Here is a 119,696-nt window from a genome sequence, read left to right on the forward strand (position 1 = left end):
ACAAGGGCTTCAGGCATTGAAGTCAGCAGGTACTGGCTATAAACAGCTGTGCTAGCGAAGTTTAAGAAACAAGTTTGGAGATATCTCCAGGAAAAGAGTTAGTTATCTGGGTCACAGGTTATTATAACTAAGCAATCCAGTGAAAAAGCAAAGAATGTCAGACTAGATTAGAGAGACAAAATGATGGAAAATACAGAAGATAAGGTAGATTTAGAAGAGACAGTAGGAGACCATCCAATGGAGTCCCCCAAGGAGAGTTGATAAGAGGGTGAGGGCAGTGCTTAAAGAATGATGGCTGAGAATGTCATACAGATGATTAAAAAACAGCATCTTAGCCAACTGTATAGGGTGGTTGCACTGGTTGTTGGCTTCATACGCACATTTTTATTTACTAAAATTTTTATTTTGAGGTAATTATAGATTTACATGCAGTTGTAAGAAATAATATAGAGGGATCCCTTGTAAGTTTGAACCCACTTTCCTCCAAGGAAATAACTTGCAAGCTATACATAGCACAATATTTTTTTAAAAAATTTTTTTATTGTTATGTTAACCACCATACATTACATCATTAGTTTTAGATGTAGTGTTCCATGATTCATTGTTTGTGCATAACACCCAGTGCTCCATGCAGAACGTGCCCTCCTCAATACCCATCACCAGGCTAACCCATCCTCCCACCCCCCTTACATAGCACAATATTACACCATCAGGATACTAACATGGATACAGTCAAGATACACAGCATTTCCATCACCACAGGGATCCCTGCTGTTGCTCTTTTATAACCACACCCACTTCCCTCCAGCTCCACCCACCCACCTCCTTAACCCCTGGCAACCACTGATCTGTTCTCCATTTCAATCATTTTATCATTTCTAGAACGTTCTATAAATGTTCTAGCATATGCAACCTTTTGGGATTGGCTTTTTCCACTCAGCTTTGATCTCTATTCATATGGGTTGTTGCATTGCCTTTTATCGGTGAATGCTGTTCCATGGTATGGATGGACCATAGTTGGGTTAACCATTCACCCATAAAAGAATATCAGGGTTGTTTCCAGTTTGGGGCTATTACGAAGAAATTGCTATAAATACTGTGTACAGGTTTTTATGAATGTAAGTTCTCAGTTCTCTACAAATGTCCAGGAGTGCAATTGCTGGGTCATAATTAGTTTTTGTTTTTTAAGAAAATAACAAGCTGCTTTCCAGAAGTAATATATGAGTGGTCTGATTTCTCTGCATCCTTACCAACATTTGGTGTTGTCTCTACTTTTTCGTCTTAGCCATTAAGTGTATAGAGACATCTCATTGTAGATTTAATGTGCATTTCCTTAATGACTAATGATGGTGAATATCTCCTATGTATTTCCCATCTGTACATCCTCTTTGGTGAAATGCCTGCTCATATCTTTGGTCATTTTCTAATTGGACTGTGCGGTTTTGGGGGTTTTTTGTTTTGTTTTACTGTTTTGAGTGTTCTTGATATATTTTAGAAAAAATATTTTGTCCGATATTGTGGTTTGCAAATAAATTCTCCCAGTCTGTACCTTCTCTCTTCATCCAGGATCTGTCACAGAGGAAGTTTCTAATTTTGATGAAGTCCTACTTATTGATTTTTTTTTCCTCTTACAGATTGTGTTTTTGGTGTAGAGTCCAAGAATTTTTTTCCTTCTCCTAGTTCCCAAGGAATTTCTCTTATGTTTTTTGCTATAAGTTTTATAGCTTTACATTTTACATTTAAGGACAAGATCCATTTTTAGTTAATTTTTTGTAAGGTGTGAAAATTAGATCAAAGTTCTTTTTTTTTGCCTATGGATGTCCTAATGCTCCAGCACCATTTGTTGAAAAGGCTATCTTGCCTCCATTGAATTATTTTTGCACTTAAAAAAAAATCAGTTGGACATGTTTGTGTGGGTCCATTTTCTGCATCTATATTCTGATTAATCTCTTTGTCTATCCCTTCACCACACAATCTTGATTACTGTGGCTATATGTAGTAGGCTGAATGGTGGCCCCCCAAAAGATATGATCACAACCTAATCCCCAGAACCCACGAATATCCCCTTAGATGGCAAAAAAGTAATAGTACCTTAAATGACAAAAGATGTGATTAAGTTAAGGATCTTGACGGGAGGTTTCCAGTGAAACCATGTGGGTCTGAAGATTTCTTTTGGGGGTGATTTTTAATTACATATGCATAGGGTTAACAGTCACAGAGCTATTCAAATGATCTATTTCATACTGGGTAAGTTGTGGTAGTTTGTGTTTTTCTTATTTATTTATTTATTTATTTATTTATTTATTTATTTGTAGTTTGTGTTTTTCAAGGAATTGGTCTATTTCATCTATGTTGTCGGATTTATGTATATAGAGTTATTCATAGTATTCCCTTATTACCCTTTTGATGCCCACAGGGTCTGTAAAGATATCCCATTTCATTCCTGATACTGATCATTTATGTCTTTTTTCCCCTTTGTCAGTCTTTTCAGAGGTTTGTCAACTTTATTGATCTTTTCAAAGAATCAGCTCTTTTTTTCATTGATTTTTCTCTATTATTTTTGTTTTCAATTTCATTGATTTCTGCTCTAATCTCTTTCCTTCCTCTTTCCTGCATGCTGTGGATTTATTTTGTTCTTCTTTTACTAGGTCTTGAGGTGAGAGGTTAGATGATTGATCTGAGAATTTTCCACTTTTCTAACCTATGCATAACTATAAATTTCCCCTCCACTCTGCCTTAGCTATGTCCTACAAATTGTAACATGCTATTAAAATTTGTATTTTAATTTTCATTCAGCTCATTTTTATTGTTACTAAAATAATGTATTTTTATTGTCCTTCAGTTCAATTTCTTAAATTTCCCTTGAGACTTCCTCTTTAATACATGGGTTATTTATAAATGTGTTGCCTAGTCTCCTTTTGCAGGAGACATACTTATTCTCTTTTTGTTATCAATTTCTAGCTTGAGTCCATTGTGATTGCAGAACACATTCTATGGTTTATATTCTTTTATATTTATTGAGATTTGTTTTAGGGCCTAGGATATGGTCTATGTAGGTATATCTTGTGGGCACTTGAAAAGAAAGTTTATTGTGCTTTGTTGGGTGAAATTCTATAAATGTCAATTAGATCCTGTGGGTTGATGGTGTTGTTGAGTCCTTCTACAGCCTTGCTGATTTCCTATCCAGTTGTTCTATCAATTTTGAGAGAGGTGTTGAAATTTCCAGCTGTAATCGGGGTGTTGTTTATTTCTCCTCTCAGTTTTAGCCACACATTCTGAAGCTCTGTTGTTTGGATCATACACATTTAGGATTCCTATGTCTTCTTGATGGATTGACCCTTTTATTATGATATCAAGTCACTGTCTGTCTCTGGAAATTTTCTTTGTTCTGAGTTGTCTCCCTGATCTGTAGCCACTGCAGCTTTCTTTTGATTGTTTGCACAAATAAATTTTTTTCTCTCCTTTTACTCTTGGGCTGCCTACATTGTATATCTAAAGGGAGATTTTGGGGCACCTGGGTGGCTCAGTCAGTTAAGCATCCACCTTCGGCTCAGGTCATGATCCCAGGGTCCTGGGATCGAGCCCCACATCGGGCTCTCTGCTCAGTGGGGAGTCGGCTTCTCCCTTTCTCCCACCCCTCCACTTGTGCTCTCTCTCAAAAATAAATAAATTCTTAAAAAAAATAAAGGGAGATTCTTATAAATACATATGGTGGGGCTGTGGTGGGGCTGTTTTTAACCCACTCTGCCAAATCTCTGTTTTTTTAATTGGTGTATTTAGACCATTTATATTTTACAATTATTCATGTGCTGGGGCCTAAGTCAGCCATTTCATTTTTTGTGCCCAGTTCTCTGTTTTCTTTCTTTTTCCTGCTATTCTGTGGGGTTTCTTCAGTATTCTTTAGAATTCTATTTTGATCTATCTGTAGTGTTTTAAGTGTGTCTGTTTGTATAGCTTTTTAGTGGCAGCCCTGTGTGTGTGTTTGCTGTCCTTCAAATTGTTCCCCCCCTATCGTTAAGGTGGTATTTCTCTCTCCCTGCTTTCAAGACTTTGTGGTTTTCAGAAGCTTGACTATCATGTAAATGGTGTGATTTCTTTAGGTTTACCCTGCTTGGAGTAGACTCGGCTTCCTGAATCTGTAGGTTTACGTAATTTTGCAATACTGGGGGAGTTTTCAGTCACTGTTTCCTTGAAGTACTTTTTCAGGCCCTGTCTTCTTTTTACCCTCCTTTTGGGTCTCCAATAACAGGAATGTTAGATCTTTGTGATAGAGACTGGATTCACCATCTAGACCTAATGGCCTCCCCACAACCATGCATCACGTGCTTCTCCCTTCTGTCCCCAGGGCTTCTCCAGTGCTGGAGCGTGGGGTGCTGTGAGAAACTGCTCCCTGTCCAACTGTGCAGAACCCAGAAGAGCTGGGGAGGTAAGGCTGCTGGGGTGAACTTTTGACTGAGGGACCTGGGAGCCAGGGATAAATGTCTCCTCCTTCTCCCCTTCAGGTTAATGGTTCTGTGGAACCAAAGACACATTCAGCCCCCGCGGTGGCGCTGTTGGGGACCACCTCCCTGTATCCTTCTCTGCCTGTACCCCTCTTCCTTGCTTTTCTCCAGGGGCTCACACTCCCCAGCAAAATACTTCTTTTTAGGTCTTTGTCTCGGGCTCTGCTTCCTGGGATATGTCTCAGCTTCAGCTGTGCCTCAGTGCTCTCCTTTCCCACACTAATCTTTCAAGCCCACGTTCTCAGTTTGAATCAGTCAAACTGCGGAGAGCCTGAGAAAGGAACACTGACCTTTAACTGCCTCTCAGAAAAAACACAGTGTTCCCATCATCACTGATAGAAAGAAGGTCCTGCCCCCACTTTTTATCATCATCTCGCCCCCCTTCATTTTTTTTCTCCTTTGATCCAACTTCAGATAGAAATAATAAGTAAAAGTTCAGTTTAATGAAACAAAAATGTCAAGGCCACCTATGTAAAAAAAAAAAAAAAAAGGCAAAACTACAGAATTTCAGTATTACAAAATATCCATACAGTTTCTGTAAGGTTGATTTAACAAGATCTGATCTATAGTTCTCAAATTACATTTTGGAACCAGAGAGATCTAGACTGTGCTCAGAAATCCATTCATCCAGTCATTGTATCTAGTTCGGAGTTCTATGAGAGGTCAGGAATGTATCAGAAGAAAGTTTTTTAAAATACAAAACTATTCAGATCCCATCTATTCCACCCTTGGAAAATGTACTAGGCATCTCTTTGAGGTTAGAACAAATTACCCAAGCAAACATATGTACTAGTTACTATTGCTATGTAACAGATGACCTCAACAGTTTGTGGTTTTAAAGTACCATTTTTCCTGCTCTCACTTTTATAGGTCAGGAATTGGGGAAGGGTTTGGCTGGACAGTTCTCATTTGAAGGTTGTCCTGCGGTTGCACTCAGAGGGTTGTGCTGCCGTCCTCCACGAGCTCCGCGGGGCTGTGGTTGTCTAAAATGAAGCATCCACCAGGCTCTGAGCAGTTGATACTGCCTATCACCTGTGAGCTCAGTCAAGACTGTCTACCAGGGCAGCTACATGTGGCCTAGCAGGGGACTTGAACTTCTTACCTGGTGGCACAGAAAGCATTCCAAGAAAACCAGGGAGGGGTGCCTGGGTGGCTCAGTTAGTTAAGCATTCAACTCTTGGTTTTGGCTCAGGTCATGATCTCAGGGTCGTGAGATCAAGCCCCACATCAGGCTCTGTGCTCAGCACAGAGTCTGCTGAGATCCTCTCTCCCTCTGTCCCTCCCGCTCGTGCTCTCTCTCTCAAATAAATAAATAAATCTAACAAACAAAACAAACAAAAAAACAGGCAGATGTTGTCTAGCTTCCAACATTACAGTGTCACTTTTGCTTCATTTTATTGATTACAAACATGTCATCAAGGCCAGCCCAGATTTATTTTATTTTTTAATTTTATTATGTTATGTTAATCACCATACATTACATCATTAGTTTTTGATGTAGTGTTCCGTGATTCATTGTTTGTGCATAACACCCAGTGCTCCATGCAGAACGTGCCCTCCTTAATACCCATCACCAGGCTAACCCATCCTCCCACCCCCCTCCCCTTTTGAACCCTCAGTTTGTTTCTCAGAGTCCATTGTCTATCATGGTTCGTCTCCCCCTCCGATTCCCCCCTTTCATTTTTCCCTTCCTACTATCTTTTTTTTTTAAACATATAGTGTATTATTTGTTTCAGAGGTACAGATCTGTGATTCAACAGTCTTACACAATTCACGGCACTCGCCATAGCACATACCCTCCCCAATGTCTATCACCCAGCCACCCCATCCCTCCCACCCCCCACCACTCCAGCAACCCTCAGTTTGTTTCCTGAGATTAAGAATTCCTCATATCAGTGAGGTCATATGATACTTGTCTTTCTCTGATTATTTCGCTCAGCATAACACCCTCCAGTTCCATCCATGTCATTGCAAATGGCAAGATTTCATTTTTTTTGATGGCTGCATAATATTCCATTGTGTATATATACCACACCTTCTTTATCCATTCATCTGTCGATGGACATCTTGGCTCTTTCCACAGTTTGGCTATTGTGGACATTGCTGCTATAAACCTTGGGGTGCATGTACCCCTTCAGATCACTACATTTGTATCTTTGGGGTAAATACCCAGTAGTGCAATTGCTGGGTCGTAGGGTAGCTCTATTTTCAACTTTTTGAGGAACCTCCATACTGTTTTCCAGAGTGGCTGCACCAGCTTGCATTCCCACTAACAGTGTAGGAGGGTTCCCCTTTCTCTGCATCCCCGCCAACATCCGTCGTTTCCTGACTTGTTAATTTTAGCCATTCTGACTGGTGTGAGGTGGTATCTCATTGAGGTTTTGATTTGGATTTCCCTGACGCTGAGTGATGTTGAGCCTTTTTCATTGTATCTGTTGGCCATTTGGATGTCTTCTTTGGAAAAATGTCTGTTCATGTCTTCGAGGCCAGCCCAGATTTAAAAGGAAGAGACAGAGACTCCATTTTTAGTGGGGAAAAATGTCAAAGCACTTGAGAGCAAGTTTTTTTAACTACGTTAGATGATGTTTCCTCATGGAACTCTAAGGAAAGAGATTTCATTTACGACCAATAATACAAGGTAAGTTTCAGAGGCCAAGGTAGGCTATAGATGAAAGGGCAAGTTCATCTCACTTTAAAAAATATATATTTTTTATTTTAGAGAGAGAGAGCGAGAGAGCATGGGGGTGGGTCAGAAGGAGAGGAAGAGAGAGATTCTCCAGCAGACTCCCTACTGAGCACAGAGCCTGACTCACGAGTCTGAGATCATGACCTGAGCCGAAATCAAGAGTCGGAGGCTTAACCAACTGAGCGACTCAGGCAACCTGTATTCATCTCCCTTCTTATAGACCTCAGAACCTCAACAAACCTGGTCTGGCTTGGGAGATAACTGGACTCCCAAAAGAATGTTCTGCTTTATTCTCTCTGATGCAGACATATTTGTCTACATTGGGGGTGGGGTAGGGAGGCAGGGAACCTGGGGATAGGCAGCCCTATACCACACCTTTCTAGCTGTCATGTTCAGGAGGTAAGAATATTTCTCACCTAGTGATAATCTGAAAAATCCAGGCAACATTTTGGTTGTTCTGGCTTTTGTCAAATACTAACCTAACCACTATGGTCAAGGGGTAAGGTACAGAATTTTTGCATCACTTAAGTATAACCATATAATTCTCAAATACAAAGTTAGAATATTTGGAGTGACAAAAACTAAGTCACAAACATTTGATTTCTGATTTAAATATAGCTAAATAAATAACTTTCATGCTTTCATGTTGATACTATCATCCTTGGCCACTTATACTACCTTTCTGGTTATCAAAAGGTGGAAAAACAAATTGAGAATAAGGAGTATATGGATGCATTTTTAAATTCAAAATACACTTACATTATTTCTTCTCTGCCAAATAATCTGAAAAAATTATCTACCATGAAGCACTTCCTACAAATAAGGAGCCCTTGTGATCTGGTCACCAAAGATGTGAAACTAACACAACTCAGTCCCTTTAGGGATGAGTAAAGTGTCAGATAAAAAAAAAAAAAATCCAGATTTGACATGATCTAAGAGGAATCTGGTCTACTCAGACAAGAGCAGGGAGGATATACATGATCTTTTCATCCGGAAGTCCTTCTTAAAATTCAAGCAGATGTAAATTTGAAAAAAGACAATCTTTTTGTATTGCAAACCTTTTGTATTGGAGAGAAATCAGAATTCTTAGGAAAAATCTTAGAACAAAGTGATAGTTGTACTAGAAACATTCTTCTCATTCTGTAGAACTTTAGCAAACATTATAAAAATCAAATACATTAAGAACATACATATTAACTCTCAGTATATAACCCAGCAGGCCTCAACATAAGTGTAGTTATGTGTAAGTTAATTTTAGTTTTCTCATTTCCAGTTAAAATCTTTTTTTTTTTTTTAAGATTTTATTTATTTATTTGACAGAGAGAGACACAGCAAGAGAGGGAACACAAGCAGGGGGAGTGGGAGAGGGAGAAGCAGACTTCCCGTGGAGCAGGGAGCCCGATGCAGGGCTCGATCCCAGGATCCTGGGATCATGACCTGAGCTGAAGGCAGACGCTTAATGACTGAGCCACCCAGGCACCCCAAAATCTTTTTTTTAAAAAAGATTTTATTTATTTGCCAGAGAGAGGGAGAACACAAGCAGGGGGAGCAGCAGGCAGAGGGAGAGGGAGAAGCAGGCTCCCCGCTGAGCAAGGAGACCCTTGTGGGACTCGATCCCAGGACCCTGGGATCATGACCTGAGCCGAAGGCAGACGTTTAACCAACTGAGCCACCCAGGCGTCCCCCAGGTAAAATCTTATATTGTGGATAAATCAAGATTTATCTCTTTTTACATTTAAAGACTTACTGTGCCTAAGAGCTGAATTTAGCGCTAGTCTGTGTCCTCCAAAAAGCACACACCAAGATGAGATTAAGCATGTAAGGATTTTATCAGAGGAAAAACTTATGTAAAAGGAAATAGAGAGCTAGAATGGCTGGGAGAGGCATGCGTCCAACTCCGAGTTAAGTTAAGAGGGAGAGAAGGTTGGATGGAAGCATTCTAGAATGTAGTGCACCCTAAGGAAGGTTTGACAAGGCTGCTGGAGTCCTTGAGCCCAAGGCAGCCTACGGGAGATGTTTCCCAGGAATATCTGCCTTAGTATCCTCTTGAATCCAGTCATTGGTGGGGAGCAGGCACAGTGATAAATTTCAGAGCGCAGCAGCTGGGGTCCTGGGTGAATTACATTCCTTGTAAAAAGAGGTCTGCAAGGGGGGTACCTGAGTGGCTCAGTCAGTTAAGCGTCTGACTTCGGCTCAGGTCATGATGTCAGGATCCTGGGATTGAGCCCCACATCAGCAGGGAGCCTGCTTGTTCCTCTGCCACTCCCCCCACTCGTGCTCTCTCAAATAAATAAAATTTTTAAAAAAATAGAGGTCTGTGAGGCGTGATTGCCACATTCGGCGTCACCTGAGTAATACACAGAGCTAGAGCTATTTGAACACCTAGCAAGCAGCAGAAAGGGGGCTGAGGGAAATGTACAAAACTGAGAAAGCATGTGTATGCTGACATTCCCCATGGATAATTCCAATATCCAATCTCCTCTTTCTCTTTATTGTTATAACTACTTCCTTTGGCCAGTCTTCAGGAATGCTTGCTTTTACTTCTGGGTGCATGGAATGTCCTGCATGAGGGCTTGGGAGATAGGCGGGAGACTCTCCTGGTAGCAGGCAGACTGAAAGAAGTCTCTGGGTTCTTCATTGCCCTGCAAACTAATATGAATGCTGATGCTAATGCTGCTATATTCTGCTAGCGCCTGGGGGTGTTCTTCACAGGGCTCTGAGCCATTCCATTTCAGAGTATCAGCAGTTTCTGGAGTCACCTTTTGTAACTGAGTTGGAGAATTTCAGGTACAACAAATCTTACGGTGATGACCAAAGAAATAAAACAGCAGAATCAAATCCAGGGGATATGAAAGAGAAGAAAGTCAGCAGGCCTTGGTGAGGGACTAAGTACAAAGGTAGGGGGCAAAAAGTGAAAATGACTCAAATTTTTATCTGAAGTATTAGAAAATGGCTCTGGACTAACTTGTTTTGCAGACACCTCATTTCAAATCTTCATTAACCACCCATGCATCTCAACCAAATAAAGCACTCTTTGACACCAGTCTCGAAAAAGGGTGAGAGAGGAGACTTGTCAGCTGTGGTAGAGAAAGAGGAAAAGCCATACTGGCATCAGTCACCTCTCCCCTCTCCCCAACCTGATTTTCCTCCCCTAGATCGAAAGCAGTCTCGGGAGCTGGGTCTTCTTTTTCAAGACAGATTTGCACGGTGAGTGACAGGACATTAATGGCTCTTTATAGACCATGATTTAGTTCATTCTAGACCTCTTTTTTCAAGTGCTTGGCTTGTTCTTACCTGGGAAGTTGGCTTGGCTATGAAAGAATCCACTCAAGGAGCACATTGTACATCAGAGCACCTGCCTCCTGAGTAGACACCAGTTTTATTTTAAGATTATTTATTTGAGAGAGAGAGAGCAGAGCAAGTGAGAGAGAACACGAGTGCTGGTGTGGAGAGGGAGAGGGAGAACCAAACTCCCCGCTGAGCAGGAGCCTCATCCCAGGGCCCTGAGATCATGACCTAAGCCCAAGGCAGATGCTTAACTGACTGAGCCACCCAGGCGCCCCTAGACACGTTTTATAGCGTTCCACTCCACAGGTCCCCTCCTACCAACACCTGCCATCATGGCAAGGGCTGATTTTCAGGAGAGGGGTTTTCTCTAAGCGGCTCAAGTTCTTTCTCTTATTTAGAGTGGGGAAAAATGCAAATAGAAATAAAAACATTTTGGTTGGCTAGATTGTACTTACTTAGACAACAGCACCACCAGCTATAATGTAGAGAGTTTTAGAAGGAAGGTAAGAGTGATGGCAGTGTATCCAGTTGATTTTTTCCACAAATTATTTTATGTTTGGTTTAGGGATCAAGTAATAATGTAAATAAATTTAATGATGTCTCACTGCATCAAAAGTGGACAAAATTGCCGTCATGCCCTGATGCTTGAAATTACGGAGTTTTACTTTTTAGAGACAACTGTTTTATTTTTATAATTTTCCCCTTTTGTTTGCAAAAGATGAAAGTCTCCAACTGTTCTTTGTAAGTACCTCTTTGTATTTGGCAGTGAGGAAGGAAGGCCCCAACTTCTGATTTTAAAACAGAAAATCCCACATCCTGGGAAACCCCTCAGTACTGGTCATGCTGTCAGGGCCTCTTCCTGATAGATGGGTATAACTCCAACTGCATTTGCAGGTTTCAGATGAGATTCCTGGTGATGTAAAGCACCTGAATTTGCCATAATGGTGGCCACTAAACACATGTGGCTCCTGAGCACTTGAAATGTGGCTAGTGTGAATAAGGAACTGAATATTAAACTTTAATTAAATTTTACATTTAAAAATTAATGCTTTTGGAAAAAAACTGAAAATAACTTGAATATGTGAATCTACTTTTTCAATTGTAAATTTAATAAACTAAATACAGATTAGGAATTTCCAATGAAAATTTAGCTTCCAAGTAGAAATTTACAGCAGAGGTAAAACACACATCGCATCTTGAACTTAGTACAAAAAAAGGAATGTAAAATATCGTTAACTTTATACTAATGATTAATATTTTGAAGATACTGCATTCAATAACATACCTCATTAAAATACGTTTCAGCAGTTTCTTTGTACTTTTTCAAAAAGTGGCTACTGTAAAATTTTAAATTACATGTGGCTCATTTTATTTCTAGTGGGCAGCAATGACCTCGACAGCCTGGCAAATATTAAAAGCCCCTAAAACGGCGGCTCTTACTTGCGTGAGAATGAGAATTTGGAATGAGATCGACTCCTTTGTGAAGATTAGCAGTGCTTAACATCTCACGTTGAGAATTACTCATCCCGATTATACAATAGCATATCCGTATCTGGTTTCGTGAGCCCTTCAAGTTCTTTTTTGCAACATGGAGGACTAGAAAAGAACAGTTCTGATAAAGAATAAAAGAATGGCGGCAGCAGCTGGACTGTAAGGTGAGGCTTCAGACTTGTCACTTCGGGCTCGGTGCCAGCCGTCCCGTTTCTAGACTCGCCACACCAGTGCGTGCCCCAAGGCGGCTCCCAAGACGTGCGGAGGCCCTCGCCACGCAAACCTGCGGCCTTTCCCGGAAGCTTTTCAATTTCTCCCCGAAGGAGAAACGCCTGAAGTCCGCGAGGCTCCGGCGCCTCCCCAACCGTGCGCTCCCGGCGCCCAGGAGAGGACACTCGTGGACAGGGAGGCGGAAGCGGAGGCGCCGCGGGAGAGCCCCAGGGCGACGCAGCCCGGCGCCTGTAGGGCAGACAGGGGCTGCGGCTGCCGGACAGCGAGGAACCGGGGAGGCCGCCGCCCTCGGAGCCGAGACGCCAGACGCGCGGCGAGTAGGCGCGCCGAGGCCGGAGGCGGGCTCCACGCCTCTTTCGAATCCCCGAGCGGGGCTGATGACGAACACAGGGCGCGACGGCGCACACGCCGCCCTGCGCTCGCACGACGGTGCGTGCAGGGAGCGCGAGGGAGCCCCGGGCCGTCACCGGCGCGACCAGCGTTCCGCCTCCTCCGCTCCCTGCGCTCCCGCCACCTCGGCTGCTCGGCGCCCGCCTCCCGCCTCCGTCCGAAGCCTCCGCCGCAGCGAGGCTCCCGGCCTCGCTCCTGTCTCTTTAAATGGTGGGGCCAACGGGCTGCCCCTGCAGCTGCTGCCTGGGTGGCCCCGCGCGCCGCTATTGAAGGGCGAACCAAGATGGCGGCGGTTTTGGCTGTGTGAGGAAGACGGAAGAGGCGGCGGCAGCGGCCAAGGGAAAGGGACTTCCAGGAGGCAGGAGCGCTCGTGCGTCTGGGGGCTCTCGCAGTCTCCTGCGCAGTGGTAGCAGTTGCAGCAGGAGCAGGCGCCCCTCGGCTTGAGACATTTGAAGCAGAGGAGCGGAGCGGAGCCACTGGCTGCGGTGGCAGGGCCAGGTATAAGGAAGGAAAACATGGCGGCGGCGGCCTGAGGAGGCGGCGGCGGCGCGGGAAGCGGCTTCGCGGAGATCATGGCGGAGGCGGGAGCAGGGCAGTGACCGGCGCTCCGAGTTCCTACCGCATCGGGCCGGGAGGCTGTGAAGCGCTGCGCGCCCCTCTCGGGGCGGCCGGGCTCGCCGGGCTTGGACAATAGCGCCGAGGAGTCGGAGGCGAGGAAAGACCGGGGCCCAGAGGTCGGGCCCGGGAGCGGGCCATGCGGGCGGTACCGCGATCCCGCGGCGGCCAGCGGCGGCAGTGAGGCCCGTGAGTCCTCCGCTTGCGGGTGTCCTCCCGCCTTGGCTCCCGCGTGTCCCGGCCCCCCTTCCTGGGCGACTCCAGCGGGGCCTCTGCCCCGGCCCCCGGGCGGCACGATGACCGACACCCGGCGGCGGGTGAAGGTTTACACGCTCAACGAGGACCGGCAGTGGGACGACCGGGGCACCGGGCATGTGTCGTCCGGCTACGTGGAGCGGCTGAAGGGCATGTCCCTGCTTGTCAGGGCCGAGAGCGATGGTAAGTGAAGCCCCTTGCGGCGGGACCCTTGCTTTCCCCCACGGCTCCGGGCCACATACCTGGTTGTTGGGGGGCCACTGGTCTTCTAAGGGAACGGAGGGGGCGCCTGGGGCTGGGGGAGGCTGCCGCCCTGGGGGAGGGCGGGCCACCAGCACCCCAGTCCTCTCGGAGTTAGCTGCATAGAGAGCGCTCGAAATGTCTTTTTCTTCCCAGCGCCTGGTTGCACTTGCGGGGACGAGGGGAGCCCAGCATGTTTGAGCTGTGCTGCCCGGGCGTGTGGAGAGGTCGGGGGCCTAGGATCGGGAGCCCGGACCGTGCTGTTCTTTTGCACTAGAGTGACCTTGAGAAAGGCACTGATTAATCCGATTTTGTGCCTTAGTTCACTCATCTGTAAAGCAGGCGTGAAACTTTCTCGGAGCGAAGAAAGTTCTTAGGTGTTTCACTCTTTGGAGAACGTTTTGCTGTGGCCTCCCCGCCCCCCTTTAAAAACTATTTTTCTGCTACATTTTTTTTGATCCTGTTGCAGGTTGGCAACACCGGTTCATGGATCTGGCAACTCTGCATTCGGCAGAGAAAATCCTTCTTTACCTTGAGAAGATAGATTTGTGTTTCCCAGTGTTGTCTTTTTCACTTATAATAATGCAGAATTTTGTGTACAGTTTGTGTACACGTCTTGCAAGTGTGGAACTATTTTATGCGAGCTTTTTTGATTACTTAAATGTATAATCGCAATTTGGTTCAGTTAACAGGTGAGGAGAAGTTGGCAGATAACTTTAAAACCTTTCGTATTTGGCGTAGTGCCTGTGCTTCACATATTTTGAAATAGCCCTTAGGTTCAAAGACCCAGTCGTTTGAAAATAAGTGTTTCACATTTTTCAAAACTTTCTTTAGGGTTTGCCACTTCCTCTGTGACATACCTTGAAATTCACTTAAAATGTTCACATCACGTGAAAGTATTTCCAAATTGTTTCTTCTGAATTGGAAAACCTGTCTTGTTACACTAGTCTATAATTTCACTCTAGCTGTTTCAGTTTGTTAGGATTGTAGTTCTGTATCTGAATTATTACAAACTCGTCTCAAGGAATTTTAATTGGATTTTCAACCCAGAACTCCCAATTTCATGAAAAACAAAACAAGACTCACCCTTCTGTAATTAAAGAGTCTAGGGACATTGATTTTCAATTTGAATTGAAAAATTGTAATTTAGAGTTATATTGCCCACAGGTTATCTTTATAAGACTACCCCGCATAGCTTAATTGGAGAGAAATTAACTTCCTTTCAGAGGCCTTTAAAGGATTTTGAATACATTGAGTATATTTTTCTGAGGCCTATTTATTTGCCTCTTAAAAATACAAGTTTGAGTGTGTTGGTGTGCTTTTGTATGTGTTTATCACATAGTCACCAACTACTCTCACATCTTTGCACGTTTGGAAAACTTTTTACATACTGAGTTGAAAAGTATGGGCTTTGTATGTTCAGTTAACTTCCAGATGAAAGTTTGTGTAGATTTGTGATCAGTTCTTTGAAATCTCATAACTTAACACAAATAACCACATCACATACTTAATTGGACACATTATACAGAGTCCTTTGTTTAAAGTGTTTTTAAGCATTAAGTTTTAATGTCATACTATCCTAGTGAGTCCCACTCTACTAACCTACTAATGTAGGGATCTGGTTTTTTTCCCATTTTAATTTTTACCACTTTGGAAATAGCCCCTAAACTCCCATCCTCCCTTGGGGAAGGTTTGGGACTTTGCAGTGAAACAGGTTGAATGGCAAAAACAAAAAGGCCTTAATTTTTTATCTATTAATTTTATTTATTTTTACTTATTGATAAAGAGAGCTGAAATAAATGTAACTGATGTGCCCTTGTTAATTTAATATGTAAGGAAAACTAAATCCAAAGAGTGGGCTTAGAGGATTGCAGCATACTTAGGAAATACTGTCATTAATAATCTCTAGTTTGATGATTGTTTGTTCCTAACAGGAAAACTCCAAATAAGAATGATAATCAAAATTTATTGAGTGCCTACTGTGTGCTAGAGACTCTTTACTTGTATCTGCTGATATAAGTACTATTATTAGTCATATTTTGCAGATGCGGAAACTGAGGCTCAGCCTATGGCTTGAGACTGTTATTAATAATCATTAACTGTTTATAGTGTGTTTTAAAATCCCTTGCTGCTGTCTACTTGCGTTTGCTGCTTTATACTTAAAGGCTTAAAGTTTATTTCAAAGAACATGAAAAGAATTTTTAGCCTAAAGATATTTAAAATTACAGTTTATGTCCAAGCCATGTGGGAGTTTTCGTGCAGACTGCTAGTTTGGGTCATCCATTATTGTATGCTTCTCCCATTCTCCATTATGGGATAATTGAGAATTTTCTTTTTATTGTGGTGAGCAAAGTGGAAAGTATTTCTGATTTTCCATAAAATGAATCCTTTATCTTGTTAGAGGTGCTTATACCCTAAACTGAAAATCAGGAAGGTAATTTCTGAATGGAAGTACTTGTGGCCTCCCTGTTAACAGGGCACATCTTTCTGAGTAAGTCTGCCTTTCCCCTCTGAACTGGATGGTTTGGCAGATCTGTAGTCCACCTTTCCTTGGAGGAGAGAGATGTCCTGCCAAGCTCCTGAGCCCATTCTCTAGGTTGCATCCTTATCCAGTAGTTTCCTACTGGCAAAGTGTATTGTAGGAACATAGCCCTTTCTTTAATGAAGATAGATTACCTCATTTCTCGGGTTTTTGTCATAGCTAGCTACCTGCAAAGTTCCATCTTCCAAAAAAAAATTACTTGGTATTGTATTTATTATGGTCTTTCAGTTTATGCTGTACCTGTTAGGTTGCATGAAGGGTAATGTTGTCCTTTACTTGCCTTGTCACTTTTATGTTCAAATCATTCTGCTATTGCATTATGGTTTTTACCATCTCCACCTTACAGTTTTAAAATTGATAAAGACTTTGGAATTTCTCCACACACTGAAGGATGTCTTTTTAACAAAAATCAAATCCATGCTCCTTATTCTGGATTACTTGCCAAGCATCAGGAATAGTGTTCTTATATTTGGTTTTTACCTTGAGATTTATAAAGTAATTTTTACATTTCAGAATAGTTCATCTGTTATCTGAGTTGCCTCTTTCAAAGCTTAAAATGTTAAATTTTCAGTGTTATTTGAGGCATGAAGAAAATGAGACATGGGGAAGTGTTTTGTTCAAGTTAGTACTGCTAGCTAATGGTACAAGCTGGAATCCTGTACCTCTGCCTCTTGGAGAACTTGGTTGTAGGTAGTGCCTCACCCCCGCTATAATTAGAAAAGGAGGTCAGAGCACTTGAGGTGGAAAGCCTGTTTCGTTTTGTTTTGTTTGGGCTGTTGTGGTGAAAGAAATGAACAGAGATAAGTATCAGCAATTTTTTTTGCTCTTATAAATTAGTAAGCAGTATAGAATCTCGCATACAGTAAGCATTCCAGATTTAGCTACTGAGAAGAGCTCAGTGTCAGTACTGGGAGAAATACTTCACTTTGAAAAGTTCATTTAAACTCTTTTTTTTCTTCTTATGTAGACCCACTTTGTAGAACATTACTAGGCCTAGGGTAAGCAAACCCTTATTTATCATCTTCTGTGTGTGGTAACTTCTGACAGTTTGATGTCCATCAGCCACGCTGGGTATAGGTGGTAGGGACCGAGTGTAGTGAAGGCCTGACACAGGCATGGGACCTTTTAATGTAAAATTACCCCCCCACCCCCAGCCTTCGTTTTAGTTTTTAAATGCCGTGTGTAATCATGAGCCACAAAATCAGGAGAGAGGGAACACAGACTCGGTTTAAAGCCTACACTAGTGTCCTGTCCAGATGATATTTTGGACTTCCATTCATTTTTGATGGTATTTTCTTCCCACTAATGAAGCACCGTACTTAAGCTCCTGCCCTTAGTTTTGAGCATTGATAAGGACAATATACCAGCAATGCCTAGATGCTGAACTGCTTACTGTGGAGTGACAGAGCTGGACCTTGTCATTCTGAAATCCTTAAGTATTTATCCAAATCTAAACTAAGACCAGGACCTATGTTTCTGTAACTACCTGAATCTGATTGGTTGGTAGGTTGATATTGAAAATAGAACCATAAAAGTTACAGAAACTATAATATCTCATTTCTCCAGTGAAAGGAAGTGCTATCTTCTAAGTAAGTGAAATTTCTAGCTAAAAAACACTGTATCTGAAAGATTAAAAATCTTAACAGTTTTCTTGGAATGTTTCCTAAATATCATATACTGAAATGTTTTTCTTAAGCAGTGTAAAAACCTGTTGGCTAACCTTTCGTTCTAATGTGTTTCTGGATCGTTGTTATCAAAAAATTACTAATTTTTCTACTGTTCAACAGCACAGTGATGCTCATGAAATGATATTTTGTTCATGCTCTAAGAAAAACAAGTATTGAGTGCTGGTTATGTAGTAGATGCTGGGGTAGGCACTTCAATATGAATTTTTAGTTAATGCAACAACCCTATGACGTATTATTTTTTCTAACCATAAGTCTTCGTGTATTGATTATTTGATTGGGTAGTTCAGTGGTCTTTTTTTCCTGCACTCAGCCAGAAATCTAGATTTTTTTTTAATGTACAATCTTTCCATTTTAAAATATTTGCATGAATTCAGTGTATGAGTATGTGTGTTAGAGTATGACTCAAATAAGCTGTCTGCTGGCTGGATCCAGGCTGCAGGCACTAGTTGTAATTCTCTGATTTAAACACTTTTGGAATGATATTTCACTCTGCACTACCAGCTACTTCTCACCCCACTCCCTGGAGTTGTTTGTTTTGATAAGGTGTATTGGGGATTGGCAGCAGAATACAAGAAAAGCTCTCACATTTCATTTTACAGGAAAAACAAAGATGTTGTGAAGCAGGGAGGGAACATTTTTAATGACCTAAAATCGTGTGTACTCGTAATTGTACTAAATGTTTTATTGTCCATCTTTGCTTATCTGTATTTGATGGCTTCTATTTGTAGTTGTCTTGGTGATGTTCTGAGTGGCATTTCCCCTCCTGTACCGTTGTTCCCCCATTTCCTGAGTATATAGACCTCCTTTTTGTCTATTTGGGGCATCTGTTTATGTCAGGATACATAGATCTGTCATCTAAGAGTAGCACAGTATTTCGTTGTATATATTTAATTCACAGAGTGCACTGTTGGTGGCATTAGAACAGCATTTCTGAAACCCTTTTCCTCAGGATACCTTTCTACTCTTAAAATTGGGGGTCCTCAAAAGCTTTTGTTTATGTGGGTTGTGGCTACTGATATTTGCCACATTAGAATTTAAAACTAATTCTTTAAAAAGCTTTTAAGTCAGAATTTAGTGAGAAGAACGTCACTGTTTTACAGTTTTACAAATCTCTTTAATGTCTGGTTTAATTTTTAAAAAAGGATTCTTAACCTGCTTCTGCATTCAGTCTTTTGCAATAACACAGTACAGACCCTGAGAAAAATAAGGGTGAAAAAGGTAAATAACATCTTAGTAGTAATACTATGAAAATACTGTTGATTTTCCAGACTCCCTGAGGTCCCACATGTTGAGAACAGCTGGCAGAGAGATTGTTTTTAGATTTTTACCATTACAGACACTGCTAGTGACTTATTTGTTCATACACTTGGCACTGTGTAAAGATGTAGTCTAATTTCCTAGAACTGTTGGAGCAAAGAGAACTATGTTTTAAAAGCTTGGTAGAGAAAGATAAAATGACCCTCTCAAAAAGTTGATTGTAGTTTTGGTAAACTACAGAATTAGGGACCCTCTTTATTTTTTAAAGAAGTATGTGTATAAATATGGACTTGTAGGCCTATCAGAGCTTCTATGGAACAGACTCACAAGCACTTGCCGTGCAGGAATACTCTTTAGTTCACCTGAAGATGGTTGATTTTGCTAGTGGTCTGAATGAATGGATTCTGCAGTGACAAAGTGAATTACATGTATTGATGCATTCCCCTTAGTTTGATCACTGTCTTGATGTTTCTTTGTGTCTCCATATTTCCTTTCCAAGTGTTTAGGTTGAAGGTGGGAAGGCCTTTCTCAAGTCTTAATATTGGGGTTTGCTGTGTAGGCTTGTCTTTCTCTGGTCTGTGTGATGGAGTGTCTTGTCAGATGGTGAGGAGGATGTGTCATGGAGAGGGTGAGAGTGAATTCTTCTTGGGGGATAAGGGCATCTATTTTATTGGAGAGGATAGGTATGTTTCTCAAATAAGTTTGGGTGGGGGCCGTTGTGCATATGTGCTTCAGTTGTTAAGATAAACTGAACCTACCCTGTATCAAAAGCATGTGTTCCCCTTAATGAGAATCATCTCTACCTCCTGTGATGTTGCTTAAGGTCTGCTACTAAGGACCATCTTCCTCATTTCTCCCCTGTTGTTTCTGTTACCATGATAAATGCGTCTCACCTACAGTTGAACTCTACATCCCCAACCTTACCCATATATTACTAGGATAGAATTGCTGTTCCCAGTACTCTAGCTATAGCAACTGATACAAGTAAACTTGTTGGGAGAAAGGATTGTGTTAATGCATATTAACACTCAACTGGGTCTTTTTCTGTTGATTGGAAAAGCGCTGATAACTTGATCCAGTAGAAACTGAGATGGGGGAAGGGAACCTAATAGATGGCCTAGAAATAAAACTAGAATAATGTATCTTTGTTATTATCCTAGCCCCCAAACTAAAAGGCAGTTTCCCATGATCCAACCTCTACAGCCTAACGATTTCCTAGGGAGCATGGTATTTGGGGACCAGAGCTGGACTTCCTAAGGTGGTGCCTTAAATCAAAGCCATGGGATATGTCTGTGATGTGTTTCAGGAGAGAGATTTTTCCTTAACATCTTGAATGACCCAGTAAAGAAAAACTTGCCAACACCAGAAGCTTCCAGTTATCTACTTACTCTTGTTTTAGCTAGGGCTTTGGGAGGGCACACTTCAGGCTTTCAGTTTGGGATTTTTCCTTTCTAATTTCCCTGACCCTGTAACTTTATGGAGAGTTTTGAAGCAAATGCAAAAGGGATTGGTACTTGAAAAATAATAGTTACACCCCTGCTGGTTTTTGTTTTGTTTTAGTAGCAGCCAAGTCAGGTGTGTGGTTTTCTTTCTTTCCTTTTTCCTTTTAAGTACGGGCCACACCCAGCATGGAGCCCAACGTGGGGCTTGAACTCATGACCCTGACACCAAGACCTGAGCTGAGATCAGGATGCTTAACAGACTGAGCCACCCAGGCACCCCGTCCTTTTTTCTTTTTTTAATTGAAGTATAGTTGACACCCAGTGTTTCAGGTGTGTTTCTTGAAAGAACAATTTGAAGTGATAACTTCACCCCTCTGTGCCATATGTTGTTTACCCCTACTCTTAAACTTAAAAAAAAGTTTGAAGTATAATAGATCAAAAAGTTACACAAATGGTAAGTATTCAGCTTGGTGAATTTTCACAAAATAACCAGCACTCAGGAAGCCTGCTTCATGTCCCCTTCACAGTCATTATCTCCCCCTGCCCACTAGCACTGTAGATTAATTTTTGCTACTCTTTGAACTTTATGTAAATAGAATTATAGGGTACATATTTTTCTCTGAGGTTTCTTTCATTCATGTTTATAAGAGTCATATATGTTGCATTCATGTATTTGGTTCATTAACATTACAGTGTGGTATTCCACTGTATGAATATTTACACCTTTTTTTTTAATTAACATTGTTCATATGCTATATAATTCACACATTCAAAGGGTATAATTCATTGTTTTTTTAGTATATTCACAGGGTCATGCAACTATCCCCACAGTCTTTAATTTTTTAAGAATCTCTACACCCGGGCGCCTGGGTGGCTCAGTTGGTTAAGCGACTGCCTTCAGCTCAGGTCATGATCCCAGGGTCCTGGGATCAAGTCCCGCATCGGGCTCCCTGCTCTGCGGGGAGCCTGCTTCTCCCTCTCCCACTCCCCCTGCTTGTGTTCCCTCTCTCGCTGTGTCTCTCTCTGTCAAATAAATAAATAAAATCTTAAAAAAAAAAAAAAATCTCTACACCCAACATGGGGCTCAAACTTACAACCCCGAGATCAAGAGTTGTATGTTCTACTGACTGGGCCAGCCAGGCGCCCCACCACAATCTAATTTTAGAATATTTTGTTCTCTCTGAAAGAAGTCATGTACCCATTAGCAGTCACTACCCATTCACTCCCCCTTTCCTCCCTAAACAGCCACTAATCTACACATCTTTCTCTAATTTGCACACTGTACATTTTATATAAAATATATAGTCTTTTGTGACTGGCTTCTTTCACTTGTAATGTTTTCAAGGTTCATCCGACACGTATTTTTTTGTGTGTAGCTGACTAGTATTTTATTCATTAGGTTTTGGACATTTGGATTATTGGCACTTTTTTGCTATTATGAGAAATGCTGCTAAGAACATGTACACATATTTGTGTGAGCATATGTTTTAATTTCTCTTGGGTATACACCTAGGAATGGAATTGTTGGTAACTAGCAGTTGAGTAACTGCCAAACTGTTTTCCAAAGTGGATGCCTTTTTACATACCTACAAGCAAAATGTATGAGGGTTCCAGTTTCTCCATGTGGTTGCCAACACTTGTTGGCAGCACTGTCTTTGATTATAGGCATCCTAGCAGGTGTTAAATGGTCTCTTATTTGTGGTTTTGATTTGTATTTCCTTAAGGACTAATGATGTTCATTGTCCATTTGTGTATCTTTTTTTTTCAAGAAATATCTATTCAGATCTATTGCCCATTTTTAAAATTTGGTTGTCAGAGGTCTGTATACAAATTCCTTATCAGATACATGATTTACAGATATTTTCTCCCATTTTCTGTGTTGTCTTTTCACATTCTTCATGGTATTATTTGTAGCACAGATTTTGATCATATCCAATTATCATTTATCAGTGATGTCGAGTATTTTCTTTTGGGTAGGTGTGGTTTTGTGTGGTTTAACCTTTTTTTTTTTTTTTTTTTTTTGACACAGCGAGAGAGAGAGCACAAGCAGGGGGGAGCGGCAGGCTGGCAGAGGGAAAGGGAGAAGCAGGCTCTCTCCTGAGCAAGGAGCCCCATGCGGGGCTCGATCCCAGGACCCTGGGGTCATGACCTGAGCCGAAGGCAGCTGCTTAATGGACTGAGCCACCCAGGCGCCCCTCTGCGGTTTAACTTTTAAAGAGGCTTACTTAGTTTGGTTCTAGGACACTAGACCTTTTGCATCTTCTGAACGTTATAAAGTAATCTAGTTGTTTCATTCTGTTATTTATGTAGTTTTCTAGAGATGGATTATTTTTCAGGACATGATATATTTCAAAGTGGTTTTTTTGGAATGTATTTTCTCCTAGAAACCACATTTTGAGTATAATTATTTGCCACAAAAAGTTAAGTTTGATCCATAATGTACCAGACCTACTCTGATTTCACTGGGAAATGATATAGATTGCAATTTTTGTTCTTGTATGTGCAAAAAACAAGGGAAGAATATTTAAAAGAAAGTTGGAGACTTAATACTTTTGAGGGATTCTAGACATTGAGTTCATTTGCTTGCTGCTTTTTGTTATGAATGCCTCACTAGACAACTCTTTATAATTACTAAAATAAAAAATCCAGTAATTGTGCATAAAGAAAATTGAAGCACTGGAAATTATTTTAATTAATATGGCAAAGGTTGGGAGAAGAGGAAAGATTAAAACAAATTTCCTCTAGAATCTGAGGATACTTGTCTGAACCTCAGTGAGCCAGAAATAGTAAAAAAAAAAAAAAAAAAAAAAAGCCTAAAGAAATGGGGCGTTGGGGGCAACAGGTGGGAAAAATATGGAGACTGTTTAGTTACCTTAAGTATAGAAAGAATGAGAGACACATTTGGAGTTAAGTTTACCTGTGCTAGACACAGTAGGAGTATTCGAGTGAAATGGGAGGCTGTTTGTGTGCACAGGGTGTTCGCAAATTAAGTCCTTACATCTTGGTAAATGCTGGTATTTTACTGTATTCGGTATCACTTAGCACTGTTCTGAGCACAGAGGAGTGAACGGTCAATAAATCACTAAATGGGACAGTATCATAAGATTAGTAAATGAACTTTAACATAAAAAGAAACTAAATTTGGGAATGTTAAGCACCCTTTTCTCAGCTGCCTAGCCACTATTTGGAATGGGAAAGTAATGGTGGCATGTAATAGAAGAAATGAAAGATTTGGATGAAGGATAGCTACAGAGAAAATTGCTGCTGCTTAAGCATTTTGGGGCAGTACTTGTCTTACAAATTCTTTTTTTTTTTTTTTTAATTTTATTTATTTATTTGAGAGAGAGAATGAGATAGAGAGAGCATGAGAGGGGGGAGGGTCAGAGGGAGAAGCAGACTCCCTGCCGAGCAGGGAGCCCGATGCGGGACTCGATCCCGGGACTCCAGGATCATGACCTGAGCCGAAGGCAGTCGCTTAACCGACTGAGCCACCCAGGCGCCCGGGGCAGTACTTGTCTTTAGATAGTACTTTGGGGATAAACCGGAACTAGAGTGAGGGGGGAGGCGTAAAGCTGGTCTTAAAATTTGCTCTTTGTTATAAAGCAGTAGTTATTTTCTGAATATCACAAGTCTTATGATATGGCCAGGGAAAAGACAAAAATGTGCAAATTAAAATTATAAACTAGAGGGAAAAAATGATCATTTGAAGATGAAGTGTGATAATTCTGGAACAGAAGTAAGAGACTTTCCGAAGGTGAAGTGTAATGTGGGGCTGTACTGGGGCAGTGGATCGTATCCAAGTCATAATGTATGTTGGAGATTTAAATTCAGGTCACCTGGCTTCATGCTGTGCCGTTTCACTGCCCTGTGCTGCCCATAAGTTGTTAGATTTCTGTTACCATCCAGTCCTTACTCTTCAGATAATTGTGTCCTCCTCCTCAAAAGTAAACATGCATAAAGCATGTTTACTTTTACAGGTTTTATTCTATTTAAACTTGTTTTTAAAATACTATTTCCTTAACTTGAAGTTACATGTGTATCAAGTGTTCAGGAAAGGAAGTGTGCGTGTATGTGATGCAATGTAATTATGCTGCTTTGCAATTACATAATGGAATGTTTTGTTTTTCTGTTTCCCAGGTTCTCTACTTTTAGAGTCCAAAATAAATCCTAACACTGCATATCAGAAACAACAGGTAAAATTTTGAAGATGTTGTGTTTTACCTTGTATATTATTCTCTCAGTTGGGTGATTAAATGAAAATTTACCATCGATTCATTACAGTGAAAAATTAAAAACAGTTTAAAACATACTTTCCCAGCCTAATTCTAAAATGTGATTTCAGCCAATCTCTATGGTGTATAAAGCAATCATTTTAAACTTGCTTGAGCCAGCAAAAAAATTGCTTCCAGTTAAGCTAAGTTTTTGCTCCATATATTCTTGCAACTAAGACTTAATTCTCAAAAGTTTAAAACAATACAGCTTTCTTGTTTCTACGTAAAGAAAAAAAAGTGACCACTGATGTAATAATCAGCTATTAACGAAAAGGTAGAAACTACTTCCTTTGCTATTGTAGATGCTAGTGCAGAAGGGACATTTCTGTCCCTATACAGCAACCCAGGGTAGGTAAAAATTTGATTCTTGCATAGCCTGAATAGGACCTTATAATAATATGAAAATAGAGTAATGATGTTAAGGCATCTTTCAGTTTTAGTACACTCTTTCTTGTACCCTTTGGATGAACAAGCAGTATCTGAAAGTAAATTTTTCTTTACTTGGTAGACCTTACTGGCACTATCATCAAAAGGTATTTATTCAGAATACACACACACACACACACACACACACATAGATACACTGAGTGCTGTACAAAGTAAGTGAAGGCAATATCAGTCCCCTCAGTGCTCTCAAGGTACAGAAATAAAATAAATTTAGAATAAAGAATATTATTAGCACATTCATATGTATATATTACTTTATGAATATATTACTCTATAAATAAATTATTAAGTGCTTTGCTTCATCATTGACCATTAAAATACTACTAGAAGGAAGTTAGTGTTGGCTTTATTTTGCGCATTAGATGATCCCTGAAGATTATGACTTGCTTGAGGTCACACAGATAGTATATGGGAAAGCTGATATTAACTCCTAAGTCTGCTTAATGGTGATTTATTTGTTCAAAAAACATTTGGTACAATATGAAATATTTTCTTGATAGTCTAATGGTCTACTAATACTTTGTTGCATTTAGTGTTCTTAAGAAAACTGGTTTCATTGGAGTGGCTGGAGACTAGAGTATTTTGCCTTTGATATTCTATACTTAAATACGTAAATTTGTATTTTGAGGTTTCAGTCAGTTGAAGAGTAAAAGCACATCTGAAGAAAAAGAACAAGTCTGTTTTGAGGATGAATGAAGAAATCCCTATGTCTTAAGCTGTAGGTTGTTGGATGATAAATAAGATGATTTCGTGAAAATTAGACACTTCAAGGAAAACAGAAGAGCAATTCCTAAAAATTTTCAAACTTCTAAATTTGCCAAATGGGCATTTAAGAGCATATGTCTAGTTGTGCCCTGTTTTAAGCCTACAGATGATTCTGAATTTACATTGTACCAGTGTAATTACTTATGGTCGTATTAAATCTACCTTATTACCAATGTGATACTGGTTTTAGGCTTGTTTCAGTGGGTCTTTATCACCAGTTTTCGTAACTGTATGTATTATACCCATTTTAAAGATGAAGAAACAGACTCAGGGAGGCTACACAGCTGACTAATTCCTGGTGTGTTGATTTTACGTTTTGTGTGTGTGTGTGTGTGTGTGTGTGTTTTAATTGGAGAGAGAGTGCACCTGAGCACAACCAGGGGGAGAGGCAGAGGGAAAAGCAGACTCCCTGCTGAGCAAGGAGCCTGATGTGGGACTCGATCCCAGGGTCCTGGGATCATGACCTGAGCTGAAGGCAGATGCTTAACTGAGCCACCAGGCGTCCCTTGATCTTACAATGTTAATATAAATTTTGAATTTGAACAACTACTTAGTCACTGTGGAACAGATGCCTGCATGGTAACTATGATCTCTAGAAGTTCATGAAGATAGGAAAAAGGTGTCTTTGACCTCTTTTATAAAATTTGGAATAAAAATTGTGGATTTTTCTATTAGTAATGTGGTACAGCCCAATTAAATTATCATTTATTTACTTGTGGCTGGTATCCCTTTAGTTCAGTGAGAGACTACTGGTCCTCACTGACAGTTACATAATTGACTGAAAAGAATTAATACGCGGTTTAGCAGACAAAATCGGGATCCATTTGTGTACTGTAGGAGGTATCTTTGATAGTGAAAAGTATTAGAAACTGCCTCCATGTAAACATTTTTTAAGGTACCTTAAAGATGGTCTGGTTCAGTTTCCTTCTTAATATGGGAACTTTTATCTTCCCTATAGATGCTCACCTAGCCTTTGCTTGGTTCCTTTTAGTTACTTATTAGATTGAATTATTTTTTCTTTATATTGTACTCCTATCCTTCTAACACTGATTTCTCCTAATTCTTCTCTTTGGACCAGCCTGACAAACTGCTACATGATCGCTGTTATGTTAGGCTCCTTTTAATTTTTTAAAGCATTTTTAAATATATGTGTGTGTGTGTGTGTGTGTGTGTGTGTGTGTGTATTTGAGAGAGAGAGGGAGAGCGTGCGCACACATGGGAGGGCTCTCTTTTGAAATGATTGATGGCTCTGAAACAGTGTATATGTTTATTTTACTGTAAGTTTGGAAAGATACCTTAGACCTGTAAATATTTTTATTATACTATGCATATTGTAGAATACAGACTGTACTACAGGGAATATAAAATGGTGTCAGTACTGTAAGTGTAGTGTCTTGCAGAGATTACATCGTAATAAAAACTGTTGAACTGTTAATTAAACTTACTATCATTAAAGTCTCTCTGAACCAGGAGTAAAGGGGCTGTGGGTGGCAGGAGCATCTTGCTTCTTGAACCATAGCACTTTGGTGAAAGTTAAAAAAACTGCTATCCAGATAAAATCTCAAATAGTACAGATACACCAATAATTTCATGGGCCTTGTGTGTCTCAGGTAAAGAATATCCAATGCTGATAATAGAGAGATGAGAGAAAGGGTTTTGGTTATTAATTCCATCCTGCTGACATGCGGTAGTTACTGAGTGCTCAGACTTCCTCTCTGGGCAGTTTGACTACAGCATAAAATGTAACCTAATATGCAAGCAAAGAATTGATATAATGTTTAGTTTGTATCTTTTAGTACATTTAGATTGGTCACTTTGTGGTACTTTTCATATTCTAGTTAACTTCTTAAGGAAAACATTGTTTTTATTTTATAGACTGAACAGAGCTAGGTGTGAAAAGGCATTGTCAGTCACAGTATCAATGTTGCTTAGTACTGTCCTCAATTCTTTGTTGCTTTGTTCATTTGCCTTGTACTTGGAAGTCGTTTGTGATGATTAATGGATGTTAATCAGACTCTTTTTTCTCTCAAGGACACTTTGATTGTGTGGTCTGAAGCAGAAAATTATGACTTGGCCCTTAGCTTTCAAGAAAAAGCTGGATGTGATGAAATTTGGGAGAAAATATGTCAGGTAATTTTAAAAACTAGAAAATCACCATGCTGAGTATTTTGTTTTTTTGCTGTGCTTTTAGCTAATGCCCAAGATTTTAAATAAAGCATTTCATATTGATCTCTTAAATTCATTGTTGTCTGTAAAAAGCTTGATTTATAGGAAAGTACAATTTATTGACCCTAAACTGTCCAGCTAAGACCTCTGCTGAACTCCACACTTCTATATCCAGCTGCCTTTGAGAGCTTCTCCCATCAGTGCTCCCTGGTATCTCAGCTTCGGTAGTCCAGAACCAAACATAATCTCCCCTAGATCTGTTCATTCTCCCATCTCCCTCATCTCAGCCACTGTCATCCAACTGTTGAAACCAGAAACTTGGGGGTTTTATTTATCCTTCCTTCATCACTTACATCCATTCAGTCCTTCAATTATAAATCTTAAATCCATTCACTTACCTTTGTTTTCACTGCTGTCACAGTTTACTAAGCCACCATCATTTCTTGCCTGGTTTATTGCTTTCATCTTGACTGGTCTTCCCAAATCCATATCACAGATGGAGTGACCTTTTTAAATATGCCAATCTGATCATATCACTTTATTCAGTAGCTTCTTGTGACTCTTGACTATCTCTTCAGCCTCATCTTACATGTTCTCAGTTGATTCTGGAATTGCCTAGTGACTCTAGTGCCCTGGCCTAGTGACATAATCTCCACAGTCTTGTTGGGTGTACATTTATTATGCACTCTTAGTTTGCATTTATTATATGTCAAAGCCACTGGCTCTTGTTATAGACTCATATAAACCACTGCATCCTAAGGACAGTTTCTCTATCTCCACATTTATTCTAATTAGAGAATAATCTTCGGCAGATTCTTTACTTTTTTTTTTAAAGATTTATTTATTTGAGAAAGCGAGTGTACACATGAGAGCAGACTCCTCACTGAGCATGGAGCCCGACATGGCGCCAATCCCACAACTCAAGCTGAAATCCAAGAGTCGGACCTCCAACCGACTGAGCCACCCAGGTGCCCCCTTCAACAGATTCTTTAATTCATTGGTTCTCAAAGTGTGGTCCTCAGACCAGCAGTATGACCTGGGAACTGACAGAAATGTAAATTCTGGAACCCCCATCCCGGATCTACCTGAATCAGAAATTCTGTGAGTAGGTCCCAGTAATGGTATTTGAATTATATTTTAACAAGCCCTCTAGGTCAGATTTTCTCTGTAAAGGGTGAGATAGTAAATATTTTAGGCCTTGTGGGCCATACAGTTTAACACCTGTTCAACTCTGCTATTGTAATACTGAAAGTAGCCATACATAACACATAAACAGCCCTGATTCTTTTCTAGTAAAATTTTATTTATGAAAATTGGTGGTGGGCCACGTTTGGCTCTAGTTTGTCAGTTCCTGCTTTAGCTGACTCTCATGCACCCTGAAGCTTGAGAGCCACTGCCTTAATAAAGCTACGTGTCCTTGAGGCACAGTGTTTCCTTACCTCGTAGAATTTATTTCTGCTAGTCTGCTCAGCTGTGTTTTTCATATAGTAACCTGCCTGTCGAACTTCCCTTTTCTTCTACTGTGAAGGACTTAGATTTATATCTGAACGCCTCTTCATACTTGTTCTTTGTTTTCTTTCCCATACGTTGTTTTCATAGCCTGCCTCTAGATTGTGTCCTGTGGAGTTCTCCCATAGAAAGAGATGAGATTAAAGAGCTTGGGTATGCTAAAAGCACGCATTGCTCAGACAGATCTCATTCTCCTTCACTTTTCTGAGTCAAACAGTCCCACCCTAGACAGTCTTCTGTTAAGCCAATATTTAACTCACACCTGGACTCAGTGCATTGCTGTCAGGCCTGGCTCTCCTTTAATAAATTGTCGAATCTTTACTTTTCCTTAGTCTGTACTTCTTCATTTACACTTGGGGCATGGGTAGTATACTTCTGTACTTTCTCTAGAGTAACTTTCCTAGGAATCACTGGCTATTTTATTATTTTCTAATCTTCCCCTTCAGCTTGTGCATACTTTATATTCAAGGTGTTGTTTTCTACCAGTATTTCATGATCCTGTCTGTACTTACCAATTTCTAGATCCTGGCTTGTTCTAGAGAATTCATTATATTTTGCTCTTTGAGATCTTACATGTCTTTCTGTTTCTTGAACCCTACTCATCATTTTTTGATCTAGAAACAGCAAAAAGTCTCCATTTTCTAGTATTTTCCTTGACAGTAGTTATTAGGTCTGGGTGTATCTCTTTTTTCTTATATTTCATGGCCTTCACATTCTCATTTTCTTAGTATCTGTCCAGACAGACGGCTAAGACTTACCCTTTCTCTTAAGGAAGACTCTCTCTTCTAGCTTATTCTACCTTTCTTTTGTTTTCATTCTTCCATTGCTCCATTTAGTAAGCCTGAAACATATTTGTCAAATCATTACAATTCCACCTTAATTCCCTGAGCAGATCAGATTCTAAAAAATCCTAACAGTCCTTTTTGATGACCTTCTTAGCCTTCACATTTGCTAATAAACTCAAAAAGATAGCATTTTCATTACAGTAAGGGCTCTTGTCCCTTTACATTGGGCTTTTTAATCAAATGCTAGCACATTTCTTTAGGTAAAGCCGTAGTTTGAGTTCCAGGAATCTAAAGCTATTTTGAGAATTTATGTCGTTAACAAATCCAGAGCCAACTTGAGACCATGCCGGGTACAATCTGGAATGTGCCTAGCTGCCTTTCAGTGGTTACTGCCCACTGGGTTAAGGTCAAGATGATATCAACTTGCAACATATTTCAAGACCTATTCCAGGCCTTCTTCCCTTCCAGTATCCATTAACAGTCTCTCTTAACCATGCTAAGCAATTTAAGTTTCTTGGCCATTTCATATAAGGTCTCATTTTTCCATTTCATTACCATTCAACTTGGCCTGCTTTAGTGATGGTGTCTCAAATTATAGGGCCAAGATAGCAAAACTCATTTCAAGTAAGTCCTTGACTTTGGGTGAAAATACTCTTTTATCGCAAAATGTATTTGTGAAAACTCCTAAGTTATGTCATGAAAGCTACAGGTTTGGGTGAATAGAAAGGAAAACTTCCATGGTTTGTTTGCTTTTAGTAGATATTCTTGGGGGATCTACCGCATTATGCTCTGCTACATGTATGTTGCAGTCACTTTTTATATGGTTTCATTTTTGTGTGAGTACACTTGTTTTCCACAGTTTTATTATTCATATTTTTGGGCCACCAACCAGCATTTACAGCACATCGGTAACCCACTTTGGTCCAGAACTAGTTTGTACATATTCTTTGGCCCTTGCTTTCTGGAATTGATGTTAAAATATTCCTTGTTGCTTAAAATTAACCTGTATTTTCTGTGATCACATTATGATGTTTGATATTTATTTGAATTTTACTTAAACTTTGAAGGGTTTGGTGGTGGCTGTCCTGGAATATGATGTTAGGATTCTTATAACATCTCTTGTATTCATCTAAGAATATCATTTAGATTTGCTTGATTATATTCTGTCAGCTATCATAAATCTTATTTAATAGGTTCAAGGAAAGGACCCTTCAGTGGACATCACTCAGGACCTTGTAGATGAATCTGAAGAGGAGCGTTTTGATGATATGTCATCACCAGGTTTAGAATTGCCATCTTGTGAATTAAGTCGCCTTGAGGAAATTGCAGAACTTGTGGCATCATCTTTACCTTCCCCCCTGCGTCGTGAAAAACTTGCACTAGCACTGGAAAATGAGGGTTATATTAAAAAGCTCTTAGAGCTTTTTCATGTGTGTGAGGATTTGGAAAATATTGAAGGACTGCACCACTTGTATGAAATTATCAAAGGCATCTTCCTCTTGAATCGAACTGCTCTTTTCGAAGTTATGTTCTCTGAGGAATGTATAATGGACGTCATTGGATGCTTAGAATATGATCCTGCTTTATCACAACCACGAAAACACAGAGAATTTCTAACAAAAACAGCCAAGTTTAAAGAAGTGATTCCCATATCAGATCCTGAGCTGAAACAAAAAATTCATCAGACATACAGAGTTCAGTATATCCAAGATATGGTTCTACCTACCCCTTCAGTCTTTGAAGAAAATATGTTATCAACACTTCACTCCTTTATCTTTTTCAATAAGGTAGAAATTGTTGGTATGTTACAGGTGAGTTAGATAATTTTTTTTCCTACTTACAAAGATACCTTCTTGATTGATACCATTTAAACTGTTAATTGATTTAGCAGAAGCAATTTCCTTTTCCTTTTAAACACCTAAATTGAGTTTTGATTTTTGTCTAAAGGTATGTATTTGGGTGATATTAGAAAAGTTTATAATACATAATACTGTGGGACCAGAAGGTTGTTATGTTTCCATTAGGGAACGTAAATGTGATGAAGTCTAGCTTGAAGAAATTACAGGGGAATGAATGGTCTTAACAAAATAATTGAATGTAGAATTTTAGGTATATTAATCTGTCAGTTATGCATAGAATAGATTCAAAGAGAAAATGAAGAAGCCAAGAAGTATGTCATTAAATATAGAATATAAATTCGGTAGAATTGGTAGCACTATCAGATCATTATGTATTAAAGGCCTAGTGTTAGGGTCAAGGGAATATAGCAGATATTGGGAAATTATAGTTGCAGGTTTCCTCACCAAAAGGCATGCTTTTGTACCAGATGAGAGTATGGGGAGGTTGGATCTGAATATGAGTTAGAGCTCCACCTGTCCCTTAATAGCCGTGGGCTACTTGGGCAACTTTCTTAACCTCTTAAAGCTTCAGTTCCCGCATTTGAAGGATGGTGATGTTATTATCAACCCTATAAAGTCATCTGAAGATTAAAGAAGAACATGAATGAACATGATGCAAGACTTGAGTATTTTTTTTTTTTTTAGAGCATGCAGGTGGTGTGAGTGGAGGTGGGGGGAGGGGCAGAGGGAGAGAATCTTAAAGCAGGCTCCACGTCCAGCACGGAGCCCGATGTGGAGCTCAATGCAGGCTCAGTCTCGCAACCCTGCGATTATGACCTAAGCCAAAATCAAGAGTCAGACCCTTAACCGACTGAGCCATCCAAGCACCCCGAGCATTATTTTAAAGTATCTATTAATAACTGCTCTATTAAACTCCAGATTTTCTTTCTACAGTATGCCCAGTCTCTCAGGTCTGGTGTTTTAGGGTGCTTGCATCAGAATTGCCTAGGGTGTAACGTTTCCTGGATTCTGCACAAAACACAGAAATCAAAATCTGTGAGAGCTGGCCAGTAATCTACATATGTAAAACCCCAAAGTCAGAGAACCTCTCAGTATATTATCCCATAGTGTAGGAATTAGTCTGTTCTAACTGAAACAGAACTTTAAAGTTTGTGTGGTATAAAGATTTGTGAGTTGCACACCTCCCCTGTTTTTTGTTTCTTTGATGCCCATGATATTGGAAGAGTAACACATAGATGATATGACTTGGAAGACTTAAGACCTTTCCTCAGATCTACAAATAATTATTTGAAACCTGGATTTGTTAAATAAAGAAAGGAGGCAAATGTCAGTAAGAGCTGTTTGGTAGCACATAATCAATAAAGTAATAAGTTTAATTTGTATGGTTATTCCTTTTTAGAAAATTACTGTACTTTCAGAGTCCCTACCTTTGACATCTTAAACAAAACATGAATTCAAATAGAAAAATCAGTTTTACCTACACTGCTGTCCTGGAGCTAGGAATAATTCCAGTTCATGTTGACCAATTTGATGTGCTTCCCATTCATTTACGACAGACATGTAAACAAATAACATAGGCAATACAGTCTGGTAAGGACAATAGTAATCTCTATACAGTGTATTGTGATCGATAATGGAGGAGGGAGAAGGTTTCGGTACCAATTTTTATTTGTTCTTTGATAAGAATCTCCTTTTTACTGACTACCTAGTAGAGCCTGTTCTGGTCCACTTTTGATTTCTGGTTTCCTTGGATAGTCCTGAAGTGCATCTTTAGCTCCATGGAGCTCATGTCCTTTAGCTCCACATGATTCTCATTTTGTTAATGCAGGGATTTGTCACTTGTGTGTCTTGTCTTCGTACCTGTGAAATGCCAGTTTTACTCATTAAGTATGAATAATTTCAAGTTGTTAAGTCTTTATCTCCTGACATTATGCTTTGTAAAAGCCTGGCTGCCAATGCTGTAGTTCTGTTGCTCTTGATACAAATACTTATATCCAGAGTGTTGCTATGAAGGAAAGAGAATCTTAGAAATTTTGTGACAACGGGTGATTGAGATATAATTTAAAGCAGGTTCTTACTCCCCTTGTGTACACAGTCATACCCTCCCTTTACTATTAACTGCTCTGTACATAATACTATTAAACATTCCTTTTTTTTTTCTTAAACATTTTTATTCTCTCAACTTCTGTACCCTCAAATGCAGCAGTTCAGAGACTATCATTTGATTTCCAGTTGGTGCGATATATTAGATCTGGGCTGCATCTTGAAGTTACATGCCATCTGAAGTATGGCATGTTTTGTACATTTTAGAAAAAGTAAAAGTAGGAATAACCAATTTAATATCACAGAAAGTATTTCCTAAGAATCTGCAACAGTGAATATGGAGTTTATAATCTAATGGGAGATTACATATACATACATTTATACATATGTAGATATATTTAGACTTAGGCATGTCCGTAGGGCTGAAGTAGTGCTGAATCTAGTACTAGCTGAGATAGTATGGGATTAAAGTATAACACCGTCTTAGTTAAAAATAGTGATGGAAAAAATTTTGAACAGGTTATCAGGAAGGTCTCTGCCACCTCCTGTGGTTGGTCTTTGGGTAAATTTCTTAATCTGTCTCAATTATAAAATGAGGTAAGATAACATCTGAGGTTCTTTCCAAGTTCTGTACTGACTTACCCAGATTAGTATCCTAGGAGAGAACCTCTTTAATCTTTTTTGAAATAATGCATATTAAATTCTGTGTGTCTGTATGGGATATCGTCAGATAATAAGTGTTTCTTTTAAAGCTCTGCATTTACCTTTTTAAATAACTGAATCATTTTCTGTGTCTTTAAAACATGAAAGCTTTATCTTAATTTTCACCTTCATTTGAGAGGTTGTAGAACCTTAACCTCTAAAGGTAAGATTTTAAAACTCTGTAAATGAGGGGTTTGCAAACTGTGGCCCATATCTGTTTTTATAAATAAAGTTTTATTTGAACATAGCCACATTCATTTGCATATTGTCTATGGCTATTTTCTACTGTAATAACAGAGCTGAATAGTTGTGGTAGAGACCATATGGTCCACAAAGCCTACTACACTCACAGTGTGGCCCTTAAATAAACTTAGGAAATCAGGCCTTGCCAAAATATAAAGAATAATCTTCCTATATAAATTCCCAGTTTATTCTTTAATAGTTTGGTTATTCCTTCTCTCTTTTAAAAAAAACACCATTGCCAGTACCATCTTTCCTTTTTCCAGTTAGTGCAATTTATATTCTACAGTATCTGAAAATTATGTTTTAATATACTCTTACCATTAGCATAAATTTATCCTTTGATTTAACAGGAGGATGAAAAATTTCTGACAGATTTGTTTGCACAACTAACAGATGAAGCAACAGATGAGGAAAAAAGACAGGAATTGGTAAGAAATTTGATACTTAGGAAAGGCACAAAGCTAAAACAACAGATCTTTAATATATTCACCTGTCCTTTTCCTTATTTTAGGTTAACTTTCTAAAAGAATTTTGTGCGTTTTCCCAAACGCTACAACCTCAAAACAGAGATGCTTTTTTCAAGACTTTGTCAAATATGGGCATATTACCAGCTTTAGAAGTCATCCTTGTAAGTTTGTTTCTCCTAATATTTAATTATCATTACATATTTTTAATTTTTTAATTTTTATTTTTTAAGATTTTAGTTATTTGATAGAGAGCACGAGCAGGGGGAGGGGCACAGAGGGAGAGGGAAAAGCAGACTCCCTGCTGAGCCAGGACCCTGAGATTGTGACCTGAGCCAAAGTCAGCCACTTAACTGTACGAGCCAGCTGGGCGCCCCAATTACCATTATATTTTTAATGCACAAAAATATATTTTTATGTAACGTGCAGTGGAAGTGTTTGACTATAGCCAGTATTTAATATTAGCTGTGTATTACATAAAGTAAAAAAGCTGTAAAATTCTAGTATATTAGAGAGTCCTTACACATTACTGAAAGAATATTCAGAGGGATTTTCCATACTTTTAATAATAAATTGTGAATTTTGCAGCCTGTTGAAATGTTAAGGGAAGTAAACAAGAATAAAAGAAAGTAACTTTATTCACTGAACAAGTTTTATATGCCAGACTTCCTTGACCTCTCTTACTGCACTGTTTTCTTATAATTTGTTAGATTTTGGATTTACATAGCTATAAGGTCCGTATTTTTATAATTATAGGAGAAATAAGTGCTTTTTATCTGCAGGGCATGGATGATACACAGGTGCGAAGTGCTGCTACTGATATATTCTCATACTTGGTTGAATATAATCCATCCATGGTACGAGAGTTTGTCATGCAGGAGGCACAACAGAATGATGATGTAAGTAAGAAGTTAACAGAGCAAAAAATAACCAACAAGGTAAATATTATTTGCACTAACAGTAAGTATTTATACATGGGGAGCTGTAACTGTATTTATTATTTATTTTTTAAGATTTAAATAGCTGATATTTGGGGAAAGTGTAGCCAGAATGTCAAATGGCTTATTTTTCCCTAAATTGGCTCCTATCTCAGTTTACAGATTGTGTCTTACAGCAGTTGTTAATGCTCAACTTGTGTCTTTTTAAGTTTCTGAGATCACGTTTCTTAATTCTGTCATTAACTTGAGACGTTGTCTTGTTTTAATCATTTAATCAATAAGTTGTTCTATATGTGGAATTATAAGTAACTTCCCTAGGAAAACATTGACTTTGCTAGGGATAGATTCTCAAAATCACCAAGAATGAAGGAATGAAACACAGTCCCTTGGAAAAGTGTTTAGGGTACTTTCTTTACTGCCTAACCATAAGGAACAAGCTGTTGTCTTGTTCATACACACACATCAGTTTTAAAGTAAGTGAGGGAATCTTTCCTGATAATGTGAAGGGTGCTCCTGGCGTTTATGGTACGTGGCATATGCAGCAGCCCCAAATGTGTGTGCTCTTCTGTTGTAGAACATTAAACCAATGATACCGATTTTTTTTTCCTCCTTCCCCCAAAATCTTACAAGTAACTTTTAAGAATAAACTGATATATTTTGCCCTCAACTGCATCTTAAAAGGGGAGGGGGGGATTCCTCTTAGGAAAAAAAAAAAGCTATGCACAGTTCCTATTGTATTTTTACAAAATGAGAAAATAGACTTCTGCCTTTAAAAAAATCTTAATGTGTTATGTCAAAGTGAAGTGGAATGCCTAGTAACTTCTGTATTTAAGGTTTTTGGGTGTTTTGTTTTTTTAATGGCCAGGATAAGTGTGGCAAAGTACCAGTTTGAACTGTTGAATATTATGTCACATTTTTCTTTAATAAAATAGTCTTATCCAGAAAACCAAAATACCGGTATTAATTTAAAATAAAAGCTATTCTTGCTGGCCCTGAAATCCACTAGTTGCACATACAGTGATGTACTTCGCTCACATGCAGTAGGCCTCTGGATTCCCAGTCTCAACCTTTAGGTCCATCCTACCACTGCATATAATAAATAAATATTAGACAAAGACATTTCCTCACTGCATCCCTTTCTGTTTGTAGTTACTCCTTGGGTTAGGAACACCAGTCATAGAGCCTCAGGAAAACTAGTAATCAATTTTCAATGACATTTGGCATCTATGTAACAGATTTGTTCTCTGTGCTAAGTACTATAATCTTGTTGCCCCTAATTTCACACATTTGGGTACCAATTAAATTTACTTTAAATGGAAACTCTGTATCATTTCCATAAATGGAGAACAGATACAGATCTTATTTGCCATGCCAGAAATAGGAGGACTCCATGGAAATGCAGTGAAAGTAGAACAATGGTGTAAATTCTAGCTAAATATTCTATTAAACTGAAGGTCCGTTAGCTTTCTTCAGAAGGGAGATTTTGTTCTCAAGAGGTGTAAAGATTAGCACCGAACAAAGCTAGTTTTTGCTTTAATCAAAGGCACTTGAAGATAGTAGAGAAAGAAACGTTCTTTTCTGTATTACTTAAGAGTAAATGTGTCTGTACCACACTTGAGGGAAACACTGCCACACATCCTATTAAAGAAGTTGGTCGTTTCATTTTGATTGCAGTTAACAAGACAGCTAGAGCTAGGTATAATGCTGTAACATGTCATAGTATGTGCTTTTCCATTCTCATAGTAAGTGATCCTTATTGTGTGTACTTTTCTCACCAGGATATTTTGCTCATCAACCTCATTATAGAGCATATGATTTGTGATACAGACCCTGAACTTGGAGGAGCAGTCCAACTTATGGGCCTGCTTCGAACTTTAGTTGACCCAGAAAACATGTTAGCTACTGCCAATGTAAGCCACGGGCATTTTTCTCTTTTTCATACTAGTATGTTGTTTATTACTGGTAGGAACCAATGCAGTTAAAATTCATGGAAGTGTTTTTGATTCCTTAGAAAACAGAGAAGACTGAATTTCTGGGTTTCTTTTACAAGCACTGTATGCATGTCCTCACTGCTCCCTTACTGGCAAATACAACAGAAGATAAACCTAGCAAAGGTAAGATATTGCAGGTTGGTAGTAAGGTTCTTTGTTCTTGAATTCTAAAACTCAGAGTTGATTTGGTTAACACAGAGGTGTAATAATATATTTTCAAAAAAGGTGTTCAAGGTAGAATTTAAAGTGCTATAATTGGGAGAAAAAATGTAAACATGGAGATAATTGTTGCTTTTAGAATTTAAAAACAATTTTCTGTTAAAGCAATATTTACATAGGCTAAATAAATGGAAGTAATTGTGAAAAAATTTTAAGTTATTTGTACTCCAGATGTGTAGAGCAAAGCTGCTTACTGTTAACCTTTTGCATTGAGGATTATTCATAGGTTAAGGATTATTCTTATTTCTGCATTTTATTCCTTTAGCTTTAGCTTGCATAGTGTGTGTTTAATTCAGAAGGTAGTTTTAGGGTCTTCAATGGGAAATCTCCTATTGACATTTCAAGAATATTATTTTGCCATATGAATTATCAGTATAGCATAACTTAAGACAGCACTTAGAAAGTAAATGTTAAATTTACCCTTTTTTGTGATCTAGAATCACGTCTTGGAAACGTGATACTCATTTTTCCTGTCTACTTTATTCATATTAGGTAAAGCTTGAGGCTCCTTTCCAAACACGTATATTTAGTTCTTCAAACGTTTATTAAAAAGCAAAAAAACCCCCCATTGTCTGGAAGGTACTGTGCTGTAATCTTTAGGGGCTAAATGGGGGGAATAAAAAAGTGAGTACAATACTTCCAGAGGCTTGCTGCCTGGTGAGGAAGAAAAGTAAGCCAATAATTATAATCCAGTGTGGATTCATTCTATATAATAAAGGACACTGGAATCATAAGAGCAAAGAGAGTAATTCCACCAAAGACCAATAGATCTTTCCGGATCTCCTACGCTGTGTGTACATCTTACAAGGGCTGTGTTAAGACACGGTAGAGCATTTTTGCACTTGGGAATAAGGCAGATCTAATAGATTTGTGTCCCAGCTCTGCCTTATTATTCAGACTTGGGTTTTGTGAAACTAATTTGTCAGAGTTAAGAAAATGTAAAGCACAATTCTTGGGGCACATGGTAGGGATTCAGTGTTTGTTTCCCTTTCCTTAAGTTTAAAATTTTGGGTCAACAGAAAGGATTTTACTTGGTTGGAATTTGGATACTTAAATTTAGAAAGGGAAAGAATATTAGTCATTAAATTGTGTTTTGTTTTTAGATGATTTTCAGACTGCCCAGTTGTTGGCACTTGTACTGGAATTGTTAACATTTTGTGTGGAGCACCATACCTACCACATAAAGAACTACATTATTAATAAGGACATCCTCCGGAGAGTGCTGGTTCTTATGGCCTCCAAGCATGCTTTCTTGGCATTATGTAAGTGTTGCTTCTGATAGAATTATTATCTCTATCTTATCATGTTGTTGGTACCTTTGGGTCTTATTACCTGAGAAGAAAAGATCACTGATTTCAGGTCAAGGAGACCTAGATTCTAACAGGAAACTACACCAATTATGTAGTTTTGCCAGAGTTGGAGATAATTTTCCTCATTTGCATCTTTCCCCACATACAGCAAAGGGCTCAGTGTGTATCCACAAAATATGTTAAAGTATTCTATTCCACTATTAAAATGGCACCTAAGATCATTTTACCTCACTTACTTTTTTAGTACTGCCTTCCTCATTACAAATTAGGAATTCTTGTGAATCTTATTAAATCATGAAGAACATTTCTGTAATTTGGAAAATCTTTAGCTAATGGCACTGAGTTGCTAAAACACATTGGGAGTTAGAATGCCCAGCACAAGTGTCTGTAGATGGTCCATTCATTAACTGCACAAGGATTTTTTCTCCACCCTATTGAGATACATTTGACATAAGACATTTTGTTACCTCAGATATTTTAAGAGCAAGGGTGCCAAACTTTAGAAGTGACCAGATCTACCCTGCACTCTTTACACGACCTGCAAGCTGAAAAGTAGTTTTTACGTTTCTTAAAGGGTTGTTTAAAAAAAAAAAATACAAAAAACAAGCAGAGGCCATATGTGGCCTATGAATAAAATGTGTACATGTAAACCATATTTATGGGTAAAGTTTGTCAACTCTTAGAGCAACAGATATGTTCTTGGTTATGTATTCTTTTCAAAAATTAACTGTGTTCTTAAGGCCCTAGTTTGTTGAAGTAAAACATGTTTCAGAATTGGAAATAGGTTATTTAAGAATATTCTTGAGCACAGCAGCCAGCCTTCTTTGGTAAGTCGACAGATCAGGTTTGGGGGTACCTTAGAGGCTCAATAAAATATGTCTGCTGGTAACTTCTGTCTTTTGGTTTCTGTAGGTAAGTTGGGTTGTTTGACGGCATCACAATCATTCACTGTTCAGAGGCCTGAACCATATATATCCATTTTTGCTAATATCCTAAAATTATAAAAACATGGTTTATAAGGATGTTTCTGATGTTGATTTGCTCTACAGTATTTTATCTTTAATATTAGAAATAGGTATCCTTCTAAAATCATTAAACTTTCCATCAGGGTAACAGTTATAGTTGCCTTAGTTTTTCTGGCTAATGTACACACTGTGGGATGGACTGAGAATACATGTCTTCACGGTATATTTTCATTTGCCAACTTTCAGATATTTAGTGCAGTTACTTCTCTGTTGCTTGTCCAGGAACTCTGATATTACCTTAGTAATCTTTTTCAGCCAAAAGTAACAGGGAGCATTTTGTGGCATTAACCTAGACTACTAAGGACAGCAAATATAAATGGATTATTTGGTTCTACTATATTAATATCCATGAGCTTAGCATTTGCAAAAGAAGAGCTTTTAAGCTCATATTCATTTTCCTTATATACCTACTACAGCAAAAGAGAGCCCCATGTTGAGAGGGAGTTCGTAACATTTCTTTCATGTCAACACACAGTTTTTGTTCAAGTGTGGGAAAGGGAGGTTAGGACAGAATGGAAAGACTAAATGAGTAAGTTAATCAGTTTTATTTCGATGAATGTATTAAACACATGCTACCATATTTTATCAGTTTTAAGCAGTATCGTAGCCGATGAGGTTTATTCGAGGCGCGATTATTGCTAAACTCTGCATTTTAGACATTTATCATCTCTCAGATCAAGGTGAGTCTTACATTAATGGCATGTCATTGTAATTGATAGTTCTGTTTGTTTTTTTTAGTGGTAGAGAAAGTTTTTTGCAGTCAGGAGCATCTTAGATTTGATGAAGATGCTAGATACCGGAAATTACAAGGAAAACACAGACCATTAAGACCCAGACTCAGCTATCAAGGGGTTTTGAGTTCATTAGGAGGAGGTAGTCATGGAAAAATCAAAATGTCAAAAAAGTCCTATATTGAGGTGTGTTTGGAAGCATAGTGGCAATAATTTATTCCTACATGAATGAGTCAGATCAGGAAAATTTCACAAGAGAGGTAAATTGGGTTGTCTTGGTCCTGGGAGAACGTGACCTTCTTGGTTGAAAGCACGGCTGACATACAGATGTGGGAAATGCGCCGCGTGGTAACGGTTTGGTGTAGGGAGAACACACGAATCCAGTAGGAGAGTGCAGGAGAGGAAAAGGCCTTTTCAGTTCAGTTCATCTCGTTATTTTGCTTGCAGTATTACAAAGAAATTTTCTCAACGATTTAATGACAACTATGAAGTATACTTTATAAGGAAGGTTTATATTGTAGGAAACTAAGCATGTTAGCACAATTTTAGTTACGTTTTATTATTGTTTGGTTTAACGATAACTCAGTTTGGAAAATGCTGACTCTTAAATGATTCTATGTGGCTGTCTTCCCAGATTGAGAACATGAGTAGTTTGTGGAAGAAGATGCCAGTCACTAGGAATGAGCACTCTAGGACTGACTGTAAGAGAGTTTTTGATCAAGTATTTTTAAAAGAGCTAAGTGGGAGATATAGGATATTTTCAATCTTCTAAGATTATACACTGAAAATGTTAGGTACAGTGTTTAAGGGAGGGTTTCATAAGTAAGTTTAGATGCCCAGTTGTAAGGAAAAAAGATGAGTGGTTAAATCTAAACAGTTTGGGGACTTACAGAACGTCTCATTTTTTATATCTGATGCTTATTAGAATGCTTTTATCCTATTGAAAGACAACAAATCAGGTCCACAGGTGAGACCAGCAATCCTTTCAAAATGTAGGTGTTTATAAGCTTAGATATATACATATGCCAGTTTTAGCAGTCTTATTTCTTTCCTTGGCCTTTCACGATTCATGTTGTCTAGTCTTTTGTTAAAAATCTGGAAATCCATGACAGGAATGAAATAAAGGAAAATTTTATTGTAGATGCTTTTATTCAGCCATCATAAGTTACGTATGAGGCAAAAAGTCTCAACTTGTGACATGAAATCTCATGTTGTGTTAATGTAAAAATGAATTATTTGTTTTAGAGATGATTGAAACAAAGCACCAGAGATTCCTGACATGTTAATGAAGGTTAGAGATAAGAAGGGAAGCAGAGTGCACTTTACATTGGAAGTCCTACAGTTCTGCCAATGTGACCTATCCCACAAGCTTTCTCTAATTTCCTTTGAGCAGTTGGACTTCATAGAGCTCGCTGGTAAATTTTTGAAAGCAACTTTTATTCAGCAGCAAGTAGTGGTTGGCTATTCTTGATGCAGGTTTCTTTGGGGAGAGGGATTTGAATGGAAATAACCCAGTTCTGGATATAAATAAATAGGGGCAAATTTGCGGAATGAGGAGCAAAACAAAGACCGTTAGAACCATCTCTGTCTACGCTGGCAGTTTCTGGACAGAACTGCTCTGGAGGAGATAGTGATGCCACCGCATACCTTGGTCTTAGTGAATTCTAGGAAGGGAGTTTGTTTTCACTTACCTAGGAACTGGATGCGGCCCACAGGGTTCAGCTAGTGTGTGTTGTGGTAGGACACAAGTCTCCACGAAGCCTGCATAGTTGGAGTACCAGCTCTTAAAATAACAGCTCTTGCCTTAATTACTAAAAACTTCAGATTTGGCCTGAGCTCTGAAGTATTGATTTCTAACAAATGGAACTGCCTCATTAGTTACTTCGTCAAGTGACATTACAAAACACCAAACTCTAAAATCACTGTTTTGGGAAGATAAACCCTTGTTAGACTTTGACTTAACACACAGGTGCCTCTTACTGTTTAAAATGTCTTATTTGACCATGCTTATGTATTTGAAAATAATTCAGTAGAGTTTAAAAAAATGCAATTACTATTCTATAAATTATTTTGAAACTCCCTGCCCAGAGTGTCACTTTAGAAAGAGACACTCTTAAATAAGTTGCATTGTTAAGGCAGTTTATAGCCAACTGTACCTAATTGGGCATTCACTTGTGGACCTCTTTTCTGCCAACTAAAGAAACATTGAGCTGCTTTACTCCTCTGCCTTCCCACCCAGAAACCGTGTCACCATGGTTGCCTGGCTACCTGCTCATGAAGGACTTGATTAATAACAAATTGGCAATTTAACGAGACACTTCCATGATCTCCAAAGAAACCAAAATACAAACACAATATTTAATCTTGCCAACCGAAGACGATGTGACTGCATGAAGTGAGTATGCTTTTTTGAACTGTTTACAATAAGTGGGGCATTAACTTACTGACAAACTCCATGTAGGTAAAGAGGGCTTTGTCTAGCTGTCGAGTATATTTGGATCTTGACGAATGGTGACTAAGTAACTCCCCATACCTCAAGATGTAAATATACCTTTTAATCTGTAAGTTAAAGCCTAATTAATTGTAAAAAGGAAAATTAGGAAAAAAAATTAAAAAGCATACTCGCTGCAATAAGCATAGAAGACCACATTTTAAACACAACATCCTCTAAATTTATTTCTACACTATGGGAAGGCAAGTTTTGGGTCTTGCAGAGTTTTGTGGGTTTATAGTAGTTCTCTCAACAATCCACAAACCAACCAACGTAAACCCAGAACTCTAATGCAAAGTAGTAAGAGTGTCCAAAAATAATGATCAAATTATACAGTGGATTGCCCTAATAAAACAATGGTTTTTCTGTTGTTTTTAAGGTGTATGTAAAAGGATATATTTATAATTTTCTCATCTTAAGTAGTATGAAGTTAATTCATATGTTAGCCCTATTTTAGCTCTTATTTTAGATGTACATTTTGGTCACTAGTAAATTCCAGAGTTTTTCTGGCTCTCCAAGACTTGTGTTCTATAATGACATACACTACTTCTAGGGTACGTTTTTCTGATAACCCTCTTGCAGTCCTTATCTTTAGGTTCATGCTTCTGGAAGCAGTAACATATCACTGCACGAAGAATTATATTTATTAAGCAGGTCTTTTTTAATAAGTCTAAAATATGGAAGTGTGGTATGTAATTTGAACAATAATGCCTCTGTGTTTCAGGTGCTCTTCGTTTTAAGAGAAAGATTATTGGATTAAAAGATGAGTTTTATAACCGCTACATAATGAAAAGTTTTTTGTTTGAACCAGTAGTCAAAGCATTTCTCAACAATGGATCCCGCTACAATCTGATGAACTCTGCCATTATAGAGATGTTTGAATTTATTAGAGTGGTAGGTTCTGTATTGTTGGAATGTTGGTTTTAATTGTTTGAGAATATTGAATATGCATTATTGGTATTTTGGCTTATTTGAGATTATATTTGAAGAAAATTTTTAAAAGAAGCTTGTAGGAATTCAGTTCAAAGTAATGAAAACCAAAACAATCTCTCGGCAGCTGTGAATCCTTCGTAGGATGGCTTGAATGAAAACTGATCTAACACTGTCCTGGTACGCAACTCATTTTTAAGAAAGTAGAATGACAGTTGATAGAAAGTATTTGATGTGGTTTTATTGTTTTTTTTAACTCTTGAGGTTTTCTGACTGGACTTTGTCCTCTATGTTTTTTAAGAACTTTTTTTTTTTTTTTAAAGATTTTATTTTTTGACAGAGACACAGCGAGAGAGGGATCACAAGCAGGGGAGTGGGAGAGGGAGAAGCAGGCTCCCCACAGAGCAGGGAGCCCGATGCGGGGCTCGATCCCAGGACCCCGGGATCATGACCCGAGCCGAAGGCAGACGCTTAACGACTGAGCCACCCAGGCACCCCTTAAGAACAATTGCATAACAAACTTGATGCCCTCTATATTTTTTAAGAACAATTTCGTAACTAACTTGATTCTTTACTGATATAATAGTAGTCGGCTTGTGGTTCTCCCACAACTGTGTGTCAGAATTATCTGTGGCATGCTTTTTTTAAAAAATTATGGTAAAGTGTTTATCATGTAAAATTTGCCTTTTTAAGTGTACGGTTCCTTGGCATTAAGTACACTCACACTGTTGTACAACTATTCCCCACTGTCTATCTCTAGCACTTCCCTGTGATGTGCCGATCCCACCCCCACACTTCCTTGAGTAGAAGACATCTGGGGTGGGACCTGGGCATTTACTTGAGGAAGACCCATAGTTAATTCTGAGACACAGCAAAAATCAGAGACTACGGAGTAGTGAGTTATGCCCATTGTCATTGTTTTGTTATCTCTAAGATTGGCTGATAATTTTGTGAAGTTAAACTGTTTTGGGCAGGTTTATGAATTGCCTATGATTAAGCCTATCTTGCTAAAATAACATTTTTCCTATCGTATTTTTCATTATAATTTTTTCTATAGGAAGATATAAAATCATTAACTGCTCATGTCATTGAAAATTACTGGAAAGCACTGGAAGATGTAGATTATGTACAGACATTTAAAGGACTGAAACTGAGATTTGAACAACAAAGAGAAAGGCAGGATAATCCCAAACTTGACAGGTAAATTACCACATTTTTTAATTTATTCATTCAAGTTGTATGGTGGTGCCTCTTTTTGCTTGTTTCGTATTATTTGGCTTGGCTGGGGGAGGGGATGAGCAGTGGTTGTAGCTTTCTGTAATGGCCAATATGAATGTTTTCCTGAAGGTGTATGTGGTGTTAGTAGGATCTGTAGATGCTTCCTCAGGCATATATTAAGTTAGATAATGAAAAAGAAAACCCAACCACTTAACGTGGTAGTGGGGCTTCATGTGTCCAAAAGTAAAATCAAAATAAGGTATATTTTAACGTCCATGAATTAGGACTTGTTCGTTTCTGATGTTAACAAGTTTAATAACTGATCCATAATAGTACAGTTTCCATAATAGTTTGATTCCACTAGTTCACACTAGAAATGGTGGAATGTTTAGTTCTATGAAAAGTCTGGTTCTTCATTAGCCTCTCTGTATATAAATCTGTTATCTCCTTGATCTATTAAAACGATCTAATTTGGAGCACCATTTGAAGACTAAGAGTGTCTTTGGATAAGTCTCTTTTTTTTTAAAGATTTTATTTACTAGAGCACGGTGGGGGAGAGGGAGAAGCAGACTCCCCGCTGAGCTGGGAGCCCGATGAGGGACTTGATCCCAGGACCCTGAGATCATGACCTAAGCTGAAGGCAGACGCTTAACCAACTGAGCCACCTCGGCACCCCGAGTCTATTTACTTTCTTCTCTTTTCTGTTTACTCCTAGTATGCGTTCCATTTTGAGGAATCATAGATATCGAAGAGATGCCAGAACACTAGAAGATGAAGAAGAGATGTGGTTTAACACAGATGAAGATGACATGGAAGATGGAGAAGCTGTCGTGTCTCCATCTGACAAAACTAAAAATGATGATGATATTATGGATCCAATAAGTAAATTCATGGAAAGGAAGAAATGTACGTTGAAAAGATGGGCAAGGGAAAATGGTGGCTTTCCCATTCTAGGCTTATTCTGTATTTCTTGACAAAATGAGGAGTATCTACTTGGTCATGACAGATTTGAGAGACTTTGTGGCTTTCTAGAATGTGAATTAATAGCTGTGGGTGAAAGTATGGACCAAATTTTCTTAATCTGACTTGACCCAGGAGAAATACCTTATTTCAGGAAGGGGAGGGACACTGAATACTGAAGGTCTCATTCCTTCTCAGTAGTGAACTGAACTTGTGTTTTTCCCTAGCAAGGGAGTGAGCCAGTTAATTGTGGTTTAGTGCCACCTCATTTGGGGGGATTAAAAAAAGGATGGGTGACAACTATTGACAATATTCTTATTTTTAGTAAAAGAAAGTGAGGAAAAAGAGGTGCTTCTGAAAACGAATCTTTCTGGTCGGCAGAGCCCAAGTTTCAAGCTTTCCCTCTCTAGTGGAACCAAGACTTCTCTCACCAGCCAGTCACCTGCAACCAATCTGCCTGGTTCGCCAGGCTCCCCGGGATCCCCAGGATCCCCAGGATCTCCAGGCTCTGTCCCTAAAAGTACATCTCAGACGGCAGCTATTACTACCAAGGTACATTCTGACTTCCAGGCCTGTGTCCTATCACCTTTCTCAACAGTAATCGTGACTAAGATTTCCTTTGGTTACCGTCTTTTGGAACTCATCTAACCTTTCTGAACGAGAGAGAATAATTCTCCCACTACTACCTGTATGTATGGAAAACTTGAGCAGTTTCTCAAAGGTTTTTATAACCAACACAAAAGGCTAAATGAATTATTATGGTTATTTGCATTTTAGAACTCAGGTTCAGATCTGTGTCAGAACATTTACAGAAATTTTAAAGTTATTCTTTACCAACTTTCCCAATTAGTACCCAGCTAAAGACTTGTGTGGAGGCAAGATCAATATCTGGACACTCCTAACACTGTTTTGTCAAGCAAGATTTATAAAAAAGAATTAACCATCTGTCATTAACATTTCATAAGAAAGGATCACAATTTTAACACCAAAAATGTGGACAAGACATAATCGCAGAATAAAAACCAATTCTTTTCGCTACCTCCTACTGTCCTGGATTAGCAGTTAACAGACTGGCATTTGGGATGGGTTGATCTAAACCAGGAACAGAGTGCCCCATATACAGTTCCTTTTACTTTGACATGAGCATGAGACCCCTGAGGGCTAAGAAGTGAATCCATGTTAAAATGAAGGTGTGGGCTGAGGGCAGAGCAGGGTGAATTTTTCCACACCCACCCACACAGAAGAGCTACAGTGGTTTCTGGCGAAGGCAGGGGTATAAAAGGATGCCAGGAGGAAAGGCAGAATCGCCTTCCTAACTTCTCAGTCTGCCCTTACTTCTAGTAGTCTATCTGTTGTAGTTTTCAAGATTTTGCTAATGCATTGTTAAGTCTTAGAAAAACAGTAATTATTAAATTGAAAAGGTTTTATCTCCTGGCTCATTTGCTAAATTTATAAACTAAAAATTTTATTATGGAAAATATAGGAAAAATACAATGACTTTCAGTTGCATATAATCTCACCATCCAGAAATAACCACATTTAGTACATAGGGGTGGGGGGCGGGAATCTGTATCTTTTACCTAGTGTTAAGGTTTTTTAGAAGCTACATTTTTCTTAACAGGGAGGCCTCGTGGGTCTGGTAGATTATCCCGATGATGATGAAGATGATGATGAGGATGAAGACAAGGAAGACACGCTGCCATTGTCAAAGAAAGCAAAGTTTGAGTCCTAATAATGGCAACGGCCTGTGATCAGTACCTGTTGAGAAAACTGGTTCTCCACCCCTCCCCCCTACAAAATCCACAACAAAGCAGTGGTCTCTTGTGAATGACTGAAACAGATCAGCCTCGCACACTTGACTTCTGCTCATCAAGTGCCAATTCAATGGAGCAGGAGGAGGGGATACTATACGTTTAGGGGAAAGACTTAAGCCTTTGAGCTCTCCAGCTTGGACCACACATTGCCCTTTTCTCAGGGAAGGAAAATGGAAACAAAAAGCCAACAGGGCAGGGGTTTTGTAAGTGGAACTCTGGATTGACTGGTCAGTTGCTACAATCAGAATATGATTTCTCGGACCACGTTTGAGACTTAGAAGAACAGGCTTTTGTGCCGTAATTCTTCTCCAGTTAAGAATGCCAGCAGTTTCTTTGTATGAAGAGACCTGCCTTTAAAATCACACGTTCTCAACATTTTAGTCACGCTACAACAGGTTTGGAAAACCTCTGGGGGAGGGGCGCATATAAAGTTTCCTCTTTTTTATCTGTTCCCTTTGCCCTTCAAACTGCAGATTTTTTTTTTTTAAAAAGTGGGGGGTGTGTCCCTACTTGATTAAAGATTGAGTGGAATTCTAGATGTGGTCATTTGTGTCATAATTTTTTTTGTTTCATTTTGTTTTTGATTTTTTTTCTCCCCTGAGTGTATGCTTAGTTGTTGAGTATATATATTTGGGACCATTAAAACTTTTTTTGATGTAATATAACCTAACGTTGTGCTGGTACCTGTTTTACCATGTGTAATTTTTGTTCACATCACAGTTCTTAATTTGTTTAGAGTTTTATGAAAGATGGTATAGTTTTTATTGACAAAAACAAAGTAATCTTACAACTATGTGCATACAAAAGCAATACTATTTTGTGACTAAATATTTTATATTAAAATTTACATCAGCAACTGTCGAGAATTCAGGGAAATAGAGTGGAATTTAAAATTTCAACAGTTTTGTTAAACCTAGAAACGTGAAATTAGTATTCCAAAGAGATTCTGAAATTTCATATCTTGGGAAAATGACGGTACATTAAATCAAAATTGAGGCTGGATGATTTAAAAATATTTGACTTTTGAATAATAAAAAGAAAAGTGAAGAGTAAGAGAAATTGTATTAGTTGTATGTTTCTTTTTTTTTTTTTAACCACTCCCTTTGGAATACCAGCTGGAGTTGTAAGTGGTGGTTCCTAATAAATACTTGGCCAAAGGACCATCAGATAATTCCCTTGTTACAACAGTATTCTTAAATAGGTTCTTTTTATGGTCTTAGGTGTGCTAAAATTAAGGAAATGAAAACATACTTTAATGTCACATTCCCTTTTTTAATAAGCTTTTAGAACTTACTGAAGAATGTGTTTGCAAATGTGAATAAAAATCCATACCCAGGAAAGGATACTTATTAAGTATCATCCACTTTGAGTGTCTAACAAGCACTGTGTGCTCTGTCTTCTCTTTTGCTTAGCCCTCCGTAAATTCAAACCTGTGGTACCAAAAACAAGGTTACACTGAATAGCTGGATAGAAAACCAGAAAGTGATAACTTGCTACAGTCACAAAACGAGTTTTATTGTTGGCTATTTTTTTAACAGAAATTTTAGGTGCATAATTAAGTATAAGAGTTTAAGTGTATTTCACTACAGTATAGAGCTACTTGTGAGTCCCAAGTTCTGGCTATTAATAATTGAAGTTAATCAAGTTACCTTGAAAATAAAAGAGAAGAAAGATCTTAAGTTTAATTATATTACGTCTTCCTTTGTGCCTTAACCATACTGACTTTTCTGGCTAGGCTCTTGGAACACTTACTTGTCTTGGTATTCTGAGGGTTCTTGAGAAGAGGGGAGGAGCATCCCATGTTTTCATAAATTCTGATCCAGTATTTAAAAAAAGCATTAACTATTGGCCCTCAACATGTAAGAGGTGCGCCTTCACTGACGGGACGGTTGCATTTTCTTAGCTATTAGTGATTACAGTTAATGAAGCAGAAAATTGACACAAGTTGCTGTAACAGAAATTAGGTCTAAAACAGCCTGTCACTTCATAGAGGGAGAACTTAGCAATAAATCGCTAGAAAGACACCACCACTGGAATTGACAAGTCCACCTGATTCAGAAGTCTGTGGTGTTGAACAGATACTGTCTTGGTAATGGATGTAAATACCATGGTGTGAACAGTTAGAAATTGTTATTTTCCATTTTAATGCTATGTATTGGCTCTTTTGCTCATGTTGCAATATTGAAAATGAAAAAAATAATTTCAATTCCCATGTGATTACCCAACAACTTCTGACAAAGACAGACTTATAATTAACTGCAGGAAACACCTTGATGTCCTGTCTTGCCCAGAAATGCTACCCTGGTTTTTTTTTTTTTTCTTATAGAATTGAAGCCTGACTCTACTCAAATCCTGCACACAATTTTCTCTAGAAGTCAATTTTTGTGAATTTGGAAATGAAGGAGAGGCATGGAATGGGGAAGCATTCCTATTTTTGTTCTTAATTGATTTAAAGCAGTAATGTTTGTAAAGTTTGCAAGATTAGAACAAGCAGTTTAAACTGGAAGATATTTTTAAGTGGAAAACCTCAGTCAACAGAGTTCTATATTTACCATAAATAACTTTAAAACTGCATTGTGAAAATCACTTGAAGGAAAATTCAGGACCTTCAAAATTCTTTATACAAGGTTGTATTAACTTTTTCTGCCCTAACATCCATTTTGAGCAAGAGGATTATAAAAACAAATTTTTATGGGATGGATTAATGTCTGCCTTTACACTGGGACGCTAAGAGAACATGAGGAAGTGGGGCAATAGTAAGTATACTGTGATACCCAGTGGTAAACCAGTTTGATTCCTCTTTGGCTTTAATGCTTCATCTTGGCTGTTGAGAATGATAAAAGGAAACTACGTGTAGAACACCTCTCTTCGGATAGATAAATGTCTACTGGAGTCGGGTGTCTCGGTCCTTAAAATAGCTCTGGTTGGAGAGACCAGTTTCCTTGACCTTTTCGCTGTCCTAGGTAAGTTCTTCCGCGGACTCAGGGAATACATGATGCTCCAACGTGATGCTAAGTGGGTTCTGGTTTAACGTACATTCCCGCTATATTAAAGAAACTGCTCTGGTGTATCACATTCTACCTGAATGGACCCTTTTCCATCCTTTTATTTCTTGACCCTTAGGTAAGAAATCCTAAAGCACATGGTGTTAACAGAGGCTAAGGTGTGGAGAGTAGCCAATACTGCCTTTCTATCCCCTGACAGCTCCCCTCTCTACCCTTTAAATGCTGGGATTCTCTACCACCTCACCTTGGGTGCTCAGCTTCCTAAGCTCCAGCCAGGGCACCTTCCTTTGCTATCCCTGACGCGATCATGCATGTTGGGCCCTAAGAGACTGCCTGAACCTGTCCTGCGCCCCTCTGAGTGCTCTTCCTGCCTTGCCTGCTGATAAACTCTTCATCTTTCAGCATTTGGAAGCGTGCCCCTGACACTGTTCCTTCCTTGAGGAAGGGGTTATATCCTTTTCAGCTTTGTCTCCATAGTATCTGGCATGATACCTAGCCCACAGATGGCCCTCTAAGATGTTTACTGGGTGAATGAAAAGAAGACCAAGTAATGTGCACACAGAATACACAGACTGGGAAAGTCTTTTGGCTGATGCCCTTGGAGAGTCACAAGTTTGACTCATTCTTGACGGACTCATTCTTGACCATAAGATTCCCTCTTTGTGGATGGAAAGGGAGGGCTTGAGGACCCTGTCCTGTCCTTTGTACCTTTGGGCCTTAGGTTAGTGATACCAACATGGGGCAATTTTAAGTTCACAGAATTACCCCATACGGAGTCATTTCAGCAACTCCTAAAATTCTATGTAAGCTTTCCTGGTCTGTTCCCTGGTTCCAGCATCTTTAACTCATTAACTATGTCTCTTACTGGGTCTTCAGATCTCGATCTTCATCTGTAAGTTCAGACCACTGCCTTTTATCACTGGACCTAGCCCTGAGCTACCAATTCCACAGAACACTCACCTACTGGGATTGGACTTTATTAAATCTCGTTCTCCTATTAAACTTTTATATCTCGGTATATTTCTTGGAATGTGAGATCCTAAAAGGCAGACCCAGATATATGTGATCCTCTTTGTGCGGCTATTAGTATAACAACACAGATGATAGGTAGGTAGATACGTAGATAGTAAACAGGTCGGGCAGAGAGATTTCCTGTGTAGAATCAATTGATACTTGTCCCAGGAATGATAAAGAGCCTGGAAAATGTGATCACTCAAAAATTACAGCACTTCATTTTAGCATGAAGTATCTTTCTACAGGAATCTGTTTCTGTTACCTTACAGAAAAAAGCAGATTAATCTTACCTTAATGTTACTGTAATTCATAAATTGCTACTTCAGGTTTTCTCATCCTAAATTGTAAAGCACTACTCCAGAGGAAGATAAGGAAATAATGAGACAGTTCATTAACCAACCTCCAAGATGGTTCTGTTGGGTTTGCACTGTGAGGTGGGAGTCCCATCAAAACCAAGAGCCCAGAAAAATTTAGCTTTTAGGATTCCAGGGTGGCTTTCAAAAAGTTTAGGTAGAGAATGTGAGGAATTGCTGTTAGTGAAAACATTTCACCCAAATCCACCCTGCCCCCACTGAAGCCCTTTGAGAACCTATTCTGGAAGGGTAATAGGGGTTGGGTGGGGTGGATAAAATAAACCAAAGAGACTGAGGGAGTACTCAGGAAATTTCACAATCTGTGCTCCATGCGTGTTGACTGATCAATGGAGTCTAAGAGCAAATTTCCTGGTAGAAATTGGTGAAAAGTTGAGAACATAGACAAAGTATTACAGAAACAGCACAGTCAGAAAGGCCTGGGTTTGAATTCTCACTCTGCTACTAAGACCTTAGGCAAGTTCCTTGAGCCTTGGTTTCCCCATCTCTCTAATGGAAGTGACGTCACAATACAAGTGTGAGGACTGCAGAATAGGTGTGTGTGTGTGTATGTGTGTGTGTGTGTTGTGTGTGGGGGGGGAGAGAGAGCGAGCAAGCGAGCAACTCCCAACGGTAGCTACTCAATGGAGGGTAGCTAATGTGTTGTATCACCACAGTCCACACCTGGGTGGAGATGGCTATGGTGTGAAACCTTCACAACCTGAAACTGCCTGTTTTTAGAAGTCACTCATAGTCTATGCAGTGTAGGGCTCAGTATACAATATACTGGTTAAGAGTACACATCCCAGAATGGCACAATAAGGAGCTTAGCAAATCCTCCCTCAAAAAGCAATTTAAAAACTGGGCAAAATTGTCAGAATGAACCATTTCAGGACTCTGGAAGTTAGCCAAAGACATATAACAAACTGAAAAAAGTTCGCTCAAGAATCTCAGTAAGAGGGGTGCCTCGGCTTGGTTGAGCGTCCGACTCTTGATTTCAGCTCAGGTCATGATCTCAGGGTCATGAGCTCAAGCTCCACACCAGGCTCTGCGCTTAGCGGGGAGTCTGCTTCAGATTCTTTTTCTCCCTCTCTCTCTGCTCCCCCCCCCCCCCCCCCCCCGCCAAATAAATCTTAAAAAAAAAATTTGTAAGAACAGTGAACAGTCTGTGGCATTTTGGTCTGGGGTTACTCCCATCCCCACCCTCCCCCACTCCCTCAGCTCAACCTGCTAGTGGTCCTGCCAGAGCAGGTCAGCTGTGAACACACTTTCATAACTGGAAGTGGCTCACTCCGAGTGCAGGAAAACACACATACTGAGTTGTTCACAGAAACAGTAGCTTGACCAAGAGAAAAAAGATGATTCAAATTATTAAATTCAGAAATGAAAGACATTTGGTTGGGGCCACTGTTACCAACTTTACAGAAATAAAAAAATTTCCTTTATAGTTCTTAATTTGAGAGAGAGAGTGTGTGCACGCAAACAGGGAGGGGCAGAGGGAGAGACAATCTGAAGCAGACTCTGCACTGAGTGGGAATGGGGAGCCTGACGCAGGGCTTGATCCACCACGACCATGAGATCATGACCTGAGCTGAAACCAAGAGTTGGACGCTTAACCGACTGAGCCACCCAGGCGCCCCAATTATATTATGATTAACTGTATACCAATAAATTGACTAACTTAGATAAAATGGAAGATTGCTGAAAGACACAAAGTACTGAAATTAACCCAAGAAGAAACAGGCAAAAATCTGAACAGACCAGTAATCAAAAACTTCCCAACAAAAGTCCAGTACCAGATGGCCACACTGGTGAATTCTACCAAATATTTAAAGAATAATTAATATCAATTATCAAATTCTTCCACAAATCAGAAGAGGAAGGATCACTTCCAAACTCATTTTACAAGGCCCGCATTGCCCGGATATCAAAATCAGACAAGGACACCACAAGAAAGGAAAAATGACAAGCTAATATCGCCAATGAGCACTGACGCCAAAATCATCAACAACATACATTATCAAACCAAATTCAACAATACATTCGAAGGATCAAACACCATGATCACCTGGGATTTATTCCAGGTCTATAGGGATGGTTCAACATCCACAAATCAATCAATGTGATACATCAATAAAATGAAAGATAAAAATCACACGATCATCTCCATGGATACAGAAAAAGCATCTGACAAAATTCATCTGATTATGATTAAAACTCTCAGAAAAACGGGTATATATAGAGAGCAGACACTTCAACATAATAAAGGCCACATAGGACAAGCCCACAGCTAACATCGTGCTCAACGGTGAAAAGCTAAAAGCTTTTCCTCTAAGATCAGGGACAAGACAAGGATGCCCACTCTTGCCACTATTGCTCAGTATAGTACTGAAAGTACTGGAAGTCCCAGCCAAAAATATTAGGCAAAAAGAAAAATAAAAGACATCCAATTAGAAAGGAAGTCAAATTGTCAGTATTTGCAGAAGACAGGATATTATAGAGGCTCCACTAAAAATCTTAGAAGTAGTAAACAAATTCAGTAAAGATGCAGAATACAAAATCAATATATAAAATACAAATATATTTATATATATATATATTTTAAAGATTTTATTTATTTATTTGAGAGAGAGAGAATGAGAGAGAGCACATGAGAGGGGGGAGGGTCAGAGGGAGAAGCAGACTCCCTGCCGAGCAGGGAGCCCGATGCGGGACTCGATCCAGGGACTCCAGGATCATGACCTGAGCTGAAGGCAGTCGCTTAACTGACTGAGCCACCCAGGCACCCCCAAATATATTTATATTTTATAATATATAAAATTCTGTTGCATTTCTACACACTAATGACAAACTCAGACAGCGAAATTAGGGCTCAGGACCAAGGTAGAGTAGGAAGATCCTGAGCTCACCTCCTCCCACAGACACCCAACTCTATACCTACATACAGAACCACCACCTCTGGGGAGGAACTAAGACCAGCAGAACAGATCACACCCAACCAAGGATATAAGATAAAGCCACACAGGGCGCCTGGGTGGCTCAGTCGGTTAAGCGACTGCCTTCGGCTCAGGTCATGATCCTGGAGTCCCGGGATCGAGTCCCGCATCGGGCTCCCTGCTCAGCAGGGAGTCTGCTTCTCCCTCTGACCCTCCTCCCTCTCGTGCTCTCTGTCTCTCATTCTCTCTCTCGCAAATAAATAAATAAAATCTTTAAAAAAAAAAAAAAAGCCACACGACAGGATGGAGGGGTGGAGATGTGGTTTGGTCAGGACCCACAACCCCACAAATATAGAGGTTCTTCCTGAAGAACGAGGGGTCTGGGCTCCACAGCTTGGGGACCTGCCCTGGGAAGATGAGCCCCATAGCACCTGGCTTTGAAAATGGAGGGAGGGGCTTAATGCCTGGGAAGAGCCTTCTGCTCTCAAACGGTGCCCCCCACATCTCGCTCTGAGTCCCTGTGCAGAGGCAGCACTTTGAAAAGTGCCTGGGTTCCATGTGAAGGAAATCCACTCTCTAATTTAGGGCATTGCCAGAGGGGCAGGGATCCACTGGAACGTTCCCTGGTAATGTAAGACCTGGTGGGCGCCCTTTTGGGGGCTAGTGGGGCAGGGCACTTACCTTCCACCGGCAGGCACCATTTCTGAATGTCTCCAGCTACTGTGCCAGCCCTGCTCACCCCTCCCTGGTGCTCCCCTGAGGACGTGTTCTGCCAACCCACTTGATAGGCCTGGAGCCCCTCGCAAGTGGCTCTCTGCCCCACCTCACGTGGCGGGCGGGCTCAGCCAGCACCGGGGCCCTGCAGAGCGCCCTTAACCCACACGGCAACGTGCCTGCACCTGTGGCGGCTAGGTGCCCAGGCAGGCAAGCCAAGGCCATGCTTGCACCTGAGCACACCCAGGCCAGACCGGTCGCAGCGGGACCTCACAGGCCATCACTCTGCGGGACAGCCCCACACGCCAGCAAGCCTGCACCTGCTGTGACCCAACAGACACTCTGAGGGCACCTGGCTTGGGTGACCAGGGAGGTTTGTGCTACTGGGTCCCAAAGGACACCTTCTGCATAAAGCCACTCCTTCGAAACCGGGGGAACTAACTGACCTACCTAATACGTAATAATTAGAGAATTGGGCAAAATGAGGAGACAAAGGAATATGTTCAAAATGAAAGAACAAGACAAAACCTCAGGAAAAAAAGGAAACATAAGAAATCAACCTCATAAAGAGTTAAAAGTAACAGTCATAAGGATGGATGCTCAATGAACTTCAGTGAAGAACAGATGAACACAGTGAGAACTTCAACAAACAGAAAATATAAAAGGGAACCAACCAGAGCTGAAAAATATATTAAAAAATAAAAAAATACACTAGATAGAATCAACAGCAGATAAGAGGATACAGAACAGATCAGTGATCTGGAAGACAGGGTAGTGAAAATCATTCCAGCTGAACAGCAAAAAGAAAAAAAGAACATTAAAAAATGAGGATAGGCTAAGGAACCTCTAAGACAACATCAAGCATATTAACATTCACATTATAGAGGTCCCAGAAAAAGAAGAAAGGGGCAGAAAACTTATTTGAAGAAATAATAGCTGGAAACTTCCCTAACCTGGGAAAGAAAAGACATCAGGCCCAGGAAACACAGAGAGACCCAAATAAGATGAGCCCAAGGAGTCTACACCAAAACAGATAATAACCAAAATGTCAAAAATTAAAGAGAATCTTAAAAACAGTAAGAGAAAAAGCAACTAGTTATATAAAAGGGAAACCCCATAAGGCTATCAGCTGATTTTTCAGCAGAAACTTCAGGCAAGTAGGGAGTGGTAGGATATATTCAAAGAGGAAAAAGGGAAAAACCAACAACCAACCATACTCCACCTGGCAAGGTTATCATTCAGAATTGAAGGAGAAATAAGAGTTCCCCAAAGAAACAAAAGTTAAAGAAGTTCATCACTACTAAGCCAGCCTTACAAGTAATGTTAAAGGGACTTCCTTAAATGGAAAAGAAAAGGCCATAATATAAGAAAATTATAAAAGGTAAGAAGATCTCACAAAAGCAAACATGAAGGTAACAGATCAATCACTTATAAAGCTAGCATAAACAGATCAGTCACTTATAAAGCAAGCATGAACGTTAAAAAGACAAAATAAAATAAATTATAGCCACAAAAATTAGGTAAGGATCTACACAATAAAAATTGGACAATACGACATCATACACATAAAACATGGAGGGGAGGGGAGGAAAAATATAGTGCTTTCAGAACGTGCTCGAACGTAAGTAATCATCAACTTAAAATAAATGGTTGTGTATGTAGGATGTTCTGTATGAACCTCATGGTAACCACAAACCAAAAAACTCAAAAAATAGACATACACAAAAAATAAAGGAATCCAAGCATAACGCTAAAGAAAGTCATTAAATCATAAAAGAGTAAGAGAAGAACAGAGAAGCATGACAAAAACAGCCAGAAAACAACAAAATGTAAACCAATAATACATACCTACTAATAATTACTTTGAAAGTGACTGAATGGATAAAACAAACACAAAAACAGGACCCATCTATGTACTGCCTGCAAGAGACTCACTTCAAGCCTAAAGACAAATACAGACTGAAAGAAAAGGGATGGAAAAAGATATTCCATGCAAATGGAAGTGAAAAAAAAAAAAAAAAGCAGCTTAGCAGTACTTAAATAGACTTTAAAATAAAGACCATACCAAGAGACAATAAGGTCATTCTGTAATGATAAAGGGATCAATCCAACAATAATATAGTAATTGTGATGATGTATTCACCCAACATAGGAGCACCTAAATATATAAAGCAAACATTAACAAACATAGTAAGGGAAACTGACAGTAATGCAGTAATAGTAGGGGACTTTAACACCCGATTTATATCAATGGATAAAGCATCCAACAGAAAAATCAATAAGGAAACAGTGGCTTTGAATGACACCTTAGCCGAAATAGACTTAACAGTTATAGAACATCCCATCCAAAAAACCACAGAATACATACCTTTTCAAGCACACATGGAAAAATCTCCAAGATAGATCACACGGTAGCCCACATAACAAGTCTCAATAAGTGTAAGAATACTGAAATTATATCAAGCATTATTTCTGACCATGCTGGCATGAAACCAGAACCAATTCAAGGAAAAAACTGGGAAAACACAAACATGTGAGGCTAAACAACATGCTATTAAACAACCAATGGGTCAACAAAGAAATCAAAGATGAAATAAAAAAAAATACCTTCAGACAAATGAAAATGGAAACACAAAATCTATGAGGTGCAGCAAAAACAGTTCTAAGAGGGAAGTTTACAGTGATACAGACCCACCTCAAGAAAAAAGAAAAATCTCAAACAATCTAACCTGATACCCAAAGAACTACAAAAAGATGGGACTGGAGGAGATTATGCTAACTGAAATAAGTCAAGCAGAAAAAGTCAATCATCATATGGTACCACTTATTTATGGAACATAAGGAATAGTATGGAGGACAGTAGGAGAAGGAAGGGAAAAATGAAGGGGGGGGAATCAGAGGGGGAGATGAACCAGGAGAGACTATGGACTCTGAGAAACAAACTGAGGGTTCTAGAGGGGAGGGGGGTGGGGGGATGGGTTAGCGTGGTGATGGGTATTAAGGAGGGCACATACTGCATGGAGCTCCAGGTGTTATACGAAAACAGTGAATCATGGAACAGTACATCAAAAACTAATGATGTACTGTATGGTGACTAACATAATAAAATAAAATTAAAAATAAAATATATATTAAAAAAAAAGGCGCCTGGGTGGCTCAGTTGGTTAAGCGACTGCCTTCGGCTCAGGTCATGATCCTGGAGTCCCGGGATCGAGTCCCGCATCGGGCTCCCTGCTCAGCAGGGAGTCTGCTTTTCCCTCTCCCTCTGCCTTCCACTCCCCTGCTTATTCCCTCCCTCTCTCTCTCTTCCTCTTTCTCAAATGAATAAAATCTTTAAAAAAAAAAAAGAATAAGCAAAGTCCAAACTTAGAAGGAAGGAAATAATAAAGAGCAGAGTGGAAATAAATGAAATAAAGACTAAGAAACAATAGAAATGATCAGTGAAACTAAGAGCTAGTTCTCTGAAAAGATAAGCATTTAGGCAAAGTCATCCCGAAAAAAGAGGACTCAAAATCAGAAATTAAACAGAAGTTACAACTAATACCCCAGAAACACAAAGGACAAGACACCAGTGGAAACAATTATATGCCAGCAAATGGGATTTCCTTTAAGAAATGGATAAATTCTGAGAAATATACAAAATTCCACAACTCAAACCACCTGAGGAAATTACTATTAATGAAATTTAATCAATAATCAAAACTTTACAATGAACAGAGGCCCAGGACCAGACAGCTACACAGGTGAATTCTACTAATTTAAAGAGTTAATGCCTATCCTCAGACTATTCCAAAAAACTGAAGAGGAATGAACACTTCCAAACTTCTATGAGGCCAGCATTACACTGATACCAAAACCAAAGACACCACAAGAGAAACTTATACGCCAATATTCCTGATAAACACCGATGCAAAAATCCTCAACATAATATTAACAAACCAAATGAACAATACATTAAAAGGATCATACACTACAATCAAGTGGAATTTAATCCAAGGATGCAAGGATGGTTCAATATTCATAAACCTCCCATGTGATACATTAACCAAAGGTAAAAATCATATGATCATCTCAATAGATGCAGAGAAAGAATTTGACAAAATTCAATATCCAGTCATGATTTAAGAAAAAAAAAAAAAAAACTGAGAAAAGTGAATATAGAGGGAACATATCTCAACATAATAAAGGCCAAATATGATAAACCACATTCAATGGTAACATCATAATCAATGGTAAAAAGCTGAAAGCTTTTCCTCTAAGATCAGAAATAAGACAAGGATGCCCACTCCTGCTAATTTTATTCAACAAAGCATTGGAAGTCTAAGCCACAGCAATCAGACAAGAAATAACAAGACATCCAAATTGGAAAAGAAGTAAAACTCACTATTTGCAGATGACATGATACTCCATATAGAAAATCCTGGACTCCATAAAACAGTACTAGAATAAATGAATTCAGTGAAGTTGAAGGATACAAAATTAATATACAGAAATCTGTTTCACTTCTATACACTAAAACACTACCCAAAAGAGAAATTAAGAACACCATTCACAACTGCATCCAAACAATAAACAAAAACAAACAAACCTAGGAATAAATTTAACCAAGGTGAAAGACCTGTAGTCTGAAAACCAGAAGATATTAATGAAAGACACTGAAGGGGACACAAATAAATGGAAAGACATACCATGCTCATGGTTTGAGACAATTAGTAGTGTTAAAATGTCTGCACTACCCAAAGCAATCTAAAGATTCAATGCAATCTCCATTAAAATAATCATTGTAGAAATGCAAATCAAAACCTCAATGAGATATCAACTCACACCTGTCAAAATGGCTAGTATCAAAAAGACAACAAGTGTTGGCAAAGATGTGAAGAAAAGAGAACCCTTATGTATTGTTGGTGGCAATGCAAAATGGTACATACACGATGGAAAACAGTATGGAGGTTCCTCAAAAACATTGAACATAAAACTGGCGTATGAACTAACAGTTCCACTACTGGGTATTATCATAAGAAATCAAAAACACTAATTCAAAAAGATACATGCACCCTTTTGCTTGTAGCAGCATTATTTACAGTAGCCAAAATATGGAAGCAGCCTAAGGGTCCTTCCATTAATAGATGAATGAAAGAGATATGGTATAGTGTGTACACACACACACACACACACACACACACACACACACACACTGGAATATTACTTGGCCTTAAAAAGAATGAAATCTCCCATCTTCAGTAACATGGATTGACCCAGAAAGTATCATGCTCAGTGAAATAAGTCAGACAGAGAAAGACAAATTATGCAAAAAAGTGTGATTTTACTTATATGTGGAACCAAAAAAACCCAAAAGAAATGAACAAACAAAACAGAAACAGATTCACTGATGCAGAGAACAATGTGGTGGTTGCCAGACAGGAATAGGGTGGGTGATGGGAAAAGTACAGTAAAGAGATTAAAAGGTACAAACTTCTGGTTATAGAGTAACTAAGACACAGAGCTACAATGTACAGATAGGAAAGAGAGTGAACAATAGGTAACAACTTTGCATGGTGACAGATGGTAGCAAGACTTACCATGGTGATCACTTTGTAATATACATATACATATATATATGTTGTACACCTACAGCTAATATAATATTCTATGTCAACTAGAATAAAAAAAGAAATTAAGAAAACCATCCCATTCACAACTGCACCAAAAAGAAAACAGCTAGAAATAAATTTAAACAAGAAGGTGAAAAACCTATACATGAAAACTATATAAGACATTGATGAAAGAAATTGAAGACACACAGAAAAGGGGAAATATTCTGTACTCATAAATTAGAAAAAAATAGTTGTTAATATGTCCATACTACCCAACACAATCCACAGATTCAATGCAATCCCTATCAAAATTCCAATGGCACTTTTTGCAGAAATAGAAAAAACAATGCTAAAATTTGTATGGAACTACAAAAGACCCCAAATACCCAAAGCAATCCTGGGAAAGAAGAACAAAGGGGAAGGTTTCACACTTCCTGTTTCAAACTATATTACAAAGCTATAATAATCAAAAGAATAGGATACTGGCATAACAACAGAAGCATAGATCAATGGAACAGAATAGAGAGCCCATAAATAAACCCACAAATATATGCTTAATTAATTTACAACAGAGGGCAAGAATATACAATGGGAAAAGGACAGTCTCTTCAATAAGTGGTGCTGAGAAAACTGGATAATCACATAAAAGAATGAAACTGGACCACTAACTTACAGCATATGCAAAAATTAACTCAAAATGGATTAAAGACTTGAACATAATACCTGAAACCATAAGAACTCCTAGAAGAAAGCATAGGCAATAAATTCCTTGAGATGAGTTTTGATATTTTGGGTCTGACACCAAAAGGAAAGGCAACAAAAGCAAAAAATAAACCAGTGGGACTATATCACACTAAAATGCTTCTACACAGCAAAGGAAACCATCAACAAAATGCAAAGGCAACCTATATTAAGTGGGAGAAAATATTTGCACACCATATCCAATCAAGGATTAATATGCAAAATATACAAAGAACTCATACAACTCGATACCAAACACAGCCCCAAACAATCTAATTAAAAAGTAGGCAGAAGATCTGAATAGACGTTTTTCCAAAAAGACAAACTGATTGCCACAAGCACTTGAAAAAATGCTCAACATCACTAATCACCTGGAAATGCAAATAAAAACCAAAAGGAGATCTCACCTCACTCTTGCTAGAATAGTTATTATCAAAAAGAGATAATTAGGCTGGTGAGAATGTGGAGAAAAGGGAACCCTTGTACACTGATGGTGTGACTATAAAATTATGCCACCATTGGAAAAAGGATGGAGATTCCTCAAAAAATTACACAGAGAATTATCATATGATCTAATAATTCCACTTCTGCATATCCAAAGGAAATGAAAACACCATACACCCCCATATCACTGCAGCCTTCCTTACACTAGCCAAGACATAGAAGCAAGAACAGATAAAGAAAATGTGGTACATACATACGATGGAATATTCAGCCATAAAAAAAGGGAAATCTTGCCATTTGCAACAACATAGATGGATCCTAAGGGCATTATACTAAGTGAAATAAGTCCAAAAAAGACAAACATGATCTCCCATGTGGAATCTTTAAACAAATAAACTGACAGAGAACACACTGGTGGTTGCCGGAGGTGGGGAGTGGAGGGTGATGAGAGGAGTCAAAAGGTACAAGCTTCCAGTTATAAAATAAGTAAATTATGGGGATGTCATGTACAGCAGGGTGACTACAGTTAGAAATATTGTAGTATAGTATATTTGAAAGTTGCTAAGAGAGTAGATCCTAAAAGTTCTTGTCACAAAATAAAAAATTTGGGGAGGAGCAAGATGGCGGAGGAGTAGGAGACCTGGATTTCGTCTCCTCTCAGGAATTCAGCTGGATAGGGATCAAACCATTCTGAACACCTACAAACTCAACAGGAGATCGAAGAAAAGAAGAGCAACAACTCTCTCATCAGAAAAGCGACCACTTTCTGGAAGGTAGGACGTGCGGAGAAGTGAATCCGAGGCGATATTCGGGAGGATAGACGGCGGGGGAGGGGCCTCTGTCGGCCGCTTCTGGCAAGTGATAGAGCCGCGGAGCACAAAATCGGAACTTTTAGAGTCTGCTCCGCTGAGGGACGTCGCTCCGGTGGCTAAGCAGGGGGTGGAACCCTTGCGGGACAGTGTGGGCTCAGGACCCTCGGGGTCACAGAAAGACCGGGGGTGCCTGAGTGTGGCAGAGCTCCCAGGTATCGGAGCGGGAAGCCGGCTGCAGAGACGGAGCCGAGGCACGGGCTCTCAGCTCGGGGTGGCCATAAACCGTGATCCGCGGCACAGTCGGGCCCCTGCTCCTCCAGCAGGGACCCAACAAGCGGCAGATCCGGGGAGACTCACCTTCCTCCCCCGGGAGGAGCCGCGCGGGAGTGCACCGCAGGGATCTGCTGGGTTTGGAGACTCCACCCGGGGTCGGGTGCCAGAGATAGAAACGCGCGGTCACAGGCCGGGTGAGCAGGGAGTGCGGGCGGAGACCGGGGAGACGGGAGTGACTGACTGCTTTTCTCTAGGGGCTCACTGAGGAGCGGGACCCCGAGTTCTCGGCTCCTCCGGGCGGAGATTGGGAGGCCGCCATTTTCACTCTCCGCCTCCAAAGCTGTACAGAAAGCTCCCAGGGAACAAAAGCCCCGGAGAGCAAACCCGAGCAGATTACTTAGCCGGGAGGGGGCAAGGGCGGGCCAATTCCGCCTCCAGCAGAGACATTTGGAAACCACGGCAACAGGCCCCTCCCCAGAAGAACAGCGAGAACAGCCAGCCAAGACCAAGTTTACCGATCAATGGGAATGGCAGAACTCCAGCGCTAGGGGAATACTGCACATAGAATTCATTGAGCATTTGCCTTTGGCTCAGGTCATGGTCCCAGGGTCCTGGGATTAAACCCCCCATCAGGCTCCCTGCTCAGTGGGAAGCCTGCTTCTCCCTCTCCCACTCCCCCTGCTTGTGTTCCCTCTCTTGCTGTGTCTGTCAAATAAATTAAAAAAAAAAAAAATCTTAAAAAAAAAAAAAATCTTAAAAAAAAAAAAGAATTCATGGGTTTTTTCCCCATGATTCTTTAGTCTTTCAATTTTAATTTTTTTAAAAATTTTTTCTTTCCTTTTCTAACCAATTTCTTATTTTATCAACTCCTTTTCTAAATCTTTTTAATTTGCATTTTTACAGTTACATCCTATCCCTTCATTGTATTTAATCTTATTTTTGTGTATAAGCTTTTCTTTACAATTTTGACATGTAGTTTCTTCTAACAAACTGACCAAAATACACTCAGGAGATAGTGTACTGCTCTGTTCTGTTCAACTGTTTATATCCCTTCCTTTTTTGTTGTTGTTAGTTTATTTCTTTTGTTTTTTTCTTGTCTTTTAATTTTCATTTTTATGTTACATTCTACCCTTTCATTGTATCTAATTTTATTTTTGTACATAAATTTTTCTTTCTTACAATTTTGGGATCTAGTTTTCTTTCTTTACAATTTTGGGATCTATTTTGGGACCAAAATACACACAGAATCCAGTGTATTGCTCTTCTCTGCTCACATGTCTGATTATATATATATATTTTTTTAAAGATTTTATTTATTTATTCATGAGAGACAGAGAGAGAGAAGCAGAGGGAGAAGCAGGCTCCCAAGGAGCAGGGAGCCCGATGTGGGACTCGATCCCAGGACCCTGGGATCATGACCTGAGCCGAAGGCAGACGCTTAACCATCTGAGCCACCCAGGTGCCCCTGATTATATTCTTTTTTTCTCCCCCCTACCGCCCCCCGCAGTTTCGGGTCTCTTCTGATTTGTTTAGTGTATATTTCTCTGGGGTCACTGTTGCCATCTTAGTATTTTATTCTCTCGTTCATCTATTCTTCTCTGGACAGAATGACAAGAGGGAAAAACTCACCTCAAAAAAAGAGGCAGTACTGACTGCCAGGGACCTAATCAGGATGGACATAAGTAAGATGTCAGGACTAGAGTTCAGAATAACAGTTATAAAGCTACTAGCTGGCCTTGAAAAAAAGCATAGAAGACATTATAGAATCCCTTTCTGAAGAAATAAAAGAACTAAAATATAACCAAGTCAAAATCAAAAAGGCTATTAATGAGATGCAATAAAAAATGGAGGCTCTAACTGCTAGGATAAATGAGGCAAAAGGGAGAATTAGTGATATAGAAGACCAAATGATGGAGAATAAAAAGGCTGAGAAAAAGATAGAAACACCTACTGGATCACAAGGGGAGAATTCAAGAGGTAAGTGATACCATAAAGCAAAATAATACTAGAATAATTGGGATCCCAGAAGAAGAGGAAAGAGAGAGAGGAGCGGAAGGTATACTGCAGCAAATTAGAGCAGAGAACTTCCCTAATTTGTGGAAGGAAACGGGCATCAAAATCCAAGAGGCACAAAGAACCCCCCTCAAAATCAATAAAAATAGGTCAACATCCCAACATCTAATAGTGAAACTTACAAATCTGAGAGACAGAGAAAATCATGAAAGCAGCTGGGGAAAAGAGGTCTGTAACCTACAAAGGTAGAAACATTAGATCAGCAGCAAACCTTCCACAGAGACTTGGCAGGCCAGAAACGACTGGCAGGATATATTCAAGGTGCTAACTGAGAAAAATATGCAGCCAAGAATACTTTATCCAGCTAGGATGTGATTCAAAATAGAAGGAGTGATAAAAAGTTTCCAGGACAAACAGAAACTAAGAATTTGTGATCACCAAACCAGCCCTACAAGAAATATTAAAAGGGATTCTCTAAGCAAAGAGAGAGCCCAAAAGTAACATAGACCAGAAAGGAACACAGACAATATGCAGTAACAGTCACCTTACAGGCAACACAATGGCACTAAATTCATCTTTCAATAGTTACTCTGAATGTAAATGGGCTAAATGTTCCAATCAAAAGACAAAGGGTATCAGATTGGATAAAAAAGCAAGACCCATCAATATGCTGTCTGCAAGAGACTCACTTTAGACCCAAAGACACCTCCATATTTAAAGTGAGAGGGTGGAAAACCATTTACCATGCTAATGGACATCAAAAGAAAGCTGGGGTGGCAATCCCCAGATCAGACAAATCAGATTTTAAACCAAAGACTGTAGTAAGAGATGAGGAAGGACACTATATCATAATTAAAAGGTCTATCCAACAAGAAGATCTAACAATCATAAATAATTATGCCCCTAACATGGGAGCAGCCAATTAATAAAAAAAAAAAAAATCAAAGAAACGAATCAATAATAATACAATAATAGTAGGGGACTTTAACACCCCCCTCACTGCAATGGACAGATCATTTAAGCAGAAGATCAACAAGGAAATAAGGGCTTTGATGACACACTGGACCAGAAGGACTTCATAGATATATTCAGAACATTCCATCCTAAAGCAACAGAATACACGTTCTTCTCGAGTGTACATGGAACATTCTCCAGAACAGATCACACCCTGGGTCACAAATCAGGTCTCAACCGGTACCAAAAGATTGGGATCATTCTCTGCATATTTTCGGACCACAGTGCTTTGAAACTGGAACTCAATCACAAGAGGAGAGTTGGAAAGAACTCAAATACATATACATGGAGGCTAAAGAGCATCCTACTAAAGAATGAATAGGTCAAAAGGGAAATTAAAGAAGAATTTAAAAAATCATGGAAACATAAACATGAAAACACAACTGTTCAAAATCCTTGGGATGCAGCAAAGGTGGTCCCAAGAGGGAAGTGTAGAGCAATACAAGCCTTTCTCAAGAAACAAGAAAGGCCTCAAATATACAACCTAACCTTACACCTGAAGGAGCTGGAGAAAGAACAGCAAATAAAGCCTAAACGCAGCAGGAGAACAGAAATAATAAAGATTAGAGCAGAAATCAATGAAATAGAAATGAAAAGAACAATAGAACAGATCAACGAAACTAGGAGCTGGTTCTTTGAAAGAATAAGACTGATAAACCCCTGGCCAGACTTATAAAAAAGAAAAGAGAAAGGACCCAAACAAATAAAATCATGAATGAAAGAGGAGAGAGCACAACCAACACCAAAGAAATACAAACAATTATATATATATTATGAGCAAATATATGCCCACAAATTAGACAATCTGGAAGAAATGGATGCATTCCTAGAGAGGTATAAACTACCAAAACTGAACCAGGAAGAAATAGAAAACCTGAACAGACCCATAACCAGCAAGGAAATTGAAGCAGTAATCAAAAATCTCCCAACAAGAGCCCAGGGGTGGATGGCTTCCCAGGGGAATTCTATGATACATTTAAATAACACTTAATACCTAATCTTCTGAAGCTGCTTCAAAAAATAGAAATGGTAGGATAACTTCCAAACTCTTTCTATGAGGCCAACATTACCTTGATTCCAAAACCAGACAAAGACTCCACTAAAAAGAATTACAGACCAATATCCCTGATGAACATGGATGCCAAAATTCTCACCAAAATACTAGCCAATAGGATCCAACAGTACATTAAAAGGATTATTCATCACAACCAAATGGGATTTATTCCTGGGCTGCAAGGGTGGTTCAACATCCACAAATCAATCAATGTGATATACTACATAAATAAAAGAAAGGACATGAACCATAAGATCCTCTCAATAGACGCAGAAAAAGCATCTGACAAAGTATAGCATCCTTTCTTGATTAAAACTCTTCACAGTGTAGGGATAGAGGGAACATACCTCAATGTCATAAAAACCATTTATGAAAAGCCCACAGCGAATATCATTCTCAATGGGGAAAACCTGAGAGCTTTTCCCTTAAGGTCAGGAACACGGCAAGGATGTCGACTATCACCACTGCTGTTCAACACAGTACTAGAAGTCCTAGCCTCAGCAATCAGACAACAAAAAGAAATAAAAGGCATCCGAATCAGCAAAGAAGTCAAATTCTCAGTCTTTATAGATGACATGATACTCTATGTGGAAAACTCAAAGGACTCTACCCCAAAATTGCTAGAACTCATACAGGAACTCAGCAACATGGCAGGATATAAAAATCAATGCACAGAAACCAGTTGCATTTCTATACACTAACAATGAGACAGAGAGAAATTAAGGAATTGATCCCATTTACAATTGCACCAAAAACCATAAGATACCTAGGAATAAACCTAACCAAAGAGGTAAAGGATCTATACTCTAAAAACTACAGAACACTTACGAAAGAAATTGAGGAAGACACAAAGAAATGGAAAAACATTCCCTGCTCATGTATTAGAAGAACAAATATTGTTAAAATTTATATGCTACCTAGAGCAATCTACATATTCAATGCAATCCCTATCAAAATACCATCAACTTTTTTCACAGAACTGGAACAAATAATCCTAAAATTTGTATGGAACCAGAAAAGATCCTGAATAGCCAACAGAAGGTTGAAAAAGAAAACCAAAGCTGGTGACATCACAATTCCGGACTTTGAGCTCTATTACAAAGCTGCAATAATCAAGACAGTATGGTACTGGCACAAAAACAGACATATAGATCAATGGAACAGAATAGAGAATTCAGAAATGGACCCTCAACTCTATGGTCAATTAATCTTCAACAAAGCAGGGAAGAACATCCAATGGAAAAAAGACAGTCTCTTCAACAAATGATGTTGGGAAAATTCGACAGCCACATGCAGAAGAATGAAACTGGACCATTTTCTTACACCACACACAAAAATAGACTCAAAATGGATGAAAGACCTAAATGTGAGAAAGAATCCATCAAAATCCTAGAGGAGAACACAGGCAGGAACCTCTTCGACCTTGGTCGCAGCAACTTCTTGCTAGATATGTCTCCAAAGGCAAGGGAAGCAAGGGCAAAAATGAACTATTGGAACTTCATCAAGATGAAAATCTTTTGCATGGCAAAGGAAACAGTCAACAAAACCAGAAGACAATCAACAGAATGGGAGAAGATACCTGCAAATGACGTATCAGATAAAGAGCTGGTATCCAAAATCTATAAATAACTTATCAAACTCAACACCCAAAGAACAAATAATCCAATCAAGAAATGGGCAGAAGACATGAACAGACATTTCCTCAAAGAAGACATCCAAATGGCCAACAGACACATGAAAAAACGCTCTACATCACTTGGCATCAGGGAAATACAAATCAAAACCATAACGCGATATGCCTCACACCAGTCAGAATGGCTATAATTAAAAGTCAGGAAACATCAGATGTTGGTGAGGATGTGGAGAAAGGGGAACCCTCCTACACTGTTGGTGGGAATGCAAGCTGGTGCAGCCACTCTGGAAAACAGTATGGAGGTTCCTCAAAAAGTTGAAAATAGAGCTATCCTATGACCTAGCAATTGCACTACTGGGTATTTACCCCAATGATACAAATGTAGTGATCTGAAGGGGCACCTGTACCCCAATGTTTATAGCAGCAATGTCCACAATAGCCAAACTATGGAAAGAGCCCAGATGTCCATCGACAGATGAATGGATAAAGTGTGGTGTATATATACAATGGAATATTACACAGCCATCAAAAAATGAAATCTTGCCATTTGCAACAATATGGATGGAACTAGAGGGTATTATGTTAAGCGAAATAAGTCAATCAGAGAAAGACAATTATCATATGATCTCACTGATAGGTGGAATTTAAGAAACAAAACAGAGGATCATAGGGGAAGAGAGGAAAAAATAAGACGAAACCAGAGAGGGAGACAAACCATAAGAGACTCTTAACTATAGGAAACAAACTGAGGGTTGCTAGAGGGGAGGGGGGTAGAGGGATGGGATAACTGGGTGATTGACATTAAGGAGGGTGTATGATGTAATGAGCACTGGGTATTATATAAGACTGATGAATCACATGCCTGTACCTCTGAAACCAATAATACATTACATGTTAATGAATTGAATTTAAATAAAAAAATGTTTTAAAAAATCTGGAATATGTGTGGTGATAGATGTTAACTAGAGTTATTGTGGTGATCATTTTGCAGTATAGACAAATATATCCTTATGTTGTACACCTGTAACTAATATAATGTTATGTCATTGCATCTCAATAAAAGAGACAATTTGAACAGATCCACATAACTAGTGTAGAGATTGAATTAGTTATCAAAAAACCACCCACAAATAAAAGCCCAGGTGAGATGGTTTCAGCACTGAATTCTCCAATTTTCACAAATTCTTCCAAAACATAGAAGAGGGTCACTTCCCAACTCAGTCTGTGAAGTCAGTATTGACACCAATTTCAGACAAAGTCACCACAAGAAAACCACAAAACACTAATCTCATACATATGGTCAAAACATTCACAACAAAATACTAAGAAATGAATTCAGCAACAAATAAAAAGTATTATACATCATGACCAAGCAGGATTTCTCCTAGAAAGGCAGTGACCCTAGTTGCTCATTTTGCTTGAAAGGCATTTAATAGCTGAAAATCGGTCATAATAACGGTATAATGCACCATGGTGAAATAACAAAATACAAGACTACATGATCATCTTAATACATGCTGAAAAAGCATTTGACAAAATTCAACTCTCTTTCATGTTAAAAACAAACTGGGGAGAGAGGAAACTTCCTCAACCTGATAAAGAGGATCTACAAAAAACCTACAGCTAATATTATACTGAGGAAAGAATGTATGTTTCCACCTAAGAGCTTATACAAAAAACTATCTGCTTTTGTTACTTCTATTCAACAGTGTAGCGGAGATTCTAGCCAGGGCAATTAGGCAAGAAAAAAAAAGGCATGTAGATTGGAAAGAGAAAAGTAAAACTATTTTGTAGAGAACATGATCTTGCATATAGAAAATACTAAGGAATCTATTATAAAACTATTAGAACCAATAAATGGGTCCAGCAAAGTTTCAGGATGCAAGATCAATATACAAAAATCGCTTATATTTCTATACATTTGTAAGAAATAGTCCAAAAATGAAATAGAGAAAACAATTTATAGTAACATGCAAAATTAGAAAAAATTTAAAAGCCATGCCTGAAAACTGTAAAATACTGTTCAAAGAAAGATCTAAACAAATAGACAAACATCCCACACTTATGCATTAGAAGACAGTAAGATGGCAATACTTTTCAAACTGATTTTCAGAGTTAATGCAATCTCTACCATAATCCCGAGCGGACTTCTTTGTAGAAATTGAAAAGCTACCTCTAAAATTTATATAGAATTTCAAGGCATCTAAAACATCTAAAACAATCTTCAGAAAGAAAAATAAAGTAGGATGAGATAGATTTCCAAATTTCAAAACTTACTAGAAAGCAACAGTAATCAAGACAGCGTGGTACTGGTATACAGAAATACAGATCAATGAATTGAAAGTTCAGAAGGAAAATCATATATCTATGGTCAAGTGATTTTTTTTTTCTTTTTTAAAGATTTTTGTTTACTTGTGTGTGTGTGTGAGAGAGAGAGAAAGAGAGAGTGAGTGAGCACACACACAAGCAGGGGGAGGGACACAGAGAGAAGCAGACTCCCTGCTGAACAGGGAGCCAGATATGGGGCTTGATCCCAGGACCCTGAGATCACAGCTTGAGCCCAAGGCAGACGCTTAAATGACTGAGCCACCCAGGCGCCCCCAACTAGCGTTCTTATAAGAAAAGGAAATTAGGGCGCCTGGGTGGCTCAGTCGGTTAAGCGACTGCCTTCGGCTCAGGTCATGATCCCGGAGTCCCGGAATCGAGTCCCGCATCGGGCTCCCTGCTCGGCGGGGAGCCCGCTTCTCCCTCTGACCCTCCTCCCTCTCATGCTCTCTGTCTCTCATTCTCTCTCTCTCAAATAAATAAATAGAATCTTAAAAAAAAAAAAAAAAAGAAAAGGAAATTAGATGTTAACTAACTGGAATTTAAATAAAAACTTGAAACAAACAAACAAAAAAAAATAAGAGGAAATAAGGACAGAGAAACACACAGGCAAGATACAGGAGGACAACTATTTTTGAGCCAAGAAAGAGGCCTGAGAAGAAACCAAGCCTGCTGACACCTTGGTCTTAGACTTCTGGCCTCCAGAATTGTGAGAATATAAATTTGTTGTTTCAGCCATGCAGTCTGTGGTATTTTGATATGGCAGCCTTGGCAGACAAATACAATTGGAAAGGAAGATGATCCTGAAAATTGGAATGGGGACATATGTGAAGATCTTGATGAAGCTGGAGGCATTGAACTCCTTAATTCTTTTTTTAAAAGTAGACTCCATGGGGGCGCCTGGGTGGCTCAGTTGGTTAAGCGACTGCCTTCGGCTCAGGTCATGATCCTGGAGTCCCGGGATCGAGTCCCGCATCGGGCTCCCTGCTCAGCGGGGAGTCTGCTTCTCCCTCTGACCCTCCCTCCTCTCACGCTCTCTATCTCATTCTCTCTCTCAAATAAATAAATAAAATCTTTAAAAAAAAAAAAAAAGTAGACTCCATGAAGCCCAATGCGGGGCTCAAACTCATGACTGTGAGATCAAGAACTGAGCTGAGATCAAGAGTTGGACTTTTAACTGACTGAACCATGCAGGCTCCCGGAACCCCTTAATTCTGATGAATCTTCTTTGCCAGTGGAAGTAGCTGCTCCACCTTCATCTAAGGAGATGAACCCTGCTGTGCCTGAGAAAACTGTAATGGTCTCCCCAGAGGTAGCGGTCTTGCAAGATGCTGCTGCCTCACCTCCCCATCTCCTCGCCATCCCCCTTAGCTTCTGGATCTGTACAACTAGACTTGAGTCCCTACAGGCCCCTAAAGGTGAGGTACAAAGTGTGACCTGTGAGGAGGTCTGCTGCACTCCAAAAGAACTACACGATTTTCCCAATTCATACAGCCAGAAATCCAGGGAATCTATGTGGGAATGGATTTTATGGTATGCAATAATGGTGTAAGGAACATAGAGCTGGATCAAGCTGAAATTATTTACAGGGGTCTACTAAGCATTCTGCATTTAATAAGTTGGACCTTAGGGGGTTAAAAGGGGTTCTAACAGTTCGATTGGTTGACACATGTACCAAAAGCTGGGTACATTAAATTGAGTTGAAATGCCAGATGTGCCTTGGTAGACTGTAGCAGAATGGACTCAAAGGCTTGGGGATGCTGGAATGTTAGAGATGTTTGTCATTTAATATCTGCTCACCCGCTCTGGGTGGATACAGCTATCACCGCAACTGTTAGAAATCTGTGCGTGGAGCCCCCGCACCCTTGAAGTGCTGTGTGGTCACTCTTTTCTGTAAGTGAGGAATTTCTGTGGGAACTGCTGCTAGTGCATGGGAAATCTAAATGCACAGGAGTGACTAGATCCTGGGGTGGCGGGGGCCTAGTGGCAGCACGTGGAAAGAAATCCTTACAGCGATCAGAACTCTGAGCAGTGACCCTAGTTGCTCATTTTGCTTGAAAGGAGAAATGGCCAGGTGTCCAATTATATCAATTTATCAGCTGTAACCAATGAGTTTGCTGGATGGTCAGAAACTGGGAAGGAACATGATTGGAAAACTGGTGACAATGAAATCTGAGGAAGAAGTAGGTGGACAGACATCTCCAGGCAAAAACCCAAAGATATTTGTTTCCCATGTAAATGCTCACCAAAGGATGACCTCAGCAGAGGAAGATTTTAATCAAGTGCATATAATGGCTCATTCTTTGGGATACTAGCTTCTTTCCCCAATCACCCATTATAACCCCTGAGCTCAAGAACAAAGTAGCCAGGGTAGCAAAGATGGAGGTTAGGCAGGGGCTCCAGCAACATGGACATCGATTCACCAAAGCCAACGTGGCTATAGCCACTGTTGAATGTCCAATATGCCAGCAGCAGAGACCAACGCTGAGTCCTCCATGTGGGACCACTCCTTGGGAGTGATCAGCCAGCTACCTGGTAGTAGGTTAATTACACTGGACTGCTTCCATCATGGAAAGGCAGTAATTTTTTTTCTTACTAGAATAGACATTTACTCTGAGTACAGATTTGCCTTCCCTGCACACATTGCTTTTCCCAAAATTATCTGTAGACTTACAGGATGCCTTATCCACCATCATGGTGCTCCACAGCCCTGCTTCTGATCAACGAACTCACTTCACAGCCAATGAAATGTGTGAATGAGCTCATGCTCACCGAATTCAGTAGTCTTCGCATATTCTTCACCACCCTGAAGTAGTTGGTTTGACAAAGGATGTTGGAATAGCCTTTTGAAGACACAGATACAGCATCAACTAGGTGGCAATACCTTACAGAGGTGAAGCAAGTTTTACTAGAAAGCTGTATGTGCTCTGAATCAGCATCCATATATGGTACTGTTTCTGCAATAGCTAGGGTTCACAGCTCCAATACTCGAGGCTGGAAATGGGAGTGGTGCCACTATTACCCCTAGTGACCCACTAGCAAAACGTTTGCTTCCTGTCCCCACAACCTGATGCTCTGCTGGCCTAGAAGTCTTAGTTCCAAAGGGAGAAATACTTTTACCTAGAAATGCAAAGATGATTTTATTAAACTGGAAGTTAAGACTGCCACCCAGCCACTTTGGGCCACTTCATATCTCTGAATCAACAAACAAACAAAAACATATCATAACTCTGAATCAACAAACAAAAAGCGAGTTCAATGCTGGCTGGGGTGACTGATCCTGGTTACCAAGGGGAAATTGGACTACTACTCCACAATGGATGTAAGGAAGAGTATATCTGGAATACAGGAGATCTCTTAGGCATCTCATCTCTTAGTATTACCATGAACTGTGATTAAAGTCAATGGAGAACTACAACAACCCAACTTATGCAGGACTTCCAATGGCCCAGACCCTTCAGGAATGAAAGTTTGAATCATACCACCCAACTAAGAGTAAAGAGCCATGACCACCCGACATGCTTGTGAGAGCAAAGGTAATGTGGAATGGCTAGTGGAAGAGGTAGTTATAAATACCAACTACAACAAGGTGATCAGTTACAAATGTGAGGACTGTCTGGGCACCTGGGTGGCTCAGTTGGTTAAGCATCCAACTCTTGATTTTGGCTCAAGATCTCAGGGTAGTGAGATGGAGCCCCCCCCATCGGGTTCCACAGTCAGTACAAAGTCTGCTTGAGAGATTCTCTCTCTCCCTCCCCCTCTGTCCCTCTTCCTGTTTGTGCCCTCCTTCTCTCAAAGAATAAATTAATAAAATCTTAAAAAGTGAGGACTGTAATTGTCATGAATATACCTTCTTTATTTCGTTATGTGTGTATCTCAAATATCTTTGTTTTCTCTTACCACCTTATCATATAAGGTAAGATGTCCTGACTTTATACATTTAAGTGCTCTTAACTACATCAGAGTATTTCAGTTACAGGGTTTCAAGTAGAACAAATCACATCACACAAGGACTTCACATTGTCTTCCAGGGAAAAGTTCAGTACATTTTCAGTTGTACACAGGATAACTGTTACCATGTTAGGTGGAAGCATAACCTTGTTATTGTCTTTTTTCAAGGATCAAGTATCCTTTAAGGAAGTGTGTTTGGGTACCAAGTTGATGAGCAGTAGGCTTGTGATGGTTAATTTTATGCACCAACTCAGCTAGGCCACAGTACCCAGAGATTTCATCAAACATCTGAATACTGTAAAGTCATTTTTAGATGAGATTAACATTTATATCACCGGACTTTGAGTAAAGCAGATTGCCCTGCAGAGTGTGGGTGGGCCTCATCCAATCAGTTGAGGACACAGAGAAAATAACTTCAGTCACTGGAGGAGTAGGCAATTCTGCCTCTGGACTGTCTTTGGACAAGAGCTGCAACATCACCTCCTCCCTGGGTCTCTAGCCTGCTGGCCTAACCCTACAGATCTGGACTTGCCGGCCCCCACAATTGCAGGGGCCAATTCCTTAAAATAGATCCCCCCACATCCTCTCCCTCTCTTGATATATCAATATATACATATGTATTAAATGTACATACAAATATGACTATACATACATATTATTGGTTCTGCTGCTCTGGAGAACTCTGAGTAATACAGATGCCAAGCTAAGATCACTCAACAGAGGAAAAATAGATTTTTCAACAAATGGTGCTAAAACAATAGACAGGCACAAGCAAAAGAATGAAATTGCATCCTTACCTCATACAAAAATTAACTCATATTGGATCAAAGCCCTAAGTGTAAGAGTTAAAACTATGGAGTTCTTACAAGAAAATATAGGAATATATCTTTTTGATCTTGGATTTGGCAATGAGCCAAAAACATGAGCAACAAGAGAAAATTAGATAAACAGGACTTCATTAAAATTTTAAAGTTTTGGGGCGCCTGGGTGGCTCAGTTGTTAAGCGTCTGCCTTCGGCCCAGGTCATGATCCCAGGGTCCTGGGATCGAGCCCCTCATCGGGCTCCCTGCTCCGCGGGAAGCCTGCTTCTCCCTCTCCCGCTCCCCCCGCTTGTGTTCCCTCTCTCGCTGTCTCTCTCTCTGTCAAATAAAAAAAAAAAAATTTTTTTTTAAAGTTTTGTACTTCGAAAGACAAAGTCAAGAGGGTGAAAAGATAACCCACAGAATGGGAAGAAATATTTTCAAATTATACACCTGGTAAGAGACTCATCTCAAATATATAACATGAATTTGCAACTCAAAAGCAAAAAGACAAATAAGCCAACTGAAAAACGGCAAAGGATCTGAATAGACATTTATCCAAAAGATATACAAAAATTGTCAATAAGCACAGGAAAACTTGCTATACATCATTGGCCATCAGGGAACTGCAAATCAAAACCACAATGAGATGATACTTCATACCCACTAGGATGGCTGAGATCAAAAAGTCAGATAATAACAAGCACTGGCAAGCATGTAGAGAGATCACACATACATAACTGGTGGAAATATAAAATAATGCATTTGGAAGACAGTCTGGCAGCTCCTAAAATTAAATAAAGACAGAATTACCATATCACCTAGCAATTCCATTCCTAGGCATATACCTTAGAGAAATGAAAACATGCCCATACAAAAACTTGTACAGGAATGTTTATGAGAGCACTATTCATAAGAGCCAATGGGTGGAAACAACCCAATGTACATTAATTGATGAATAGATAAATAAAAAGTGGTATATGTCCACACAATAAAATATTCAATCAGAATAAGGAATAAAGTACTTTGAAAATATCATGCTAAGAGAAACAAGCCTGTAACAAAAAACTATATACTATATAGTCCCATTTATATGAAATGTCCAGAATAGGCAAATCTAGACAGAAAGTAGATTAGTGGTTGCTTAGGGCTGGGGATGGGGGTATAAGGAGGTGATGGCTGGTCCAAGATGGCAACATATGAAGACCCTGAGCTCACCTCCTCCATGGACACACCAAGTCTATATCTACAAACAGAGCAATTCCTCCTGAAGGAGAACTGAGGGCTGACTGAACATCTTCTGCACAATAAAGGATAGAGGGACCACACAAAAAACAGGAGAGAAGAGAGACAGCCATGACAAGAACCACTCCCACCCATGCTCTGAACTGCCATGAGAAAGGACAGTACTGAGGGAGCCGAAGCAGATTTATCTGTCCTGGGGCACAGAAAAAAAGGTTGCAGTTTAAAAGGGCAACTAGAATACAAAGGAACTAGCCTTCTACCAAATGGTGGGGAACCTGTTGGAACTTTCTCCAGGTTAAAGGGACTGATGAGCCCCACTGTTTACATTCCCCCTCCACCTTGATGGTGCAGACAGGAGCAAGGACTGGGCACCCTAGCTGGCTTGCCACCTGAGTGAGCTCCAGGCCCCTAAGCCCGTATCAGCCCGTCTTTCCATCGGGGAGGCTCCAGCACAGTGCAAACCAGGACACCTCTAGACAGTATCCTCTACAACTCCAGTCATCTCAATAAGGCAATGCAGGCACAAAGCACCCTGGGATACCCCAACTCATACCTGCTTCGACTCCAGATTACTCACCAGGGCACCTGCTGCTTGGAGCACCCCAGAATCTTCCACACCACACCTGCTTCAGTTCCAGGTTTCCTGCCAAGGTCTGCACTGCACAGAGTGCCCCAAGACCTCTGGTCCACACCCTGCTCAGCAACAGCCATCCCACCAGGGCTGCCCCAGCTCAGAGTCCTGGGACCCCCAGTCCACAACTGCTACAGCTCCAGCCAGCCAGCCAAAGCCACCAGAAACACAGTCTACACAGGGAATGTCCCTATGCAAGGTCATTACTTCAACGTTCGAAGTAGCTGTTCTGCCTTATTCATAGAAATAAACACAGAAAGTCAAACAAAATGAGGAGACAGAAGAACACACTTCAAACAAAAGAATGAGACAAATGTGAGAAAAAGAACTAAATGAATCAGAGTTAAGCAACCTTCCTGATAAAGAGTTCAAAGTAATGGTCATAAAGATGCTGACTAAAGAGTGGATAAACTCAGCGAGAACTTCAACAAAAAGACAGAAAATAAAAAAAGGAATCAGAGTTAAAGAATGCAGCAACTTAAATGAAGAATACACTAGAGGGAATCAAGAGCAGATTAGAAGGTGAGGAAGAAAGGATCAGCAATCTGGAGGACAAGATAATGGAAAGCACCAAGCTGAACAGCAGTAAGAAAAAAGAATTTTTAAAAAATGGGGGTAGGTTAAGGGAACTCTGGGACATCAAGTATATTGACATTTGCACTATAAGGAGTTCCATAAAAAGAAGAGAGAAAAGAGAAGAAAAATTACTTGAAATAATAGCTGAAAACATCCCTAACCTGGGGAACTCAAGTCCAAGATGCAGAGAGCTACAAATAAGATGAACCCAAGAGGTCCACACCAAGGCACATAATTAAAATGTGAAATATTAAAAGATAAAGACAGAATCTTAAAAGCAGCAAGACAAAAGCAACTATTTACACATAAGGGAAACCCCATACGTCTATGAGCTGATTTTTCAGAAGAAACTTTACCGGCCAAAAGGAGTAACATGATATATTCAAAGTGCTAAAAGGAAGAAAGCTACAACAAGAAGACTCTTCCTGGCAAGGTTATAATTTGGAAATGAAGGAGAAGTAGAGTTCCCCAGACAAAGAAAGGTTAAAGAAGTTTATCACCACTAGACCAACCTTATAAGAAATGTTAAAGGAGGTGTGCCTGGCTGGCTCAGTCAGTAGAACATGCAACTCTTGATCTCAGGGTCAAGACCCATGTTGGGTGTGAAGCCTACTTTAAGAAAAAAAAAAAAGAAAAAAGTATTAAAGAGATTTAAGTGGAAAAAGAAAAGGTCGTAATTAAAAGAAAATTATGAAAGGAAAAATTTCATGAGTAAAACACAAATGTAATAGATCAGTCTTAGTTAAGGGGACTCACAAAATAAAAAGATGTAAAATATGACAACATATACATAGAATGTGGGGTTGAGGGAGTAAAATTGAAATTCTTTTAGAATGTGTTGGAACTTAAGTGACCATCAGCTTAGTATGTATTGCTACACATGCGGGATGTTATATTCAAACCTCATGGTAATCACAAACCAAAATCTATAATAAATACATGCAGAGAAAGGAATCCAAGCACAACCCTAAAGAAAGTGAGCAAAAGAAAAAGAACAGAGAAGTACTACATAAACACAGAACATTTATTAAACTGGCAATGCAAACCTATCAATAATTACCTTAAATGCAAATGGTCTAAAAACTCCAATAAAAAGACATAGGGTAACTAAATGAATAAGAAATAAAAAAACAAGACCCATCTATATGCTGCCTACAAGAGACTCACTTCAGACCTAAAGACAAATACAGATTGAAAGTGAAAGGATGGAAAGATATTCCATGCAAATGGAAGCAGAAAAAAAATCCAGGGCAGCAATACATCAGATAAAATAAACTTTAAAACAAAAGCTATAACTAGAGAAAAGATCATTAAATAATAAAAGCTCAATCCAACAGGAGGATGTAACAACTGTAAATATCTATGCACCTAATAAGGGAGAACTTAAATATATAAAACAAGTATTAACAGACATACAAAGAAAAAAACTGACAGTAATACAAAAATAGCACACACTCATTTACAGCAATGGATACATCATCTAGATAGAAAATCAATAAGGAAAAAGTGTCTGAATGACACATTAGACCTAATAGACTTAACAGATATATACAAAACATTCCATCCAAAAAGAGAATATATATTGTTTTAAGTGTACATGGAACATTCTCCAAGATAGATCACATGTTAGGCCACAAAAGAAGGCTCAGTAAATTTAAGGAGAGTGAAATCATATCAAGCATCTTTTCTGACCACAATGGTTTTAAATTAGAAATCAATTACAAGAAAAAAACTGGAAAGAACACAAACATGTAAACAATACACTACTAAACAACCAATGGGTCAACAAAATAATCCAAGATGAAAAGAGAAAAAATACACAAAGACTAATAAAAATTTAAACACAATGGTCCAAAATCACTGGGACGCAACAAAATCAGGTCTAAGAAGGAATGGAGGTTCCTCAAGACGTTAAAAATAGAGCTACCCTACGACCGAGTGATTGCACTACTAGGTATTTACCCCAAAGATGCAGATGTAGTAAAAATGCACCCCAATGTTCAGAGCAGCAATGTCCACAATAGCCAAACTGTGGAAGGCACTGAGATGCCCTTCAGCAGGCAAACGGATAAAGAAGATGTGGTACATATATACAATGGATATTACTGAGCCATCAGAAAGGATGAATACCCACCATTTGCATCAACATGGATGGAACTGGAGAGGATTATGTTAAGTGAAATAAGTCAAGCAGAGAAAGACAATTATCATATGGTTTCACTCATATGTGGAACATAAGGAATAGAGCAGAGGACCACAGGGGAAGAGAGGGAAAACTGAATGGGAAGAAACCAGAGAGGGAGACAAACCATGAGAGACTCTGGACTCCAGGAAACAAACTGAAGGTTACACAGAGGGGAAGGGGAGTGGGGGAAATGGAGTAGCTGGGTGATGGAGGGCACATGTTGGGATGAGCACTGGGTGTTATATGCAACTAAGGAATTGCTGAACACTACAACAAAAACTTATGATGTACTATGTGCTGGCTAACTGAACATAATAAAAGAAATAAATCCACAGTAAAAAAGATAAAAACCCCAAAAACCTCCCAACACACAAAAGTCCCAGACTAGACAGATTCACAGGTGAATTCTACAAAACACATTTAAAGAAGAGTTAATTCCAATTCTCCTCAAACTATTCTAAAAAGTAAAAGAGGAAGGAAAAATTTCAAATTCATTCTATGAGGTCAGTATCACCCTGATACCACAACTAGATATAGACACTACAAAAAAAAAAAAAAAAAAAAAAAAAAAAAAAAAAAGAAAAGCAAAAAGAAAACTACAGGCCAATAACCCTAATGAACACAGATGCAAAAGTCCTCAACAAAACATTAGCAAACTGAATTCAATAATATATTAAAAGGATCATTCACCACAATCAAGTGGGGTTTATTCCAGGGATGCAAGAATGGTCCAGTATCTATAATTCAAGCAATGTGATACATCACATTAACAAAATGAAGGCTAAAAACCATATGATCACTTCAATAAATGCAGAAAAAATATTCAACAAAATTCAACATCTGTGTATATTAACTCTTAATAAAGTGGACTTAGAGGGAACTTACCTCAATATAATAAAGGCCACATATGACAAACCCACAGCTAACACCATATTCAATCTAAGATCAGGAACAAGAGAAAGATGCCAACTTTTTTTTTTAAGATTTTGTTTTTTTATTTGAGAGTGAGAAAGAGCAAGCAAGTGTAGGGGGAAGAGCAGAGGGAGGGGGACAAGAAGACTCCACACTGAGTGCCAAGCCCAACACAGGGCTCAATCTCAGGACCCTCAGATCATGACCTGAGCTGAAATCAAGAGTCAGACACTTATGTGTCCCCCATGTGTCCCCAAGGATGCCGACTCTTACCACTTTTATTCAATATTGTACTGGAAGTGTTGTCAGTCAGACAAGAAATAAAAGGCAACCAAATAAGTAAGGAAGAAATAAAACTCATTTTTTACAGATGTCATTACACTATATATAGAAAACCTAAAGACTCCATCAAAAAACTATTGAAACTAATAAATTCAGTAATGCTTCAGGATACAAAATATAAGAAATGAGTTGCATTTTTACACACTAATAATGAAGTAGCAGGAAAAAAAATTAAGATAATTCTATTTATAATTGTACTAAAAAGAATAAATACCTAAGAATAAATTTAACAAGGAAGTGAAAGACCTGTATTCTCAAAATTATAAAAACACTGATGAAAGAAACTGGAGAGGACAAATGGAAAGATATACCATGCTCATGGATTTGAAGAATTAATACCTTCAAAATGTCCATACTACCCAATGGAATCTACAGATTCAATGCAATCCCTATCAAAATACCAAGAGTATCTTTTTTAAAGATTTTATTTGAGAGAGAAAGTGTGTGTGTGTGTGAGATGAGAGAGAGCACAAGCAGGGGATAGGGATAGAGGGAAAGGGAGAAGTAGACTCCCCGCTGAGCAGGGAGCCCAATGTGGGACTTAATCCCAGGACTCTGGGATCTTGACCTGAGCTGAAGGCAGATGCTTAACCAACTGAGCCACCCAGGTGCCCTACCAAGAGTATTTTTCACAGAACTAGAATACTAAAATTTGTATGGAACCACAAAAGACCCTGAGTAACCTAAGTAATCTTAAGAAAAAAATACAAAGCTGGAGGTATCACAAACCCAGGTTTCACGATACATTTCAAAGCTATAGTAATCAAAACAGCATGATACTGGCACAAATAGACACAGATCGATGGAACATGACAGAGCCCAAAAATAAACCAATACTAATCTGCTCAATTAATATGCCACAAATGAGGTGAGAATATACAATGGGGAGAAGTCAGCCCCCTCAATAAGTGGTGTTGGGAAAACAGGATGACTACATGCAAAAGAATGAAACTGGACCACTCTCTTATACCTTACATAAAAATAAACTCAAAATGGATTAAAGACCTAAATATGAGAACTGAAACCATAAAACTCATTTTTTTCTTCAAATTTTTATTTACATTCTAGTTCATCAACACACAGTGCAATATTGGTTTCAGGAGAAGAATTCAGTGATTCATTACTTACATACAACGCCCAGTGCTCATCCTAACAAGTGCCCTCCTCATTACCCATCATACACCTAGCCCATCCCCCACCCACCTCTGTCCAACAACCCTCAGTTTGTTCACTGTCACTGAGTCTCTTATGGTTGAAGAGTTAGGATGGCAGAGGAGTAGGGGGACCCTAAGCTTGTCTCATCCACCAAACACAGCTAGATGGTTATCAAATCATTCTGAACCAGAGGTGAGAGAACAAAAACTGGAAGTCTACAAGTAGAAAAGTGACCACCTTTTGGAAGGTAGGAGGTACAGAAGTGGACTTGGGGGTGATATAGCTGTGGATAAGGTGGCAGGGAGGAAGCCTGCTTACAGAGGCTACTGCAAACTATTTTAAGCATGGAGTCCAAATTTGAACTTTTGGAAGTCTGCTATCACGGGGGATTTGCCTGGCTTAAAGGTGCTCAAGTAGCGAAGTAGGGAGGAGTCCCAGGTGTGAAGCACGGTCTGAGGATTCCTTAGGTCACAAGATGAACAGGTGGTGCACTGTTGCAAGGCATAGGATCTGGGACACCAGCTGAGAACAGTGAGTCTTGGTGCCGGCTTTCTGCTCTGGTATTGCCAAAAAATGCAATTGCTTTCTTGGGACAGGGCAGCAAAAGGCAAAAGCCTGGCGAGACCATCCCCTAGAGGAAGAGTGTGGGTCCACATCAAGGGAGTCCCTAAAATTTGGAGTTCTGAAACTCCGTCGCATGCCTGAGATAAAAAAGCTTGGACACAGCAGGGTGAACGAACACAGGGTTGTGACAGAAACTGGGGACACAAGAGTGATTGATCTTCTGTGAGGGGGCTCACTGAAGAGTGGGGGTGGGGGTGGAATTTCAGCTCCTGGGCTAGAGAGCAGGGCACCACCATATTCATCCCGCCCATCAGCACTGAGTCTTCAGAGAGCAAAACAGCACCACCTGGTGGAGGCCAGAGCCACTTACACAGGGCCCTGCCTCCCTGTGCACTGGAGGCGCATTTCCACTAGGGCAAGTCCACCTAAGAATCTGTCCAATAGGCCCCTTCCCAGAAGACCAGCAAATAACTTGCTCATACCAAGTCTACTAATCACAGAGGGCTGCAAAGCTACAGCTCCAGGGGAAATGGGACCTAGCTTCCTTTTTACTTTTATTATTATTTTTTTCATTTTCTAATTTTTTTCAATTCTTAATTTTTAAAATTTTTATTTTTGGCAAGGATGTGGAGAAAGGGGAACCCTCTTACACTGCTGGTAGGAATGCACAACCACTCTGGAAAACAGTATGGAGCTTCCTCAAAAGTTAAAAATAGAGCTACCCTACGACCCAGGAATTGCACTACTAGGTATTTACCCAAAGGATACCAACAGTGATCCGAAGGGGTACATGCACTCCAATGTTTATAGTAGCAATGTCCACAGTAGCCAAACTATGGAAAGAGCCCAGATGTCCATCGACAGATGAATGGATTAAGAAGAGGTGGTATATATATACAATAGAATATTACTCAGCCATCAAAGAAATGAGATCTCGCCATTTACAATGACATGGACAGAACTAGAGGGTATTATGCTAAGCAAGATAAGTAAATCAGAGAAAGATAATTATCATATGATTTCACTCATATGTGGAATTTAAGAAACAAGATGGAGGATCATAGGGGAAGGGAGGGGAAAAGGAAAAGACAAAATCAGAGAGGGAGACAAACAAAAGAGACTCTTCACTATAAGAAACAAACTGAAGGTTACTGGAGGGGAGGTAGGTGGGAGGATGGGGTAAGAGGGTGATGGGCATTAAGGAGGGCACTTGATGGAATGAGCACTGGGTGTTATATGCAACTGATGAATCACTAAACTTTACATCTGAAACTAATAATACACTACATGTTAATTGAATTTAAATTTCAAAAGAAAAAATTATTTTTATACATATACTTTATAAATACTTATTTTTTAATTTTCATCTCATTTTATTTTTTTATTTTGGGATCTAGATCCTTTTAATAAGCAGACCAAAACATACCCAGGATCTAGTTTTTTGGGGGGGGGGGTTGTTTTGTTTTGTTTCCTCTTTCTTCCTTTCTTCTCTGGACAAAATGAGATGGAGAAATTCACCCCAAAAGAAGGAACAGGAGATAGAACTCATAGCCAGGAATTTAATGCGTACAGACAGAAGATGTCTAAACTAGAATTTCAAACAGCGATTATAAGGATACTAGCTGGGCTTGAAAAAAGCATAGAAGACACTAGAGAATCCTTTATTGCAGAGATAAAAGAACTAAAATCTAATCAGGTCGAAATTAAAAATGCTTTTACCAAGAAGCAATCTCAAATGGAGGCCATAAAAATCAGGATGGACTAATCAGAGGAGTGAATCAGTGATACAGAAGCTAAAATTATGGAAAATAATGAAGCTGAAGAGAGAAAGAAAGGTAATGGACCATGAAGGTAGACTTAGGAAACTCAGTGACTTATTAAAACATAACAACATTCATATCATAGGAGTCCCAGAAGATGGAGAGAAAAAAAGGGCAGAAGGTTTATTTGAATTATAGCTGAAAACTTCCCTAATCTGCAGAAGGACACAAACATCAAAATCCAAGAAGCACGGAGATCTCCCATTAAATTCTACAAAAGCTGACCATTACTAAGGCATATCATAGTCAAATTCACAAAATACATAGACAAGGAAAGAATCCTAAAGGCAGCAAGCGAAAAAAAGTCCTTAACCTATAAGGTAAGACAGATCAGGTTCACAGCAGATCTGTCCACAGAAACTGGACAGGCCAGAAAAAAGTGGCAGGAAATATTTAATGTGCCGAATGGGAAAAATATGCAGCCAAGAATTCTTTATCCAGCAAGGCTATTATTCATAATAAAAGAAGACATAAAGGATTTCCAAAACAAAAACTAAAGGAGTTCATGAGCACTAAACCAGCCTGGCAAGAAATTTTAAGGGGGACTCTTTCAGTGGAGGGAAAAAAAAGACCCAAAGCAACAAAGATTAAAAAGGACCAGAGAACATCACCAGAAACACCAACTCTACAAGTAACACAATGGCACTAAATTCATATCTCTCAATAATCATCCTGAGTGTAAATGGACTAAGTGCGCCAATCAAAAGACATAGGGTATCAGATGGATTATTAAAAAAAAAACTAGATCCATCTATATGCTGCCTATAAGAGACTCATTTTAGATCTAAAGACACCTGCAGACTGAAAGTGAGGGGAGAGAGAACCATCTATCATGCTAAGGGACACACACACAAAAAGCTAGAGTAGTCATACTTATATCAGAAAACTAGATTTTAAGACAAAGACCATAACAAGAGATGAAGAAGGGCATTATATAATTAAAGTGTCTATCCATCAAGATCTAACAATTATAAACATTTATGCCAACTTGGGAGCACCCAAATATATAAATCAATTGATAATAAACATAAAGAAACTCATTGATAATACTGTAATAATAGTAAGGAACTTTAACACCTCACTCACAGCAATGGACAGATCATCTAAGCAGAAAAACAACAAGGAAACAATGGCTTTGAATGACACACTGACTTAACAGATATATTCAGAATATTTCATCCTAAAGCAGAATACACATTCTTTTCAAGTTCACATGGAATATTCTCCAGAATAGATCACATACTGCGTCACAAATGAGCCCTCAACAAGTACAAAAAGATCAAGATCATATTGTGCATACTTTCAGATTACAATGTTATGAAACTTGAAGTCAACCACAAGAAAAAATTTGGAAAGACCACAAATACATGGAGGTTAAAGAACATACTACTAAAGAATGAATGGGGGGCGGCTGGGTGGGTCAGTCGTTAAGTGTCTGCCCTCAGCTCAGGTCATGATCCCGGGGTCCTGGGATCGAGCCCCGCATCGGGCTCCCTGCTCAGCGGGAAGCCTGCTTCTCCCTCTCCCACTCCCCCTGCTTGTGTTCCCTCTCTCGCTGTGTCTCTATCTGTCAAATAAATAAACCTTAAAAAAAAAAAAAAAGAATGAATGGTTAACCAGGAAATCAAAGAAGGAATAAAAAATATATGGAAAAAAATAAAAATGAGAACAGTCCAAAATCTTCGGGATATAGCAAAGGCAGTCCTAAGAGAGAAGTATATAGCAATATAGTCCTACCTCAAGAAGCAAGAAAAGTCTCAAATATACAGCCTAACCTTACACCTGAAGGAGCTAGAAAAGGAAGAGCAAATAAAGCATAAAGCCAGCAGAAGGGAAGTAATAAAGATTAGAGCAGAAATAAACAATATAGAAAACAAACAAACAAAACACAGTAGAACGGATTAACAAAACTAAGAGCTGATTCTTCAAAAGAATTAATAAAATTGACAAACCCCTAGCCAGGCTTATCAAAAGAGAAAGGACTTGAATAGATAAGATCACAAATGAAAGAGATCACAACCAACACCACAGAAATACAAACAGTTTTAAGAAAACTATGGAAAAATTATATGCCTACAAACTGGGCAAAAATGGACAAATTCCTAGAAACCAACAGACTACCAAAAGTGAAACAGGAAGAGATAGAAAATTTGAACAGACCCATACTAGCAAAGAAATTGAATCAGTTATCAAAAATCTCCCAGCAAACAAAAGTCCTGGGACAGATGACTTCCCAGGGGAATTTTACCAGACATTTAAAGAAGAGTTAATACCTATTCCTCTCAAACTGTTCCAAAAAAGAATGAACGAACGGAAGAAAGAAAGAGAGAAAAGGAAAGAAACGGAAGTAAAACTTCCAAACTCATTCTATGAAGCCAGCATTACCTTGATTCCAAAACCAAAGACCCCACTAAAAAGAAGAATTATAGGCCAATATCCCTGATGGATACAAAAATTCTCAATAAAATATTAGCAAATTGAATTCAAGAGTACATTAAAAGAACTACTTACCACAATCAAGTGGGATTTATTCCTGGGCTGCAGGGGTGGTTCAATATTCACAATCGATCAACATGATACATCACATTAATAAAATGAAGGATAAGAAACACATGATCCTGTCAATAGATGCAGAAAAAGCATTTCACAAAACACAGCATCCTTTCTTGATAAAAACCCTCCATAAAGCAAGGATAAATGGATCATATATCAACATCATACAGGCCATATATGAAAGACCCACAGCTAATATCATCTTCGATGGGGAAAAAAATTAAAGCTTTTCCCTTACAGTCAAGAACAAGACAAGGATGTCCACTTTCATCATTACTATTTAACACAGTACTGGAAGTCTTAGTCTCAGCAATCAGACAACAAAAAGAAATAAAAGGCATCCAAAGTGGCAAGGAAGAAGTCAAACTTTGACTATCTGCAGATGACATGATACCCTATGTAGAGAACCCAAAAGACTCCACAAAAAAATCACTAGAACTAATAATATATGAATTCAGCAAAGTTGTGGGATATAAAAATCAATGTGTAGAATCTGTTGCATTTCTATACACCAATAACAAAGCAGCAGAAAAAGAAATCAAGGAATCAATCCCATTTGCAATTGCACCTAAAACAATAAGATACCTAGGAATAAACCCAACTAAAGAGGTAAAAACTCTGTATTCTGAAAACTATAGAACACTTATAAAAGAAATTGAAGAGGACACAAAGAAATGGAAAAGCATCCCATGCTCATGGATTGGAAAAACAAACATTGCTTTGGGAAGTATAGACATTTTAACAATCTTCAATCCCTATCAAAATACCACAGTATTTTTCACAGAGCTAGAACATACAATCCTAAAATCTGTATGGAACTATGAAAGACTCCAAATAGCTAAAGCAATTCTGAAAAAGAAAAACAAAACTGGAAGCATCACGATTCCAGATTTCAAGCCATATTACAAAGCTGTAGTCATCGAGACAGTATGGTACTGGCACAAAAACAGACCAATGGAACAGAATAGGGAACCTAGAAATGAACTCATAACCATCTGGTCAACTAGTCTTTGACAAAGCAGGAAAGAATATCCAATGGAAAAAAAGACAGTCTCCCAACAAAGTTGGGAAAACTGGACAGCAACATGCAGGAGAATGAAACTGGACAGCTTTCTTACATCATACATGAAAATACATTCAAAATGGCTGAAATACCTAAATGCAGACAGGAAACCATCAAAATCCTAGCAAACACAGGCAGCAACTTCTTTGACCTTGGCTGTAGCAACTTCTTACTAGATACATCTCCAGAGGCAAGGGAAACAAAAGAAAAAAATGAACTATTGGGACTTTATCAAGATAAAAAGCTTCTATACAGCAAAGGAAACCATCAACAAAACTAAAAGTCAGCCTACAGAATCGGAGAAGATATTTGCAAATGACACCTCATAAAGGGTTAGTATCCAAAATCTATAAAGAACTTATCAAACTCAACACCCAAAAAACAATTCAGTGAAGAAATGGGAAAGATATGCAGAGACACTTTTCCAAAGAAAACATCCAGACAGCTAACAGACACATGAAAAGATGCTTAACATCACTTATCAGGGAAATACAAAACCACAATGCTACACCACTTCACACTGGTCAGAATGGCTAAATTTTTTAAGATTTTATTTATTTGTTTGAGAGCGTATGAGAGAGAGAGATCATGAGCAGGGGGGGAGGGGTAGAGGGAGAAGTAGACTCCCCGCTGAGCAGGGAGCCTGATGCAGGACTTGATCCCAGGACCCTGGAATCATGACCTGAGCCGAAGGCAGACACTTAACTGACTGAGCCACCCAACTGACTGAGCCCCAGAATGGCTAAAATTAGCAACACAAGAAACAACAGGTGTTGGCAAGGATGAGGAGAAAGGGGAACCCTCTTGTACTGTTGGTGGGAATGCAAACTGGTACACCCACTCTGGAGGACAGTTTGGAGTTTCCTCAAAAAGTTAAAAATAGACCTACCCTACAATCCAGCAATTGCACTACTAGGAATTTACCCAAAGGATACAAAAATACAGATTTGAAGGGGTCTATGCACCCCGATGTTTACAGCATCATTATCAATAATAGCCAAACTATGGAGAGAGCCCAAATGTCCATCGACTGATGAATGGATAAAGAAGATGTGGTATATATATATACAATGGACTATTACTCAACCATACAAAGGAATGAAATCTTGCCATTTGCAATGATGTGGATGGAACTAGAGTGTATTATGCTAAGTGAAATAAGTCAGAGAAAGACAAATACCACAGGATTTCACTCATATGTGGTATTTAAGAAAGAAAACAGAAGAACATATGGGAAGAGTGAAAAGAAAAAAAGGAGACAGGGAAACAAGCCATAAGAGACTCTTAACGACAGAGAACAAACAGGGTTGTTGATGGAGGGAGATGGGTGGGGGATGGTCTAGATGGTTATAAAGGAGGGCACTTGATGGGATGAGCACTGGGTGTTCTATGTAAGTGATGAAGCACTGAATTCTACTCCAGAAACAAATTAACTAAAATTAAAAAAAAAACCACAAGAGTCTCTTATTTTTGTTTCCCTCTTTTCCCGTTCCCATATGTTCATCTGATTCATTTCTTAAATTCCACACATGAGTGAGATCATAGAAACCATAAAACTCCTTAAAGAAAACAGACAGTGATCTTTTTGACATCAGCCTTAGCAACATTTTTCTAGTTGGGTTGTCTCAGGCAAGGGAAACCAAAGTAAAAACAAATGATTGGGACTACACCAAAATTAAAAGCTTTTGAACAGTGAAGGAAACCATCAACAAAACAACCCACTGAATAGGAAAAAATACTTGCAAATGATATAAATGATAGGGGGTTAATATCCAAAGTTCATAAAGAACTTATACAACTCAACACCAAAAATACGAATAATCTAATTAAAAAATGGGCAGAGAACTGGAACAACATTTCTCCAAAGAAGACAACAGATGGCCAATGGACACATGAAAAAATGCTCAATACCACTCATCGTCAGGAAAATGCAAATCAAAACTGCAATGAGATATCACTTCACACTTGTCAGAATGACTAGTATGATAAAGACAAGAAATAAGTGTTAGCAAGAATGTGGAGAAAAGGGAACCCTCATGCACTGTTGGTAGGAATGTATATTGGTGCAACCATGGCAGAAAACTATATGGAAGTTCCTCTAAAAATTAGAAATAGAAATACTATATGATCGGATAATTCCACTACTGGGTATTTATCAAAAAATAAATGAAAATACTAATTCACGAAAGATACATACACCCCTAGGTTTATTGCATCATTATTTACAAACAGCCAAGATATGGAAGCAACCTGAGTCCATTGATAGATGAATGGATAAAAAAGATATGGTGTATATACACAATGGAATCACATTCAGCCATAAAAAAAACAATGGAGATCTTCCCATTTGTCACAACATGGATGGACTTAGAGGGTATTTTATGCTAAGTGAAGTCAGACAGAGAAAAACAAATACCATATGACTTTGCTTATAAGTGGAATCTAAAAAACAACAAAAATTGCAACAGAATCATAAATACAGAGAGCTGGTGGTTGCCAGAAGGGAGGGTTTGGGGGAGATGGGCAAAATAGGAGAAGGAGATTACGAAGTACTAACCTAGTTACATAGAAATAAGTCACAAGGATGAAAAGCACAGCAGAAAATATAGTCAATAACATTGCAATAAATAACATTGTGTGGTGACAGATGTCACTACACTTACAGGGGTGAGCACAGCTTAATAACCCACAGAATTCCCCATTCATTATGTCATACACCTGAAACTAAGATAATTTTAACAATACTTTAATCAACAGGAGGTTTATTAGGTAGCTAATAAAGGTAGATAAAAGATCCAGGGTTTCTTTTTGAGGGGATAAAAAGCTCTTATCAATACCGACACCATAAATGTTAAAAGGATAAGAGACTAGTATGAACAATTTTATGCTCATTAATTTGACAATTTAAATGAAATAGAGAAATTCCTTAAAAGACACAAACTACCAAAGTTTAATCAAGAAGAAATAGATAACCCAGGGGCGCCTGGGTGGCTCAGTCAGTTAAGTGTCTGCCTTCGGCTCAGGTCATGATCCTGGGGTCCTGGGATCGAGCCCCGCATTGGACTCCCTGCTCAGTGGGGAGCCTGCTTCTCCCTCACCTGCTCCCCCTGCTTGTGCTCTCTGTCAAATAAATAAATAAAATCCTAAAAAAAAAAGAAGAAGAAATAGATAACCTGAATAGTTTGTATCTATTATAGAAATTAGATTTGTAGTTTAAAAACTTCCAGCAATAAAAACTGCAGGCTGAGATGTCTTAGGCAAATTGTACCAAATGTTTAAGAAACCATAATGCCAACTCTACACAGACTTTTTTAGGATAGAAGAGGGAATATGTCCTAATTCATTTTAGAAGGTTAGCATCACTCAACACCAAAATCAGAAAAAGACATTACAGAAAAAGAACACCACTAACCAATATCCCTCAAGAATACAGATGTGAAAATTCTCAGGAAATTACTAGCAAATTGAGAAGAAGAGCACATAAAAGGAATCATGGCCAAACGGGGTTTATCCCAAGAATGCAAAGCTGGTTCAGCATTTGAAAAATCAATCAATGGAATCCACTATATTGATAAATGTGGGTATACAGCAATACATCACATTTTCATGGCAAAAACAAGCACCATAAGCCAAGTGAAAAGAAATGATAAACTGGCAGAAAGTATGCGCAACATGTATCACAGATTATAGGGCAAAACCTCTAATTTATGTGAAGAAACTTTAAAAAACATTTTAGACATCCAAAAATCCTGTAGAAAAAAATGGACAAAAGATATTTGAAAAGATAGTTCACAAATAGAGATATCTAAAGGCAGCTTATAAACATGATGTTCGAGGTCACTCCTAATTAGAGAAACCCAAATTCAAACCACAGGGAGATGCACTTCTCGTTGTCACACTGCGGACTCAAAAGCTGGACAACACCCTTTGTCGGTGGGGCAGTGGGAACATAGGCACTTTTTTTTTGGGACACTCACTTAGATCTTAACATTTGATCACAGAATGACGTGTTCAGAACTGCCGAGTTAGGATACCAGTCAGAGCCTGCAACAGGCCCTAAAAACGTTTTGTCCTATTCTGGCTCTGCTGTTATGAGCAGAGGTTCTGAGGTAACTTTCTCAGTGGCAAAATGAAGTCATTTTCCTGTTGATTTTTAAAAATCCCCTCAATCAGCCAGCCTTTGTTGAATATACGCTCACTCTCAGGTGCTGGACAATAAACAGAGGTCTCACCTACCTGTAGACTGTTACAAGTGAAATCATACTACAAATGTGGATTCTGTCTAGTCACTCTGTGACATCTGGGTGGCCCTGTGCCTTTCAAATCTGCTTCTGCTCCATTACCCACATACTTCTGATGCCAGACGCCACTGAACACATTCATATTGTGACAGGTCTTCCAATCCTGCTCCTTTGCAGTGTATCCATCTTTGCCAAAATGGAGGTTCATGCTAGAGGCAAGCAAGTCATGAGAGGGTGAATGGAAGCAATGCTGCCCAGAGCCCTGCTTCTTAAACTTTCAAGTGCACAAGCATCAACTAGAGATCGCCTTAAGATGCAGATTCTAGTTCAAGGAGGTCTTGGGAGAGTTCTGAGATTCTGCATTTCTCCCAAGCTCCTAGGTGATGCTAATGCTGCTGGTTCATAGCTTGGGTTTTGCCAAGCAAGGGGCCACGAGACAGACGTTTGGGTAGGCTCCCCGGGGTTGGTGGCACAGTTCAGTCTCCACCTTCCGCCCCCCACATTCAGTCAATCACCAACCTCTTCTCCACTTCCCCTGCTCTAGTCTGGACTCTAATTGTCCCTCCGGTGGATTATTGCAAAAGTCTCCAGACATATCTCTCAGCCTCTCCTGTGTCTTTAATCCATCCTTAGAGGCTACACAGAGATGATCTTCCTAAAACACAGACCTAGTCAGGTCCCATCCAGCCTCAGCCCTTTTGATGACTTCCCTTTTCCTCACATTAATGTCTAAACTCCTTGACTGGGCCCATCAGGCCCCTCACAGGCTGCATCCTGCCTGCCTCACCAGCATCTCCCTCTCGATGTCTCCGCACGTCAGGTCACCTGCAGTTCCTCCGTGGGCCTGTGCACATGGTATGCCCACCTCTCTGAAGGCGAACTCTTACCCTTAAAAATTCTGGTCCAATATCCACCCTCAGCAAAGTGAAGGGTTAATCACACCCTTCTCAGTACTATTTCTATACCTTATACGGGCTTTCTGAGACATCTTTGAAAGTGATTTATTCACGTGCCGTCCCTCTATGCACCAGAAGCCTCCCAAGGTCAGGGATCATGTCCTAGCCTTCATCATGTTCTTCGTGAACACAGAATTTTTTTAAAAAAAGATTTATTTGTCAGAGAGAGAGAGACCACAAGCAGGGGAAGTGGCCAGCAGAGGGAGAAGGAGAAGCAGGCTCCCCGCCGAGCAAGAAGCCTGATGCAGGACTCCATCCCAGGGCTCAGGAATCATGACCTGAGACGAAGTCAGATGCTTAACTGACTGAGCCACCCAGGCATCCCAAGCACAAGAGTTCTGAGTGGACCCACAGATCCGCAATGTGGCACCTGTCTTCAAAGTCATCAGAAATAGCAAAAGACTCATTCAGGACGCCTGGCTCTGGGTCCCAAATCTGCTGATGCTCAGCAACTTCAGGCACAATATAAATGAGAACACTCTGAAAACTAGCAAGTGCTGCAATAATTTGACCAATAAAAAAAAACCTCCTTCCACCAAATGCTTCCAGTCTGCCATGCACTTTCCACTCTCCTAATCTTCACAACAGTGAGGTAGGAGTGGAGCCCCACCATGCAGAGATGCACACCACAGCTAAGAGAAGTTAAGACTCTTACTTAAGGTGATACCCCTGGGATCCTTGCTGGCCCAGAATTTAGGCATCTTCTAGTAAGGTCTCATGCAAGGTATTCTCATTGCTTGAAAGTATAGTGCATTGTTTAATAACCCAGCCTCATAATAAATGACAACATTTATTTTTATTGCTCTACATATGGCTCTTAAAAATGCTAAATGTTAAACTTGACCTGTGTTCGTTTCTCACTCCCTCTTGAAAAAAGGTTCATATCTGCTTAGCATGGAGCAGAGGCTGGATGTTTATTAAATGCATCCACTGAGAACATGGTCTTCTAACTGTAAAACAGGAACAATGACAGTACCAATTCCATATGGTTGTTGTAAGGAATGAGTAACGTAAAATGCTTAGTAAAAGGACTAGCAGGGGCACCTGAGTGGCTCAGTTGGTTGGGTGTCTGCCTTTGGCTCAGGTCGTGATCCTGGAGTCCCAGGATCGAGTCCCGCATCGGGCTTCTTGTTTGGTGGGGAGTCTGCTTCTCCCTCTCTGTCTGCCCCTCCCCCTCAACTCATGCTCACTCTCTCTAATAAATAAAATTTAAAAAAGAAAAGAAAAAGGAATAGCAGAGTAAGTACTATTTGCTATAAATCGGGGTTTTTTTTTGGTGAACCCCATGTTAAATTGCCATTTTTGTAGTCAAATTTTGATAAATATCAACAATTTCATACGGTTCAACCTATACCTTTAACAGAAAGTCACAGGAAAAAAAGAAATTGGTTGACATATGTTTACTTAGGGTTCCTGGCTTTCAATATAACATTTCTACTTCAGCATTGCCATGTTTTAGTGTATTAACTTCTGTTCTCTCAAAAAAATATTCTTCAAAATAGTTTATTGAAATTTCCCTCAAGTGGTGGTCTGACATAACCAAGAGTAGGCTGGCATAGATACTCTCTTATGCATTACATCCCAAATGACTCCAAGTCATTTACTCTGTCCCTGCATTTGACAATAATATTAACTTATTTCAATATTTAAGAATGTTCCAAAATGTCAGAGCTGTGACAGAATATAAAAATATCATAATCATCTTTTGTTATATATGTTCATATTCCATAACTTACTCACATCGATTTCTGCAGAGATGTATTCCTAAAAGGTTATATTTAAATTAAACCATTAAAATTCAAACGAAATGACAAAGTTATATGAATTAAACTAAGAACTGAACACTTAAAGGATATTTGTGACAAACCCTGCATACATAAATACCCACTCAACTTATGAAGTTTTTTTTTTTTTTTTAAGATTTTATTTATTTGACAGAGAGAGACACAGCAAGAGAGGGAACACAAGCAGGGGGAGTGGGAGAGGGAGAAGCAGGCTTCCCATGGAGCAGGGAGCCTGGTGCAGGGCTTGATGCGGGGCTCGATCCCAGGACCCTGGGACCATGACCTGAGCCGAAGGCAGACACTTAATGACTGAGCCACCCAGGCGCCCTGAAGATTAAGTTTTCTTATCAGCATTTGACTTTTAAAAAATATTTTTAAGCTTTTCCTCTAAGATCAGGAACAAGGGAAGGATGTGCATTTTCACCACCTCCATTCAACACAGTACTTCTAGCCAGAGCAATTAAACAAGAAATAAATGTTGTCCAAATTTGGAAGAAGTAAAATTACCTGCAGATGTTAGGATCTTAAGTGTAGAAAGCAATAAATATTCCATAAAAAGTGTTAGGATAAATAAATTCAACAAAGTAATAGGATATAAAATTAACACACAAAAATCAGGTTTGCTTCCATATATTTACAATGAATAATCAGAAAAGAAAATGAGAAAACAACATTTACAATAACATCAAAAAAAATAAAATACTTAGAAATGAACTTAATGGGAAAGATGAAAGACATGCAGGATGAAATCTACAAAAGGCTGCTGAAAGAAATTAAAAAAGACATATATAAATGGAATCACATCCCATGTTCATGGACTGGAAGACTTAATATTGTTAAAATGTAGTATTACCCAAAGCAATCTACTAAATTTACCTAGTATAATCCCTATCAAAATCCCAATGATATTTTTTTTGCAGAAATAGAAAAACTCATCCTAAAATCCACATGAAATCTCAAGGGACCCTGAGTAGTCAAAACAATTTTGAAAAAGAAAATTAAAACTGGAGGGCTCGCATTTCCTGATTTCAAAACCTACTACATGACCAAACTAAGAGTTCTTTGAAAAGGTAAACAAATAGGGCTTTAGCTAGACTGAGGAAAAGAGAGGACCCAAATCAACAAAATTATAAACAAAAAAGGAGACACTGCAGCTGATACTACAGATATAAAAAGGATCGTAAGAGGCTACTATGCACTTTCAACTAGACACCAACAAACTGGACAACCTAGGAATCTTGGAAAAATTCTTAGAAACATTCAACCCACTAAGACTGAATCAGGAAGAAACAGAAAATCTGAACAGACCAAGCACTAATAAGAAGATTGGATCAATAATAAAAATTCTCCCAATGAAGAAAAGCCCAGGACCAGATGGCTTCACAGGTGAATTTTGCCAAACATTTAAATAAGAATTATCACCAATCCTTCTCAAACTCTTCCAAAAAATAGAAGAGGACGTCCAGTTCAAGATGGTGACAAAGAAATAGACATTTCAAGTAGATTACCATATGAATTAAATCATATAAGAAAACAGATCAATACCTAGTAGAATATACTAGAAAATGTGAGTGATTAAAATATCAGGAGCACCTGGATGGCCCAGTTATTAAGTATCCGACCCTTGGTTTTGGCTCAGGTTGTGATCTTGGGGTCCTGAGATTGAGCCCTGTGTTGGGCTCCACACTCAGCATGGAATCTGCTTGGGATTCTCACTTCCTCTGCATCTCCCCACTGTGTGCCCACTCTTTCTCTCTCCCTCTCTCTTAAATAAATGTTTCTAAAAAAATTCAGTAGGGGCACCTGGGTGGCTGTCATTAAGCGTCTGTCTTTGGCTCAGGTCATGATCCCAGGGTCCTGGGATCAAGCCCCGCATCGGGCTCCCTGCTCAGTGGGGAGCCTGCTTCTCCCTCTCCCTCTGCCTGCTGCTCCCCCTGCTTGTGCTCTCTGTCAAATAAATAAATAAAATCTTAAAAAAAATAAAAATAAAAATAATTCATTAATCAGCCATGTAACACATTCCATTAGCAGGGGGAAAAAAGGTGATGTAGGAAAATCCTGAACTCCCCTTTTCCCATGGACACACTGAATCTACTTGAAATAAGTTCCTATGGCGGGGGAAAACCCCACAAACCCCTAATAACTAGAGGAGGGACTTTTCATATTGGTCAAGTGAGAAGGAAATCACATAGAAGCAGGTAGGAAAGGCTGAGACACAATCTCACCATATATCCTTGCTGGTGGTGCAGCAACCCACACTCAGGAGGGAACTCAAAACCCCCAGATTCTCCCTAAAGGCTGAAGGGTTCATACCCCACATGTGGCACGTCAATGTTTAAGACCTGAACTTGAGAGACCAGCACCCAAAACATCTAGTTTTGAAAACCAATGGGCTTAAGCCTGTAAGCATGGTGGAGCTGTGGCAAACTGAGAAGCAGCTCTTCAGCGGCTTGCATGGAGACTCCCTTGCCCCAGAGCACAGTTTTAAAAGCACCCCTACTTTATGTGAAGCAGGCTCATTTGATAATTTTAAAGCATCGGACTGACGGGTAGGGGCCTGCTGGGATACTCTTCAAAAACAGAGGCTGGTGGGTGCCATTTTCATGCTCTACCTCTACCTTGCTAGAGCAGAAAAGTGCCATTTTTTTTTTCTTTTTCTTTTCTTTTTGCCCTGCTCCCACCACCCCTGATGCCATCTTGACACTTAGCCTGCCTTGTTCCAGCTGGCAGGTACCATGTCCACACTCCTCCTCCATGGCACTCTAGAATGCCAGGGTCTCCAGAGGGGGACCTCCTTCCTACATGCATCAGGTGCCCAGCCTTTACATCTGGTCATCTGGTTTTTGCAGATGCCACCCAGGGAATGCCCCTGACTGGTTCTGGAGGCAGGGGGTGGGGGTGGGGGTGGGGTGGGTCCATGGGTGTCCCCTGGGATTGTTAACAACCAGAGAAACAATCAGTTGGCAGACTACCACTCCCAGGGCATTGCATCAACAGCACATGAAAACAGCCCTAGTCCAGCTGTGCAAGAGGTCTATTTGCTTGTCCTGGAGCTTCAGCCTGAGGGGCAGGCTCCAGGTCTGGCACACATCTACGGGTCTCCTGAGGGGCTCTCAGGGAATGTAGGCTGGGGAGGCCATCTTTGGGTTCTCCCGCTGCCTCACCACAGCTTGCCAGTATCTCCCAGAAAGAAGCTTACACACGTGCCTGGAGCCCAATTTTCACAACTACCACCCAGGGGACACCTCCAGATTGTTCACCTCTGGTGGCCATCAGGGCTTACACTTGGGACCCCACAGGACTGTACAGACCTATTCACATAGTTTAAAAACTGCTGCGTTGAGGGTCTGGCTTCCAATCAGCCTGAATCTAGGTGCTGACGCTAACAAGTCTTGGCACACTCTCAAACACTGGGAATTATTAAAAATGAAATAAGCTGCTTGGACCATCATAAAAGTTTGAGAGGCAATCAAGAGCTAGGGCAGGGGCGAACGACAAAGTTCATCTACAAGAAGCCACTCCTTCAAGACTGAGAGAGATGGCTGTTTCATCTAATGCTAGAAGCCAACACAGAGAGCCAAGCAAAATGAGAAACAGAGTAATATGTTTCAAATGAATAAACAAAATTAAAACCTCAGGAAAAAAACCTTAATAAAATGGAGATAATAAATTTACCTGATGAAGAGTTCAAAGCAACGGTTGCAAAGATGCTCACTGAACATGAGAGAAGAATAGAAGACAATAGAGAGAACTTGAACAAAGAGACAAAAAATATGGGAAAGTACCAAACAGAAGTCACAGAGCTGAAGAATACACCATAGAAATTTCCTGACTTACAATGGTTCATCTTTTGCTTTCTTGACTTTGCAATGATATGAAAGTGGTATGTACTTGATAGAAACCATAATTCAAATTCTGAATTTTGATCTTTTCCCAAGCTAGTGTATGCAGTACAATACTCTCTTGTGATGCTAGGTAGGGGCAGCAAGCCACAGCTCCCAATCAGCCACACAATCACAAAGGTAAACAATGGATACACTTACAACCACTCTGTACCCATAAAACCATTCTGTTTTTTCACTTCCAGTATGGTAATAAATAAACTACATGAGATATTCAACACTTTATTATAAAATATGCTGTTAGATGATGGATCATATTGCCCAACTGCAGGCTAATGTAAGTGTTCTGAGCACATTTAAGGTAGGCTAGGCTAAGCTATAATGTTTGGTAGGTTACGTGTGTTAAATACATTTTTCAACTTATGATATATTCAACTTGCAATGGGCTTATCCAGATGTAACCATTTGAAGGACAGTTCAAAAGCAGAATAGATGAAGGAGAAGAAAGGATCAGTTAATTTGAAGACTGGGCAGAGGAACTCACTGAATCAGAGCAGCTAAAAGAAAAAAAAATTAGGGGCGCCTGGGTGGCTCAGATGGTTAAGCATCTGCCTTCAGCTCAGGTCATGATCCTAGGGTCCCGGGATCGAGCCCCACATTGGGCTCCCTGCTCAGCAGGGAATCTGCTTCTCCCTCTTCCTCTGCCCCTCCCCACTGCTCCTGCTCTCTCTCTTACTCTGTATCTCTGTCTCAAATGAATAAATTTAAAAAATTCTAAAAAAAATAATAAAAAATGAAGACAGCCTGAGGCTTATGGGACATCAAAAGGACCAATATTTGCACTATAGGTGACCCCAAAGGAGAAGAAAGAGGGGCAGAAAACTCATTTTAAAAAATAATTGCTGAAAATGTCTCTAACTTCAGGAAGGAAACAGACATTCAGATCCAGGAAACCAAAAAAGTTCCAAATAAGACAAATCCAAAGAGACCCACAAGACACATTATAATGGAAATGTCAAAAGTTAAAAACAAAGAATACTGAAAGCACCAAGAGGAAAAAAAACAAAAAACAAAAAACAAAAAACTTGTTGCATACAGAGGAATCCCAATGAGACTATATGCAGATTTTTCAGCAGAAGCTTTGCAGGCTAGAAGGGAGTGGCATGATACATTCGAAGTGCTAAAAGACACCTGGCTGGGGACCAAACACTACCCACAACAGGCAAAGAGAGCCTGTGCAAACAAATGAACTGAAGGGACAAGAGGCCAGGACTCAAGAACAGAGCATAGGCAGCACACATAGGAGACACTCCCTGAAGCACCAGGTGCTGTGGACAGGGGACACTGCACTGCAGGGCACTACAGGACCTCTTCTCCATAAGGCCATTACCTTTAAGAGCAAGAGATGCAGTTGACTTTCTTAACACAAAGAAACAGACACAGAATTAGACAAAATGAGGAGACAGAGGAATATGTCCCAAATGAAAGAAGAGGACCAAAGCACAGCAAGAGACTTAAGTGAAACTGAAATAAGTAATATGCCTGATAGAGAATTTAAAGTAATAATCATGAAGACACTCACTGGACTTGAAAAAAGAGTGGAGGACATCTGGGCACCTGGTGGCTCAGTCAGTTAAGCAACTGACTCTTGATTTTGGCTCAGATCATGATCTCAGGGGTGTGAGTCTGAGCCCCATGTTGGGCTCCTCGCTCAGTGGGGAGTCTGCTTGAGATTCTCTTCCTCCTCCTCCCTTTGCCCCTCCCCCTCCCAAGCACACACTCTAATAAGTCTATCTCTAAAAAAAAGACTGGAAAACATCAGTGAGACCCTTAAAAAAGAGATAAAAAAGAACCAATCAGAGATGAAGAACATAATACATGAAATTAAAAATACACTGGACGGAATATATAGAAGGCTACAGAAAGCAGAGGAATAAATTAATGACCTGGAAGACAGAGTTATGAAAAGTAACCAAGCTGAGCAAATGAGAGAAAAAGAACTATTCAAATTGAGAATAGCCTAAGGGGACTCAGTGACTCCATCAAGCATAATAACATTCACATTATAGGGATTCCAGAAAAGAGAGAAAAGGGGACAGAAAATTTATTTAAAGAAATAATAGCTGGGCGCCTGGGTGGCTCAGTTGGTTAAGCAACTGCCTTTGGCTCAGGTCATGATCCTGGAGTCCCTGGATCAAGTCCCGCATTGGGCTCCCTGATCAGCAGGGAGTCTGCTTCTCCCTCTGACCCTCCCCCCTCTCATGTGCTCTCTCTCATTCTCTCTCAGATTCTCTCTCCCTCTCCCTCTGCCTCACTCTCTCTCTCTCAAATAAATAAATAAAATCCTTAAAAAAATAATAATAATAGCTGACGGGGTGTCTGGGTGGCATAGTGAGTTAAGCGTCTGACTCTTGGTTTTGGCTCAGGTCATGATCTCAGGGTCGTGAGACTGAGCCCCATGTCAGGCTCCACATTCAGCATGGAGTCTGCTTAAGACTCTTTCCCTCTCCCCCTGCCCCTCCTCCCTTTCTAAAATAAATATTAAAAAAATAGAAAAATAATAGCTGAAAACGTCCTGAATCTGAGGAAGTAAACAGATATCCAGATCTAGGAGGCATAGAGATTCCCCCCCACCCCCACCCCCAAAATCAACCTGAAGAGGTCCACACCAAAATGGCAAAAAGTGATGACAAAGAAAAAAATTTTAAATCACCAAAAGAAGACAGTTACATACAAGGGAAACCCCATGCAGCTATCAGCAGATTTATAAGCAGAAACTTTGCAAGTCAGAAGAGAATGGCATGATATATTCAAGGTGCTGAAAGGGAAAAATCCACAGCCAAGATAATCTATCCAGCAAGGCTATCATTCAAAATAGAAGGAAAGAGTTTTTCAAACAAAAACTAAAGGAGTTCATGACCATTAAACTAGCCCTACAAGAAATATTAACGGGGACCCTTTGAGTGGAAAGATCATAAATGAGTATGAAAAGCATGAAACACAAAAGCAGTAAAAATAAGTATTTCTGTAAAAAGTCAGTCAAGGATTCACAAAATAAAAGGATGTAAAATATGACACTTAACACGTTGGTGGGGTGGGAAGAGGAGAAAAGAATGGGCTTGAATTTAAATGACCATCAACTTAATATAGATTGCTATATGCAGAAGACATTATATATGAACCTAATGGTAACCACAAATCAAAAACCACTGATATGCAAAGAATAAAGAGAAGGAATCCACATATATCACTAAAGAAAACCAGCAACCATGAAAGAACAAGAATAAGAGATCAGAAAACTACAAGAACAACCAAAAAACAAGTAACAAAATGACAATAAATATATATCAATAATTATGTCAAATGTAAATGGACTAAATGTTCCACTCAAAAGACATAGAGTGACAGAGTAGATTGAAAAAAAAAATACAACCCATCTATATGCTGCCTACAAGAGACTCATTTAAGACCTAAAGACACCCTCAGATTGAAAGTGAGGGGATGGAAAAACATTTACCATGCAAATGGATGTCAAAAGAAAGCCAGAGTAGCAATACTTACATGAACAAAACAAACTTTAAAAGAGTCTGTAAAAAGAAACAAAAGGACACTATATAATAATAAAGGGCACAATCTAACAACTGTCAATATTTATGCACTCCACATGGGAGCACCCAAATACATAAAACAGTGAATAACAAACATAAATGAATTAATCAAGAGTAATACAATAATACTAGGAAATTTTTTTTTTAAAGATTTTATTTATTTATTTGACAGAGAGAGACACAGCGAGAGAGGGAACACAAGCAGGGGGAGCGGGAGAGGGAGAAACAGGCTTCCTGCAGAGCGAGGAGCCTGATGCAGGGCTCGATCCCAGGACCCTGAGATCATGACCTAAGCCGAAGGAAGATGCTTAACGACTGAGCCACCTGGGCGCCCCTAATAGTAGGAAATTTTAACACCCAATTTATGTCAATGGACAGATCCTCCGAACAGAAAATCAACAAGGAAACAGTGGCTTTAAATGACAGACTGGGTCAAATGGATTTAACAAACAAAACTCCAAACCAGCAGAAGGACAGAATAAAGATCAGAGCAGAAATAAATGATATAGGAACAAACAAATAAAACAGATCAATGAAACCAGAAGCTGGTCCCTTGAAAAGATCAAAAATATTTATAAACTTCCAGCCAGACTCGTAAGAGAGCGAGACAGAGAGAATGACCCAAAGAATCACAGATGAAAGAGGAGGAAACACCACAGAAATAAAAATTGTAAGACAATATTATAAAAAATTACATGCTAACAAATTGGACAATCTAGAAGAAATGGATAAATTCTTAGAAATACATAACCTACCAAAACCAAAGCAAGGAGAAATAGATAATTTGAACAGACCAATTACCAGCAAACTGGATCAGTAATCAAAAAAATTCCCAACAGGGGCGCCTGGGTGGCTCAGTCGTTAAGCGTCTGCCTTCGGCTCAGGTCATGATCCCAGGATCCTTGGATCGAGCCCCGCAACGGGCTCCCTGCTCATCGGAAAGCCTGCTTCTCCCTCTCCCTCTCCCCCTGCTTGTGTTCCTTCTCTTGCTGTGTCTCTCTCTGTCAAATAAATAAATAAAATCTTAAAAAAAAAAAAAATCCCCAACAAACAAAAGTTCAGGACCAGATAGCTGGTCCAGGACAAGATAGCTGGTCCAGGACAAGATAGTTTGGTGAATTCTACCAAACATTTAAAGAAGAGTTAATACCTATTCCTCTCAAACTATCCCAAAAAATAGAAGAGAAAGGAAAACTTCCAAATTCATTCTGGGGCCAGTATCACCCTGTTACCAAAACCAGATAAAGGCACCACAAAAAAAAGAGAACTATAGGCCAATATCTCTGATGAACATACAGCAAAAATCCTCAACAAAATACTAACAAACCAAATCCAACAATACATTAAAAAAAAAAAATCATTCACCATGATCAAGTGGGATTTATCCAGGAAGTAAGGGTGGTTCAATTTTTGCAAGTCAATCAGTGGGATACATCACATCAGTGAGATAAAAACCCTATGAGCATTTCAACAGATGCAGAAAAAGCATGACAAAGTACAACATCCCTTTGTGATAAAAATTCTCAACAAAGTAGGTCTAGAGGGAACATACCTCAACAGAATAAAGCCCTTATATGGATGTTAAATGGATTAAAATGTGTTAAAATTTCCTACTATTAACCCACAGTGTCTATCATACTCAATAGGGAAAAAACTGAAAGCTTTTCCCCTAAATTTAGGAACAAGAAAAGGGTGTCCATTCTCACCACCTTTATTCAACATAGTACTGGAATTAAACAAGAAAAAAAGAGGTAAAAGTCATCCAAAGTAGTAAGGAAGAAGTAAAATTTTCACTACTTGCAAATGATATTATATACAGAAAAGCCTGAAGACTCCACCAAAAACCTACTAGAACTGATAAATGAATTCAGTACAGTTGCAGGATACAAAATTAACATACAGAAATGTGTTGCATTCCTATATCCTAATAATGAAGCAGCAGAAAGTGAAATTAAGAAAACAATCCCATTTACAGCTGCAGCAAAAACAAAAAAATACCTAGGAAAAAACTTAACCAAAGAGGTGAAAGACCTGTACTCTGAAAACTATAAAACACTGATGAAAGAAATTGAAGACAACACAAAATAGACGGAAGATGCTCACAGATTGGGAAAAACAAATACTGTTGAAATGTATATACTACCCAAAGAAACCTACAGATCTAATGCAATTCCTATCAAAGTACCAACAGCATTTTTTGCAGAATGAGAACAATCCTAAAATTTGTATGGAACCAAGACCCCAAACAGCCAAAGCAATCTTGAAAACAAAAACAAAAACAAAATTGGAGGTATTACAATTCCAGACTTCAAGTTATATTTAAAGCTAGAGTAATCAAAATACTATGGTACTGGCACAGAAATAGACACATAGATCAATGGAACAGAATAGAAAATCCAGATATAAACCCACAATTATATGGTCAATTAATCTCTGACAAAGGAAGAAGGAGCATAGAATGGGAAAAAGATGGTCTCTTCAACAAATGATGTTGGGAAAACTGGACAGCTACAGGCAAAATAATGAAACTGGACCACTTTCTTACACCATACACAAATATAAACTCGAAGTGAATTTAAAATCTAAACATGAGACCTTAAACTGTAAAAATCCTAGAAGACAGCAAAGGCAGTAATCTCTCTGACATAGGCCATAACAACATTTTCCTAGATATGACTTTTTTTTTTTTTAAAGATTTTATTTATTTATTTGACAGAGAGAGAGAGACAGCGAGAGAGGGGACACAAGCAGGGGGAGTGGGAGAGGGAGAAGCAGGCTTCCTGACGAGCAGGGAGCCCGATGCGGGGCTTGATCCCAGGATCCTGAGATCATGACCTGAGATGAAGGCAGACGCCCAACGACTGAGCCACCCAGGCGCCCCTCTAGATACGACTCTTCAGGCAAGGGAAATGAAAGCAAAAATAAACTATTAGGACTATATCAAAATAAAAAGCTTCTGCAAAGTGGAGGAAACAATCAAGAAAGCTAAAAAGCAACCTACAGAATGGGAGAAGATATTTGCAAATGACATATCTGATAAAGGGCTAGTATCTAAAATATAAAGAATTTATACAACTCAACACCCCCCAAAACCAAATAATCCAATTTAAAAATGGGCAGAAGACGTGAACACACATTTCTCCAAAGAAGACATACAGATCGTCAATAGACGCATAAAAAGATGCTCAACACATTGGGCGCCTGGGTGGCTCAGTCGTTAAGCGTCTGCCTTCGGCTCAGGTCATGATCCCAGGGTCCTGGGATCGAGTCCCACATCGGGCTCCCTGCTTGGCAGGAAGCCTGCTTCTCCTTCTCCCATTCCCCCTGCTTGTGTTTCTGCTCTTGCTATTTCTCTGTCAAATAAATAAATAAAATCTTTTTTTTTTTTTAAAGGTTTTATTTATTTATCTGAGAGAGAGAATGGGAGACAGAGAGCATGAGAGGGAGGAGGGTCAGAGGGAGAAGCAGGCTCCCCGCCGAGCAGGGAGCCCGATGCGGGACTCGATCCCGGGACTCCAGGATCATGACCTGAGCCGAAGGCAGTCGCTTAACCAACTGAGCCACCCAGGCGCCCCAAATAAAATCTTTAAAAAAAAAAAAAAAGATGCTCAACACCACTCATCATCAGGGAAATGCAACTCAAAACTACAATGAGATATCACCTCACACCTGTCAGAATAGCTAAAACAAAAACCACAAGAAAAAACAAGTACTGGCAAGGACGTGGAGAAAACGAACCCTCGTGCATGGTGGGTGGAAATGCAAACTGATGCAGCCTGAAGACAGTATGAAGGTTCCTCAAAAAGTTAGAAATAAAATGACCCTGAGATCCAGCAATCACACTACTGGGTATTTACCCAAAAAGTTCAAAAACACTACATCAAAGGGATATATGCACCCCTATGTTTATTGCAGCATTATTTACAATAGCCAAATTATGGAAATAGGTCAAGTGTCCATCGATTGATGAATGAAGATGTGGTGTGTATACGTACGATGGAATATTATTCAGTCATAAAAAAGAATGCAATCTTGCCATTTGCAACAGTGCAGATGGAGCTAGAGAGTATAATGCTAAGCAAAATAAGTCAGAGAAAAACAATTATATGATTTCACTCATATGTGGAATTTAAGAAACAAAACAAATGAACAAAGGGAAAAAAAAGAGACAAACGAAGAAACAGACTCTTACCTACACAGAACAAGCTGCTGGTTACCAGTGGGGAGCTGGGTGGGGGGGTGAGTGAAACATATGATGGGGATCAAGAATACACTTACCATGATGAGCACTGAGTAATGTATAGAATTGTTGAATCACTATATTGTACTCCTGACACTAATGTAACACTATATATTAACTATCCTGGATTAAAATAAACTTAATTTAAAAAAGGTGCTAAAAGACACAACTTCCAACCAAAAATAATCCGCCTGAAAAAATTATTACTCAGGATTGAGGGAGAGAGAGAGTTTTCCAGACACGCAGAAGCTAAAGGATTTCATCATCACTAAACCAGCCCTAGAAGACACGTCGAAGGGACTTCTTTAGGCTGACTAGTAATGAGAAAACATATGACAGAAGAAACCTCACTGGCAAAGGTAAACATACAGTAAAGACAGTAGATGAATCACATAAAGCTAGTATGAAGGTTAAAAGACAAAAGTAGCAAAAATAACTATACAATAATTAGTAAAGGGATACGCAACATTAAAAGATGTGAGATGTGACATCAAAAACATAAAACATGGGGGGGTAGAAATGCAGAGCTTCAGAATGCCTTCAAACTTAAGTTGTTATCAATTTAAAATGTTATAAATAGACTGTTAGAAATTGTTTTAAGTAATCCTCATGGTAAGCACAAGCAAAACCTATAGCAGATACACAAAAGATAATGAGAAAGGAATCTAAGCACACCACTAAAGAAATTCATCAAACCACAACAGAGCAAGAGAAAAAGAAATAGAAGAACTACAAAATACAAACAAATGGAAGATATTCATGCAGAGGAACTGGGCGAATATTGTTAAAATGTCCATACGATCCCCACAAACTACAGATTCAATGCCATTCCTATCAAATTCTAATAGCATTTTTCACAGAAATAGAACAATCCTGGGGGCGCCTGGGTGGCTCAGTGGATTAAGCGTCTGCCTTCAGCTCGGGTCGTGATCCCGGAGTCCCAGGATCAAGCCTCGGATCAGGCTCCCTGCTCAGAGGTGAGTCGGCTCCTCCCTCTGCCCCTCACCTCACTTGTGTGTGCGCGCTCTCTCTCAAATAAATAAATTCTTTAAAAAAATCATTGACAACTCCTAATAAATTAATGGATCCCCAAACGATGCTAGTATCACAGATGTTATGTGCCTCCTGGTGGAAGTACACACCAACTCCCATGAACTATACTTGCCAAAAAAATATCAAATCTAGGGGTGCGTGGGTGTTTCAGTCAGTTAAGCATCTGCCTTTGGCTCAAGTCATGATCTTGCGGTCCTGGGATGGAGCCCCGCATCGGGCTCCCTACTCAGCAGGGGAGTCTGCTTCTCCCTCTCCCTCTGCCCCTCCCCCTGCTCGAGCTTTCTCTCTCTCTCCTTTCTCTTTCTCTCTCTCCATCAAATAAAATCTTGAAAAAAATAACAATTCTAAAATTTGTATAGAACCACCAAAGACTATGAATAGCCAAACCAATCCTGAAAAACAACAACAAAGTGGGAAGCATCATGCTCTGATTTCAAACTACATGACAAAGCTACAGTAATCCAAACAGTATGGTAGCAGCATAAAAATAGACACACAGACCAAGGGGACAGAATAGAGAGCCCAGAAATAAACCCATGCATAAATGGTCAATTAATTTACAACAAAGGAGCCAATGATACACAATGGGGAAAGGACAGCCTTCTCAGTAAGTGATACTGTGAAAACTGAACAGCGACATGTAGAAATATGAAACTGGATGAGTATCTCATGCCATACATAAAAATTAGCTCAAAAGGAATTAAAGACTGGAACATAACACCTGAAACCGTAAAGCTCCTGAAAGAAAATACAGGCTGTAATCTCCGTGACATTGGTCTCGGTGCTACTTTTTAAATCTGACACCAAAAACAAAGGCAACAAAAGCAAAAATAAACTAATGGAACTACATCAAACTAAGATGCCTCTGCATAGTAAAAGAAACCATCAGCAAAATGGAAAAGGCAGCCTAATAAATGGGAGAAAATATTTGGAAATTATGTATCTGACAAAAGGTTAATAGCCCCAATATAAAAAGAACTCATACAATGATACCAAACAAGGGGGAAAAAAAGGCCCCCCAAACAGCCTGATTTGGAAATGGGAAGAATATCTGAATAGACATTTTTCCAAAGAGGGGCGCCTGGGTGGCTCAGTCGGTTAAGCATCTGCCTTCCACTCAGGTCATGATCCTGGGGTCCCGGGATTAAGTCCTGTGTCCAGCTCCCTGCTCAGCAGGGAGTCTGCTTTACCCTCTCTCCCTGCCACTCCCCCTGCTTGTGCTCGCTCTCTGTCAAATAAATAAACTTAAAAAAAAAAAAGGACATTTTTCCAAAGAGACTTACATATGGCCGATATATGAAAAGATGCTCACAAACCACTAGGGAAAACAAATCAAAACCATAATGAGACATCACCTCACACCTGTTAGAATGGTTATTATCAAAAAGACAGTAAGTGTTGGTGAGAGAAAAGGGAAACTTTGTGCACTGTTGGTGGAAATGTAAATTAATGCAGCCCCTATGGAAAACAGTATGGCTCTTCCTCAAAAAATTAAAAATATAATTAACATTATGATCCAGCAACTCCACTTCTGGGTACTTATCTGAAGAAAACAAAAACATTAACTCAAAAAGATATAGGCACCCTCATACCATGTTCATGGCGTTATTTACAAGAGCCAAGATATGGAAACAACCTAAGTGTCCATCGATCAATGAATGGAGAAAGAAAATGTGGTACATATGTACAATGGCATTATTCAGCCATAAAAAATAATGAAATGTTGCCATTTGCGACAACATGGGTGGACCGTGAGAACATTGTGCTAAGTGAAGTCAAAGAAAAACAAATATTGTTTGATATAGTTTATATGTGGAATCTTAAACAAACCCACAAAGAACAGTTTGGAGGTTGGCAGTGGGGAGGGGGTTGTGGGGGGGGTAGGGAAATAGGTGAGTCAAAAGGTACAAACTCCCAGTTGTAAAATAAGTCAAGGGTATATAATGTACAGCTTGGTGACTATAGATAATACTGTATTGCCTATTTGAAAGTTGCAGAGTAAATCTTAAAAGCTCTTCTGACAAAAGAAATATTATAACCATGTACAGTGACATGTTAACTAGACTTATTGCGGTCATCACTTTGCAACACATACAAATACTGAATAATTATGAAGTATACCTGAAACTAACATAATGTTATTAATTATGTCTCAAAAAACCCCCAAAATAAAAAACATAGAAGAGGAGGAAACATTCCTGAACTCATTTTACGAGGTTAGCATTACCATGATATCAAAGCTGAAAAATTCTTAGTAAAATACTCGCAAACTGAACTCAGCAGCACATTAAAAAGATCATTCACCATGATCAAATGGAATTTATCCCTGGAATGCTAGGATGATTCAATATGCACAAATCAATGTGATACATCTTATAGAATGAAAGGAAAAAAAATCATATATCATTTCAATAGACACAGAAAAAGCATTTGACAAAATTTGACATCCATTCATGATAAAACCTCTTCACATATTAGGTGTAGGAGGAACATATCTCAACATAACAAAGGCCACATAGGACTAGCCCACAGCCAACATCATACTCAATGGTGAAAGGTTGGAAGCCTTTGCTCTAAGATCAGAAACAAGACAAGGGTGCCCACTCTCACTACTCCTATTCAACCTTGTACTGGAAGTCCTAGCCAGAGTAATTGGGCAAGAAAAATAAATATAAGGGATCAGAAATGGAAAGGAAGAAGTGAAATTTTCTCTATTTGCAGATGACATGATTTTATATATAAAAAACCCTAACAGATCTAATCAACAAATTCAGTAAAGTTGCAGGATACAGAATTAACATACAAAAGTTTGTAGCATTTGTATACAGTAATAATAAACTATTTGAAAAAGAAAAAAATCCTATTTATAATAGCATCAAAAACAATAAAATACTTAGGAACAATTTAGCCAAGACAGTGAAAGATCTCTATACCAAAAACTATAACACATGATGGAAAAAACAGAAGATACAAATAAATGTAAAGGTATGCTGTGTTCATAGATTGCAAGAATTAATATTGTTAAAGTGTCCATAGTACCCAAACCCATCTATAGATTTAATGCACTTCCTATTAAGTTCCAATAGCATTTTTTAACAAGTAAAAAAAAAAAATCATAAAATTTATATGGAACCACAAAAGACCCTGAATAGCTAAAGCAATTATGAGAAAGAACAAAATAGGAGGCATCATAATCACTTCCTGATTTTAACCTATATTATAAAGATACAGTAATCAAAATACTATATTGGCATAAAAAACATCATATAGACCAAAGGAACAGAACTAAGACCCTAGAAATAAACTCTTGCATGTATGATCAGCTAATATTTGACAAGGGAGCCAAGAATACTCAATGGAGAAAAGACAGTCTCTTCAATAAATGGTGCCATGAAAAAGGATATTTGTAGGTAAAAGAATGAAACTAGACCCCTATCTTACACCACTCACAAAATTTAACTCCAAATGGATTTACATTTAAATATAAGACTGGAAACCATGAAAATCCTAGAAGAAAATATAGGAAAAAAAGATTCTTGACATGGGTCTTTTTTTTTTAGATAGGACACCTAAAGCACAAGTGACAAAATCTGAGATAAACAAGAGGGACTACATCAAACTAAAAAGTTTCTGCACAGCAAAAGAAATGATCAACAAAATGAAAAGACAACCTACAGAATGGGAAAATATATTTGCAAACCACGTATCTGCTAAGGGATTCATATTCAAAATATATAATGAACTCATACAACTCAATAGCAAAAGAACAAATAATCCAATTAAAAAATGGGCAAAGGACCTGAATAGATATTTTTCCAAAGAAGATATAAGAATGGGGGTGCCTGGGTGGCTGAGTCCATTAAGTGTCTGCCTTAGGCTCAGGTCATGATCTCAGGATCCTGGGATTGAGTCCTGCCTCAGGCTCCCTGCTGGGGGGGGGGGGTCTGCCCCTCCCTTTGCCGCTCCCTCCCCCCCTCACTCGCGCTCCTGCATGCACTTTCTCTCCCGAAGAAATAAAATCTTAAAAAAAAAAAAGACATAAGAATGGCCAATAGGTATATGAACAGATACTCAATATCACTAATCATTAGGGAAATGCAAATCAAAACTACGACATGTTACCTCACACCTGTCAGAATGACCAAACAGACAAGAGATAACAAGTGTTAGCATGGATGTGGAGAAAAGGGAACCCTGGTGCACAGTTGGTGGGGATGTAAACTGGTGTAGTCACTGCAGAAAACGGTATGGAGGTTCCTCAAGAAATTAAAAATAGAACTACATATGATCCAGCAACTCCACTTCTGGGTATTTATCCAAAAAACCCAAAAGCACTAACTCAAAAAGATATCTGCATACCCATGTTCATAGCAGCATTATTTACAACAGCCTAGACATGGAAACAACCTATGTGTCCATCTATTGATTGATGAATGGATAAATAATTTGTGGTACACATATACAGTGGAATACTATTCAGCCACAAGAAAGACTGAAATGTTGTCATTTGCAACAACATGGATGGACCCTGAGGGCATCATGCTAAGTGAACTAAGTCAGAGAAAGACCAATACCACATGATTTCACTTTTACATGGAATCTAAAAACAAAACACAAACCAAAAAGCCCCACGCAAACTTATAGAAAATGTGGTTCCCAGAGGCAGGGGCTGAGGGGGAGGGGAAATTGGATAAAGGTGGTCAAAAGGGGAAAATTGGATGAAGATGGTCAAAAGGTACAAACTTCCAGTTACAAGATAAATTAGTACTAGGAAATGTAATGTACAACATGGTGATTCTAGTTTACACTGTGTATGAAATGATAGGTGTTAACTACTTGTGGTCATTTCAAACATGTAAGTTAAATCGTTACACCCTTTAACATTGCTGTAGTTCAATTTTACCTCAAACTGTAAAAAGAAAATTTTAAAAGCCTACCCTAAAGCTACTGTAATCAAAACACTGTGGTATTAGCATAAAGACAGACGTCTAGACTAATAGAATTAAGAGTCCATAGATAAACCTTTGCTTAGAAGGTCAAATGATTTTTGACAAAATGACAAAATGGTGCCATGACCATTCACGGGGAACAGGTGGTCTTTTCAACAAACGATACGGGGAAAACTGGATGACCCACATGAGAAGAATGAAACTGAACCCTTAACTAAGACCACATACAAACATGAACTCAAAATGAATCAAGTACCTAAAACAATAAAACTTACAAGAAACCGTAAGACAAAAGCTTCATGATATTGGATTTGACAAAGAGCTCTTGGACATGATGCCATAGGGCAACAAAAGAAAAAACAGACAAGTTGGACTTTGCGAACATTTTAAAAATTTGTATGTCAAGGGACACTAGAGAGTAAAAAAGGCCAACCCATGGAACGACAGAAGATATTTGCAAATCACTTATCTGATAACGGATTCATGTTCAGAATATATATAGGACTCTTTAAATGTAACAACCGGGGGCGCCTGGGTGGCTCAGTCGTTAAGCGTCTGCCTTCAGCTCAGGTCATGATCCCAGGGTCCCAGGATCGAGCCCCACATCGGGCTCCCTGCTCAGCGGGAAGCCTGCTTCTCCCTCTCCCACTCCCCCTGCTTGTGCTCCCTCTCTCGCTGTGCCTCTCTCTGTCAAAATAAATAAATAAAATCTTAAAAAAAAAAAAAAATGTAACAACCACCAAAGACATTCAAAAATAGACATTTCTCCAAACGGGAGATACGAATGGCAAGTACATGAAAAGATGCTCAACATCACGAATCATCACGGAAATGCAAATCAAAACTACAATGAGATACCATCACACCCATCAGGATGGCTATCAAACCAGAAAACAAGTGTTGCGGAGGGTGTGAAGAAATCAGAACCCTCGTGCTCTGCCGGTGGGATATAGATGGTACTGTCACTGTGGAAAATAGGATAGAGACCCCCCCCAAAACTAAAAATAGCATTACCATAGGATCCAGCAATCCCACTTCCGGGTATAAACTCAAAAGAACTGAAAGCAAGGTCTCAAAGAGGTAGTTGCACACTTGTGTTTATAGCAGCATTATTCACAATAGCTAAAGCATAGAAGCAATACAAGTATCTACTGATCAGTAAATGGATAAACAAAATGTGGTATATACATACAATGGAATAATATTCAGCTTTAAAAAGGAAGGAAATTCTGCAATATGGTATAACATGGATGAACCTTGAAGACATTATGTTAAGGGAAATAAGCCAGTCACAAAAAGACAAATGCTGTCTGATTCCACTTATAGGAGGTACTCTGAATAGTCAAAATCCTAAAGACAGAAAGTGGAATGGCGGTTGCCAGGGATTGGGGGGTGGGGAGAGAGAAGAGAGTGATGGTTTAATAGGTATAGAGTTTCAGATGTACAAAAGGAAAAGAGTGATGGAGATAAATGGTGGTGCTGGCTGCATAACAATGTGAGTGTATTTAATTCTACTAAAGCTGTACACTCAATCGTTAAGATGGTTTTATGTTATATCTATTTTGATAAAATTGTTTTTAAATCATGAAAGTAATGTATACTTGTTATAACAAAAAAATCAAATACAGAGACATGTTAACAAATAGCCATTCCTCCCTCAACCCCCAAGTTGTACAAATAATTTCAGCTCCTATCAGGTAACTTAGACATGCCATTAGCTTACAGTGCTGAGCCAGCATTTTCCAGGAAGGGAAGCTAAATTCCTTTTCAGAATGAAGAACATAATTAAAATAGTTCTGTCCGGAAGCAATGTATGAAGCAGAGAAATTACTTTTTATGCAGAAATGAGCAAGAAAAAAAAATTTAAAAGAAAGGGTTAAGTCTCAGAGTGAAAGCTAACGGTCATTCAGGCAGGGATAGAGGGACTCTGCTTAGTGGTTAGTAGGTGGTCTGCGTGTATGCTCCCTGAAGCTTATGCCCCACCCCAACGGAGACTTAGAGGAAACAGTTCTTATTAAAGTAGTGATAGAACCCAGAATATCAGGAAGATAGTCATTAAGATCTTCATAAACTGTTTTACATGCACCACCTTGACCTCCCCAAATTATAAAGTCATGTAAGGGGAAAATGTTCTTACTCCAATTTTAGGGATTAAGAGGCTTCTAGGAAGTACCCTGTCCAGGTCGTCCAGCCCTTCAAAGCTTTTCAACCCTGCAACCTGGGCACCATCTAGTTTACCGGACCCCCTGCCTCCCATGGAACAAGGATGCTGAGCTAGTTCTCTCTGGGTGAGGCAGGGTCGAGGCAATGAATGACGGATACATCAAAGATCATGAATCAACACAGCAGCTAACTGACCCCAAATCAGAAATTCCTGACCTGGCTGTGGCCCAGGGACTGCCAATATCCCCAGGGACAAATTCTCTCACCACGAGGAGAAATGCCTCACAATGGTCAGAAAGCATTCATTCATCCAATGTGCTTCTGAGTGTGTATGTTTATCAAATAACTTTAGTCTCTCCAAAAGAGCTGGGGTCAATGTGAAAAACACTCTGGTCTCCCCGGCATTCCATATTTTACAGAACAAGGACATTCTAAACAAAGATGGATGTGGATACCCATCACACCTGTTTTCCAAACATTTTATAAGTGCAATTAGGGAATTAATGCATTTCTGGTGCATAAGAAAACCACTATGATAGAAATTTTAGTTCCTCCGCACTGTCCCCCTTTTTACCCCAGTTACCTTGACTTCCACATTTCTCTTTAGGGACTCCTGATCTCCCCCCTTGGCTCCTGGGGCCACAATGTCACCTCCTCAAGAGCCCCAGATGCGGCGGAATTCGGCTGCAATACCACACTTCACCGGCAGATGCCGCAGCCTCAACACTTGACAGCCAACTTTCAAATTACTAACAACACAACCGGCAGCCATTTAGTGCCTACTGTATACTTTTTTTTTTTTTTTTTTTTTTTAAGTAGGCTCGCGTCAAGTATGGATTTCAACCGGGGGCTCGAACTCATGACCTTGACATCAAGACCTGAGCTGAGGCCGAGTCAACTGCCTAACCGACTGAGTCACCCAGGAGCCTTGCCTACTGTATACCTGAAGAGCAATACACTAGGCTCTTCAGGTCAACCTCGCACCGGTTGGCTCATCCGGACAACTCGTGAGGACTAAATCGCATGAAGTGCTTTGAACAATGAACTGAATTGTAGTCTGAAATTGTTACCAGCCCAAGGTGAGGTGACAGAGATGGACGGGAACTCGGGTCCATCGCAGCTGTCTCAGCAGGTCGGTCTGGGCCCAGGGCTTGCTTTCCATCCAGTTGGGACCACTGTCCTTTCTCCTGTGGCCCTCCACTAAGCTGCTATGTCCTCCAACTTGGAATCCGGGAGTTGGCTCTTCTACTGCAAAATGACGGTAGTTTAGGGGGTCGCGTCCCAGGTGGGGCGGGCCCAGGGCGGTTTGGGCACATCACCAGCCTCCTGCGGGAACTTCTAGAAGGCAGGTGGCGCGGTGGGACGCAAGAGGTCGCGCTTTTACGATCTAAGCTCAACACTAAGTTTCCTCCTTTGACTCCCGGGCTCGCGCCCTACCTGCCCGCGAGACCGACCCGACCCCCCCCCCCCCCCCCCGGTGAAGCACGCGGGCTCCGCTCTTCTGCCTCGGACCCTGGAGGCACCTGGGGCGGGGGGGCTGGAGCTCCGCGCGGCCGATGGGCTGCACCTGCCCCGGGCCGGCAGTCTCGGGATCGGGCTCCGCCGTGCCCTAGCGTGCGGTGGGCCGGGGACG

General features: G+C 39.4%; 1 protein-coding gene across 3 annotated transcripts; it reads left to right on the top strand.

Annotated features, from left to right (window-relative positions):
- Positions 1-12,734: 12,734 nt before the first annotated feature.
- On the top strand, positions 12,735-50,168 carry PPP4R3A (protein phosphatase 4 regulatory subunit 3A). Of its 3 annotated transcripts, none has more exons than XM_021679820.1 (15): positions 12,735-13,641; positions 24,765-24,820; positions 28,142-28,240; positions 31,764-32,381; positions 35,768-35,845; positions 35,929-36,045; positions 36,664-36,819; positions 38,598-38,729; positions 38,831-38,933; positions 40,133-40,291; positions 45,311-45,480; positions 46,574-46,716; positions 47,450-47,640; positions 48,020-48,246; positions 49,316-50,168. In XM_021679820.1, exons 1-15 carry the CDS (start codon positions 13,500-13,502, stop codon positions 49,424-49,426), a joined length of 2,502 nt encoding a protein of 833 aa, XP_021535495.1. In that variant the 5' UTR covers positions 12,735-13,499; the 3' UTR covers positions 49,427-50,168. The 3 variants fall into 3 exon arrangements, with proteins under 3 accessions (XP_021535495.1, XP_021535496.1, XP_044773720.1); XM_021679821.2 differs by having other exon boundaries at positions 36,664-36,780; XM_044917785.1 differs by lacking the exons at positions 28,142-28,240; positions 31,764-32,381 and having other exon boundaries at positions 12,737-13,641.
- Positions 50,169-119,696: the final 69,528 nt, after the last annotated feature.

The sequence above is a fragment of the Neomonachus schauinslandi genome, chromosome 9, assembly GCF_002201575.2.
Source record: "Neomonachus schauinslandi chromosome 9, ASM220157v2, whole genome shotgun sequence".
In the NCBI taxonomy this organism is placed as follows: domain Eukaryota; kingdom Metazoa; phylum Chordata; class Mammalia; order Carnivora; family Phocidae; genus Neomonachus; species Neomonachus schauinslandi.

Excerpts from the sequence above, each read along its gene's own strand:
- PPP4R3A (XM_021679820.1), top strand. The coding sequence starts at position 13,500 with ATGACCGACACCCGGCGGCGGGTGAAGGTTTACACGCTCAACGAGGAC. Across the intron at positions 35,846-35,928 it reads AGGAAAAAAGACAGGAATTG|GTTAACTTTCTAAAAGAATT; the intron begins GTAAGAAATTTG and ends TCCTTATTTTAG. Across the intron at positions 38,730-38,830 it reads ACATGTTAGCTACTGCCAAT|AAAACAGAGAAGACTGAATT; the intron begins GTAAGCCACGGG and ends TTGATTCCTTAG.